This window comes from Coregonus lavaretus (genome assembly GCF_964263955.1).
Source record: "Coregonus lavaretus genome assembly, chromosome: 2".
In the NCBI taxonomy this organism is placed as follows: Eukaryota; Metazoa; Chordata; class Actinopteri; order Salmoniformes; family Salmonidae; genus Coregonus; species Coregonus lavaretus.
The window spans coordinates 6,458,985-6,584,574 of NC_139989.1; the positions used below are offsets into that span (position 1 = coordinate 6,458,985).

Consider the following 125,590-nt stretch of genomic DNA (forward strand, 5'->3'; position numbering starts at 1 on the left):
ATCAGGTCTACCACTGTTGTATCGTCAGCAAACTTAATGATTGAGTTGAAGATGTGCGTGGCCACACAGTCATGGGTGAACAGGGAGTACAGGAGGAAGCTGAGCATGCACCCCTGTGGGGCCCCCATGCTGAGGATCAGCGTGGCAGAGGTGTTATTGCCTACCTTCACCACCTGGGGTTGGCCCGTCAGGAAGTCCAGTACCTAGTTGCACAGGGAGAGGTTTAGACCCAGGGCCCTGAGCTTGGAGGGCACTATGGTGTTGAAGGCTGAGCTGTAGTTGATGAACAGCATTCTTACATAGGTATTCCTCTTGTCCATGTGGGATAGGGCAGTGTGCGGTGCAATGGTGATTGTGTCATCTGTGGATCTGTTGGGGTGGTATGCAAATTGTAGTGGGTCTAGAGTGTCAGGTAAGATGGAGGTGATATGATCCTTAACTAGCCTCTCAAAGCATTTCATGATTATAGAAGTGAGTGCTACGGGGCGATAGATATTTAGTTCAGTTTCTTGGGTACAAGAATGATGGTGGAACGATGGTGGACATCTTGAAGCAAGTGGGGACAACAGACTGGGATATCCGTAAACACTCGCAAGCTCTGAGGGCCGTCAGCCTTGCAAGAGTTAACACGCTTAAATGCCTTACTCACGTCAGCCACGGAGATCGGGAGCACACAGTCCTCGTGAGCGGCAGGGGGCCCACGTCGGCAGCTCTGTGTTTTTGAAGCGGGAGACAAAGGTGTTTAGCTTGTTCGAAAGCGAGGCGTCGGTGTCTGCGACGTGGCTGGCTTTCCCTTTATTATCCGAGATTGTCTGGAGTCTCTGCCACATGCGTCTCGTGTCTGAGCCATTGAATTGCGACTCCACTTAATCGGCGAAGCGACTCCAGTTTGCCTGTTTGATTGCATTACGGAGGGCATAGCTGGTCTCTTTGTACACATCCATGTTCCCAGTCACTTTGCTGTGGTTAAATGCGATAGTTCACTCTTTCAGTTGCCGTCTATCCACAGTTTCTGGTTTGGATAAGTTATAATCGTCACAGTAGGAACAACCTCCCCTATGCACTTCCTGATGAACCCAGTCACCGAGTCAGCGTATACATTTATATTATTCCCTGAGGCGACCCGGAACATAACCCAGTCATCTTCATCAAAACAATCTTGAAACACAGATGTATGTAAATTGTAAAGTATTTTGTCTGCAATGTCTTATTTGTTATGTATTGGACCCCAGTAAGACTAGCTGTCGCCATTGGCGTCGGCTAATGGGGATCCTAATAAATAAAATCAAAATCATATATTCCAATTGGTCAGACCAACGTTGAACAGTCTTTACCACGGGTGCTTCCTGCTTAAGTTTCTGCATATAGGCAGGGAGGAGCAGGATGGAAGCAGGGCAGGGCCTTTTAGACGTTCCGGAAGGGAGAGTTGCAATGGTCAAGAATGTTCACGTTGCGAGTAGCAAAGGAAATGTGTTGATAGAATTTCGGAAGCGTTTTCTTCAGATTTCCTTTATTAATGTCCCCAGCTACAATAAATGCGGCCTCAGGATATGCGGTTTCCAGTTAGCACAAAGTCCAGTGTAGTTCCTTGAGAGACGTCGTAGTGACGGCTTGTGGGAGAATGTACACAGCAGTGACTATAACCGAAGAAAATTACCTTGGGTGATAATGAGGTCAGCATTTGATGGTGAGGTATTCCAGATCGGGAGAACAAAAGGGAAAGGGGATACCTAGTCAGTTGCACAACTGAATGCATTCAACCGACATGTGTCTTCCGCATTTAACCCAAACCGTCTGAATCAGACATGAGTTCCTGTTCATTACCACAATCACACCATGAGTAGTTAATCATTGTTACCCCTCTACCTCTGTGTTTCCCGGAGAGTTATTTGTTCTTGTCCACGTGATGAACGGAGAACCCCGCTTGTTGTATGGACATGGACATATCTGGAGAGAGCCATGTTACGTTACAGTTATGTTAGGTCTCTCTGGAAGGAGATCCTCGCCCTGAGCTCATCTATTTTATTGTCCAGGAACTGAACATTAGCGAGTAATATACTCAGAAGCGGTGGATGGTATGCACGCTTCCTGAATCTGACTAGGACCCCACTCCTCCTCCCTCTTCTCCGTCAGCGACGTACCACCCGGGATGAATGGGTCTGCCACGAGCAGTTCAAACAAAGGATCCAGGTTCCAGGTCCAAGTCAAATTTATGATGAGTGAGCGCTGGTCTAATATCCCAAAGTTATTTTCGGCTGTAGGTAATAGTCCTAGAAACATTCTAAGCAAATAATGTAAGAAATAACACACACACTCCAAAGAATACTGCAAAGTTAGCTAGGAGCTGGAAACAGGACGACCGTGTCTGTCGGCACGTGTGTGTGCGTGTGCGTGTGCGTGTGTCTATGCATGTGTGTGCGTGTGCAAGTGAGAGTGACAGAAAGGGGGGTTGGGGGAGAGACAGAGTAAAACTGAAGAAAAGGGAGCAGATACCTAAAAGGGAGCGTAATAGCAGAAGCACACCTGTGGAACGAACCGTTATGTGACCTTGGTAGGGAGGTGGAGGGGATTCTGGACCGTCACCAAACCATAGCCCTATCAACCTTATTTCCCATAGCAGTTTCAATAGTCCTTCTGTTCTCTAGAGCACACGCACACGTTTGTTTTATACTGAACAAAAGTATAAACTAACATGCAACAATTTCAAAGATTTTACTGAGTTACAGTTCATATAAGGAAATCAGTCAATTGAAATAAATTCATTAGGCACTAATCTATGGATTTCACATGACTGGGAAAACAGATATGCATCTGTTGGTCACAGATACCTTTAAAAAAAGGTAGGAGTGTGTATCAGAAAACCAGTCAGTATCTGGTGTGACCACCATTTGCCTCATGCAGCGCGACATGTTGTCCCACTCCTTGCTGGATATTGGTGGTAACTGGAGCACACTGTCATACACGTCGATCCAGAGCATCCCAAACATGCTCAATGGGTGACTTGTCTGGTGAGTATGCAGGCCATGAAATAACTGGGACATTTTCAACTTAGTTTCAGAACATTCAGTTCTCTGGCAATAGCTCTGGTGGACATTCCTGCAGTCAGCATGCTAATTGCATACTCCCTCAAAACTTGAGACATCTGTGGGATTGTGCTGTGTGACAAAACTGCACATTTTCTAGTGGCCTTTTATTGTGCCCAGCACAAGGTGCACCTGTGTAATGATCATGCTGTTTAATCAGCTTCTTGATATGCCACACCTGTCAGGTGGATGAACTATCTTGGCAAAGGAGAAATGCTCACCAACAGGGATGTAAACAAATCTTGTTCAGTGTACTATCCTTGTGGGGACCAAACAATTGATTTCCACTTAATATCCTATTTTCCCTTACTCCTGGGGCGGCAGGTAGCCTAGCAGTGAAGAGTGTTGGGACAGTAACCGAAAGGTCGCTGGTTTGAATCCCGAGGCAGCAAGGTGGAAAAATCGCTGGGAGCTGATGATGTTGATTAAGGCAGCCACCCACACCTCTCCGATTCAGAACGGAATAGGTATCCCCTTCCCTAAACCTAATATGCAAGCCACATTGCGTGCATGAGCGTTGCAAAATAAATGTGCACATACATGTTATTCAATCATTTCACCCATACTGGTTGTGCCAGTGAACGAGCATCTGCGTAGCCAAGCGATAAAACAGAACTTAGTTCTATTTGAGATGCGCTGCAAGTCCCCTCCTTATTTGATATCCGGAAGATACAAACCTACGTACATGGATTCTTGAAAGACTAACGAGGAGAGATTAATTAAAGATAACTAACTAGGTTTCCCTTTTTATCTGTGGATTAATCTTTGGAGTAGAGAAACACACAATTTTGTATGACTCCGGGTCAAAATTCAACAAAGAAACAGCTAAAAAGAGGATAAAATAACAACCCAATGCTCATCTCCCAGGACAAACTAGCAACAGCTAGCTAGCTAGCTAAATGTCCATGAAGGTTTCATGTGTGTTTCAACTTGCCCCCAAATTAATATAGTTGGTTCACAGTTGGTTTTAATATTTTAACCTGCGTGTCATGATCGCGTCTGGTGTGGATGGACGAAATCAACATGCGCACATGGACGCACGCGCATTGCCGCTGTAGTCAGCTTGTAACCCTAACCCTAATTCTAACCCTATTTCTAACCCTAACCCTAATTGCAACCCCAACCCTAAACCTAACCCCTAAGCCTAAAATAGCCTTTTTCCTTGTGGAGACTGGCGAAATGTCCCCACTTGTCCGAATTTTCCTTGTTTTACTATCCTTGTGAGGACTTCTGGTCCCCACAAGGATAGTAAAACCAAACACACACACACAGAGACACACACACAGGTTTCTCCCCACACCTGGCCCGGTGCAGCTGCTTGTGCTTAACTGTTTTATCTCTGTGGAGCATCCAATGGGAGAAAGGCCTTTACCAGGTGGGTCAGCGAAAGTTATGATCCTCCAATTTGACCCTTATGAAGTCTCTCTCAACACCTGCTTACACAGACATAGGACACACGGCCCATCGAATGGTTTGGGCCAAGGGGAAGGGGTAGGTGGCAAATTGGGACTAGCTAAAATACATTCAGGTGTGCTTGAAAATGGCTTTCGACCCTTAGAATATACAGTAAATGAGAGAAACTCCTGAGAATATTCCTTCTCAACATTTTGTCGTGCTCTTGTGTTCCACAAACAAAGAAACTCGGGGGACGAATCAGAGACAAGAGCTTTAATAGGAAATTCTCAACATCTGTTGGGTTTGATTGAAGTTCCCTTGGGGGTTTGTGCACAGTGAGCCTTCACCACCCAAACATACCTCCTCATAAAGAAAAACAAACCAATAATTCCTGCTCCATGTCATCAAAAGTCATCATGCATAAATGGTCACTCAAGCAAAAACGACCACTTTCACCACACATGCTGGTGATGGAAGCTGTGTGTACTGTACATTTGGGATGTTATTATTTTTATTATTATAAAAAAAAATTCTGTCAATGTTACATGTTAAAATGTTACATGTACCACAGAATCATGCTGAAAATAGTTATAAAAAAGAAAGAAAATCTGGTTGTTTTTCAGTTTATGGATAAACAATCACTTGTCTTATGTTCATTAACGATACATCATAAAAGTAATTTGTTTAATTGTTAGAACACACACTTGAGTTTGTGTGAATATGTTTGCCTGCAATATTCAGTATCTATCTGTTGGTATGTGTTTATGCATTAGTATAAAATGATCAAGAAAGTGTGTATGCAATCTTTCCAAGGATACTCCCTGTTGGTAGCTGTCTAGTATACAGTTCGCATGGGTGCATCCATCTGTAAGTCTGTATGAATATACAAGGCTGCAGTTGTCAGAAAAAACATGTTGTGTTCCGTGTGTTTGATTTGTGTACTTGTTTTTCTTTTTCATCTTTTCATTCCGCAGGAGGACGGTTATGGAGTATGAAATGACTGCTCTGTTGGCAGTTGGGGAGCAACAGAGCGGTGCGATCTCCTTTGAAGAGCTGGGAGCTCTGGGATTGAACCGGGCTACAGGCCCGGGCTGGGCAGTGCTGAGCTGTGAGGTGCTTTCAAAGATACATCTGGAGAAATGAAAGAGTGAGGAACGAGAGACGAAATCTTGTAGTCCGGTCTATCTTGTAGTCCGGTCTATTTTGTAGTCCGGTCTATCTTGTAGCACAGCAAAGTTATAGGTCGGCAGTTTTTCAAGGGAAGAAAGTGCTGTGGGCCTTTCTTTTTTGGGCTGGTAGGATAGGCGAGGGGGAGGGGAATGGTCCTCTGGGGTCTTCTATATCACTTCTGGGTGAACAAGGCTCCGATGGTGACTCCGGCTGCACCCAGGGCGGCCAGGCCGAACACTGTCTTTAGGTAGGGCCAGGAGTGGAAGACAGAGATCCTCTGCTGCCCATATATCTCCACAAAGGCGTCCTGAGAGAGAGAGAGAGAGAGAGAGAGAGAGAGAGATTAGGTTAGTATCATCATTACAACTATTCTTTATTCTATTCTAATTACTGAACATTCCCTTGCTGTGTATGTGAGTTTGTTATAATATCAGTTTGTGCCCCATCAAGCCCTCAATGTAATTTTCATATATCTATAGACACTACGCATCAGTAAACCCAAATCTCCCTGGGCCTTGGTCCAGCAAGGAAAACGTCTCAATGACAATGGCTACATGGGGCCCAGATCTCTGTGAGCCTCCTCTGTATGTGGTACACACAGGGACAAAAGCCAGATGAACAGACGATGTCTCACAGCCAGCATCTCAGCAAGAAAGCTCCTTAGCGTCACGCCTCCTACACACACAGACACGCAACATTCTCAATTGCTATAGACGCCACATACTCACACGCACACGCACACACACACATACACACACACACACACAGAGCTTCTTTGCATACCAGACATACAGTAAGTAAGACTAAAACATCCAATCCTACACAACTACAAACCACATTCAGGTTCTTCCCCAAATGTGTTCACTGGTCCAATTACAAGGAAACGATCAGGTTCTTCCCCCAGGATGTTCAGTGGATTGTAATAGAGTGTAATACTAATATGACATGCAAGGGGATAACCCTAATGAATAGCTGTTCCTGGTAATTTGTTGCTTTTTAAAAACTGGATGGAAAAATGATAACGTGTTTCTGATGCAATATAACATTACACAGTACAGCGTCTTCAGATTGAATCTTTACAAAGTTAGAGCATACAATACTGCCTCAAGTGCTGGACTGCCTCCAGGGTTTGACATATTTTGGTCGATATTGAAGGTTGTTTAGCACTGTAAACTGTATTCCTGTGTGTGTATGTGACCCAGGTTGTATACTAAGAGCTGGATATGTAACTGTATTCCCAGACCTTCTGAAATCTGTGTGTGTGTGTGTCTTTTTTATGGCCTTAAAGATGCACTATGCAGAAATCCCTCCACCATTTCCTAGTTGCTAAAATTCGAATAGTTCGCCTAATTTCAGTTGATGTGACAAAACAAGCAGTCATTGTGTAGAGAATCATTATACAATCTAAACCGCTGTGAAATATATTTTCCATAACCAAAAATATTGTGTTTTCAGCTGTTTGAAGCTGGTGTACAAAACCGAAAGTAAAAGACGCAAAAACTAAACTTAAGAACAGGCAGCATAGAAATAGCGCACATAGAACAAGATTTACCGCTTCTTAGACTTGCTTTCAAGGAGAAAGAAAGATCTATAACTCATATTTCTATATGAATTTGGTCTGGTCAAACAAACAGTTACATATTGTAGCTTTAAGCTACAGAACCCTAGATCCCAGTATGTGTGTGTGTGGTTGGTAGACTGAATACTAGTGTGCCTCCTTCTCCCCTCCCCAGACCCCATACACAGTGGAGTAGACTGCTTAATAAGTAAAGCCGTGTTTTTATTGCAGCGTGCTTGTACCACATTACACTTGGCACAGACTCTCATCTGCAGCTCAAGCCCGTAGGCTGCGTTCAGGCCCCAGTGTTCTAGCCCAGTGAGGGGCCGGCTCGTGCGCAAATGTTTGGATTGTATGATTCCCCTTCCCACTGGTTCCAGCATCTTGTCAGTGGATAGAATATCTGCAGGGCAGACCCGTTTTTTCGCTTCTTAGCTCTACAAAGCTTGCAGGAAGGAAGCTTCCCCAATGTGCTGCCTGGGAGGAGGTTAACCCACAACCGCTGCACATCAAAACCAGATAGAGCAGATGACGAGACGTGAAGAGGAGAGACAGAGAGGGAAGGGTGGAAAGAGAAGGAATGGTAAAGGTATGCTGCTGGTGCTGGTAGGAGGTTAACCCACAACTGCTGTACATCAAAATGACTCAGAGTAGAAGAGGAGAGAGAGAGAGGAAATGTTCTGCTGAGTACTCTGGCTAGAGTTCACATCTCTTCCGAGCTCAATAGTGCTGATGCAATATTATAATATTCAGCACCATCGATCCATTAGTGTAGCCTTAATAACCTAGAATAATCCTCTAGTTACAATGGATAGGATAAAAAGTCTGAAATCTTCCCAATTTCCCGTACACATGTACTTTCCCTAATTTTACACTATATGTCAATGAGAAAAGTGCACGTCTTCGATCATTTCTCTGACAGCCAATCAAACAGCCAGGTCGATATCCTCGTTTTGGAGCATGAAGAGCACCGCATCATGTACAAAATCCCCTCTCTTCCAGCAATATGATGTACATAGCCATCCTTAACACTTCCAATATCCACCAAGGATTACTGTAATAAAAGTGGGAAATCGAGTGATGCATCATTCAAAGTTTCCAATTACGAGAACACACATTAAGCATGAGGTCTCTCAATTTCCACCATTAAACAAAAAGAGATTGATGACATCGTGGGAAATTCCTAGATTGGCTCAGTCTGGTCACACTGAGACACATCAGCATCACCATAGTAACTGTATCATTAGCATACTTGCCTCTTTAGCATATTAATAAACATCATATCACGGGTAATTCCATTAATCGATTCCAGCGAGGGGAACAGGTGTCCAGGAGAGTACAGTTGATCATGCATATCCAGTGTCAACAAAGCAACCTCGTGCATGTACTGCAAACCATAAATGTCACACTGGCTCTCTGCTGTCACGGTTGTTTCCACTGTCATGCTTCTACAGTATGGGGCTACGCACTAGCGCTGTGATAAGAGAGCTGTCCATAACATGGAGATACGTCAGTCCTAAATCATCAACGCTGGTTTGATGTCATGGTTTATTCCATTCTCTCGTCTCGTTTGTTCCCCCTTTGGCCAGATGAAGTGGACCTGCGGTGTATACAGTGAGGGAAAAAGGTATTTGATCCCCTGCTGATTTTGCCCACTGACAAAGAAATGATCAGTCTATAATTTTAATGGTAGGTTAATTTGAACAGTGAGAGACAGAATAACAACAAAAAAATCCAGAAAAACGCATGTCAAAAATGTTGATTTGCATTTTAATGAGGGAAATAAGTATTTGACCCCCGCTCAATCAGATAGATTTCTGGCTCCCAGGTGTCTTTTATACAGGTAACGAGCTGAGATTAGGAGCACACTCTTAAAGGGAGTGCTCCAAATCTCAACTTGTTACCTGTACCAAAGACACCTGTCCACAGAAGCAATCAATCAATCAGATTCCAAACTCTCCACCATGGCCAAGACCAAAGAGCTCTCCAAGGATGTCAGGGACAAGATTGTAGACCTACACAAGGCTGGAATGGGCTACAAGATCATCGCCAAGCAGCTTGGTGAGAAGGTGACAACAGTTGGTGCGATTATTCGCAAATGGAAGAAACACAAAATAACTGTAATTCTCCCTCGGCCTGGGGCTCCATGCAAGATCTCACCTCGTGGAGTTGCAATGATCATGAGAACGGTGAGGAATCAGCCCAGAACTACACGGGAGGATCTTGTCAATGATCTCAAGGCAGCTGGGACCATAGTCACCAAGAAAACAATTGGTAACACACTACGCCGTGAAGGACTGAAATCCTGCAGCGCCCGCAAGGTCCCCCTGCTCAAGAAAGCACATATAAAGGCCCGTCTGAAGTTTGCCAATGAACATCTGAATGATTCAGAGGAGAACTGGGTGAAAGTGTTGTGGTCAGATGAGACCAAAATCGAGCTCTTTGGCATCAACTCAACTCGCCGTGTTTGGAGGAGGAGGAATGCTGCCTATGACCCCAAGAACACCATCCTCACCGTCAAACATGGAGGTGGAAACATTATGCTTTGGGGGTGTTTTTCTGCTAAGGGGACAGGACAACTTCACCGCATCAAAGGGACGATGGACAGCGCCATGTACCGTCAAATCTTGGGTGAGAACCTCCTTCCCTCAGCCAGGGCATTGAAAATGGGTCGTGGATGGGTATTCCAGCATGACAATGACCCAAAACACACAGCCAAGGCAACAAAGGAGTGACTCAAGAAGAAGCACATTAAGGTCCTGGAGTGGCCTAGCCAGTCTCCAGACCTTAATACCATAGAAAATCTGTGGAGGGAGCTGAAGGTTTGAGTTGCCAAACGTCAGGCTCGAAACCTTAATGACTTGGAGAAGATCTGCAAAGAGGAGTGGGACAAAATTCCTCCTGAGATGTGTGCAAACCTGGTGGCCAACTACAAGAAACGTCTGACCTCTGTGATTGCCAACAAGGGTTTTGCCACCAAGTACTAAGTCATGTTTTGCAGAGGGGTCAAATAGTTATTTCCCTCATTAAAATGCAAATCAATTTATAACATTTTTGACATGCGTTTTTCTGGATTTTGTTGTTGTTATTCTGTCTCTCACTGTTCAAATAAACATACCATTAAAATTATAGACTGATCATGTCTTTGTCAGTGGGCAAACGTACAAAATCAACAGGGGATCAAATACTTTTTTCCCTCACTGTATTTCATTATGACACACAAGCAAGGGCTATTAGGTGTTTACACCTGCAACAACAGCTGCCTTGTTGATCACCTGATACACACACACAAACTCTCTCCCCCCCCGCCCTCTCTCCCCCCTGTCTCTCTCTCACCCCCCCTCTCCCTCCCCTCCTCTCTCCCTCCCCCTCTCTCCCTCCCCTCTCTCTCTCCCACTCTCCCACTCTCCCCCTCTCTCTTCTCCCCTCTCCCTCCCTCCCCCCCTCTCTCTCCCTCCCCTCTATCTCTCCCTCCCCCTATCTCTCCTTCCCACCCTCCCCTCTCTCTCCCTCCCCTCTCTCTCCCTCCCCCTCTCTCTTCTCCCCTTTCTCTCCCTCTCTCTCTGTCTCTCTCCCTCTCTCTCTCACTCCCCCCTCTCTCTCTCCCTTCTTTCTCCTCTCTCTCTTTTCAAGTTGCTCTATGGTGCTGTCCTAATACAGTTGAAGTCGGAGGTTTACATACATTTAGGTTGGAGTCATTAAAACCCGTTTTTCAAACACTCCACAAATTTCTTGTTAACAAACTATAGTTTTGGCAAGTCGGTTAGGACATCTACTTTGTGCATGACACAAGTAGTTTTTGCAACAATTGTTTACAGACAGATTATTTCACTTATAATTCACTGTATCACAATTCCAGTGGGTCAGAAGTTTACATTCACTAAGTTGACTGTGCCTTTAAACAGCTTGGAAAATTCCAGAAAATGATGTCATGGCTTTAGAAGCTTCTGATAGGCTAATTGACATCATTTGAGTCAATTGGAGGTGTACCTGTGGATGTATTTCAAGGCCTACCTTCAAACTCAGTGCCTCTTTGCTTGACATCATGGGAAAATCTAAAGAAATCAGCCAAGACCTCAGAAAAGAAATTGTAGACCTCCACAAGTCTGGTTCATCCTTGGGAGCAATTTCCAAACGCCTGAAGGTACCACGTTCATCTGTACAAACAATAGTACGCAAGTATAAACACCATGGGACCACACAGCCGCTCAGGAAGGAGACGCGTTCTGTTCTTCAGAGATGAACGTACTTTGGTGCGAAAAGTGCAAATCAATCCCACAACAACAGCAAAGGACCTTGTGAAGATGCTGGAGGAAACAGGTACAAAAGTATCTATATCCACACTAAAACGAGTCCTATATCGACATAACCTGAATGGCAGCTCAGCAAGGAAGAAGCCATTGCTCCAAAACCGCCATAAAAAAGCCAGACTACGTTTTGCAACTGCACATGGGATCGTACTTTTTGGAGAAATGTTCTCTGGTCTGATGAAACAAAAATAGAACTGCTTGGCCACAATGACCATCGTTATGTTTGGAGGAAAAAGGGGGTTGCTTGCAAGCCGAAGAACACCATCCCAACCGTGAAGCACGGGGGTGGCAGCATCATGCTGTGGGGGTGCTTTGCTGCAGGAGGGGCTGGTGCACTTCACAAAATAGATGGCATCATGAGGAAGGAAAATTATGTGGATATATTGAAGCAACATCTCAAGACATCAGTCAGGAAGTTAAAGCTTGGTCGCAAATGGGTCTTCCAAATGGACAATGACCCCAAGCATACTTCCAAAGTTGTGGCAAAATGGCTTAAGGACAACAAAGTCAAGGTATTGGAGTGGCCATCACAAAGCCCTGACCTCAATCCTATAGAAAATGTGTGGGCAGAACTGAAAAAGCGTGTGCGAACAAGGAGGCCTACAAACCTGACTCAGTTACACCAGCTCTGTCAGGAGGAATGGGCCAAAATTCACCCAACTTATTGTGGGAAGCTTGTGGAAGGCTACCCGAAACGTTTGACCCAAGTTAAACAATTTAAAGGCAATGCTACCAAATACTAATTGAGTGTATGTAAACTTCTGACCCACTGGGAATGTGATGAAATAAATAAAAGCTGAACTAAATCATTCTCTCTACTATTATTCTGACATTTCACATTCTTAAAATAAAGTGGTGATCCTAACTGACCTAAAACAGGGAATTTTTTCTAGGATAAAATGTCAAGAATTGTGAAAAATTGAGTTTAAATGTATTTGGCTAAGGTGTATGTAAACTTCCGACTTCAACTGTATCTCTCTCTCTCCAAATGGCTCCCATTCTTCCTCGTCTCTAATGTTTTGCTCTCGCAAATACAAGGGCAGATCCCCAAGGAATGTATTGACTTTAACTAGTCCTTTAATTTGGGTTAAAACTTTCTTGGCATCTATCCTGTTCACTAGCCAGAGGGTCGGTGAAAGAAAGGGTCCTTGGATTTCCAAAATGTTACCATCTCTGTTTGCTTTACGTTTTTTTTCCCACCTCGGCAAACATGTCATTAGGTGAGCTTCCGGCCGGCTAGGTTTGCCCAAGGCCAGCACTAATGGCCTCTGAACGCAACTCTGACCAGCTGGAGGAGCTGAGCTAGCTAACTGAGCTAACAGAGCCGGATCCCAGCAGGTTTTACCAGTGCTGTCATGGTCACCAGGATATACTAGCCTACTTCCCACTGGGCACAGACGTAAATTCAACGTCTAGTCGAAGTTGGTTCAACGTATTTTCATTGAAATGATCTGGAAACAACGTTGATTCAACCAGTGTGTGCCCGAGTGGGTTGTTTTGCTAATGCTAATGCTAACAGTGTCTAGGGGAAGATCTCAATTGCATACTCCTCGTATCCTCGTATCCTTCTCAAAACCCATTGGAGGAGAAGGTCAGGGAGAGAGGGGGGGAGAGAGAGAGAGGGGAGAAGAGAGAGAGAGAGGGGAGAGAGTGAGGGGGGAGAGAGAGAGAGAGGGGAGGGGGAGAGAGAGAGGGTAGAGAGAGAGACAAGGGGGGGGGGGAGTTTGTGTGTGTGTATCAGGTGATCAACAAGGCAGCTGTTGTTGCAGGTGTAAACACATAATAGCCCTTGCTTGTGTGTCATAATGAAATATACACCGCAGGTCCACTTCATCTGGACGTGAGGAATATTCAATTGAGATCTTCCCTAGGTGAATAAAAAAAGATGGCTATTCACTTACCTTTGTAAAAATCTCAGTAAATATGAGTAAAAAGGGTTAGACTAAGTTGTGAATCATCAGAATGCTACATCTGATAATTGCTAGATAAACAGGTGTCATTCTTTGTTATACAGAATTTGCTTTGTATGCATCCTAAGAAGTCAACCAAGTTTTCCCTAATGGCTTGGATCGAAGCCCAGGTACTGTAACATAGCCTGCCAAATGTGACTCACTGTACCCACACATGGGTTAATAGGGGCTTGATTAGGTTGTTTAATCCAGGGGATTAGCCAAATAGATGGGATTTAGACTCATTTGCATTTGATGCTGATTAGGGCATCAGACTGGGTAATGGGGGAATTCGTCGTCTGGGGAGTTTCCTCTCTTGGTTCATTGGAGGGTCAGCATGATGGGATGGCTCATCGTGGAGAGACAATCAAACTGATAAGTGCACTCTCTTTTTTTCGCTCTCTTTCTAATTTCCATCTCTCTCATTCCTTTCTGTCTGTCTGTCTGTCTGTCTGTCTGTCTGTCTGTCTGTCTGTCTGTCTGTCTGTCTGTCTCTCAGGAAATCACATTGTAGGATTTTTAATGAATTTATTTGCAAATTATGGTGGAAAATAAGTATTTGGTCACCTACAAACAAGCAAGATTTCTGGCTCTCACAGACCTGTAACTTCTTCTTTAAGAGGCTCCTCTGTCCTCCACTCGTTACCTGTATTAATGGCACCTGTTTGAACTTGTTATCAGTATAAAAGACACCTGTCCACAACCTCAAACAGTCACACTCCAAACTCCACTATGGCCAAGACCAAAGAGCTGTCAAAGGACACAAGAAACAAAATTGTAGACCTGCACCAGGCTGGGAAGACTGAATCTGCAATAGGTAAGCAGCTTGGTTTGAAGAAATCAACTGTGGGAGCAATTATTAGGAAATGGAAGACATACAAGACCACTGATAATCTCCCTCGATCTGGGGCTCCACGCAAGATCTCACCCCGTGGGGTCAAAATGATCACAAGAACGGTGAGCAAAAATCCCAGAACCACACGGGGGGACCTAGTGAATGACCTGCAGAGAGCTGGGACCAAAGTAACAAAGCCTACCATCAGTAACACACTACGCCGCCAGGGACTCAAATCCTGCAGTGCCAGACGTGTCCCCCTGCTTAAGCCAGTACATGTCCAGGCCCATCTGAAGTTTGCTAGAGTGCATTTGGATGATCCAGAAGAGGATTGGGAGAATGTCATATGGTCAGATGAAACCAAAATATAACTTTTTGGTAAAAACCCAACTTGTCGTGTTTGGAGGACAAAGAATGCTGAGTTGCATCCAAAGAACACCATACCTACTGTGAAGCATGGGGGTGGAAACATCATGCTTTGGGGCTGTTTTTCTGCAAAGGGACCAGGACGACTGATCTGTGTAAAGGAAAGAATGAATGGGGCCATGTATCGTGAGATTTTGAGTGAAAACCTCCTTCCATCAGCAAGGGCATTGAAGATGAAACGTGGCTGGGTCTTTCAGCATGACAATGATCCCAAACACACCGCCCGGGCAACGAAGGAGTGGCTTCGTAAGAAGCATTTCAAGGTCCTGGAGTGGCCTAGCCAGTCTCCAGATCTCAACCTCATAGAAAATCTTTGGAGGGAGTTGAAAGTCCGTGTTGCCCAGCGACAGCCCAAAAACATCACTGCTCTAGAGGAGATCTGCATGGAGGAATGGGCCAAAATACCAGCAACAGTGTGTGAAAACCTTGTGAAGACTTACAGAAAACGTTTGACCTGTGTCATTGCCAACAAAGGGTATATAACAAAGTATTGAGAAACTTTTGTTATTGACCAAATACTTATTTTCCACCATAATTTGCAAATAAATTATGGAAGAGATTCTCAAAGCTCCAACAAAGCACTCTCCTCGTGAGAAAAGGGCTCCTCTTGGACTCTTGTCAGGCTAAACAGGGAGTTGAGAATGAGAATAGGAACGTTGAGGGCTTTGCCCTGCTCAGGCACCTGTCACACATTGGCAACAACACGTCCCTGTCTCTCATTTGTGCTGACCCCCCCCTCAAACCTCCTCCCCTGACTTGGCAGACACACAGATTTTAGTGTGAGGGCCTCTTTCCTGGCAGGCATAAAAAAATAAGAGTTTAACAGTTTTAGATTGCCAGAGGGATATAGCAATAGAGGAGAAAGGAAGCAAAACTCTCTGAAAATGGGGAGGCTTCCAATCCAGGCCCACCCACTCTGTCAGATGACAGTTGACCTGTTATCTGCTTCAATAGCTGGGCCCTTTGATTCATTGTTGTAAGTTCAAGGAAATATAGTAAGTCATTTTGCCAAAGTTGACAATGTGTGTGTGTGTGTGTGTGTGTGTGTTTCTGTTAAACTGTGTCTCTTACGGAGAAATTAGGGTCTTAGTTCATGTTATGGCCTCCAGGTCTCTGGCTTTGTCACGTCACATGTCAAATGTAGCCAGGCCTGGAAAAGACAACTTGACAGAGTGATGTGATGAGATTTAACAATGTTTGTGTGTGTATGTGTGTGTGCTGTGTGTGTTTGTCTGAGTGAGTGCGTGTATACTGTATTCAGATGTGGGTGGTATTATGTGTGTCTTTGTGGAGTCTGAGTTTAGAAGTGTGTGAGTTGTCCCATGATGAGCTCAGATACACACTCACACACTCCTGAGTTCAAGCATGTGACAATTTGCTGATTGACTTGCTGCCTATCCCATGATATACTGTGTGTTTGGCCCACAGGCCTCCTACGAGCCATATCCTAACACATTATGACATCCTTTCACACAGCTGTTAACCTGAGCTAACCCGTAACATCCGACAACTGTATCATACAGCCAAAAAGACCTCAAGTCTCACACAACCCCTGAGCTGAACAGGAGGAATGTCTCACAATGTCTTCATCCAATCACGTTGGAGCATGCCTCTGGGTCTGTTCCCCCCCCCCATCATGTTTTCAGCTGAGCAGATGAATTAGCTGGTCATAGATATAAATGCACCATGGGAAAGGGAACAGAGCACGGTTCACACTATACTGAGCTGCCTAAGAAGAGGAGTGTTTACCATTGGAATAGATGCATGCTGGGATATATACAAACAACAATTACATTTGACATTTTAGTCATTTAGCAGATGCTCTTATCCAGAGAGACTTACAATTAGTGCATTAATCTAATTAAAAGGACCACTGTGTAAGAATGGTTCAATGTTTTAGAATGATTCATACACTTCAAACACAGAAATAACTACACACATGTTGTGTTATGCATGTACAGTGCAGTAAATCACGTCAACTTGGGATTTATGCATAGTACCTTTTGTATATCTTGTCACAGATACACTGATGCTAAATATTTGTAATAAAACAACATAGTGTGACTACCTGGAGAAATTAACATGCGACACAAGCACACAAACAAACTATGCCCTAAGTGCCCCTGACCACGACATTGAAATTATATTTGTTCATTTCATATAACTTTACCCTAGCAACAGTTCCTCTCCTTACAGCTCACTATCATGGAGCCCCGGGCACTAATGAGGTCTTAAAAGCAGTTTTTTCTCTTTGAGATAACGAGATTCATTAAGGCAATGTAGCGGAGGTGAAGACGGACCTCCCTGCTGTGCACAGGTTGACCCATCCCTGACTTCAGGGGCCCCTGTGGCCCTTCCCAGGGTGCCCTCCCTCACAGATAAAAACGCATTAGGGAATTAAAAAGCACACATCCTCCCAGTCCTATCAAATCAGTGTGTAGGCCATAGCATGTGAGCGTGTGCATGCGTGTGTGGTAGCGAGAGAGAGAGAGTAGGGGTGGGGAGGGGGGTTTTGTTCGCTTTGATGTAGTAGCCACAGGGCCTGAATGTGCACCTCCATCTGTATGCACCCCACGGCCGGGTGAGTGCAACGCAGGAAGCAGGAAATGATTTTGTCTAGATGAAGTAGTTTGGGGCAGATGCAATGTTGTCCCTGTGTGATGTTTTTTACATTTTCCATAGAAGAAAGATTAACATGTTCACTGTCTCTTAGCGTCTTGTCGACCCAGTTTCATATGTTTTATTTTGGTATTATATTATCTTGTGTTTAATGCAAAAACTGATACTGAGACATTCTCAAGGAGCTGTAGCTAACTTGCGGTAGCACACATAGAGCAGCAGCTTAGTCAAGATGTTATATGATTCTTTCCTCACACTTTATACCTCTGAGAATATCCTTAATTGAATGATGAAACACAGTTTGACTGTTGTGCTTTAAGGCCTAACAATGCTATTGGCATAAATAAGAGTAAGACATGAATAATGCTGTTAAATGTACAATGCCCAGAGGGAGAGAGAGATTTGTCTTTTGTCTGTTGCACTGTACCGGAGTCAGGAGATTAATCTGCAAGCAATTACCTTTTTAGGATGCATTGGATTACTGGGTCAAGGTGCAATCCCTCCTCCCTCCTATGTCTCCCCTTCTCGGCTTGTATTTTTTGGGGGAGCATTGACCCCTGCTACCGGGGGAGGGCAGCCCCACACTGATATGAGAGGATTGTGGGTTAGTAGGGCTCAGAGAGTTGAAACAGAACACCAGACACTGAACCTAGAGGAGGGTCAGACTGTTGCTTTTTCAGGAGAGCCTTATGGGTAATGAGATTGGCCCACGTGGCAGGCCCTCTATCTTGGGGGGGTGGGGGCATGTCCCCTCCCATCTCCACTTTACTTAATGGGGTTTTATTTCATCCCCTTGCTCTCTCTTCCTCTTGAATCTCACTTCTGCTGGTCCTGTTTTGGTTCGTCTCCGGATACAGTAGTCTTTGTTGATGTTTTGGAGACTTAGATCTGCTTACAATGGTCTCTTAGGATAGTTTTACAGTGCATGGTATCACACATGAGTGGCAGGTAGCCTAGCGGTTAAGAGCGTTGGCCAGTAACCGAAAGGTTACTGGTTTGAATCCCCGAGCCGACTAGGTGAAAAATCTGTCGATCTGCCCTTGAGCAAGGCACTTAACCCTAATTGCTCCTGTAAGTTGCTTTGGATAAGAGCATCTGCTAAATGACTCAAATGTAAACATCCCTAGTAACCGATAACCTAATTTGTAATGAAGATTAAAAATAAATATTTATATTTCCCATCTGTCACATAGTGTATGCTTGTTTGTTTCTGCTATAAACAGACATGTTGCATGTGTTACTCCTCAAAGCATGCTTTGGGTCATTGAGAGTCACATTGGTAATTTGAGTGTGCACTGGACAGAAAGTGGAAATAGAGAGATGGGGTCAATCTAGTCCCAGCCAATGGGGTCCACCGATCTGGTTTCATTCACCATTCTGCCAAAAGATCCAAGAGAGCCAATCCAGCTGTCTCCCCGTTTCCCTGTCCCCATATACATGTGCCCAAAATGTAGTGAAGGCAACAGGGACTTCCGCGAAAATCCCTTACCCCCACAAAGTATCAAATGTGTCACACGCAAACTTTTTAATTGTTACATACACCGGATAGGTGGAGTGAAATATGTTGTTTTACAGGGTCATTCATAGTAGTACAGCACCCCTGGAGCAAATTAGGGTTAAGTGCCTTGCTCAAAGGCACATTAACAGATTTTTCACCTTGTCAGCTCGGGTATTCGAACTAGATACCTTTCAGTTACTGGTCCAATGTTGATATTAGCCAATGGAAAAAGCTCAGAGTTTATAATTTAGTATCGGTGACAAAATCATTGTCCTTGAACATCAGCAAATAAAGTGAAAACAAACACATTGCATGGAGTTAAAAGCTGTAAGAACTTTAGCTAACCTTAATGGCTCTATTTTAACAAACCTAACGCAATGGTCAATCTAAGCGCTGGCGGCAGCGCTATAGGTTCAGTGTGTCAGAAATATTTTTGCTATTTTCACAACCTCAATTATTGGCGCAGTTGCTGGCGTTGGTGCGAAAGGTCTGGGTTTTTAATGAATAAACAAGTTGTGGGTGTGTCGATGCTTGGCCCCTCTCTGGCCAATCAGAATGTGCTCCATGACTAAATATGTGGTTGCTTCAAGTTGTGTATTTACATTCTTTGATGTATTGCCTTGGAATCATCTCCAATTCCAGTGTTAGTCTGTTAAAGTTTGTTAAAACAAAATGTAAACCTATCCCATCTTGGCTAAATATGTTAACTTTAACCTGTTTGTAGTCCACATTGTTCTAAGTAATTGCATGGCTTCAATGTTGAAATATATACATAGCTATCACACTTACAGTGGGGAAAAAAAGTATTTAGTCAGCCACCAATTGTGCAAGTTCTCCCACTTAAAAAGATGAGAGAGGCCTGTCATTTTCATCATAGGTACACGTCAACTATGACAGACAAATTGAGAAAAAAAATCCAGAAAATCACATTGTAGGATTTTTAATGAATTTATTTGCAAATTATGGTGGAAAATAAGTATTTGGTCACCTACAAACAAGCAAGATTTCTGGCTCTCACAGACCTGTAACTTCTTCTTTAAGAGGCTCCTCTGTCCTCCACTCGTTACCTGTATTAATGGCACCTGTTTGAACTTGTTATCAGTATAAAAGACACCTGTCCACAACCTCAAACAGTCACACTCCAAACTCCACTATGGTCAAGACCAAAGAGCTGTCAAAGGACACCAGAAACAAAATTGTAGACCTGCACCAGGCTGGGAAGACTGAATCTGCAATAGGTAAGCAGCTTGGTTTGAAGAAATCAACTGTGGGAGCAATTATTAGGAAATGGAAGACATACAAGACCACTGATAATTTCCCTCGATCTGGGGCTCCACGCAAGATCTCACCCCGTGGGGTCAAAATGATCACAAGAACGGTGAGCAAAAATCCCAGAACCACACGGGGGGACCTAGTGAATGACCTGCAGAGAGCTGGGACCAAAGTAACAAAGCCTACCATCAGTAACACACTACTCCGCCAGGGACTCAAATCCTGCATTGCCAGACGTGTCCCCCTGCTTAAGCAAATACATGTCCAGCCCCGTCTGAAGTTTGCTAGAGTGCATTTGGATGATCCAGAAGAGGATTGGGAGAATGTCATATGGTCAGATGAAACCAAAATATAACTTTTTGGTAAAAACTCAACTCATCGTGTTTGGAGGACAAAGAATGCTGAGTTGCATCCAAAGAACACCATACCTACTGTGAAGCATGGGGGTGGAAACTTCATGCTTTGGGGCTGTTTTTCTGCAAAGGGACCAGGACGACTGATCCGTGTAAAGGAAAGAATGAATGGGGCCATGTATCGTGCGATTTTGAGTGAAAACCTCCTTCCATCAGCAAGGGCATTGAAGATGAAACGTGGCTGGGTCTTTTAGCATGACAATGATCCCAAACACACCTCCCGGGCAACGAAGGAGTGGCTTCGTAAGAAGCATTTCAAGGTCCTGGAGTGGCCTAGCCAGTCTCCAGATCTCAACCCCATAGAAAATCTTTGGAGGGAGTTGAAAGTCCGTGTTGCCCAGCGACAGCCCCAAAACATCACTGCTCTAGAGGAGATCTGCATGGAGGAATGGGCCAAAATACCAGCAACAGTGTGTGAAAACCTTGTGAAGACTTACAGAAAACGTTTGACCTGTGTCATTGCCAACAAGGGGTATATAACAAAGTATTGAGAAACTTTTGTTATTGACCAAATACTTATTTTCCACCATAATTTGCAAATAAATTCATAAAAAATCCTACAATGTGATTTTCTGGATTTTTTTTTCTCATTTTGTCTGTCATAGTTGACATGTACCTATGATGAAAATTACAGGCCTCTCTCATCTTTTTAAGTGGGAGAACTTGCACAATTGGTGGCTGACTAAATACTTTTTTTCCCCCACTGTATATAGGGGCTAGGCCTACTGTAAATTGCATTATAGCTGAGCATGGACATGGCAAATGTTGTCAATCAGCAAGATTAAATAAATTATTGACAAGGCCTGAAAAGGGAGTGAATCATTTGAATCAAATTCTAAACAAAACAACAACTTGTTTTAAATAGGCTATGTCACACTTACAGGCCCCATCATTTCTTCCCCTGGGCATATAATATTACACACAGACTATGGAGGGTGTTACACACATCCACACGTTTCACAGTAGCTGGACAAAGATCCAAAGAGAAAGGGAGAATGTCCACTCCCCCTTATACTGCTCCCAAATATAATGTTTTACATACAGTACCAGTCAAAAGTTTGGACACACCTACTCATTCAAGGGTTTTTATTTATTTTTATTATTTTTTACATTGTAGAATAATAGTGAAGACATCAAAACTATTAAAGAACACATGGAATCATGTAGTAACCAAAAAAGTGTTAAACAAATCAAAATATATTTAATATTTGAGATTCTTCAAATAGCCACCCTTTGCCTTGGTTCCTACATGATTCCATATGTGTTATTTCATAGTTCTGATGTCTTCACTATTATTCTACAATGTAAAAAATAGTAAAAATAAATAAAAACCCTTGAATGAGTAGGTGTGTCAAAATGTTTGACTGGTAGTGTACATATTGGAACCATCTTACAGATCGCATTCACACTTCTCCAGAAGTTGCATTGGACAGTGAATCATTTTAATACGTTTGGTTTTAATAAAATTCAACGAAAAACAATGGATACATGTAGCCTACATCACGGAGGGGGTTTTAGGCACGTCCAAAGCATGGCTAAAATAATGTGGGCCTTCCTACAATACATAGATAAAAAGGGAATGTCAGCTCACTGTTTTGTTCCTCGCAAACTTGATATTTTCATAAAGCTTTGGTGATTAAGATTTATTTCCAAGAGGTCTCACGAGCCAAACACTTTATTGACGGACTTGACTAGCCTACTTGATTAGCTACATTGGTCAGGACAAAAAGAAAACAGACTTCATTGAGAGGAGGGGATGCTTGGGTTTTTAAAAAAAATTACGAAATGGGGAAAAAAACATTAGTGTTTTATGTTTCTAAATAGGAAGTATACAGGCACCAAATCGCATCTTGTTCCATGCACATATGGGCAGTGTGCATCACGGCTGGATAGGCTACGTTTCCGCTGTCAAAATTCATGCCATAACCAACTGCATTACTGCTAAAACCAGCTTTTGGTTGGTCTTAAATATCCCTACCAGCGCTGCCTGAAATTAGCACTTTGGATCATGTTTTTAAGGACACGCCTCAAATATTTCCACCCCTCCCATCTGAGCGCAAGCGTGCTGATGTTAGATAGGTAAATTGCCGGCGTTAGGACTGGAAAATGCCAGTGCACCAGTTTTTACATGACAAAATTGCAAACTAACGCCAGCCGAAAATAGAGCCCTAATGCTCAACATTGCATGGACTATTACTGTGTGAGGGACATGGACCGTTACTGTGTGTGTATAAGCTAGTCAAAGTGAATGATGTATGAGGTAGGAAGCAAAGGCAGATAGGTTGGGTGGGCACATCTAAAATGTATGAAACAAGGTGTTCGTTGAGATCAGAGAAAGGATGTCGCCGGTGTACTTTGATGAAACAAAGCAACGCATCAAAATAGAACCTTCACTGAGAAGACGCACACCCTTGCCCCAATATAAACCGTTCTCTCTTTTAGTGGAAAATGTAAAATACGACAAAGGAAGAAGAGTTTCTTAGGTCCTAGTCTAGAGTTGCTGTGTCTATGCTGTTAACTCTGTGGGGGGAGGTTAGGTTAGGTCATCTCTTGGCTTAGCGCCAAGCCAGCCTGGCCAGGAAATCTGAGGAAACGATCACTCTGTCTGTCTGAAATCCAACAGTGTGTCACTGACAACTGTCACCATCCTTATAAGGATGGAACACACTTACCACAACAGAGTCAGGAGGCCATTCACAAAGTCTCTGGAGGCATTGAGTCTCCCAATTCACCAGGACTCTCTTTCCCTCTTCTCTAAAAGGTGCTGGGGGTTATTTATAATCTGATGTATTAATAGCCAAAGGAGCCGTTGGCCTCTTCCACCACAGAGCCAGGCCAGCTTTACTGGCTGTTCTGTGGGTTTGGAACCACTACACCAGAGAGCAGTGAAGACCTGCTTGGCCTTTAGTGTCTGTGGTTGGCACCGTTAGCTATTGTTATGTGGCTGGCTAATTCATCTGCTCTGAATGTTTAAACCATCACAGAGGAAAAAAACAGACACAGAGGCATGTTTCCTCATGATTGGATGGAGGAGCCTTGTGAGACATTCCTTGAGCTTGGCTACACTGTTGAGTGAGACTTGAGGTTGTTTTGGCTTGGTAACTTAGGCATGATATTTTGCAGGATGAACAGGTGCTGCATATTGTAGACAACAATACAAAATCACAGGAAGCCATATGAAGCTGAAGTATGATTTGGGTGCTTGAATGTTCCTGTATATGTGTGCGTGTGTGCCTGTGTGTGTGCATGTACGTGTGTAAAAAGCCACAGCTGTAGAGAATCTGACTCACATCCATGGCTTGCTACTAATTTGCATGGGGTGCAATCCCTGCAGTGTCGGACACCCGCTCGTGTCTAGAAGCAGGATAGAGAGACACGACCGCCCAGCACCTGCAAACCCGTGAACAACCACAGCATTCCAACAAGAATCGACGGGATGGCATTCTCTCCGTCATGGGGCGAGGTGTCAAGAGCTGCCTCAGAGACTGAGACACACTGCCAAGGTCAGGTTTTTCAAGTTCTCACTAGTCTGACAGATAATGGATTGACTGCCTAGATCAGGGGTGTCAAACCCATTTTGCCGTAGGGGCTGCATTCTATCTTCAACGAGGTCCGAAGGCTGCTCTGAAAATTGGTTACATTTCCTCGCCGTCAAAATTTGCAAAAGATAGTCCTATATCCATTGTTTTTGGTATTTTCAATACTCTGACTGTGTAGCTTTAATTTGGGTGATTATTAGCGAGCTGGACACATAAAAAAAAACGGTATAAATGTAGGACCATTATAATTTCTACAGTTTCGATTTGGTTTTAGTCATTTTAAAGTATATTGAGTTTGTTTCCACAAAATAATTTAATTTCAAAAACACACCTGGCCTAGATAAAGACTTGCTCTCATCTGTTCCTATTTGGACTCTTCTGGAAAACACTGAATACATTAAATAATGGTGTTAACATTTTTGAAAAAAAAATGATTATTTGATTGTCCCCATAGGAGAACCCTTTTTGGTCCCAGGTAGAACCCTTTGGTGGTGAAAAAGGTTCTACTTAGAACCTTGTATTAGTGAAATGGTTCCACTTGAAAACAAAAATAGTTATTTTCAGAGGGCTCTCCTATGTAAGAACCCGTTATGGTTTTAGGCAGCACCTTATTGTCTAAGAATGTATGTTCATAGGTTCAGCTAGTCAACAACCCATATTTCCACCATCTCACACCTATCTAGTCATTTGAGTTGTTGTGAAGGAAAAGAGACAAGGAAAATGGACAACTTGAAGAGTATCCATCAGTATACTTGCCCTGTCCACTGCACAGTACAGTACAGATGTAGGATCTTAATTTGAACCAGTTTGCTACAGCAGTAAAATAACCCTGCAGCAACAGGAAATTGAGAGCTTGGGACTATAAGGTTATATCTGCAAAAAGATGATTCTGAGATAATTGGCTTTACATTTTGAATCCTCATTGGTTTGAATGGTGTCAGCAATTTTTTTTATCTTGCATTATTTTGAACTTAACAACATTAATTGGGGTATATGGAGTGCTATATAGGTAGAGAACATTGAACAGAACAAGGCTATGTCAATAACTCAATTTTGACAAAAATGCAGATAGAACCTTATCGTCCCAAGCTCTTGAAATGTTAATTATGATGTTGATTATAATTATTGGACATTTTTGTTGGTGTTGATACATACGAAAATGTATGTACTCACTACTGTAAGTCGCTCTGGATAAGAGTGTCTGCTCAAATGACTAAAATGTAAATGTAAAATGTAAATGTCTTGCATTGCAGGAAGGATGATCAAATTAAGATCCTACATCTGTATAGCATTCCTCAATAACGCCATTTAACCTCTGACTTATTTGGTGCCTTTTTGGAACAGGTGTCTCCCGTGAAAGAGACATTGTATCTCAATGGGATGTACCCATTGATTCATCCACCACTGTCTTAACAATGGAGAGTTATTTGATTTCCAGTTTTTACGTTTTAAAAAAATGATTGACGAGAAAAGTACGGTCCAACCCATTGGGTATCTCACCGCACCCTCATATGCTATGTCTTGAAATATGCAGATAGACGGATTAAAAGTACATTTATATTGTAAAACTTTTGGACTTTATAGAACTCCCAGAAGGCATGAAACATTGAGTCACTGTCAGTTTTACACTTAAGACATGACTCTGCTGTTGTGCTATAGAATGAGTGAATTTTGTCTCTTGTATAATACATTCTGTACATTAGATTATACTGGATTAAGCATACATTTTCGTTAACTATAATTGTGTTAGTTAAATTCCAACCAGTGGAGGCTCCTCAGAGGAGGAAGGCGAGGACCATCCTCCTCAGTGAATTTCATAAAAATTAAAATCGTAAAACATTAAAAAAGTTATCCTTTTTAGATAAAACTATACTAATTATAATCACGTCACCAAATAACTGATTAAAACACACTATTTTGCACAGTAGCATCAACAGCATTCTGTAGGGTAGCACCATGGTGTAGCCGGAGGACAGCTAGCTTCCGTCCTCCTCTGGACTTCAATACAAAACCTAGGAGGCTCATGGTTCTCACCCCCTTTCATAGACTTACACAGTAATTATGACAACTTCCGGAGGACGTCCTCCAGCCTATCAGAGCTCTTGCAGCATGAACTGACATGTCGTCCACCCAATCAAAGGTTCAGACAATTAATCTAGTACTGAAAGCATACGCTACAGCTAGATAGTACTGCAGTGCATCAAATGTGGTGAGTAGTTGACTCAAATAGAGCGAAAGACAATAGTTGAACAGTTTTGAACAAATTCATTTCTTCCAAAATGAAGGAGAAGCAAGACAGAAATAGAGCGAGAGAGAGACAGTCATTTTTTTCACTTTCAGTTTCACTTACTTAGCTAGCAAATGCAGCTAGCTAGTTTAACCTACTGAAACACCCTGCTCAAACAGAGGGATGCTATATTAGCTAGCTGGCTATGACTTTCCAACACAACACTGGAACTCTTCCAAGTCAAGGTAAGCTTTTGGAATTACAAATGTATTGCCACCGGGGCCCGCCGGTGTAACTGCTTACTGACTGTACACTCATGTTACTGCATGATTGTAGCGGGTTTACTAACGCGTTAGTTCTATTAGCTATGCTGTTACTTTAGCTAATATGGTGACAACGATGTAGGCTGTCTGTAGAGGTTTGGCTTGGAAAGGTTTTTTCGCCTGGTCACATACAGCTGATTTGTTGTGCATTGAAGTCCACAAGCGAAGGGAAGAGAAAGAATACAATGTGGCTGTTATGAGAGTGAACTCTGTTTACACATGATCAGGGGTGTATTCATTCCGCCGATTCTGTAGTAAAACGTTTATTAAACAGAAGCAAACGGAATATATTGATTTATCAAGTTTAGAGGATTGATTTAAACTTTGTTGTCTGGTTTCTACATATAACCATAGTTTTGTACAAAACGGAGCTACTCACACCCCATGTGTCCTATCGTTACGCGCATGCGCCTCCCTTCCTCATTCAATTCTCTCTTGTTCAATCTCTCCTTCATGTCAACCACATACCTTGCGTGTGTTCAAATCAAATCAAATTGTATTTGTCACATGCGCCGAATACAACAGGTGTAGACCTTACAGTGAAATGCTTACTTACAAGCCCTTAACCAACAATGCAGTAAAAAAAAAAAAAACAAGTGTTAAGTTAAAAATAGATAAGTAAAAATAAAAGAAGAAGAAAATATAAAAAATTATAATAATTTAAGAGCAGCAGCAGCAGCAGCAGTGTGTGACTGTGTGTGTGGCTAGTCACACAATGGCATCGAGGTCGTTTGATGTTGGAGCCACATAATCTAGTCCCCAGGCTTCACCCATACCCTGCTCAAGTTCGAGCCGCAACTCGATCTCTCCCCGAAAGCAGAGGCAAAAAGAGATTAAAAGAAACAAAAACAAAACCCCAAACTATTTGGTGAGGTATAGTGTACATATTCATTATGCCTTATTACTATGCTCCTAAAGCCACATGAGAATATTTTCAATGACAGTGTTGCTTGATGAGGCATCTATAGGTTGAGTGTAGTGGTTGGATTTTTTAAGCACTGTAAGCATGTGAATCCTTCAGGGTCAGAGGATGTTCAAAGTTCTTACAAGATGTTACTATCAAAGGGAACAAGAAACATTTTCTTCACAAGACTGCCTTGCCAAAAATAGAGGCCAGGGAAAAAATTATTCTGACTGAAGAATAACCCTGCTCTGCACTTTCAAGTGTCTTAACAAGCAAAGTGCCAACAAACACTAAGTATTTGCATCAAAATAGCAAAGCGAAATAAAACGTTGTTCATTCAGTTAGAGAGAAAGCACAAAATGTATTCTCACTTGACACTGTCAAGTTTTGATGAATTTCAAGATACCTTTTATTCATATACTGTATCTATTTTCTGTTTAGTAAAAGCCTGACTCACCATGATAAAGCTTTGGTCCAATGTTCTGTTTGAATGGCTGGCTCCATATCATGTTGGGCACTTTTATAGAGGTTTCTTTGAAACACAACACCCATTCAGCCTTTTAAACCGGGGCCTTTTATGACTTGACTGAACAATTTAATTATTGAATATCCAGCTTTTGCATAGATTTGTACATCCTTGGTTTCCATTATCCCATTACAAACAACAGTTTATTACCATCTGTTACCTTGAGCATTATTAGTATTAGTAGTTTATTACAGAGAGTGAAAACTTGGGTAGTTAAAGAGGTGGGCCTACTGCGGCAGGTATGAGGTAACATTTACCTACAAATATTTGTTTAAGGCTTTGCTGAAAACTTTTAAATTCTTTGTTGAAGGATTTTGTCTCATCGCTCTTCATAATTACAATTGGAGTGTGTCTGAGGGAACATTATCCCTCCACACATGCGCATGCGTGCGCGTACACACACACACACACAAACGCAATGACCCCTTCACCTATCCATCAATTCTGTTTCCACATTAGGATAGACATAGCAGTATCCTGGCTCACTTTCCAGATGCTCCACGGTATCATAACCTTGACGGTTTGGGCGGAATAATCAAACATCCAATTCAATATCTGCCATAAACAAACTTCCATCTTGTAGAGAAGTGGAGAAAGAATCATCCTCCAAAGTTTTCACTGGATGAGTATCGGTCTCATACCTGATGTCTATCAACTCAACGTTTATACATAATTTAGCAGCTTGATGCCTGTTGTAAATACATACTCCCTTATTACGACCGGGGCATAAAATATTCATCCAGCAAGGGATTAAGATGGTGTTACATGCAATACATCATATGTGTCAGGCGGAACCCCCTTAAGGCTTGGCTTCCGGTAAGGCCGAACACTTTCTAAATGAAGAAATATGATTTTTCTTCCAGACAGTGATCCATTATGTGGAAATTAAAAAAACATTATTAATTAACTAAAATCCATGTACAGATAATGACCTTGGAAATGTTCAATGGACTCCCAGAAAGGAGTAGCATTCTGATTGTGGGAGATGAAATAGAGTGAGAGGGAGAATGCTTCTTTCACATTTTGCAGGTATGATTATATTTAAAGGGTCAACAACCTCACCAAATAGGATGTGCATACTTTATTACAATCATTACACTACAGTACAATTATTTAACAATGTGAAAACCTTCAGAAGACAGACAATTTGATCATATTACTCCAGTGCTAGCTTCCCTACACTGGCTTCCTGTTAAGGCAAGGGCTGATTTCAAGGTTTTACTGTTAACCTATAAAGCGTTACATGGGCTTGCTCCTACCTATCTTTCCGAGTTGGTCCTGCCGTACATACCAATACGTACGCTACGGTCACAAGACGCAGGCCTCCTAATTGTCCCTAGAATTTCTAAGCAAACAGCGGGAGGCAGGGCTTTCTCCTATAGATCTCCATTTTTATGGAACAGTCTGCCTACCCATGTGAGAGAAGCAGACTCGGTCTCAACCTTTAAGTCTTTACTGAAGACTTATCTCTTCAGTAGGTCATATGATTGAGTGTAGTCTGGCCCAGGAGTGTGAAGGTGAACGGAAAGGCTGGAGCAACGAACAGCCCTTGCTGTCTCTGCCGGGCCGGTTCCCCTCTCCACTGGGGTTCTCTGCCTCTAACCCTGTTGCAGGGGCTGAGTCACTGGCTTGCTGGTGCTCTTTCATGCCGTCCCTGGGAGGGGTGCGTCACTTGAGTGGGTTGAGTTACTGACGTGATCTTCCTGTCTGGGTTGGCGCCCCCCCCTTGGTTTGTGCTGTGGTGGAGACCTCTGTGGGCTATACTCGGCCTTGTCTCAGGATTGTAAGTTGGTGGTTGGGGATATCCCTCTAGTGGTGCGGGGGCTGTGCTTTGGCGGAGTGGGTGGGGTTATATCCTTCCTGTTTGGCCCTGTCCGGGGGTTTCTTCGGATGGGGCCACAGTGTCTCCGGACCGCTCCTGTCTCAGCCTCCAGTATTTATGCTGCAGTAGTTTGTGTCGGGGGGTTAGTTGGTTATACCTGGAGTACTTCTCCTGTCTTATCCAGTGTCCTGTGTGAATTTAAGTATGCTCTCTCTAATTCTCTCGTTCTCTCTTTCTCTCTGAGAACCTGAGCCCTAGGACCATACGTCAGGACTACCGGGCATGATGACACCTTGCTGTCCCCAGTCCGCCTGGCCTTGCTGCTATTCCAGTTTCAACTGTTCTGCCTGCGGCTACGAAACCCCTACCTGTCCCAGACCTGCTGTTTTCAACTCTAAATGATCGGCTATGAAAAGCCAACTGAGAGACCTGAGCCCTAGGACCATACGTCGGGACTACCGGCCGTGGTGACTCCTTGCTGTCCCCAGTCCGCCTGGCCTTGCTGCTATTCCAGTTTAAACTGTTCTGCCTGCGGTTATGGAACCCCTACCTGTCCCAGACCTGCTGTTTTAAACTCTAATGATCGGCTATGAAAAGCCAACTGAGATTTATTCCTGATTATTATTTGACCATGCTTGTCACTTATGAACATTTTTGAACATCTTGGCATGGTTCTGTTATAATCTCCACCCGGCACAGCCAGAAGAGGACTGGCCACCCCTCATAGCCTGGTTCCTCTCTAGGTTTCTTCCTAGGTTTTGCCTTTCTAGGGAGTTTTTCCTAGCCACCGTGCTTCTACACCTGCATTACTAGCTGTTTGGGGTTTTAGGCTGGGTTTCTGTACAGCACTTCGAGATATTAGCTGATGTAAGAAGGGCTATATAAAATAAAATTGATTGATTGATTGACAGTCTCTGGGTCTTCAGTGCTATCAGAGAGCACTACTGTCCTATAGGTGCTGCTAATGCTAATGCGAATGCTAAAAATAAACAGACGCATGGCAGTGTGTAGCGCTCTATAAAACTCTTTCATCTGAAAGCAGAGCTGGCGCATTAAGAGGAAAATGGACTGGCACACTGAGTCATCACTCGATGACTGGCACCAGCTGACAACATGTGCTGGTAAATTCTACCCCAGCAGCCTGGCAATATCAGAGTTACGATTAGTCACCTAACCACTATCCCTCCCTATACTACCCACCCATCTTCTGCTAAAACATCCCAGCTGGTATGCATGGAAGGAAGGGGCTTTCTAGGGAAAAGGACATTAGTGTGTTATTAGCACTGCTAATGCTAATTTCGAGGAAATTGGTAATGTTAATTGAATTAGGCCTACTAACTCTAATGGCTTAGCATTGCTTAAACAGTGGAGGAAATCAGTTATCAGCACGTTGACATATTTACTCAACAAAAGACAAGGGCTTTTTATCTAATGGTCCATTTACTGTCATTACAGTCATTTGTACAATACTTAGATGTGCTTGCTAGAGCAAAACAACAGTATCAATTTAACATGTCAGTGATTAAGGTATCTAGCATCAACTCATTTCCCAAATTGAAATAATGCTAAACAAATGTCTCTATTGTAACAAATAACACCATAAAACCGCACAAAATATAAATTAAGTCCTGGTTCGCGTTTCCCTGAAATGATGAATCAGAGATAGCTAATGTGACGCCCTGTTTTTGTGAGGACTGCCAAGAATTGAGAGCGAGGGGGAGAGCCAAACACAGAAGGGCTTACAGTTACACACAGATAAACTGCCCTTGGTTATTACATAGACAGAGTTATAATGGCAAGAGACAACAACAGCAGTAGCTGGTTGACTGTACATGACACACTCCAGTATGACATTTCAAATCAAAATCAAATCCAATGTTATTTGTCACCTGCGGCGAATACAACAGGTGTAGATTTTACCATGAAATGCTTACTTACGAGCCCTTTCCCAACAATGCAGAGTAAAAAAATAGTTAAATATAATAGTAAATAAATAATAATGAATAGTTAAAAAATAAGATAAATGTGCTAAATATAAAAAGGAAATAGTAACACAATACAATAACCATAACGAGGCTATATACAAGGAGTACCGGTACCAAGTCAATGTGCAGGGGTACGAAGTAGTTGAGGTAATTGAGGTAACATTTCCATCCAGACTTCATCTTCTTCTGAGGAAAAAAAATATCCCCATCGATAACATATCATCTTCTCTTTAAGTTAGTTAAGTTAATTAATTAAAAAAAAATCAGGAGAGGACCAGACTTGAATACAACCACTAACTAGTTGCCTTGAACGCAGCACCTCAACAAGCATCAGCTGCAACTCATTGTTAATCAGCCTCCACACCTGTCCTCACTCTCCTTAATCACCACTGCAACCCTACTTAAACCTGACCAAACTAACATTCTCCTCTTTGTTTTGCAGTGCACGTTGCATTGCATGACACTGTGCATTACTAGCCTTATCAAGTTTTGCATCTCTCCCCTTCTATCTAGTATCTCTTAGGTTCTTCCAAGGATCTCCTGGGGGGATTGCCACCACCACAGCAGCCTAACTGGCCTGACGATGATGTCTACCTGAGACTCCAAGCCAAACGCTACTGAGTCCACACCCCTGGACCCTTCATCTGCAGCCCTTGGCTTCATCCGGTTCATTCTCATTCACCTCCTGAATCCTCATTCTCACATTTGTTCCATTTCCTCAATAAATATTCTAAACCTATTTCAAAGTCTGGTCCTTAAACTCGTGAATTGGTTTTACAAACACATTTACATTTTAGTAATTTAGCAGACGCTCTTATCCAGAGCGACTTACAGTTAGTGAGTGCATACATTTTTCATACTGGCCCCCCGTGGGAATCGAACCCACAACCCTGGCGTTGCAAGCGCCATGCTCTACCAACTGAGCTACAGGAGGGCTACATATGATGACGTTTAATATTTCAATGTATTTGGAAATACACTTGGAAAGTCTTTGAAAATACTAAAAGACACTGACTCAAATACACCCCAGGTATTTTAAAATAGTATTTGAAATAAGTATTTGAAAATACTCTCAAATACAATTTGGTAGGCTATTTGGGTTTTATAAATAACCATTCAACTACGCAAATAAAAGTACTTGTTTTGGGCTGTATATTTGAAAATACTCAAATAGGTATTTTAAATACTAGATACTCAAATACATATGTATTTGAACCCAGGTCTGTTTGCTTCTAACAAACAGACAATTAACTTAAAGATAGAACTTGGCTATTGTTCTGAAACATTCAGGCTACAAAGTTGAATGATTTCTAAAGATGGGGATGCTATAGTGAATAAAAATATTAACGCAACAATGTCAACGACTTTACTGAGTTACAGTTCATATAAAGAAATCTGTCAATTGAAATAAATTCATTAGGCCTTAATCTATGGATTTCACATGACTGGGTAGGGGCGCAGCCATGGGTGGGCCTGGGAGAGCATAGACCCACCCACTGGGGAGCCAAGCCCAGCCATTCAGAATGAGTTTTTTCACACAAAAGGGCTTTATTACAGACAGAAATACTCCTGAGTTTCATCAGCTGTCCGGGTGGCTGGTCTCAGACCATCCCAAAGGTGAGTAAGTCAGATGTGGAGGTCCTAGGCTGGCGTGGTTACATGTGGTCTGCGGTTGTGAGGCCGGTTGGACGTACTGCCAAATTCTCTAAAACAACGTTGGAGGCGGCTTATGGTAGAGAAATTAACATTAAATGCTCTGGCAACAGCTCTGGTGGACATTCCTGCAGTCAGCATGCCAATTGCACGCTCCTTCAAAACTTGAGACATCTGTGGCATTGTGTTGTGTGACAAAACTGCACATTTTAGAGTGGCCTTTTATTGTCCCCAGCACAAGGTGCACCTGTGTAATGATCATGCAGTTTAATCAGATTCTTGATATGCCATACCCGTCAGGTGGATGGATTATCTTGGCAAAGGAGAAATGCTCACTAACAGGGATGTAAACACATTTCTGCACAATATTTGAGAGAAATAAGCTTTTTGTGCATATGGAATATTTCTGGGATATTTTATTTCAGCTCATGAAACATGGGACCAACACTTTATATGTTGCATTTATAGTTTTGTTCAGTATACATTTGCTCATCTCTACTTTCTACAATGCTAACGGTTTTGAATGTGCGGTCGATGTGCGCTATTGGAATGCGTGAGAGAGAGGCGTGATGGTGGTAAGAGGCGGTAGTGCGAGGGCGATTTTGGCTGCAGTCTATCTGAGATTGGGATTGGCACAGATCTCTCATGGACTGGGGGAAGGAAACAAGTGCTTTGCCTCTATCCTGAGAGGCATGATGTGCTCTTCCAAATGAATCTCTCTCCCAGAAGAAGTCTACATCAGCAGTTCCTGTTGGTATTCCTTCTCAGTGCTTTAAAGGTATAAACCAGTTTAACTCCCCCCCCAAAAAATACAATGGCCTTAACGGTATAAACCAGTTTACCCCCCACCTCCCATCCCCCACAAAAAATACAATGGCCTTTACTGAGACTTGTTACAACCTGTTAGGAAGAAAGGTCTCTACCACACAAAGGGCTCTATTCGATCTGTATGGTTGAAGCATTACAGATTGCGCGCAAGAAAATGTAAAGGTAATTTCTGATTGAGCCGACATATGCAGTGTTGACCGTGAATGCAGTCTCCGCTAACGCTTGAACATTGCCTTTAAATTTCAATCACGCTGTAAAGCTGAACTTCCGCAATACTGATAGAATAGAGCCCACACTTTGACTGGTCTCTCTGCCCTTGATCTTGTTCCATTTGAATCCCAAGTAAATTATATTGAATTCAACAACTAATTGAAGGGCGAAATGTCCACTTTGAAGTGAGAATGCGCAATAATAGATGAGGAATAAATAATGCAATGTGAGGACCCTGCAGGCTAAGGGCCAAGCTAACCATTTAGCCTCTGAAACCAGTGAAAGCTTTTGCGTTACTTTAGCTCAGAATCTCCACAGGCAACCCAGGCTGGGAGGAAACCATTGCTAAAGAAGAAGAGGGGGAACCAGTGGGCGACTGAAGATCCCACATATTCAAAGGGGAGAAGCCATTGCACCGAAGTTGAACAGCGTTAGCAACAGCCAACTAGCTCAGGCCCCAGGGTCATAGTTAGGAGATTTAATCTTTTAAAAAGCCCTTCGGTGTGGCATATGGTGAGAGTTATCAAGCTTAGTCCCAAGGCTACATGTTTCAATATCAAGAAAGAGTGATGACACTTAAAGGGACATTTCAAAAAATGTTCTACTTCATATTAATCATCTCCACCACCCCAACAATCAACATACTGTATGTGAAAATGGCACGCTCCTATGTTTTGTAGTAAAAAAAGATAGAGGAAGATATGTGTTTGCAATGACATCATTGGTGTGCATCGTTTGATTTTAACCAATAATGAGTAGGTTGATGATGTCATTGGAAACACTTTTTTAATACAAAACATAGAAACGTGCCATTTTCACATATGTGCTGCCGGAGATTATGAATATGAAGTAGAAAAATTCTGAATATGTCCTTTAACATACCACTATGCTCTCAAAACATTGAGATACAGTGGATTTGCAAATACCATAATTTGCAAATAAATTCATTAAAAATCCTACAATGTGATTTTCTGGATTTTTTTTCCTCAATTTGTCTGTCATAGTTGACGTGTACCTATGATGAAAATTACAGGCCTCTCTCATCTTTTTAAGTGGGAGCTTGCACAATTGGTGGCTGACTAAATACTTTTTTTCCCCACTGTATGTAATAACAATTGTTATAAAATACTATGGTCCAACATAACTGTTTTCTAGGTCATGACACATGGAAGTGTGAATCTATCCATTTTATAAAAACATTTATTGAGACGCTTCTTTATTGAGACGCTTCTTTATTGAGACGCTTTCTTTGTGAAAGATGGGTTGGGGTGATCTTGAGATGTTACTACACATTTACCCGTGTTGTTATGACAGAAGTATGTAAATTCACATTTGTCTGCAATCTCTTCCTAGAACAATATGATGTTATTGAAATGGTAGACTGAGCTTAATCTGTGAAAGATGGAATGTTTCCTTTAACCTGCTTAGGTCGGAGGTATTGTTACCTCTGCGATCTGCTTTAAGACTATTGACTGTCCTGATGGAAAAAAGGAAAGGCATCCAGGCAAGTTAAAAACATTGAATTTGTAGAGCAGGATTACTCTTTAAGTACATATCTTTTGAGACCATGACATAGAAGCAGCTGTGTGTTTTCTGAGGCACTAAGTGCCTGCCAACTAGCCAAAACATAGTCTGAGGGAAAGTACTTATATTACCCGCGGAACCGTTATAATGACTGCAGTTCAATAAGAAATGTAGCTTACATAGGAGAATTTTTCAAAATGAGGCCTCAAGTTTAGTTTACAACATTCCACCAACAGGCTTTCTTGGATCAAAGTTCTATACCTTCAAAGTCAGAGCCAGACCAAAATAGATCAAGATGGCGATGATAAAAGAAGGGTCTTTGTGTGGGAAATGCTTCATTTGGAAGAGAGAGAGAGAGAGAGAGAGAGAGAGAGAGAGAGAGAGAGAGAGAGAGAGAGAGAGAGAGAGAGAGAGAGAGAGAGAGAGAGAGAGAGAGAGAGAGAGAGAGAGAGAGAGAGCGAGAGAGAGAGAGACATGAGGTGATGGCGGTGGATGAATGGCATGACAATGGGCCTCAAAATCTCATCACGGTATCTCTGTGCATTCAAATTCCCATCGATAAAATACAATTGTGTTCATTGTCCGTAGCTTATGACTGCCCATACTATAACCCCACCACCCCCATGGGGCACTCTGTTCACAATGTTGACATCAGCAAACCGCTCGCCCACACGACGCCATACACGCTGTCTGCCATCTGCCCGGTACAATTGAATCCGGGATTCACCCATGAAGAGCACACTTCTCCAGCGTGCCAATGGCCATCGAAGGTGAGCATTTGCCCACTGAAGTCGGTTACGACGCTGAACTGCAGTCAGGTCAAGACCCTGGTGAGGACGACGAGCATGCAGATGAGCTTCCCTGACACGGTTTCTGACAGTATGTGCAGACATTCTTGGGTTGTGCAAACCCACAGTTTCATCAGCTGTCCGGGTGGCTGATCTCAGACGATCCCGCAGATGAAGAAGCCTGATGTGGAGGTCCTGGGCTGGCATGGTTACAAGTGGTCTGCGGTTGTGAGGCCGGTTGGACGTACTGCCAAATTATTTAATGTGGTTTTGGAGGTGGTTTATGGTAGAGAAATGAACATTCAATTCTCTGGCAACAGCTCTGGTGGACATTCCTGCAGTCAGCATGCCAATTGCATGCTCCCTCAAAACTTGAGACATCTGTTGCATTGTTTTGTGTGACAAAACTGCACATTTTAGAGTGGCCTTTTACTGTCCCCAGCACAAGGTGCACCTGTGTAGTGATCATTCTGTTTAATCAGCTTCTTGATATGCCACACCTGTCAGATGGATTATCTTGGCAAAGGAGAAATGCTCACTAACAGGGATGTAAACAAATGTGTGCACAACATTTGAGAGAAATAAGCTTTTTGTGCATATGGAACATTCCTGGGATATTTTATTTCAGCTCATGAAACATGGGACCAACACTTTACATGCTGTGTTTATATTTTTGTTCAGTGAAAAAAGTCTGTAAAAAAAAAGGTCAATTGTACAGAAGCTGCCATTTCCCCCAAATAGATGTGTGAGTCTGGAAGGTTTGTTTCCTTTCTTTCTTGTTTGACATTGCACCACTCCATTAACATGTCAACTCCCTTTGCTTTAGATCTCTCTTTAATCTTCACAAATTCCATCCTCCTGTTATCTCTAGAAAGCCTCACTAGTTCTGAGAATGGAAGAGATTCACCACAACCGGTATTCTTAGAGTTAGGGCAAATGTAAAGGCCTAATCTATATATCGCTCGGTCTAAATTTGGAATGCAGTGCTCACAATCTCTCTGCACTACTTTCTTTCTGCTATGTCTATCTCTTGCGTAGCAGAGAGATGCAGAGTGGCATTCCATACAATGTACCCTGAAGATTGTGCCTTTATTGCCCTACAAGCCAAGTAGGTGTGGCCATACTGTACATAATTAGCTGAAGTGTCATAATCATTTGTTAAGAAACTCTCTAGTAGAGGTGTCTGAGGTTGGCGGCGTTTAAAGTAATAATAAAAGCTCTCTCTCTCTCACTCTGTCTCTCTCTCTCTCTCTCTCTCTCTCTCTCTCGCGCTCTCTCTCTCTCTCTCTCTCTCTCTCTCTCTCTCTCTCACACATACACACACATGTACAAACACACACACGCACACAGAGATAAAAAGAAAGCAAACGTTTTCAGCTTCCTGTTAACTCAATATGTTCTATACAGCTGTTCCATTTGGTCTGCAAAGTGATCCCATGGTTGAGGTAGCCCTTTACACTAGTACCCGTATACGGGCTGAAAATTGCAGATTTGGACACTGATAACCACCTAAATTGGAACGCAGTGGCTGTACAGTAACATGCTATAGATGACGTCAGAGCTCAGGCTCTGCGCTTCACAGCGCTGTATGGGTTTTGACTGACAGACATTCTGAACTTGAGCACTGTGCGCGACAAGAAGTTGCGCCCATCCCTCCCGGTAATTGGGCAAAATATCTGAGTATCGGGAAATGCTGTAAATTATGATGACTCAATGTATTTTGAAAAATGAGACGTTGAGGATTATAATAAATACCACTTTGACGTCATACAAGCAAGCCAAACACCCGTGAGTCCAAATGTGCACTTCACATTTCCATATCATAAAGGTAATGTCATATACAGTGTCAACATTTATGATCACTATGTTTGATGTACAGTTACAAGATAACATGGCTTTATACCCTGGGTTGTTCTGAACAGAATGAGCCTATGTTTGTTGTATTGTGAAGAAAATTTGCCGCGGACCACCCAACTGAATGCACTCATGGTTTCATTCTATACGCACCAAAATTACAATCTGCTTCTCTGAATTGCCTTGTGAAAGCCTAACACTGTAAGATCATATTATATAATTTAGCTAGTCATGCTGGCAATAGAACAGACCTTCAAATGATGCCTACCTGACCCAGATTGTGATTTATAATGGACCGTTTATGGATTGTGTAAACAACAACAGTAATTGTGTAAAGGCGGGGATGCAGGGCTGTGTTCCAAACAAAACAACTACAAGTGTCCTTGCTCTAGTTCCTCACGGCACAGCTAGGAGAGCTCAAAAAAGCACCTTATAGATGAAGACTCTTCTTTGAGTCATAAAAGTGCATTGAAATTACTTAGGAACTTTGAACACTTTGGAGAGGTGTGTGGACACATGGAGACACCAGTTAGTCTTCTCACTCAAACCCTTGTAATTTTTTTGTCTTATGTTGCACCTATCCCACATTTTCCAGGAATATTCTTATCATGTTACTGAATGTATCCAGAGTATTTTCAGATTTCGTTATCAACAAATGCAGCGAAAAGTGCAGTAAATGTAAAATGTACATAAAATCAACAGTGTAATGTTTGGATTCAGTCTTGTGTCACGTGAATTGTTATGTCCTCACCTTTAGTCTAATAATTTTCATATAATCTCCAAACGGTTCCCTTTTAATTGCTACTATGGTTATGTATTTGCATTCCATATTTCTTCTGTACGAAACATTTAAATTTAGCCCTATCCACATAGGGTTTAACTAAGTAACATTTTATTTCAGGTCGCTAAATCAACTACTACTTTAGCTCAACTGTTATTTAAATGTGACACATCCACGTCCAGAAATGAAATAATTTCAAAACAATATGAATATGATCTGTTGTATGCTTACAGATGTAGGGTCTTCATTTGATCACCCTGTTGTTGCAGGAAATGTCCTGCACAGCAGAAAATGCAAACTTGTAATGTATTCAAGGTTAAAAAAGGCTTCTAAAGTTTGTAATGTCCACTTAAAAAGGTCAGACTTGATTTGCCCTAACTAAAAATGTATCACCCCCTACAAAAATGTCCATTAATCATAATCCATACATTAATTCCCATTTCCTGTTGATGCAGGATTATTTTCCTGCTGTGAGAAAATGGCCAAATTAACAAATAACTTTACTTTTCCGTCATGTTAGTTGGCAATAATATTTTTAAAAAGACACGACACGACAACCAGATCAGCTTCCCTTCTTGCTACTGTACAACATCTAACAATTTCAAAACAGTCTAGTCTTCACCCTTGCATCAATGTATTCTTGATGTAGAACACATTATTTCAACAGCCTTTTGATGTTTGATTTGCTCACATTGAGATCTTAGCAAATTACAAAGTCGCAAATGGAGGTGGTAAGCAGTTTAAAACACTGTGGTTGAGATATTTGCAAAACTCCCATAGCCGTTAATGGGAGAGGTAACAATTATGTGTTTCAGGAGAGCTATGGACCTGACTTTGATGTGGGTAGAGCTGATGCACTCCAAAATACATATTTTCACAGCGTGAGCAGCAGGTGCAACAAAGTATTCCGGATCTGCCCAGACTTTACACCAACAATATAATGCGTGCTGCGCTAGCTCAGCCAAGATACATTATCATCACTTTTTACATCTTGGCTCGAAAGGAGGTGTTTTCTCATTCATGTAATTTTGCTTGAATAAACCAGTTTTAGATTCACTAGAACGGGTAACCCCACTGAGGAAAATTCAGAGTTAGCATTGCAGTATTATGTAAAGTTGACAGCCTACAGTGATGAAGACTGAGTTATAATGATAGACCATTATGCTTAGTAGGAGGGAAAAGAGACCAAAACACAAACATGCCCATGTGCGCTCGAAAACATATGGCTTCCGCTTCCCCCCTCCCTTTAAATCATTATGGTCCAGAAATGGCAACCCAATCCCCTAGTGTCTGGCTATGAGTCATCCGGTGCAAATAAGGGTAATGTCCCCTTCATGAGCTACATCATAGAGACATGTTATTTCATCTTAAAGAGGAAGGTTTATTTTAGTGGTAGGAATGAGTCACCACTGACTGCAACCAGGCATGTAAAGAATGTCAACCAGTCCATTCTAAGAATGGAAGTGTCCTTAAGTGAATGTTTATGTTATCTTGACGCTTGAACACATTGCAGTGCTGGGACATCCAGTTTCATACCATGTGACACACTAATGCATCTCTCTAGGGTTGTTTTTTCTCACGCATACGCACGCACGTGGGGCAGACTATTGCGTAATGCTGGGACCCCTGACAAAAGACACACACGTCCGGTGGGGCCCAGACAGCTTAATGGTTTTTACCCCCTGGTTCAACCTATTTTCATCATACAGAGATTTATGTAATAGCCAGCTATGTAGGATGAGTGTATTTCTGTCCCATTCGTTGTTGGGTGGAAAAGGAGGGGATTACATAAATAGCTTTATATGACTGCTGAGGGAAACACTGCAGGGGAATATTATTGTGGTTTTCAAGGTTAGTGAACATCAGATCAAACATCGAAATGCACTTATTGAACAGTGTGGACATTTTTTTACAAGGACCAATATTTCAATACAATTGCCTCATACATCTCAATTAACAACAGCTATGATCATATAATCACCTTCTGTTACTTCACAGCCATTTCAGTTAGTGAAGAGGATACCAAATGCATTGAAAAAAGCATTTTCTCTCAGCAGTCCATTCCATACAGAGGGGAATCAAGGATACATATCACCACAAAATAACTATATGAAGACAGACTGGTATGTTGAAAACAAAAAAGCTAATTTTGCTTTTACAAGCAGGGAAAGTCCATTTCCTGCCTACACTCACCAGCATAGTCTTTTCCCCAAGCCTGGGAATCCACACGCCTGCACAGGGTTACATTCTTTCATGTTGTTTCACATTCATCTGATTTGATATCTGTGGTAAACAGCAACTTCCAGACTGCGGGGGAGAGGAGGAAAAATACAAAAAGACATGAAGGATAGTAAAGAAAGAAAGAAAGAAAGAGGTAGATAGAAGGAGACATGAAGACAGAACAAGAGATGGAAAGAGACAACTAGAAAGAACAAGTAAGAAAGAAAGAAAGTCCTTCCGCCAACTCTTCTCTCTCTTCAGGCCACAGAAGCTTTGTGGGTGGTGACCAGACCACGTGGAGGCCCAGATGAAAAGTTCGACCAGACAAAAGAGAGGGGAGCAGTAAGAGAAAACATTTGTTCAGCTCATAGGTGAAGGGGGGGTTGTTTAGGGGCTGCTGCTGGAAATGCTTCAAGCTGGGGCCTCTCATGTATTCCCCCAACCACGCTGTAAGCATTAGCTCACCGCCAGCCTCTTCCACCCACGCCACCCCCAACTTCCCCTGACACCCACGCACGCCTACCCCTGACTGACTCCCCCTCTCGTTCAACACCCACGCATGCCTCCCCCTTTCCTCTGTCTGGGGCTGGAAACCAGGGAAAAGTTCAATTACCTCTCTTTACCTCTCTCTCATTCGTTCTGTGTGTTTTTGGGTATCAGCTGATCTCACCCTGGCCAGGAAAATGAATGAGAGGAAAGCATTAATGTAGGGGTGAGTAAGACAATCTGGCTTTGTTTTGCTCTGTGCAATAGGCTTGTAGCCTGGGTACCAGTTTGTTTAGCTTCCATTCCACTCCTTGTACTCTGTCTCATTATACCATGACAGGACTGGTAAGGAGTGGAATGATAGCTAAACAGACAGGCACCCAGACTAATAGGCTTGGGTAGCCACAGAGAGAGAGGAAGACCGTGGGTGCGTTCATAAATTCGCTCTGGCTATTTACTCCAATTTCAGAGCACTCTCGTCTGAGTGTGCCAGAGCGCAGAATAACTGATTAATTTAAAAACGCTCAACACCCGTTGAATATGGCCGGTGTCAGTAAATGTCGGCCAAAAAGCGTAATTAAATTGTTGCCAGCAGTACAGTTACAGTCACCAATAACATGAAAACAGCCTAACCAGCTCTGCTAGGGCGAGTAAAATGGTCAGAGTGAGGTGTTATCTCATTTGTGTCTGGAAGTAGCTAGCAAACTAGCCAACGACAGCGAGAGAAAGAAGAAAATGGGAGATGATCCTCTTCTACTACTTCATCCTCTCCTGAAGCTCTTCAGCGCCAAATCTCTTCTAAGTACACAAGAGGCTTCCCTGATCAACGGAACAATGGATACCTGAAACAGGGGCCATCCATTATCGCACCAAAAGAGCAACAGTCAACACAGTCAACACGACAGACATATCAATGGGAAATCAGCCACCAAAATGCTGTCACTGTCGAACGCTGAGTTTTTTCCGACACCTTAACTTATCAAAAACAAACTATTGCTTCGAACTTTACGAAATGTAGAACTTTAGGATTCTTGAGAATGTGTTATTGAACTTTTAAGGAACACGTGATCTTCAATGCCTTAAATAAGTGTCTCTTCTTGGAAAGCTACGCTTGCATACTCCAAATGCAAGGTCAATGTGTGGTGATGTGATTTGAAGAAGTCGGCACAGGTCCTAATCCAGGCACTTGTCATCTCCCGTTTGGATTACTGCAACTCACTGTTGGCTGGGCTCCCTGCCTGTGCCATTAAACCCCTACAACTTATCCAGAACGCTGCAGGCCGTCTGGTGTTCAACCTTCCCAAGTTCTCTCATGTCACCCCGCTCCTCCGCACACTCCACTGGCTTCCAGTTGAGGCTTGCATCTACTACAAGACCATGGTGCTTGCCTACGGAGCTGTGAGGGGAACGGCACCTCCTTACCTTCAGGCTCTGATCAGATACTACACCCAAACGAGGGCACTACGTTCATCCACCTCTGGCCTGCTAGCCCCCCTACCTCTACGGAAGCACAGTTCCCGCTCAGCCCAGTCAAAGCTATTCGCTGCTCTGGCACCCGAATGGTGGAACAAGCTCCCCCACAACGCCAGGACAGCGGAGTCACTGACCACCTTCCGGAGACACTTGAAACCCTACCCCTTTAAGGAATACCTGGAATAGTATAAAAGTAATCCTTCTACCCCCCCCCCCCCCCCCCCCCCCCCCTATAAAAAAAAAGTGGTTGTCCCACTGGCTATCATAAGTTGAATGCACCAATTTGTAAGTCGCTCTGGATAAGGTGTCTGCTAAATGATGTAAATGTAAATGTAAGTCAGGAGCAGGAGGGTAAATCACAGAATAACAGGTTTATTCCATTGATACAGCGGTACGCAGCAATGCGTCAAACACTCCAGTGCGGAAATGTACAGCGCACTGGAAACAACAAGGCACACGGGTGAATATCCCGGCGATACAAAATACAAGAGCTCTACCGAGATAAACTAACCTCCACAATAAACAATCACACACAAAGACACGGGGGCAGAGAGAGCACTTATACAGGTACTGATGAGGGGATATGAACCAGGTGTGTGTAATAAACAAGACAAAACAAATGGAACGATGAGATGAGGAGCGGCAGTGGCTAGAAGACCGGTGATGACGAACGCCGAAGCCTGCCCGAACAAGGAGAGGAGGCAGCTTCGGAGGAAGTCGTGACACAATGCCATCACAACTTTGCTGGTCTCTGCTGTAACATGTCAGGTAGTGTTTATTAATCAGTATTCATGGTATCAAATTTCTCATAAAACCAACAGACTGATTTAATTACTCCAGTAAGACCTTCTCTATCAATACAGTATTAAGCACTGTGAATACATGGCCAGCATTGGCTTCACATCCATCTGGACCTTCAAACAAAAATTGACAGAAAGCAAGGGTTACCAATTAGCACAGAAATATATATTTTTTTTTTTCCAGAATGATCTCTTTCCAAACAGAACAATGAGGATTAGCGGTTCAGGTCGACCCACGCTCCTGTTACATCTTTCTGCTGCGAGGCCTAGTCTTGTGATCGTCTCCGGGCATAATCCTCCATAAAGTGGCTTTTTGCAAAACACAAAGAGCGACGCTGGAGCCAGTGACCTCATCACCAGATAAAAGTGTGTAACACAAATGTTCCCCTATGATTACTGTCTGGTGTTAGATCAGCTAGAGGCCGTGAAAACATGACTTCTCAGATGGGGCTATTATTTCTTAGATTTAGGAGAGGTGTATATGTTTGAATGACTGTTCCTTGCTGCGTTCAAAGACACACATTGTATCAAGACCCAACAAAAAAGGCATTTCACAATGTAATTATGTATTTTCATGCAAAAATATTGTCACACTTCATCAGTCATGTCATAAAATATGTATTCTTTCTTAAAATTGCATTGTTGGTTAAGGGCTTGTAAGCATTTCACTGTAAGGTCTACACACCTGTTGTATTTGGCGGATGTGACTAATAAACATTTGATTTGAAAATATGTAATTCATATTCAAAATAGCATAATTCATCACGTATGTCTTATAACTTTATAGTGGCTTTATTACCTATTGCCAGTCTTATGGTACTTACATCTAAGCATCTAAACCCCCAGGGGTTTTGTTATGAAGTTTGAGTTTGTTCTCCTTTTGCAGGGGGGAATACCGAGGGGACTTTCAATTTCTGTCAGGGGAACAAGATGGTAAACAGAACAGAGATAATGCCTGCTGAAATGGGGATTTTTCTCCTTTGCATATATTTGCATTTGTGTCAAAACAGTAGTTGGGCCCTTTCTCTGTGTTTCAATTTCGAAACAGTTTGAGACTCAAAACTTCTAATCACTGCAAGAGCCAACGTTCTTTCAAACTGAGCAAACGGAGCCAATTAAACAAAAAAACAATCCCAACCATCTCTGTCGCATTGTACCATACTAATATTAAGTTAGCATTTGATGACCTCTCATTCACAACACATTGTACCTCTGCAAGGAAAGGTTGACATGGACAATGCGGTCCAGCCAAGTGCATTGTCCAAAAACGGTGGAAATAGTCAAATGATGACAGCAGGTGACAAATGTCCTGCCAAAGCCACAATAGTCCCTCTGGTGTTTTCAATACAAGGAAGCAGGGTGTGGACAGGGTGGAACCACCGGTCCCAGTAACGTCTGAGGGGTCAAGGTTACCAAACTGATGTCAGCTCTCCATTCTCAAGGCCTTACTATCCATCTCTGTCTTTATAGCACTGTCACTGAAGCCATAGTGAAAATGCAACCTCTAGCCTGTCTTCAAATCAATCGTCCCTTTTGCGTTGTTAACCATTCAGTCTGGTCTTCTTCAGTGGCACCCCTAGGGGCATCGAGTCAAAGTGCTAACGCTCATTACTCAGACAGCCACACTCCACACTCTCTCTCCTCTCTGAACCATAGCATCACCCCCCAACTACCCAGCTTTCTATTGGAGCCCCTAAAGAGCAGCCTTCTAAATCAACCCCAGAGATCTTAAAAAGCACATATTCCAAAGCGTAGTATGACAGATTGAGCCTCCAGGACGAGTGGGGCACAGAGCAATGTGATAACAACAACCTTGAAAGGAATACAAACAAATACACAGACGATGGTACATACATTTGTGTTGAGCAGAAAGGAGAGTGTGTGTTGCTGTGAGTCTCATCTTGCCCCCCTCCCCACCTTGTGCCCCCCCCCAGTCTGAAGTTGTGGGGCGCCCCTCTGGGCTCTCAGAATGCTAAATCACCCATCTGCCACTGTGTTCCCCTTACACCCGCCCCCTTGCCCCTGTGGAGATACAATCTCCCGCTTCAGAATGTGTGTGTGGTAGAGTGTCTGAGTGTAATAGCAGTCCATGTTTAAGTTTGAATAATGCAAGTCTGTTTGCATGAGCGAGAGGAAGTGTAATCATAATATGTGTGGCAGTGGCAGTAATGTGTGCACTGATATTTTGTGTGTGCGTGGGCATACAGTGAGGGACAAAAGTATTTGATCCCCTGCTGATTTTGTACGTTTGCCCACTGACAAAGACATGATCAGTCTATAATTTTAATGGTAGGTTTATTTGAACAGTGAGAGACAGAATAACAACAAAAAAATCCAGAAAAATGCATGTCAAAAATGTTATAAATTAATTTGCATTTTAATGAGGGAAATAAGTATTTGACCCCTCTGCAAAACATTACTTAGTACTTGGTGGCAAAACCCTTGTTGGCAATCACAGAGGTCAGACGTTTCTTGTAGTTGGCCACCAGGTTTGCACACATCTCAGGAGGGATTTTGTCCCACTCCTCTTTGCAGATCTTCTCCAAGTCATTAAGGTTTCGAGCCTAACGTTTGCCAACTCGAACCTTCAGCTCCCTCCACAGATTTTCTATGGGATTAAGGTCTGGAGACTGGCTAGGCCACTCCAGGACCTTAATGTGCTTCTTCTTGAGTCACTCCTTTGTTGCCTTTGCCATGTGTTTTGGATCATTGTCATGCTGGAATACCCATCCATGACCCATTTTCAATGCCCTGGCTGAGGGAAGGAGGTTCTCACACAATATTTGACGGTACATGGCCCTGTCCATCGTCCCTTTGATGCGGTGAAGTTGTCCTGTCCCCTTAGCAGAAAAACACCCCGAAAGCATAATTTTTACACCTCCATGTTTGACGATGGGGATGGTGTTCTTGGGGTCATAGGCAGCATTCCACCTCCTCCAAACACAGCGAGTTGAGTTGATGCCAAAGAGCTTGATTTTGGTCTTATCTGACCACAACACTTTCACCCAGTTCTCCTCTGAATCATTCAGATGTTCATTGGCAAACTTCAGACGGGCCTGTATATGTGCTTTCCTGAGCAGGGGGACCTTGCGGGTGCTGCAGGATTTCAGTCCTTCACGGCGTAGTGTGTTACCAATTGTTTTCTTGGTGACTATGTTCCCAGCTGCCTTGATATCATTGACAAGATCCTCCTGTGTAGTTTTGGGCTGATTCCTCACCGTTCTCATGATCATTGCAACTCCACGAGGTGAGATCTTGCATGGAGCCCCAGGCCGAGGGAGATTGACAGTTATTTTGTGTTTCTTCCATTTGCGAATAATCGCACCAACTGTTGTCACCTTCTCATCAAGCTGCTTGGCGATGGTCTTGTAGCCCATTCCAGCCTTGTGTAGGTCTACAATCTTGTCCCTGACATCCTTGGAGAGCTCTTTGGTCTTGGCCATGGTGGAGAGTTTGGAATCTGATTGATTGATTGCTTCTGTGGACAGGTGTCTTTTATACAGGTAACAAGCTGAGATTAGGAGCACTCCCTTTAAGAGTGTGCTCCTAATCTCAGCTCGTTACCTGTATAAAAGACACCTGGGAGCCAGAAATCTTTCTGATTGAGAGGGGGTCAAATACTTATTTCCCTCATTAAAATGCAAATCAATTTATAACATTTTTGACATGCATTTTTCTGGATTTTTTTGTTGTTATTCTGTCTCTCACTGTTCAAATAAACCTACCATTAAAATTATAGACTGATCATTTCTTTGTCAGTGGGCAGACGTACAAAATCAGCAGGGAATCAAATACTTTTTTCCCTCACTGTATATGCCCGCCTTGTGTTGTTCTAGCCACTTGTGATTGACAGTTACTCTCCATCACTATCACAAAGGTGTTAAACTTCCTTAATGGGTTTAATGACTGTGTGTGTTATGCCAGTGAAATTAACAGACTATCAAAACAAACAGAAACAGTTCCACACAAATTGTTTCCACCACACAGTCTCTGGTTAATACTCCTCTGCAGACCCATCCCACACGGTGAAGTTACTGCTATAACGTTACCTAGCGACAAGACGAGAAACATGAGACAACCAGGTGCTCACCTTGTTCTTCTTCCTTCATTAGGATTTTCACTACTCCCCCTAAATACTTTGACAATTGAACAAAGGGTTACATTTCAGAACTTTATAGGTCGCAATGTTAAAACGGCAATGGTTCAAGTTTGAATTTCGCCTCGCCATGGTCTTTATTGTACCATGGAATCACGTCTAGAAAACAATTTTCCCAGACTGCACTTGATTGAGGAAAATCGCCAAAACAGGAAGTGAACCGAAACAAGCCATATGAGAGTTACATCTTCAGATTGAAGGCGTGTCCCTCCATAAAAATAATGACACTTCAATATGTTGAACTAGCCACCATAGTTTGGCTCACTCTTGTAGTCACTGTATACTTTTCAGCTCAAATGGATTGGCATTTAAACAAGAAGAATATGGGTAACCTATTATATACTCTTGGGCCCGAGTCCTAACTGAGATTTGTGCATAAATCGCTCAGGTCTACCAATGAAATCACTGCATGATTTAGTCTGAGTTACACACACTCATTTCTAGTTAGGATTCGGCCCATCTGTGCATTATGACAATCCATGAAATACATAAAAGCTATTGCTACTTTCATAATACAGAGACAGCTCACTGGGGTAGAGACAGCTCACTGGGGTAGAGACAGCTCACTGGGGTAGAGACAGCTCACTAGAGTAGAGACAGCTCACTGGGGTAGAGACAGCTGACTGGGGTAGAGACAGCTCACTGGGGTAGAGACAGCTCACTGGGGTAGAGACAGCTCACTAGAGTAGAGACAGCTCACTGGGGTAGAGACAGCTCACTGGGGTAGAGACAGCTCACTAGAGTAGAGACAGCTCACTGGGGTAGAGACAGCTGACTGGGGTAGAGACAGCTCACTAGAAGCCCAATAACATCAGGGATGGTGAAGTTTATCCATGGACAGATTCTGTTTCTGAAGCTAAGCTGGGCAGAACAACCACAAAGCAGCTAGTAGGAGGAATTCATTTCTCAACCTTCCCAAGAGTGTTCTCTGCCAAACAAACACAAGGATGGTTGTGAGGCGTCCTCTTAGCAGCAAAGTACAAATGTGTGTGTGTATGTGTGAGTACATACAATATACTGTACATTAATGTTGTTATAAGCACTAGCATCTATATTTGTATTTGGGTGCATGTGTGTGTGTATGTTTGTGTGTGTGTGTGTGCTCATGCAAATCTGTGAGAAAGTGTCTTCACTCGACTACATCCCACTACATTGGAATGTGACAGTTCCTTCACTTTCATCTCCCTTCATCACTCAGGTATGCCTCCTCCTCGCCATCCCCCTCTCCACCCCTCCCGGGCACTTCAAACCCCATCAGCTCTCATCAAAGGTGAACGCTGAGCCGTGGGAGGAGCCCGAGTCAGCCTCTGAGAGGACTCCAATCTGCTGCCACCACCATCGCCAGCAACAGCACCACCTGAACTATTTGCCAACTTAAAAGGAGTTTAGATGCTTATCAATCATGATGCAGTCCTGTAGGGCTGGGAATTGCCAGGGACCTCACGATACGATATTATCACTATACTTAGGTGCCGATACGATATGCATTGCGGTTTTCACGATTCTCACGATTCTATATGTATTGCGATTCGATACTGTGATTTTTTATTGCGATTCGATGTTCCAAACATATTGCTCTCCATATGTCTGCTGCAGAGAGACAAGAGAGAGCCTAGTTTTGATCAGTCATGGAAATAAAAGTGCTGAAATCATATTGGCTCACTATTTAAAAGAAGATGGAGAACAAGCCATGAAGGAAAAATACTGGAGTTTTGGTGCAGGTGCAGCCAACTAGCGCAAAAATAATATTGCGATATTGTCAAAGATAATATCCTGATATGTAACTGTATTGATTTTTCCCCAATCACTATGGTCCTGCCTTCCTCCTCTCTCTGAAGAAAGCCCTTGTCTGACTGAATACAGACTACAATACCGCAACTGTCAATTATGTCCTCCTTGCAGAAGAAATATCAGATGGACAATGTTTTGCTTCACGCTCTTATTTGGGAGAGGCAGTGAATGAGAATGGTCTTTTTTAGTAGCCATAATGAATCTTGATCTTAATTTGAATTTGATCTTATCAGCATATTTATGAAGTCACTTGTCTCTTGCTGATGATGTGATGTTAAAACATATACCCAAGAGAGGGGGATACACTTGAACTTAAGGTAGTTATATATATTTTGAAAAGGCCTACTATGTAGCTGTTGCCCTTTCTGAAGCCTCAGCTGTGGCATGGATGGTGAAAATGTGTTGCCAAGGCAGGGGTAACCCGGAGGCTATAGGAGGAAGACATGATGGCGCCCCACACAAAGACTTCCTGTTTCACTCTGCTTGTGGCCACGGCTCGATCCCATTACGACACAGTTTACGAATTGTTGGGATAATACCCATGGTGGTTTGTGAATGAGGCATGGGGACAACTGACAACCCTGGCGCGCGTGCCTCTCACTAATCCAGCTGCACTGACCATGGCTTCTGTGTGATCCAGGAAATCCCCCTACAATCCCCGGACACAATGAAGATTGAGGGTAGGGTGAGGTAGGGTTGGGTTGGAATTGGTACTGTATGTCCTCAGTCTTATGAGTGGACAATCCCTTCTGATAGAGAAGCGGCATCAAACTCATTTTCCAGGCGGGCCAAATTCAGTCTTCACTGAGGTCCAGAGGGCCGTACTTAAAATGTATAATATTTCCTCGCTATCAACATTTGCAAAAAAAATTGTTCTCTATCCATCGCTCATGGAATTTTCTATGCTACATGACTATCTAGCTTTTGTTTCGATGACTCTTGGACAGAGAGAAGATACTATAAATGTAGGGTTGTAAATGTAGGGTTGTTATACAGTTTCGATTTGGTTTTAGTCATGTCAATATTTTTTTACTCAAACCACCCGCAGGATGGATTGAATGGGCTCGCAGGCCTTGAGTTTGACACGTGTGATAGAGCTTGATGGTCGCTGAGGTTGAGCAACAAATGGAAGTCTCAAGCCAGGATTCACAATAGTAGTGTATTTTCCAATTGTGATTCCTATGGACGATACAATTGATTCATAGAGTCAAAGTGTTCAACCTAGCTCCTTAAGCGCTATAACACTAGCACATCAACGGAGCATTACTAGATGCTTTCTCATATAGCCTATATTTACAGTCAGTAATGGAGGACAATGTGAGGAAAGCAGGAAGCGTTCTGTACATTGCATGTTAATAAATTCATAAATGTGATGTGCATGATGTGTACACTGCACTGCAGGGGTTTCTATGTTTAGCTTGCTGTCAACCCTCCCCCATGACGTCTTGTGACGACACGACACGCATCTGTGAGGTGTGGACACATCCTCGCTTCCAGCTGCGTCCACATGCAAGAACATGACTGGGCGGCAGAGAGGAGGACATGGCCCTCTTGTTGTGAGGGCGGTCCATTTAGGGTTGGATACTAACATCACCATTAATTATTAATTTACACACAAAATTGGCTACAGGAAAGGGTGGAGGGAGGGAAAAAGGGTGGGGGGAGACAGACAGAGCACAAGAGAGCAGTGATGCAATATTTATTTATAAGACCGAAGCCTGCCAATGATCTTGCACTTCCACTAGCTTCTATGGAAACCTTAGCGTCATTCATTTGATTAAATTACTGATAACATGCAGCTAATATAATCATAATCGATGCAGCCATGTGCCTATGAGCAGTTCAGTGGAACATGGATGAGTTTCCCAAGCACAAGTGTTAATTTTAAGACAATCTTAATAAAACATATTCTAATAGGAGATGTCTTCGAGTTTGCGACACAACCTAAATGTGAGCTTTAAATGGACCCAACTCAAAGCACCACTGAAGCACTGAGTAATATCTCAGGCCTATTGGCTGACCAGAGGCATTACCCAGTCAAGAGAGACTTGATCAAGGGGAAGCAGAATTTTGCTCATTGCTAGCTAATGAGCGACTTCAATTTTCAGAAGGTCAGTATGTTTAATGTTAACATAACAAGACTGCCTTCTTCCCCAGCATGATTCATAATTCATTGCACATCGGAGGAACCTAAAATACATAATTACGGGTTGACTTATCCAAACTTTGATTCTGTCACATCTGACATCAGTGCTGCCTAAACTTTGCTGAATCCTCTTAATAACGGCTTATTAGCATTCAACAATGGCAGGGAGCAACGGCTCCTGGGTGGAACATTGTTTTTTAGGAGTATCGCCCTCCTCATTTTGTTTAACAGAGGGCACAACAGCGTAAAGCGCACACAAAAAACTCAGAATATATGATGTTAAAACCACAGTGAGGAAACTAAGGAAGCTAATATTGTCCAAAATCATTGCAGTTATGAATGGGAGCTGGGTTGTTGGTCTTCTGGCAATCTCTAGTCCCGAGGGAGAAGCTTACTGTGGACATATGAAAGAAGGGTATTCATGTTTTCGTGTACTGAGTTCCATTTGGACCGTTGGATAGTTTTTTGTGTGTGCGCTTTTTCGGGATTACAGGCCCTGCGAAGAAGGGTGCAAACAGTGCAGCAGATGGCGAGCGACAGAGCCAGAACCCGGAGGTACCGGAGAGGGGGAACACTTTGCTTCAGCCCCTCTTCACTGCTTTAAGGGAAACCAGACAAGGCGAGCCAAGGGAAGAAACAACTTGGAATGGACGCATGTGCTGTGCCACACTTTTGACAAACCTCCACTGAGACAAATTGGTCTGTAATGGCATGTTAATGAAAACACTAGTTAGTTAGCGTGACACAAATTTAAAGGCAATGTTCCCGTGTTCGCGGAGAATGCCTTCAAGGTAAACACTGCATACTATATGTCGGCTCAATCGGAAATGACCTTTTAATTTCAATCGCGCTACATCGCAGATCTTCTGCGATACGGATTAAATCGAGCCCTTAGATTTAGAGGGACAGTTTGTTATTCCTTCCTGATTCCAGATCAGTGCAGAGAAAATGCTCATATATTTTCATAATTGCATGTAAAATCATTCAACTTTTAACAACTAGCGCACCTACTTGTGTTTTAATAGACCCAAAGACAGGATAGAAATGGACAATAAAACTAGTGCTTGTACACAGAGTGAAACAGAGAGACATAGGAAGCACACAGCACTGCAGCACAACATTAAGACAAGCACAACACACAAACAAGTATTTACATGAACACCCAAAATACTTTTATATTGGTTGTATATTGAGGAAATCACAGAATTGAGACTGAGGCAATTGCAGAACAGACTGTTTAAAAGCAACACATCTAAGGGAACAAAGCAATCCGTATCCTGCTCCCAGACTAATTCCATTAGCAAGCCCCCCAAACCTGCCCACACACCCTCCCACACGTAAGACCTGTGGTGCAAACAGCACACCAAATACATAGTATTTATATTGATCTGAATGTGTGTCTTTTTCCCATTTCTCGTTCAACCCTGTGTGTGTGTGTATTCTCTGTGTGTGTGTGTATTCAGTATTATGTTCTATGCCAGTCTGAATCATTTTCATGTGTGTACGGTATGTCCTTTTGTGCAAATAGCAGTCTGTTGCGTCTTTGTACTTGTTTGTTTATGTGTACAGTATGTGTCTGTGCCCGCTTTGAGCGGGAGACATGGATTTACAGTTAAGTGTCCCTTTGTGCCAGCCGTCAGGGCTGACAACTTTTGTGTGGGTGGTTGAATCAGCCGTGTTTTGAAGGGGAGGGGGATGGCTTGCACGGTACCGGCAGGTTTTTTTTGTCAAACAAAATCGGATTTCCCTTTGTGCGGGGGACAGATGACTCCACAGCTACAGGAGGGGGAAAAAAAGCCTCCCTTTTTTTAGACTTGACAGGTTGCTTTGTCCCATCTCTGTGTAAGATCAGAACAGTCATCGGATACCTTAGCGCTGCCAAAATACATACTACTGTACGAAACGAAACTGACGTTTTCACTTAAACATGCTTATCTTCAGGCTACATTCCAAACACTAGACGTTGTTGGGCAAAGGGTTTGATGTTGACCAGGACGTGTACTCAGAGCATGTGCTGACCAACTGGCAACTGTCTTCACCGACATTTTCAACATGTCCCTGACTGAGTCTGTAATACCAACATGTTTCAAGCAGACCACTATAGTCCCCGTGCCCAAGGACACTAAGATAACCTGCCTAAATGACTACTAACCCGTAGCACTGACGTCTGTAGCCATGAAGTGCTTTGAAAGGCTGGTCATGGCTCACATCAACACCATTATCCCAGGAACCCTAGACCCACTCCAATTTGCATACCGCCCCAACAGATCCACAGATGATGCAATCTCTATTGCACGCCACACTGCCCTTTCCCACCTGGACAAGAGGAACACCTACGTGAGAATGCTATTAATTGACTACAGCTCAGCCTTCAACACCATAGTGCCCTCAAAGCTCATCACTAAGCTAAGGATCCTGGGACTAAACACCTCCCTCTGCAACTGGATCCTGGACTTCCTGACGGGCCGCCCCCAGGTGGTAAGGGTAGGTAACAACAAATCTGCCACACTGATCCTCAACACGCTCAGGGGTGCGTGCTCAGTCCCCTCCTGTACTCCCTGTTCACCCATGACTGCATGGCCAGGGACGACTCCAACACCATCATTAAGTTTGCCGACGACACAACAGTGGTAGGCCTGATCACCGACAACGATTAGACAGTCTATAGGGAGGAGGTCAGAGACCTGGCCGTGTGGTGCCAGGATAACAACCTCTCCCTCAACGTGACCAAGACAAAGGAGATGATTGTGGACTATGGGAAAAAAAAGAGGACTCAGCACGCCCCCATTCTCATCGACGGGGCTGTAGTGGAACAGGTTGAGAGCTTCAAGTTCCTTGGTGTCCACATCACCAACGAACTATCATGGTCCAAACACACCAAGACAGTCGTGAAGAGGGCACGACAAAGCCTATTCCCCCTCAGGAGACTGAAAAGATTTGGCATGGGTCCTCAGATCCTCAAAAAATTCTACAGCTGCACCATCGAGAGCATCCTGACTGGTTGCATCACCGCCTAGTATGGCAACTGCTTGGCCTCCGACCGCAAGGCACTACAGAGGGTAGTGCGTACAGCCCAGTACATCACTGTGGCCAAGCTTCCTGCCATCCAGGACCTCTATACCAGGCGGTGTCAGAGGAAGGCCCTCAAAATTGTCAAAGACTCCAGCCACCCTAGTCATAGACTGTTCTCTCTGCTACCGCACGGCAAGCGGTACCGGAGTGCCAAATCTAGGTCCAAAAGACTTCTCAACAGCTTCTACCCCCAAGCCATAAGACTCCTGAACAGCTAATCATGGCTACCCGGACTATTTGCACTGCCCCCCCACCCCATCGTTTTACGCTGCTGCTACTCTGTTAATTATTTATGCATAGTCACTTTAACTCTACCCACATGTACATATTACTTCAACTACCTCAACTAGCCGGTGCCCCCGCACATTGACTCTGCACCGGTACCCCCCTGTATATATAGCCTCCCTACTGTTATTTTATTTTACTTCTGCTCTTTTTTTCTCAACACTTTTTTTGTTGTTGTTTTATTTTTACTTTTTTGTTAAAAATAAATGCACTGTTGGTTAAGGGCTGTAAGTAAGCATTTCACTGTAATGTCTGCACCACAGACTGTATTCGGCGCATGTGGCCAATAAAATTTGATTTGATTTGATTTGACCTGACAACACTAATTCCAAACATTACATTGTTGATTTTATGTGCATTTTACATTTACTGTGCTTTTTGCAGCATTTGTTGATAACGAAATCTGAAAATACTCTGGATACATTGAGTAACATGATAAGACTATTACTGGAAAATGTGGGATAGGTGCAACATAAGACAAAACAATTACAAGGGTTTGAGTGAGAAGACTAACTGGTGTCTCCAAGTGGCGACACACCTCTCCAAAGTGTGCACAGTTCCTAAGTAATTTCAATGCACTTTTATGACACAAAGAGTCTTCAACTATAAGGTACTTTTTTTTTTTCTTCTCCTAGCTGTGCCATTGAGGAACTAGAGCAAGCATACTTGTGGTTGTTTTCTTTGGAACACAACCCTGTTTCACCGCCATCACACAATTACTGTTGTTGTTTACGCAATCCAAAAACGGTCCATTATAAATCGTAATCTGGGTCAGGTATTTGTATTTGTATTTATTAAGGATCCCCATTAGCTGCTGCCAAGGCAGCAGCTACACTTCCTGGGGTCCAGCAACATTAAGGAAGTTACATAAAATGTAAAATATTACATGACATGACATTACATTTCATAGCACTTTACCCAATACATATAGTGTGTTCCCTCAGGCCACTACTTCACTATCACATATTTACAATACAACATCCATGTGTACGTGTGTGTAGAGTGCATGTTTTATCATGTGTATGTGTGTCTGTGCCTGTGTGTGTGTCTCTTCATAGTCCCCGCTGTTCCATAAGGTGTATTTTTATCTGTTTTTTAAAATCTGATTCTGCTGCTTGCATCAGTTACCTGACGTGGAATAGAGTTCCATGGAGCCATGGCTCTATGTAGTACTGTGTGCCTCCCATAGTCTGTTTTTGACTTGGGGATTGTGAAGAGACCTTTGGTGGCATGTCTTGTGGGGTATGCAGGGTGTCTGAGCTGTGTGCTAGTAGTTTAAACAGACACCTCGGTGCATTCAGCATGTTAACACTTCTTAAAAAAACAAGTATTGATGAAATCAATCTCTCCTCTACTTTGAGCCATGAGAGATTTACATGCATATTATTAATGTTAGCTCTCTTTGTACATTTAAGGGCCAGCCGTGCTTTCCTGTTCTGAGTCAATTGTAATTTTCCGAGGTCCCTCTTTGTGGCACCTGACCACACGACTGAACAGTAGTCCAGGTGCGACAAAACTAGAGCCTGTAGGTCCTGCGTTGTTGATAGCGTTGTTAAAAAGGCAGAGTTGTGCTTTATTAGGGACAGACTTCTCCCCATCTTAGCTACTTTTGTATCAACATGTTTTGACGATAACAGTTAAAAATCCTGGTTTACTCCAAGCAGTTTAGTCACCTCAACTTGCTCAATCTCCACATTATTTATTACAAGATTTAGTTGAGGTTTAGGGTTTAGTGAATGATTGGTCCCAAATACAATGCTTTTAGTTTTTGAAATATTTAGGACTAACTTATTCCTTGCCACCCATTCTGAAACTAACTTTAGCTATTTGTTAAGTGTTGCAGTGATATCACTCGATGTAGTAGCTGACGTGTATAGTGTTGAGTCACCCGCATACATAGACACACTGGCTTTACTCTAGGCCAGTGGCATGTCATTAGTAAAGATTGAAAAAAGTAAAGGGCCTAGACAGCTGCCCTGGGAAATTCCTGATTCTACCTGGACTATGTTGGAGAGGCTTCCATTAAAGAACACCCTCTGTGTTCTGTTAGACAGGTAACTCTTTATCCACAATATAGCAGGGGTTGTAAAGCCATAACACATACGTTTTTCCATCAGCAGATTATGATCGATAATGTCAAAAGCCGCACTGAAGTTTAACAAAACAGCTCCCATAATCATTTTATTATCAATTTCTCTCAGCCAATCTTCAGTCATTTGCGTAAGTGCCGTGCTTGTTTAATGTCCTTTCCTATAAGCGTGCTGAAAGTCTGTTGTCAGTTTGTTTACAGTAAAATAGCATTGTATCTGGTCAAACACAATTTTTTCCAAGTTTACTAAGGGTTGGTAATAGGCTCCTTGGTCGGCTATTTGAGCCAGTAAAGGGGGCTTTACTATTCTTGGGTAGTGGAATTACTTTTGCTTCTCTCCAGTCCTGAAGGCACACACTTTCTAGTAGGCTTTGATTGAAGATATGGCAAATAGGAGTGGTAATATCGTACGCTAGGTGGCCATGATTTGAAAACTTGTTCTATTGCCAACATGACCAGCTAAGTTATAAAATACGATCTTACAGAGTTAGGCTTTCACAAGGCAATTCAGAGAAACAGATCGTAATTTTGGTGCGCATAGAAAGGAGTCATGAGTGCATTCAGGTGCATGTGCTGACCCGAATTGCTCATTCTTCTCAGAACAACCCAGGGTATGACGACATGTCATCTTGTAACTGTACATCAAACATAGTGATCATAAATGTTGACACTGTATAATGTATGACACAAGTTTTATGATTTGGAAACGTGAAGTGCACATTTTGGACTGATGGGTGTTTGGCTTGCTTGTATGACATCAAAGCGGTATGTATTATAATCCTCAACATCTGATCTTTCAAAATACATAGAGTCATCTTAATTTACAGAATTTCCTTCACTCGGACAGCAAAATGTGCAAAAGTTGCCCAATTACCGGGAGGGATGGGGGTAACTTCTTGTCGCGCACAGTGCTCAAGTTCAGAATGTCTGTCAGTCAAAACCCATACAGCGCTGTGAAGCGCAGAGCCTGAGCTCTGACGTCATCTATAGCATGTTACTTTACAGCCACTTTGTTCCAATTTAGGATCTTATTAGTGCCCAAATCTGCCATTTTCAACCCGTGCAGTGAGGGAAAAAAGTATTTGATCCCCTGCTGATTTTGTACGTTTGCCCACTGACAAAGAAATGATCAGTCTATAATTTTAATGGTAGGTTTATTTGAACAGTGAGAGACAGAATAACAACAACAAAATCCAGGAAAACGAATGTCAAAAATGTTATAAATTGATTTGCATTTTAATGAGGGAAATAAGTATTTGACCCCCTCTCAATCAGAAAGATTTCTGGCTCCCAGGTGTCTTTTATACAGGTAACGAGCTGAGATTAGGAGCACACTCTTAATGGGAGTGCTCCTAATCTCAGCTTGTTACCTGTATAAAAGACACCTGTCCACAGAAGCAAGCAATCAATCAGATTCCAAACTCTCCACCATGGCCAAGACCAAAGAGCTCTCCAAGGATGTCAGGGACAAGATTGTAGACCTATGTAACCGGTGTGAAATGGCTAGCTAGTTAGCGGTGCGCACTAGTAGCGTTTCAATCGGTGACGTCACTCGCTCTGAGACCTTGAAGTAGTTGTTTCCCTTTTGTGGAGCGACGGTTAACGGTGCTTCGAGGGTGACTGTTGTCGATGTGTGCAGAGGGTCCCTGGTTCAAGCCCAGGTAGGGGCGAGGAGAGGGACGGAAGCAACACTGTTACATTGATGCTGTTAACCCGACTGTTGTCGATGTGTGCAGAGGGTCCCTGGTTGGTGCGATTATTCGCAAATGGAAGAAACACAAAATAACTGTCAATCTCCCTCGGCTTGGGGCTCCATGCAAGATCTCACCTCGTGGAGTTGCAATGATCATGAGAACGGTGAGGAATCAGCCCAGAACTACACGGGAGGATCTTGTCAATGATCTCAAGGCAGCTGGGACCATAGTCACCAAGAAAACAATTGGTAACACACTACGCCGTGAAGGACTGAAATCCTGCAGCGCCCGCAAGGTCCCCCTGCTCAAGAAAGCACATATACATGCCCGTCTGAAGTTTGCCAATGAACATCTGAATGATTCAGAGGAGAACTGGGTGAAAGTGTTGTGGTCAGATGAGACCAAAATCAAGCTCTTTGGCATCAACTCAACTCGCCGTGTTTGGAGGAGGAGGAATGCTGCCTATGACCTCAAGAACACCATCCCCACCATCAAACATGGAGGTGGAAACATTATTCTTTGGGGGTGTTTTTCTGCTAAGGGGACAGGACAACTTCACCGCATCAAAGGGACGATGGACGGGGCCATGCACCGTCAAATCTTGGGTGAGAACCTCCTTCCCTCAGCCAGGGCATTGAAAATGGGTCGTGGATGGGTATTCCAGCATGACAATGACCCAAAACACACTGCCAAGGCAACAAAGGAGTGGCTCAAGATGAAGCACATTAAGGTCCTGGAGTGGCCTAGCCAGTCTCCAGACCTTAATCCCATAGAAAATCTGTGGAGGGAGCTGAAGGTTCGAGTTGCCAAACGTCAGGCTCGAAAACTTAATGACTTGGAGAAGATCTGCAAAGAGGAGTGGGACAAAATCCCTCCTGAGATGTGTGCAAACCTGGTGGCCAACTACAAGAAACGCCTGACCTCTGTGATTGCCAACAAGGGTTTTGCCACCAAGTACTAAGTCATGTTTTGCAGAGTGGTCAAATACTTATTTCCCTCATTAAAATGCAAAAATCAATTCATAACATTTTTGACATGCGTTTTTCTGGATTTTGTTGTTGTTATTCTGTCTCTCACTGTTCAAATAAACCTACCATTAAAATTATAGACAGGTAATTTCTTTGTCAGTGGGCAAACGTACAAAATCAGCAGGGGATCAAATACTTTTTTCCCTCACTGTATATGGGTAGAAGTGTAAAGGGCTACAGCCTAACACAGTCCCTGCAACTGGAATTAGCCTATGGCTTTTTATGTTGGCAATCCTGAGTTATGTCTCTCTCTCTCTCTCTCTCTCTCTCTCTCTCTATTTTGGTATGAATGTAGCACATGCTGTGTGGACACCCTTTGTCATTCAAGCTTACACAACCAGGCAGACAGAGTATTGATAATAACTGACTGAGAAGAAGCAAATTGGAAGCTGGTAGCTGTGAGCCAAAGCAGATGGACAAAAGTCTTGCAACACACATACGAGTATCCCATTACTTTAAAATGGGATAGAAATCAGTTACGATCAAATTACAGATGTCCACAGTCCTCACAAAAGACACATCTGCTTTGGTCAACAAAGGATCCCCCAAGCCAGCCTGCAGCTGAGACTGGGGTGGCCCCAACCGGCTGTATTCTATACAGTCCTTTACTGTACTTGGCATCGGATCTGGGTTCATATGCTATTTGAAATAATTCCAAATATTTTTAGCTGGATTTGTTTCAGCTTGCCTGGTGAAATGGAACCGATACAAAAGTGTAAAACAAACGCTCAAATATTATTTGAACCCAGGTTTGCTTGGCATATACATAAATAGTAATTTGTGGTGCTTAGAAAGTGTGTGTGTGGAGGTCAATGTACATCTGTATGTGTTAGGGAGTTACCCAGACACCACAGTAGGTTGATGAGGGGAGGACGGCTCATAATAATGGCCGGAACTGAGCGAATGGAATTGCATCAAACACATAACTAGAGAAAAACTGTTGATGCACAACCAAATTTCGAAATTGTACCTGGTGTATTCTACTATTCTTACTCTCAATAGTAAGTTGAGCTCCCGACTGAGTTCCCCCAAAAAAGTTCCAGGGGCCCTAGTTCATTACATTTACGTCATTTAGCAGACGCTCTTATCCAGAGCAACTTACAGTTAGTGCATAGTGCATTTATTTTTTCATACCCCCTGTGGGAATCGAACCCACAACCCTGGCGTTGCAAACGCCATGCTCTATCAACTGAGCTACATCCTTGCCGGCCATTCCCTCCCCTACCCTGGACGACGCTGGGCCAATTGCGCACCGCCCCATGGGTCTCCCGGTCGCGGCCGGCTACAACAGAGCCTGGATTCGAACCAGGATCTCTAGTGGCACAGCTAGCACTGCGATGCAGTGCCTTAGACCACTGCGCCACTCGGGAGATCTAGTGGCTGCTTATGTGGCTTATGACTGGAACCGGCCCTGCATGGAAACCATGTGTTTGATGTACAGTGCCTTCAGAAAGTATTCATACCCCTCGACTTATTTCACATTTTGCTGTGTTACTGTCCGAATTCAAAATTGATTAAATTGATCCCCCCCCCCCCCCCTCATCTACACACAATACCCCATAATGACAAAGTGAAAACATGTTTTTAGAAATGTTTGCTAATGCATTGAAAATTAAATACAGAAATCTAATTTACATAAGTATTCACACCCATGAGTAAATACATGTTAGAATCACCTTTGGCAGCGATTACAGCTGTGAGTGTTTCTGGGTAAGTCTCTAAGAGTTTTGCACACCTGGATTGTACAATATTTGCCCATTATTCTTTTCAAAATTCTTCAAGCTCTGTCAAATTGGTTGTTGATCATTGCTAGACAACCATTTTCAAGTCTTGCCATAGATTTTCAAGCAGATTTAAGTCAAAACTGTAACTCGGCCACTCAGGAACACTCACTGTCTTCTTGGTAAGCAACTCCAGTGTAGATTTGGCCTTGTATTTTAAGTTATTCTCCTGCTGAAAAGTAAATTAATCTCCCAGTGTCTGGTGGAAAGCAGACTGAACCAGGTTTTCTTCTAGGATTTTGCCTGTGCTTAGCTTCATTTTGTACTCAGTAATGTGTTGTATTGTATTTGCCCCAAACATAACACAGTATTACTTTAGTGCCTAATTGCAAAGAGGATGCATGTTTTGGAATATTTTTATTCTGTACAAGCTTCCTTTTTTCACTCTGTCAATTAGGTTAGTATTGTGGAGTAACTACAATGTTGTTGATCCATCCTCAGTTTTTTCCTATCACAGCCATTAAACTCTGTAACTGTTTAAAAGTTACCATTGGCCTCATGGTGAAATCCCTGAGCGGTTTCCTTCCTCTCCGGCAACTGAGTTAGGAAGGACGCCTGTAATACTTATTGACTCAATACATTTCATTTTTTCATTTTTAATTAATTTGTAAAAATTTTGAAAAATATAATTCCACTTTGACATTATGGGGTATTGTGTGTAGGCTGTAACACAACAAAATGTGGAAAAAGGGGTGTGAATACTTTCTGAAGTCACTGTATTTGATACCATTCTACTCATTCCACTCCAGCCATTACCACGAGCCCGTCCTCCCCAATTAAGGTGCCACCAACTTCCTGTGCCAGACACCCAACTTTCTAAAACCGTATGTGACCACATTTACAGTTAGCCGGCTGACTCAAAGCAACAACAACAAAAAAGCGAGTGAAAGTTAGCACCACAGACTGTTTTGGGGATCTGTAGATGTGTGTTCAATGTAACTCTGTTGGTAATTTCCCTATAGTTTTCACTTTCTACTGAGCCCTCCCACTGTAGCAGTTCCACAGTTCCTCCCTCTCTGTGATCTTGAAAAATAGGTGCTCAGAATTATTTTCAAAATGCTTTCTTTAGAAAAATATCTAAGCTTCACTGTGATTAATTATGTCATATATTTGTGATTTGTGCTTTTCATCTCCAAAACCACTGAACAGGTGTCTGTTCCTTTTATTCCACTAAAATCCTGGTATTATCCAGGCCAATAAGTCCAGGCCATTGCAGCCTGGATCGTAAGCTGCTCACACAGCAACTGCCGACCCACGGCTCTCCTCCATCCTTCTTCATTTTTGTTTCTCATTCTTTCCTCGTCTCCCTATACAGATATAGGATCGTAGCCCTTTAAGCTCGTACCCGTATATGGGTTGAAAATGGCAGATTTGGGCACTGATAAGCACCTAAATGGGAACGCAGTGGCTGTAAAGTAACATGCTATAAATGACGTCAGAGCTCAGGCTCTGCGCTTCACAGCGCTGTATGGGTTTTGATGACAGACTTTCTGAACTTGACCACCGCAAGCGACAAGAAGTTGCCCCCATCCCTCCCGCTAATTGGGCAACTTTTGCTAATTGTTTGTTTTCTGAATGAGGGAAATGCTGTAAATTAAGAGTACTCGATATATTTTGAAAGATGAGACGTTGAGGATTATAATAAATACCACTTTGATGTCATACAAGCAAGCCAAACAAGAAACACTTTACATTTCCAAATCAAATACTGTACAGTGTCAATGTTTATGATCACTATGTTTGATGTACAGTTAATTACAAGATGACATGGTGTCATACCCTGGGTTGTTCTGAACAGAACGAGTTTATGTTTGTCTATTGTGAAGAGAATTCGCTGCGGAACACGTACCTGAATGCACTCATGACTCCTTTCTATGCCACCAAAATTATGATCTGTTTCTCTGAATTGCCTTGTGAAAGCCTAACACTGTAAGATTGTATTTTATAACATAGCTAGTCATGTTGGCAATAGAACAAGCTTTCAAATTATGCCCACCTGACCCAGATTGCGCAATGGGCCGTTTTTGGATTGCGCTAAACAACAACAGTAATTGTGTAAAGGCGGGGATACAGGGTTGTGTTCCAACAAAACAACTACAAGTGTCCTTGCTCTAGTTCCTCAACCGCACAGCTAGGAGAGCTCAAAAAAGCACCTTATAGTTGAAGACTCTTCTTTGAGTCATAAAAGTGCATTGAAATTACTTAGGAACTGTGCACACTTTGGAGAGGCGTGTGGGCACTTGGAGACACCAATTAGTCCTCTCACTCAAACCCTTGTAATTTTTTTTGTTTTATGTTGCACCTACTGAATGTATCCGGAGTATTTTTGTTATCAACAAATGCGGCAGAAAGTACAGTAAATGTAAAATGCACATAAAATCAACAGTGTAACGTTTGGATTCATTATTTTGTCAGGTGAACTGTTGTGTCCTCAACTTTGGTCTAATAATTTCCCCATAATCTCCAAAATGTTCCGTTTCAATTGCTACCATGCTTATGCTTTGTAAGAAACATTTCAATTTAGCCCCATCCATATAGGCCAAACCCCACGACTGTAAAAGGGTTAATTTGAGCCAGTTTGCTACAGCAGAAAAATAATCCTGCAGAAAGAGGAAATATGAATTATTATGTGGAATATAATTAATGGAATTTTTTGTAATGGAAAATCAAGTCTGACATTTCAAAGTGGAAATTACAAACTTCAGAAGCCTTTTTAAACCTCAAAAGTTATCCTGCAACAGGGTGATACATTTTGGATTTTACAATTATTTTACCAGGTAAGTTGACTGAGTCACATTCTCATTTACAGCAACAACCTTGGGAATAGTTAGAGGGGAGGGGAGGGGGGATGAATGAGCCAATTGGAAGCTGTATCTCTACAATCAGCTTGGCTTTCTTCTCCTTTCAAACTCTTCCTGGTTCTCTTCTCTTCTGTCCACACCCCTTTCTTACCTATGTCTTTCCTCTTCACCTGTCCCTCTGTTCTCTCCTCTCTTCTTCTCTCTCCTCTGCCTTCATAGCCTGAGGTGGTGAGGGTAGGTACGGCGGCTTCAGGATATGCAGTGGGTTCGTTTGAAGCCATTATTCGGAGGAAACGTCAGAAAGAGAAAAGCTCCCCCTTGGTCTTTATTTTCTTCATCTTTGGGGATTTTCACATACAACTCTGTGTCCAGTTCGCTTTCATAAACAATGTCACTTGAAAGCGCTTGGTAAGGAGCATATACACAGGGAAATTAATACCTGAGTAACGTTCCACTGATTGAAGCACTTTAGCTTTTTTCTTCCTTTGAACGCCTTTCTACTATTAAAACCCCAGAAATATCAACAAGGTCAAACATGCTTCATTGAGCTCCACCTGTCACTAAACATACAGTTGAAGTCGGAAGTTTACATACACTTAGGTTGGAGTCATTACAACTCGTTTTGTAACCCTCCACAAATTTCTTGTTAACAAACTATAGTTTTGGCAAATCGGTTAGGACATCTACTTTGTGCATGACACAAGTAATTTTTCAAACAATTGTTTACAGACAGATTATTTCACTTATAATTCACGGTATCACAATTCCAGTGGGTCAGAAGTTTACATACACTAAGTTGACTGTGCCTTTAAACAGCTTGGAAAATTCCAGAAATTATGTCATGGCTTTAGAAGCTTCTGATAGGCTAATTGACATCATTTGAGTCAGTTGGAGGTGTACCTGTGGATGTATTTCAAGGCCTACCTTCAAACTCAGTGCCTCCTTGCTTGACATCATGGAAGAAATCAAAAGAAATCAGCCAAGACCTAAGAACAAAAATTGTAGACCTCCACAAGTCTGGTTCATCCTTGGGAGCAATTTCCAAACGCCTGAAGGTACCACGTTCATCTGTACAAACAATAGTACGCAAGTATAAACACCATGGGACCACGCAGCCGTCATACCGCTCAGGAAGGAGACTCCTTGAGATGAACGTACTTTGGTGCAAAAAGTAAACTTCCTACTTCAACTGTAACTAATTAGCGTCCTTCATCGAGACAAACTAATACCAAGAGCCACAGGTATGCGCTGCGTGGGTTGAGCACCTGAATGTCTACTCAAACAAACTGCTGAAAGGTTGTTAACTTCATGAGCATCCCACCCTGAGTGATTGAGCATACAAAATACATTTGCTATTAAGTTTGCAGAGATTATTATGCTCAACTCACACAATTAATGGTTTGCTATCCCTCATTAGTTTTGATTGAGCTCAAAGGCCCTGTCCAGACAACTGAATGGACATTATTTCAATGCTTTTAATAGCAATAGGCTAAGTGCAATCATAGAGATCCTGGTTCGAATCCAGGCTCTGTCGCAGCCGGCCGCGACCGGGAGACTCATGGGCGGCGCACAATTGGCCCAGCGTCGTCCAGGGTAGGGGAGGGAATGGCCGGCAGGGATGTAGCTCAGTTGATAGAGCATGGCGTTTGCAACGCCAGGGTTGTGGGTTTGATTCCCACGGGGGGCCAGTATAAAAAAAAAGATGTATTCACTAACTGTAAGTCGCTCTGGATAAGAGCGTCTGCTAAATGACTAAAATGTAAATGTAAATCTCAAACTGAGCCAAAAGGTAAGAGCCGAAGAGTACATTAACAAGCAGCTCATTCCAACCAAATTCATGTAATTTCTCCCTCATCCACATTATAGGCAGTCAGGAATTTGTAGCACGGTAAAAACACACATATTAAATGAGTTAGAGACTAGCACTAAGAATGTAATGAGAAACCTCGTAGGGCAAGCTGCAATCAGCCACTTGCATATCGACACCCTTCACCTGTCCTCATTTGCATAGCCAAGTAGTTTCCTGCCAATGTTTATTTTTTAAACTTTGTTAAAAAAAGTGTAAATTGTTTTATCTGGTTGGTGATACTGATATTTCCAGTTTACTGATTTTAATTATTGGACCGTCTTGCCTGGCTACCCAAACTCCTTGCTCCAGCCAAGCGCTACGCCACGCCCACGGACGTAAGATTCTTCTCTGCAATGAGTCTGGAGCTGAGTACCTCCCCAATGATTTCTAGAATGGAAATCCATTCTAGACCGTCTGATTGGTCCCAGAAACCGGTGGATTGGGCCAGAGCCAGAACACATGTGGGTATAGCAGCGTTTTGAAAATGTGTAATTGGCTTTGATACTCTGATTGGTTAGAGATGATCCAATCGCTGATGACTTTGTTTTGTACAACACCCCTAATTTTGACGTCACCACAAATGACTTCAAAGATGGCAGTCTCAGACTGAAGTATGTAGTGAATGATAGAGCAGTGGAAGAATTTAGTTTGAGTCGTCAGGCAAGTACAAATCATCATGCCATTCATGTCTTACCTTGACACATTCCCAACTACAGAATACTAGAGGGTGTGACTTTAAATTTGAGAAGCCTTTTATTAGTTTTTTACATTTAGACATGAAAGAGCAACGTTGTCTCTCTTCCCCCTCACATCAACAAAGAACAAAGCTCGAATCCAAGACCTAAAGAACGTCAAAACTCTTCCAACTAATTGAAGACAACTATATGCAGCTCTTTGGTTGTGATGAAAACTTTTTCTGACGCACAAAGCAGAAATTGTTATTTGCTGGCAAATCTTCCCAGCATAGAAGAAGCTGGACAAACAGCGAGAGTGCGTTCCATAATAGGCCCACAGAGCATACTCTGGCTACTTTGCTATAACAGAGATAGGGAATCAGAGTTCATAATTGGGATGTTCTCTGCTGTGGCCTATACTAGTACAATACATAAGTCTTTATCCTAAGCTGTCGTTAGGATAATTGCAATGTAGCGCTGGGCTATTTTTAGTAAAGGGGTTCATAGAAATATCCAAACTGGATTGCAAGACACCCATGAGGCAAAGAGTGGTCCCGTTACCATGATGTCAAGTGACCTTTTCCTGCCTGTAAACATTATCATCCTTTTTTTACTCCTTATTTACAACACATGTCATCAGCACTGATTTGTTTGAGCTGGACACCCCCAGATGATCAGACTACCAAAATAAAAACGCATTCAAAGGCAAAATATTTTCAAGGGAATAAACAACGAAATATCATGTCTTGCTGTGTTATTTCACAGGTGTTGTTAAGTCACCACAAACAGTTGACTGTTGACTAAATACAAAAATACATGTCTAGAGGAAATTCTTTAGAAACTCAAAATGAAACAGAAATCAAAGAGGGTTAATACAAGACGAGGGTCTTGATCACATGCTGGTAAACTGGGGTTGTCCCAGCAGGGGATCTGGAATAACAGTAGTACTGAAAAAGCACAGGGTAGCGCAGCTGAATCATGTACTCTCCACAGACGGTGCAATTATTAGTCAGGCTTTATCCAAGGATTAATTAATCACATGGATTCAAAAGAAAGGATAATAAGTACAGCCAGTGGTGGTCACTGATTGGCTGAATACCCGGGGCGCGGGGTGGTTGGAGTAGGAAATAGGATGCCAAGTTTTCGAACTACCGATAATTTCTTTGAGAAAATATATAAAACGATCTGTGCATTTGCACAACAGGATAAATACTCCTATTTCACTTTTGCATGTCAAAAACGGAATGACCACTGCTGCACATGCTGCTTCTGTTTTGAACAAATTAGATTATACTATTTAGAATGAGCAACCAGCTCACGAACGAACGAGTGCACCAGGGAGAACGTAACAGGCATGCAGATACAATAACTGAAAACACATTATATAACTGGGGATAGCTAGCTAACATAATGTCACAAAGCATGATGCGCTAGCCAGTTAACTTTCATTCTGAAATAACTTCATATTTCAGAGTTAGTCAGATATTAGTTTAGAAAGACTTGAAATTGGCATGAGAGCTAACTAGCTAGCAAGCTATAGCTAGCTAGCTATTTTTTTTATTTTTATCAACCAAACTCAAATTGACCAGCCACCGTCATGCTTTTTTGTCCTACCAGATCCACGATGAGAAGGTTCTAGCTAGTGTATCCCTCTGTCCTTCGACTCTTGTTGGATGTAGATGTCCGGTTTCGGGTCCCAGGCTCCCATGACTATTATGATTATTTATTTGCAAGTTAATTCTAATTTTATTTTTGCTTTAGCGCCATCTGTACCTGATAGAGAAGATCTAGTCTCACGTGTGGAAGTAAGCAGTCTGGCGCGAGAGACTTATTGGGAGGGACCTAGAGCAGACCCAGAAGTTCTGACTGAGCGCACATTTGAGAGTGCCCAAGGAGAGTCCATTTACTTTGTGCTTTTATAATTCATGCTATGGGGCAGTTTCCCCTCATAACAAATAGCTGGTAAAACAGCTTAACCATAGGGGGAAAGGACAATTCTTCTTGACAGCTAAACTAATCCATCTGACCAATTTAGAGGGTCCATCTGACTGATATCGACATTATTTGGTTGTAACTCATCGTTTCAAGATTTCTTTGTGCCAGATGGACAGAGAAATTGAGGGAAAGACCACGATCAGCTCAAAATATGATAGTAAAAAACTTTCTATACAACGTTACCTGTACATACAGTCCTCGCAATTGGACGAAAGTATTTGATGCTTCAGAAAGTGAGCATGGGAAAAGCTCAGTTGTCTTACCGCAACATCCATACACTATTGGAATGATGCAATCATTGAATGAGAACAAGTTGTAGCTGTACAGCATGTGTAGAATCTGAGGTTAGTGTAATTGATACCAAACAGGCAAAAACTATAACTAAGGCCAGTGGCCAGATGCCCATTTGGACGGATTTCTTTAATTTATTGTGTATTGATTTACCAACCAGATGAAGACAATACTCACCCATTATGAACAGGTGTCAAACATAGAAACATTTAATATAACAACCATCTGTCTCAACAATACAACATACAGTATATTGCATACAGTCATTAGTAATAACTATATTATATATACGTATAAAACTAGGAAAGTTTGAACACATGCTTATTGTAGTGACTATTGGAAAGAGTAAGTAATGGACTAAATTCAAAGGGCAATTTTATCTGGAACTTGACTTCCTCTGTGAATATAGTTCTAATACAAATGATAAATGTTACTTTGATGACGAAATGAAAAAAATGAATCATTGATTGGCCCTAAGCGGGAGTGCTGGAGCCTTCTGAATAATATAAGCCGTGTTTAGCTTGTCGCTCCTAGACGAGCCAAACACCTTCTTTGCCCGCTTCGAGGAAAACAACATCGAGCCGACGCTTACGAGGACTGTGTGCTCTCGTTCTCCGTGACCAATGTGAGTAAGTCATTTAAGCGTGTTAATCCTCACAAGGCCTACCAAGCCGTGTCCTCTCAGCATGCGCAGACCAGCTGGCTGGAGTGATTACAAACATATTCAATCTCTCCATATCCCAGTCTGTTATCTCCACTTGCTTCAAGATGTCCACCATTGTTCCCGTACCCAAGAAAGTGAAGGTAACTGAACTAAATGACAATCGTCCTGTAGCACTCACTTCTGTCATCATGAAGTGCTTTGAGAGGCTAATTAAGGATAATTTCACCTCCACCTTACCCAACACCCTAGACCCACTACAATTTGCATATCGCCCCAACAGATCCACGAACGACGCAATCGCCATTGCACTGCACAACCACCTGTACAAGAGGAATGCCAATGTAAGAATGCTGTTCATTGACTACAGCTCAGCCTTCAACAGCATAGTGCCCTCCGAGCTCATCACTAAGCTCAGGGCCCTGGGTCTGAACCCCTACCTGTGCAACTGGTTCCTGGACATCCTAACGGGCCGACCACAGGTGGTGAAGGTAGGCAACAACACCTCTGCCACACTGATCCTCAACATGGGGTGCATGTTTTTCCCCCTCCTGTGCTACCTGTTCACCCATGACTGCGTGGCCGCGCACGTCTCCAACTCAATCATCAAGTTTGCTGATGATGCAACAGTGGTAGGCCTGACTACCAACAACGATGAGACAGCCTACAGCGAGGTGAGAGCCCTGGCGGAGTGGTGCCAGGAAAATAACCTCTCCCTCAATGTCAACAAAATGAAGGAGCTGATTGCGGACTACAGGAGACAGCAGAGAAAGCACACCTCCATCCACATCAAGGGGGCCGCAGTGGAGAGGGTCAAAAGATTAAAGTTCCTCTGCGTGTACATCACTGACATCCTGAAATGGTCCCTTCACACAGACAACGTGGTGGAGAAGGCACAACAGCACCTCTTCAACCTCTGGAGGCTGAAGAAATTCGTCTTGGCCCCTAAGACCCTCACAAATTTCTACAGATGCACCATTGAGAGCATCCTGTCGGGCTGTATCAGCGCCTGGTACAGCAAATGCACCGTCCGTAACAGCAGGGCTCTCCAGAGAGTGGTGTGGTCAGCCCAACGCATCACTGGGGGCACACTGCCTGCCCTCCAGGACATCTACAGCAGCCGGTGTCACAGGAAGGCCATGAAGATCATCAAAGACCTCAGCCACCTTAGCCATGGCCTGTTCACCCGCTACCATCTAGAAGGCGGAGACGGTACAGGTGCATCAAAGCTGGGAATGACAGACTGAGGACAGTTTTTATCTCAAGGCCATCAGACTGTTAAACAGTCAACACTAGCCTTAGTCACTGTCCTAGCCAGCTACCACCATGTACTCTACCCTGCACCTTAGAGACAGCTGCCCTATGTACATAGTCATTGAACACTGGTAACTTTAATAATGTTTATACTGTTTTACCCACTTTATACAAAACATTGCTCTTTCCATGACATAGACTGACCAAGTGAATCCAGGTTAAAACTATGATCCCTTATGGCACCTGTTAAATCCACTTCAATCAGTGTAGATGAAGGGGAGGAGACAGGTTAAAGAAGGATTTTTAAGCCTTGAGACAATTGAGACATGGATTGTGTATGTGAGCAATTCAGAGGATGGGCAAAACAAAATATTTAAGTGCCTTTGAACGGGGTATGGTAGTAGGTGCCAGGCGCACCAGTTTGAGCGTGTCAAGAACTGCAACGCTGCTGGCTTTTTCACACTCAACAGTTTCCGTGTGTATCAAGAATGGTCCACCACCCAAAGGAAATCCAGCTAACTTGACACAACGGTGGGAAGCATTGGAGACAACCTGGGCCAGCATCCCTGTGGAACGCTTTTGACACCTTATAGAGTCCATGCCCAGACAAATTGAGGCTGTTCTGAGGGCAAAGGGGGGTGCAACTCAATCTTAGGAAGGTGCTCCTAATATTTTGTATACTCTTTGTGTATAAACTGTATTCCAATCATGGCTCATCCTATATAACTAGTGCTGTACACCTTTTATATTCATATACTGTCCGTACTGTCTTTGCACACCATTATATTTATAGACATTATATATATATACAGTGCCTTTACTTTTTCCACATTTTGTTACGTTACAGCCTTATTCTAAAATGGATTAAATAGGTTTTTTCCTCATCAATTTACACACAATACCCCATAATAGCAAAGCAAAAACTGGTTTTTAGACATTTTTGCACATCTATAAAAAATTAAAAACTGAAATATCACATTTACATAAGTATTCAGACCCTTTAGTCAGTATTTTGTTGAAGCACCTTTGGTAGCAATTACAGCCTTGAGTCTTCCTGGGTATGATCCTACAAGCTTGGCACACCTGTATTTGGGGTGTTTCTCCCATTCTTCTCTAAAAACCTGTTTTTGCTTTGTCATTATCAGGTATTGATGAGGATTTTTGTTATTTTAATCCATTTTAGAATAAGGCTTTAACGTAACAAAATGTGGAAAGAGTCAAGGGATCTGAATACTTTCCGAATGCACTGTATATGTGTATATACAGTGGGGAGAACAAGTATTTGATACACTGCCGATTTTGCAAGTTTTCCTACTTACAAAGCATGTAGAGGTCTGTCATTTTTATCATAGGTACACTTCAACAGTGAGAGACGGAATCTAAAACAAAAATCCAGAAAATCACATTATATGATTTTTAAGTAATTAATTTGCATTTTATTGCATGACATAATTATTTGATCACCTACCAACCAGTAAGAATTCCAGCTCTCACAGACCTGTTAGTTTTTCTTTAAGAAGCCCTCCTGTTCTCTACTCATTACCTGTATTAACTGCACCTGTTTGAACTCGTTACCTGTATAAAAGACACCTGTCCACACACTCAATCAAACAGACTCCAACCTCTCCACAATGGCCAAGACCAGAGAGCTGTGTAAGGACATCAGGGATAAAATTGTAGACCTGCACAAGGCTGGGATGGGCTACAGGAAAATAGGCAAGCAGCTTGGTGAGAAGGCAACAACTGTTGGCACAATTATTAGAGAATGGAAGAAGTTCAATATGACGGTCAATCACCCTCGGTCTGGGGCTCCATGCAAGATCTCACCTCGTGGGGCATCAATGATCATGAGGAAGGTGAGGGATCAGCCCAGAACTACACGGCAGGACCTGGTCAATAACCTGAAGAGAGCTGGGACCACAGTCTCAAAGAAAACCATTAGTAACACACTACGCCGTCATGGATTAAAATCCTGCAGCGCACGCACGGTCCCCCTGCTCAAGCCAGCGCATGTCCAGGCCCATCTGAAGTTTGCTAATGACCATCTGGATGATCCAGAGGAGGAATGGGAGAAGGTCATGTGGTCTGATGAGACAAAAATAGAGCTTTTTGGTCTAAACTCCACTCGCCGTGTTTGGAGAAAGAAGAAAGATGAGTACAACCCCAAGAACACCATCCCAACCGTGAAGCATGGAGGTGGAAACATCATTCTTTGGGGATGCTTTTCTGCAAAGGGGACAGGACGACTGCACCGTATTGAGCGGAGGATGGATGGGGCCATGTATCGCGAGATCTTGGCCAACAACCTCCTTCCCTCAGTAAGAGCATTGAAGATGGGTCGTGGCTGGATCTTCCAGCATGACAACGACCCGAAACACACAGCCAGGGCAACTAAGGAGTGGCTCCGTAAGAAGCATCTCAAGGTCCTGGAGTGGCCTAGCCAGTCTCCAGACCTGAACCCAATAGAAAATCTTTGGAGGGAGCTGAAAGTCCGTATTGCCCAGCGACAGCCCCGAAACCTGAAGGATCTGGAGAAGGTCTGTATGGAGGAGTGGGCCAAAATCCCTGCTGCAGTGTGTGCAAACCTGGTCAAGACCTACAGGAAACGTATGATCTCTGTAATTGCAAACAAAGGTTTCTGTACCAAATATTAAGTTCTGCTTTTCTGATGTATCAAATACTTATGTCATGCAATAAAATGCAAATTAATTACTTAAAAATCATACAATGTGATTTTCTGGATTTATGTTTTAGATTCCGTCTCTCACAGTTGAAGTGTACCTATGATAAAAAATTACAGACCTCTACATGCTTTGTAAGTAGGAAAACCTGAAAAATCGGCAGTGTATCAAATACTTGTTCTCCCCACTGTATATATATTCCAGTCTCTGACATTGCTCGTTCTGATATTTCTTAATTTCTTTATTTTTCTGTATTATGTGTGTATTGCTTTTCTTTTCTTTTTTATTGCTAGGTATTAATGCACTATTGGAGCTAGAAACACAAGTATTTCGCTGCACCTGCGATAACATCTGCAAATCTGTATACGCCACCAATAAACTTTGATTGGGAAAGTACCTCAGTGTTGATTGCTTCCTAATAGTTTTCTGATGGAACAAGTAGAAATTACCACTGCTATGCAATAATATATTATAAAGACACACAAACATACATACAGACGCACGCACGCACACACGCACGCACGCACGCACACACACACACACACACACAGTTCTTCTTGTTTCTGCGGACAACTATACACAACTATACACTATACCACACAACTATAGAATGAAAATGTGATTTCCCTAGCAGCCCTGGAGCTGGTGGTGGAAGCGTATGGCCTCTACTATTTATTCTGCTCCAGTTGATGCTCAGTCCAGACAGCCACCACCTCCACTCTCCCTTTATACAGCAGTCGATGCATACAGTATCTGCTTGTCTGGCAACATCTGCCTGTGTCTTGGGAACTATGCATGCCACCCTAACCACGATGACAGGTCAAGTGATGGGTCAAGTAAAGAGGGCACGAAGAGCCAGTAAAATTGCCCCATCAATATCATGACATTTCAATTCACTTCACCCAAAATTAAATGTTAAGTCCCTGTAACCACTGTTTCCCTATTTGAGCAGTTCCTTTGCTCATCTGGGATGTTGCAAATATATAAATAAATGAGAAAGAGGAGTGAATTATCAAAATAAGGAGTGTAGTTGTTATTATGACAACCTAGACATATATTGCACCAAGATGGGAGTGTATGAAAGCATGCTGTGCCTGTTCCAATTTCAGACGTAAATTATTCAATGCTAGAGCGATGCGGTAAAACAGACGGACGGGATGTAATGAACTAAGAGGAGAGGCTAAAACAGGGGAGGCTTTTTTTCTCCATTTGATGTGGATGCTAAATAGGGAAACGCTGTGTTCATTCATTCAAACTTGAATTGCGGAAACATGCCAATTTTCTCCTTGGAGACATCATACTGTGTAGCAGTTCCACTCAAACCACAGATGTTGGGGGAGAGAAAGGAAGTCAGCGTTTCCAAACATCTGGCGACCAAATGACAGAGTAGAATGCAGTCAAGTTCATTAAGTGTGGGCTTTCTGAGTGTGTGCTTGACCTTCAGTCAGAATAGGGGTAGGGTAGGGTTTCCTTAGATTGACTGAAATATTGGCCAGGAGATATAAGGACAGCAGAAACAGACAACAAATCAATCATTGTCCATGTAGGCCTAGGCTACTGCCCTAGTCATTAAAACAGGGTTGGCTGAAATATAGTCCAAAATGTTAGACAATGGTGGTGGTGGACATGTGCTAGTAGCCAGATTTTTGGTATAGTAGGGTAGGGTGCATGCAGACCTGAAGGGATTCATGAGCTGTATATTTATGCATTTGCCACTGATGAGAAGTGATTATATTTGCAACTGATGCAAAGGTGTGATAGGTGGATAGAGGCTGAACAAATGTGGAATGATTTATTAACAGACATACCCAGTCACCATTCTCCTGGATCCAGTTCTGCAGGGGTCCGTTCAGGTACTCCGTCATCCAATGGGCAATGTTGTCCACCTGGGACGTCATCTCTCGGTTGACGCTCTCCACGCACATTGTCCCTCCAAACTCTAAGAAAGCCACAATCCGACCCCAGTTTACCCCGTCGCTGAAGAGCTCCTCTATTACAGCAGTAAACCTTATCTGTGCCGTACTGGGCGTAAAATGCAACTGCCCCGACATCTCTGCAAAGTCCCGCTGATACATTATTTCAATCTTGTCCCCCGCCTCGCGCAGGACCCTATGGAGCCGGGCATGTCGGTCCGGTTGCGGGATCCTGTTTGGGAGCGGAGAGTCGGTGTCCACGCCTGCGGCGTAGGGCTGGGACCTCCGTGCAAAAACTTCGGCGGAGTTAGGGGGAGAGGGCTCCCCAAAGCCAATATTTGGATAATCGTTTTCTGCTTGAAATTCCCATACAAATCCCTTCTTCAACAATTTGTGATGGATGTATTTTTCAACAATATAGCGACTCTCATAAGGATTCTCGTTTGCCATCATGGTGCTATAGCCTAATATCCAGCAAGCTTTTTACGCAAAATACATTTCAATGGTTGTTTGAGAAGACCTACAAGATATCCCCTAAAATTAGATATGGTATCAGACGATAAATTGCATTTCTAACATATTGCAACAGCGCATTACCTGCATAGCAACGCTTGTTCCAGCCCTGCAAAAAAATTATACAAAGAAATCAAACAGTATTTCCGAATGGCATATAGCCTCAAATAAAAGAAAGTGGAAACGCTGTTTTCTTTAACAAATTGGTTAAAACATGCACATACACATATCTAATTAGTTCAAATAAATTATGCTATTCTTATTCTATCACATGCATTTCGAGTTCCAGTAGCAAGTCAACTTTACAGTACAGCATGCGTCCATGTAGTAGCATGATCTGCGCGCAAGGTCTGGTTCTCCTTGCTTATGGTACGCCCCTTTTCAGGAATCCATTGGAACAGGACCGAACAGTAATACGTTTTGGATATCTTTTGAGCTGATCCTCACTTGAACACGAGCGTCTGAGTGTCTCAATCGGTTGCATCAATCAATATTGTGTTTTTATCTGGAAAAACGTAGTTGTGGATTTAGTTGTACTTATGCGTTCTGGGGTTCAATCCTCTGACATTTACTACACAGTCCCAGAAAGACGGAAGAGAATTCATTTGCAAGGCAGCTCTCGAAATAGACTACTCTTATTTCAGAGAAATAGCTTACACAAAAACAGTAACAGAACCACAAGGAAGAATATTTATAAGAACAGAACAGCGCAGGTTACTTTGTGGCTTCTCTGCAGACGATTTCACCGACGCTCCGTCATGCAATCAGTTCCAGCAGGGTTCCAGTAGGGTCTTCCTATCCAAGGGTTGTCTGTAAGCTCTTTGCTTTCTCTCGTAGGCGAGCCACTCACTCCCTTTCGGGGAGGTTGGCTACTTCCTTGTAGGTACGTCACTCCCATTCAAGCTTTTTCTTGTCATTATGTGCAGTGAATATGGCCTTAGAATGATATGATGGTCATCTGCTTGCGTATTACACGTTAACACGTTACAGATGTTATAACAGAGTAGCCAGCCTACAAAGTGGAATAAGTATTGAAAGTAGATCTACATACATTATATAATGTAGTTACAGGATAAGCCTAATGTCTTCATAAAGTAAAGTGTTGCCTCAGCAAAGATAAGACATTATAAACCTCAAAATGTATGAATGAAATAGACATCAAAATGTATGGTTAATATGCTAAATTAAAGGTGACTCTAATATGTTTAAACGTATTATCAATATGAGGGTTACAAAGGTCTGAGAATTGGATACTATAAAAATCCCTGCCTCCAGTTCACTGACCCATATCTAACTACAGCCCCCTACCACTGACTCCTCTCCTAGCTATCCATGTTCATGGTTTGGGCTATAGCTCCTCGCATGAAAGAGAATCCCTCAAACAGAATTTTTAGAGTCTTGCACCACACACATTCATCACTATTCTACACAGTCTATTGAGATGGTGTGTGTGTGTGTGTGCATTTGTGTGTGAGTCTGTGTGCGCATGCGTGTGTGCATTTGTGCGTGCGTGTGTGTGTGTGTGTGCATTTGTGTGTGAGTCTGTGTGCGCATGCGTGTGTGCATTTGTGTGTGTGTGTGTGCGTGCATGTGTGTGTGTGTGTGCGTGCATGTGTGTGTGTGCATGTGTGTGTGTGTGTGTGTGGGACTCATCATTCCCTATTCTCCAATCATGTAGTAGTGGATGGCGACTTAGAAAGCCTTATAGAAACCTAATATAGTCCTGTTGCAGAATACTGTATGTAATATGAGACAACAAAGATATTGTGTGCATGTCTAACATCGGCTGGATGAGAACCCCTGTCCTACTTGAGAACGTGAACGCAATGACATGAATCATTGGAGGGCGCCATTACAATAGTGATGTATCCAACTTCTTGAAACAATAGGCCCAAGCCTTCTCTCCACTGGCAGTTACCTTTAGATCACCAACAGTCTCCTAATTTCTCCTTGACGTGTGCAGGGAGCTTGGAGTGGGAATGGGGGTGGACGGTGGCTGGTGGGGGGGTTCTGAGACAATGGCAATCTTGTCCCAAGTGCGCGGCTGGCATGCTGGAAAATAATGCACTGAATGTGACCAGAGAGCCAAGTGGGGCCCACTGGAATGGAGCTGGTAAACATGTTTACTGAGGCAGGCATGGCTGTCACTACTACTGCTACTATGGACATGCACCCATTATGGTTTGTAGTAGTCATTGTTGTGTTAATTTGTTATGCTTCACGATAGGAAGTAATGGGTTGATTTACATGGTATGCGTATTCCTCTGCATCCTTTGTAGTCATGTTAGGTAATGTGGTGTACAAGTATTCAGAAAAAAGTTAAGCAAGTTTCGATATGTTAGATTTGTCATAATAACACCTGTCAAAATAGCTCTGTATGTGAAACTCTGACCAGTTATTATGAAACTTTGATCAATCAAGTTTCCCCTAAAATCAGATGATTATGGATTGTATTTCCTTTACACTCATTATTTCACTGCAGATACAATCATATTGTCCTAATATAGTGTATACATTTTAGTCAGTTTTTCACCACAGTGCATTTCTGAAGTGCTGGTTTGATTATTTCATGAATGTGAATTCTTCATATAGGAGACCAAGAGAACCAGCCATCGAATTTAGATTTTGTAACACAGAAGTATGTTGTATATAGTTTGAACTCATAAAGTTTGAGTGTGTGTCTGCAATTCCCGGCATAACTGGCCGCAGCCATCGTTACAGTTTTCAGCCATCTGTAGATTGGAAAGACATTTCATAACATTGATGACTGGACAATTGCCATTTCTAAACATACATTTGAAAACACAATCTTTATTATCAAGTGTCAATAGTAATAGGTTGAAGATCAAGTGTAATTGAAAACCTAGCTATCCAACACAAAGTCTTTTTTTCAAACAATCAATTAGGCCTATAATTCCTAATCATAGTTTAAACCACGTATCTTTTTTTTTTTACCAGGCAGAATGGTAACTACTGTATCTAATTGCCATCAATTCATAGCAGCACTCTACTCTGCATGTTGTATGCATGTCTAAATGATCATCCTAAATTATCTCATTACCTTTAAAATGATGAGATTGGGATTAGGTTTAAATCCTAGATCTGCACTTCAAAGATGTTGTAACTGCAGTGCTCTGCCCACCTTACTATATTCTCGTAAACTATGCATAGTTTGCCACCTGGTGGACTAAATAATCAACACAAATCTGAACTGAACTATACAGCTCAGATTCATTGCTTCTTGTTTAAAAACCGAATTGTGAAAATATAAATTTGGATCTATCGATCCATCCATGATTAATAAAACCCTAACTGAATCACAGTGAGGTAACACTATGTGACTACAGTAAAATCTTGGGAAGGGAATTGACCTATCAATGGAAATAACTGACTAGAATGATTGACCCAGAGGCCGCATTGTTGACTAGAGTGCTCAGATTGAATCCTGGCCTTAATCACTGTGTCGGTGTCATTATCTTCACAGATCTATCAACAAAGAACCCAGAATAGAGGGGTTCAGTGAATGTGGTCTAGACTCTGTGGAGGAGGGTCTTTGTGTCAGAGACACTGTAGAAAGACAGAGTTCCTTCCCTGTGGTCCAGGTACACTCCTACTCTGGTGGAAAGGGGGACATGAATGGCAGTCCGTTCACCATTGTAGTAGAAAGTGCAGCGAGAGGCACCACACTCCAAGCACCAGGCCTGATTACTGCCTCCAAACCACTCATCAGGTCCTCTCCTGCAGATCCCTTTATATGAGACAGCTATATAAACCCTTCCGCTCCACTCTACCTCCCAGTAGTAGGATCCAGACAGACCCTCTCTACACAACACCTGGACGTAGTTGGTAAATCTGTCTGGATGGTCAGGATAAAGCTGGTCGTAATTACTCTGTGTCACCTTTCTGTTCCCCTCAGACAGACACAGCATTTTATGTGCTGTGTTGGGATCCAATGTGAGCTGGCAGGAATCTGAGGATGAAGACACAACAACAGGTGAAATGTATGTGTGCATCCAGGTGTGTGTGTATTTGTGTGTGTGTGTGTGTGTAGTATATTCAAGTGCATTGTACAGTATGTGCTTTACTCACATTCCAAGAACACCTCTCTGGTCTTGGGTTCAGCCCTCGTCTTCTGAAAGGTGGTGTCATTCCCATGTAATGCTAGTTCTCCAACTGACAGTCCTGACTGAGTTGTGCCAAATAAGGGAAGACAACGGGGCTCAGAAGGTGGAACAATGTGGACTTTTGTGACTATGGCTCAGTAGTTGAAAGAGGTTTAGGTAATTGGTTTAGTAATATCAATGACCAGATATGTTACCTCCTTTTTCATATATATATATATATATATATATATATATATATATATATATATATATATATATATATATATATATATAAATAATAATATGCCATTTAGCAGACGCTTTTATCCAAAGCGACTTACAGTCATGTGTGCATAATTGTTTTTAACGTATGGGTGGTCCCGGGGATCGAACCCACTACCCTGGCGTTACAAGCGCCGTGCTCTACCAATTGAGCTACAGAGGACCACATTGAGCTACAGAGGACCACGATCTTGGCAATACTCCCAGAGCAGATCTTTTTAACTTGACTTTTCAGCTCAGAGACTGATTTCTTTATATCCTCAAAGTAGATGTGTTGATTGACAGTGATGCTGGGTAACAGAGGGACATAGAGACACTGGAAACTCTACAGAGACAGATCAGAAAAAGATGAGAAGGACAAACATTTCACTTTCAGCAGTAACACCTGCTGCTGTGGACAGAGAACCATTGATATCACCTGGAGGAATTGGATGTTATCTTCTGTGTGTGAGAGCTGCTCCAGCTTGGCGTCTCTCCTCTTCAGCTCAGCCATCTCCTGGTCCAGTTGCTTCAGCAGTCCTTCAGCCCGACTCACTCCAGCATTCTCCTGGGCACTGATCAGCTCCTTCACCTCAGAGCGCCTTCTCTCAATAGAACGGATCAGCTCAGCTCAGTAAAGATCCCTTCACTGTTCCCCACTGCTGCTTGTGCAGAGTGCTGTTAGGAAACAAAGAGAGGAGGGGTTCCATTTCAACCAATCCATTCAGCTCTCACCAGAACCCCAGAATTCTCCTCTCTAAGTGATAACATTTCCTAGTTGTGTTTGTGTACTCTTTTTCTGTACAGGGTGTGGTGTTGGACAGAGACCAGGATGTGAGTGGTTGGTGCATGTGGATGTTCCATTTATGGTACATGTGCCATGCAACACTATTTTTTGCCATCTTTTAATAAGAATGTACAAGGACAAGACTCTCGGGATCATTCTAGGGATGGGCATTTGAAATTATTTCAGCCGGTGCGCTGCGCTCTGCAGGGGCTGATGTGTGTGACAGTCTATGTGTGTGGCACGGAGGGAGACACAGTGTAGCTAGCTAGCTTCTTTACAAAAATGTAATGCAGTCAAGACAGGTGCTACCAGATGGTATGATGGATTATCTATGGCAGCAACAAGTTTGTCTAAATAGCGCGAGTCGGTTTGACTTCTTTCTCTCTCTTTCTATCTCTCTCTCTCTCTCTCTCTCTCTCTCTAATTGAGGCTATTTTGGTGCGCTCTCCGACCAATGTCTATGTGACCGGTGCGTTGTCTGTTGATTGGCTTACATATGACCATAGGATCAGGGTTGGTGTTGATCTTTTATTCTCTGACAAAGAAACAAACAACATCCATACATTAAATGTTGTGCTTCCCTTACGCACCAACTCATCTCTTCCACATAGAGACAGTAGAACGGGCTACGAATAACACTAATCTTGTTTGACAACGATACAATATAATGCAATGTACAGTATAAAATGTAACTAATGTACAATGTAGCCTATGGGCCTGGGCTAGCCAACTTTCAAAAATAACAGCCAGGCGTTACGTACAGTTAGGACCCAGAGGGCAGACGATTCCGGGCCACTTGCGGCAACTGTTTGGCACTGCTGGCTTTGCCTCGGCAGCTGCCAGTCCTATGTGGGCCAACAGTGGGCAAAATACGGCAAACGATTCTGTATTCATTATGGCAGGCCAAATTTGGGCCGATTGTAGCTTGCGATATTGTCACGACTTCCGCCGAGGCTGCCTCCCCTCCTTGTTCGGGCAGGTTTCGGCATTCGTCGTCACCGGCTTACTAGCTACTGCCGCTCCCATTCTCATCACTCCACTTGTCTTGTCTTGTCAATCACACACACCATCCCCTAATTAGTCTGTGTATAAGTGTTCCCTCTGCCCCCTTGTCTTTGTGAGTGATTGTTCTATGTGGAAGGAGAGTAGCTCGGTTGAGATACTCTCTCATTTATTTTGCCAGGGCTGATTTTCCCCTGTGTCATTACATTTATTGTATTTTCTGAGACTGTGTTTGGTCAGGGAGGATTGTACCTGTTTCGATTGCCATTGTAGGTGCATTGTATGTCTGGAAGGAATACATCTGCATCCGGGTATTTTACTCCTGCGCCTGACTCCGTCCATCATTCACCACAGAATCATTCACCCGCTGATATGGAGTCAGCAGGAGAAGACAGCATGCCTGGAGTCGTGGCAAGGGTCCAGGAGCATTCCACGATGCTGGCCAGCTTGGGGGAAGCGATGGATCGTGTTCTTCAGGTCGTCCAATGCCTGGAGAGGAGAGGACCCGATCTGTTGAGACCAGCTGGCCAACCGGATCCAGCCACCTACACCCCAGCACCCGGAGGGATCCAGATACCCCGGCCACCGGTGTTTGATGGGACGGCAGCGCGCTGTAAAGGATTCCTTCTCCAACTGGAGCTGTATTTCTCCAGCATAAGGCCGGCGCCATTGGAGCGGGAGAAGGTATCCGTCCTCATTTCCTGCCTCTGTGGGAAAGCCCTGGAGTGGGTCAGCGTGGTGTGGAAAGAAGGAGGAGCCGCGTTGGAGGACTACAGGGAGTTCGCTCGCCTCTTTCGGGCGGTTTTAGATCACCCACCCAAGGGTCGAGAGGCGGGCAAGCGGCTGGTCCAGCTTAGGCAGGGGACGAGGACCGCACAGGACTACACGCTGGAGTTCCGGACACTGGCAGCAGGGTCTGGGTGGAACAAGCGGGCCCTGATCGACCATTTCCGGTACCACCTACGGGAGGACGTCCGACGGGAGCTAGCCTGCCGGGATGCCATGCTATCGTTCTCCCAACTGGTGGACATGGCCATCCAGCTGGACAATCTGCTGGCAGCCAGAGGATGTCCTGGTAGGGGTCTGCCCATTCCCACCCCGGACGACTCGGATCCCGAGCAGATGGAGCTGGGTGGAGCCGCCAGTCGAGAGAGCGGAGGAGGACAGCGACAGTGCCACTGGTGGCACGAAGGGATAATACACCTCACGTCGCAGTCAACGTCCTTTTGGGTCTGGAGGCGGTAGGCAGGGCACTCACGCATCACCCCAGGTATTGAACACCCACACTTGTTCAGAGCCCTTTGCGGCGCACTGTACCCTATCTATCTCCTTTCCCGATCACATGGTAGTTCCCCAGTGTAAGGGGCTAGTTGATTCAGACGCAGCTGGGAACCTTATGGACAGGGCATTTGCACGCCGTCAAGGCATTTAATTGGTTCCCCTATCCATTCCACTCCCCATCAGAGTCCTTGATAGTCGACCATTAGGGTCCGGGTTAGTTAAGGAGGTTACTGTACCAGTCACCATGATCACCCAGGAGACTCATTTAGAGCAGATCACCTTTTTGATTATTGAATCTCCTGCTTACCCTGTAGTATTAGGTATCCTGTGGTTAGCCCTTCACAACCCCAATTTCTCATGGCCGCAGAGGGTTCTTACGGGGTGGTCGCGAGAGTGTCCGGGTAGGTGTCTAGGTGTTTCCGTTGGTGCAACCACGGTGGAAAGTCCAGACGGTACCCCCACCGTGCGCATTCCCCCCGAATACCATGATCTGGCGCTCGCGTTTTCCAAGACGCAGAGACTAAATTACCACCTCATCGGGAGGGGGATTACGCGATAGACCTTCGGGTAGACGCTGTACCTCCCAGGAGTCATGTGTATCCCCTGTCGCAGGCTGAAACGGAGGCTATGGAGACATACGTCACCTAGTCTCTGGGCCAGGGGTATATACAGTGGGGAGAACAAGTATTTGATACACTGCCGATTTTGCAGGTTTTCCTACTTACAAAGCATGTAGAGGTCTGTCATTTTTATCATAGGTACACTTCAACTGTGAGAGACGGAATCTAAAACAAAAATCCAGAAAATCACATTGTATGATTTTTAAGTAATTAATTTGCATTTTATTGCATGACATAAGTATTTGATCACCTACCAACCAGTAAGAATTCCGGCTCTCACAGACCTGTTAGTTATTCTTTAAGAAGCCCTCCTGTTCTCCACTCATTACCTGTATAAAAGACACCTGTCCACACACTCAATCAAACAGACTCCAACCTCTCCACAATGGCCAAGACCAGAGAGCTGTGTAAGGACATCAGGGAAGTAGATGTCCTAACCAACTTGCCAAAACTTTAGTTTGTTAACAAGAAATGTGTGGATTGGTTGAAAAACTAGTTTTAATGACTCCAACCTAAGTGTATGTAAACTTCCGACTTCAACTGTATGTATTATCTTTTGCTTGTGAATAAGATGTAGAAATCACACTCCAACCCTGTCTCTATTGTTGTAGAATGTTTTCACAAGGGCATCTAGCCCAGAGAAAGTGTCTCTTGGAATTTGTGGCCCAAATTAGGATTTCTTATGGCAGACCTCCGGTTTCATTATGGCAGTACGGCTTTGTTCCGGCTAGAATAAGGGAGCCTTTACTGAGTTGTTGGCTAAAATGCAGTTACAAGGTGGGTCAATTCTGGCCGAGTTACGACTGCCGCATCTGGGCCACTGCAGGGCCCTAAATCCAAACCACATGTGGGCCACACAAAAGTGGCCGTTGTGGGCCAGGTCCGGCCCAGATAAATTTTGCTAACTGGATACATGACGTGCACTTGCAAACGAACAGTAAAATATCGTCAAAATATCATAACAAACATAAACACATGACATACTTGCCCTTATGCATCAACTCCTCTCTAAAGTACAAATTAACAACAGGGGACATGAATAGCCAACAGAGAAAAGTACAGTAACAACCTAGCATGTACAGCATTCACAAATCAACAGAGAAAATGTTCATAAATGCATGAAATGCATACGTATCACAATATACTGGTAGAAGACCATAATATTATAATGTTAGTGACAATATAAACTCTATATCTGTGTTTTAACACAGGATTGATCAGGGGCACAACTTTCACTGGGGACGGGCCCCCACATTCTGAAATTGCAATTTTTTACATCTACAACAACTCCATTCATATGAAACAACAGCCTACCTGTTGGTTGATCATTGTAGCCTACTCCTTCTCTTTAGCCAAATTAATTCTGTAATTTTTATCCCATTTTACATTGAATAGAATGTTTCCACTTCACTTGCTACACATGGAGCCTCTGACTGTAGCGCTGTGTTGATTGACCGACAATAACAACAAGCTACACCTGTGAAATGGTAGCTCTTTTTTATGTGGCGCACTATTGTTTTATTAACATTTCGAATGTAATGGTCTATCCTTGTAGGCTATGTAGCAATGTCACATAGATCATTTTATTAACTTTTAGACTCAGAAATGACTACTCAGCCAAGTAATCGAATAGTAACGTCCGTTCAGATATTCAAATATTCAAATAACCCTACCCATCACTAGATCATTCATGTACACATTTATTTATAGTTGGGACTATTTACTTACCACTTGATGCAGGGATGTATAAGAAATGCTTATAAGAATTCCCGCTACGCCCTCTGACGAACCATCAAACAGGCAAAGAATCAATACAGGACTAAGATCGAATCCTACTATACCAGCTCTGACGCTCATCGGATGTGGCAGGGCTTGCAAACGAGCTCCCCAGTGACACGAGCCTACCAGAGGAACGAAATGCCTTCTATGTTCGCTTCAAGGCAAGCAACACTGAACCATGTGTGAGAGCACCAGCTTTTCCTGACGATTCTGTCATCACCGCTCTCCATAGCCGATGTGAGTAAGACCTTTAAACAGGTTAACATTTACAAGACCGCAGGGCCAGACAGATTACCAGGTACTCCGAGCATGCGCTGACCAGCTGGCAAGTGTCTTCTCTGACATTTTCAAACTCTCCCTGACCCAGTCTGTAATACCTACATGTTTCAGGCAGACCACCATAGTCCCTGTTCCCAAGAACGCCAAGGTAACCTGTTTAAATGACTATCACCCTGTAGCACTCACATCTATAGCCATGAAATGCTTTGAAAGACTGGTCATGGCTCATATCAACTTCATCATCCCAGACACCCTGGACCCACTTCCTGTCACTTCCGGTTGAACGCGGAACAAGGGAGAGCTCTGTTTGTTGTTTTGGAAAGTTTGTTGTTTTAAAAGTGTATTGGAAAGTTTCTCAGTAGCTAGCTAACTTTTTTTGTTTGGATCCCGCGACGCAGTTGGCATCAGTTGCTGGGACGGCTACTCTCTGTCCAGTGATCCTGCCGACCAAGGCCGGGTCTGAGGAGCTATTTGGTGTAGCAGCTAGCCTAGCAGAGTTTATTGAGGGATTGAACGCAGCCCACGACGCGGTTAGCCATTGTGGCTGGGACCTCGGATTGTCCCGGGTTTGTGGCTGTCTAGATCCCTGCTGTTTGTTGTTTTAAATCTTCCCTGTGACCTGCCCTGTCTGGAACTGCGAGGAGTAACAGCATAACCTACATTGCTAGCTACCATGGCAAAGGCTCCATGGATTGATGAGGAATTGAAAACCTGTATGGTTGGAAGAGATGGGGCAAAAGGAGTGGCTAATAAGTGGCTGCACAACTGACTGGCTGACTTACTGTAAATTGAGAAATTACGTGACTAAACTCAACAAAAAGAAGAATGAACTATATTATGAAGCCAAAATCAATTATATAAAGAATGATGGGAAAAAACTTGAGTATTTTAAATGAAATTATGGGCAGAAAGACATTCAACTCCATCTTTCATCGAATCAGATGGTTTATTCATTACAAAACCATTTGATGTTGCCAATTATTTTAATGATTACTTCATTGGCAAAGTGGGCAAACCTAGGCAGGAAATGCCAACAAAGAACAGTGACCATCGTATTCATGCATAAATAAACAAATAATGAAAGAAAAGCATTGCAATTTAGAATTTTGTAAAGTTAGTGTGGGAGAGGTGGAAATATTGTTATCAATCAATAATGACAAACCTCCTGGCATTGACAACTTAGATGAAAGCTACTGAGGATGGTAGCTGACTCTACAGCCATTCCTATCTGTCATATCTTTAATCTGAGCCTAGAGGACAGTCTTTGTCCTCAGGCCTGGAGGGAAGCCAAAGTAATTCCGCTACCCAAGAGTGGTAAAGCAGCCTTTACTGGTTCTAACAGCAGACCTACAGTGCCTTGCAAATGTATTCATCCCCCTTGGCATTTTTTGTAATTTTTATTTGATGTAATGGACATACAAAAAATAGTCCAAATTGGTGAAGAAATTCAAAATAATAAATAACAGGAAAGTGGTGAGTGCATATGTATTCACCCCCTTTGCTATGAAGCCCCTAAATAAGATCTGGTGCAACCAATTACCTTCAGAAGTAACAGATTTAGTTAAATAAAGTCCACCTGTGTCACATGATCTCAGTATATATACACCTGTTCTGAAAGGCCCCAGAGTCTGCAACACCACTAAGCAAGGGGCACCACCAAGCAAGCGGCACCATGAAGACCAAGGAGCTCTCCAAACAGTTCAGGGACAAAGTTGTGGAGAAGTACAGATCAGGGTTGGGTTATAGAAAAATATCTGAAACTTTGAACGTCCCACGGAGCACCATTAAATCCATTATTAAAAAATGGAAAGATTATGGCACCACAACAAACCTGCCAAGAGAGGGCCGCCCACCAAAACTTACGGCCCAGGCAAGGAGGGCATTAATCAGAGAGGCAACAAAGAGACCAAAGATAACCCTGAAGGAGCTGCAAATCTCCACAGCGGAGATTGGAGTATCTGTCCATAGGACCACTTTAAGCCGTACACTCCACAGAGCTGGGCTTTACGGAAGAGTGGCCAGAAAAAAGCAATTGCTTAAAGAAAAAATATGCAAACACGTTTGGTGTTCGCCAAAAGGCATGTGGGAGACTCCCCAAACATATGGAAGAAGGTACTCTGGTCAAATGATACTAAAATTGAGCTTTTTGGCCATCAAGGAAAACGCTATGTCTGGTGCAAACCCAACACCTCTCATCACCCTGAGAACACCATCCCCACAGTGAAGCATGGGGGTGGCAGCATCATGCTGTGGGGATGTTTTTCATCGGCAGAGACTGGGAAACTGGTCAGAATTGAATGAATGATGGATGGCGCTAAATACAGGGAAATTCTTGAGGGAAACCTGTTTCAGTCTTCCAGAGATTTGAGACTGGGACGGAGGTTCACCTTCCAGTAGGACAATGACCCTAAGCATACTGCTAAAGCAACACTCAAGTGGTTTAAGGGGAAACATTTAAATGTCTTGGAATGGCCTAGTCAAAGCCCAGACCTCAATCCAATTGAGAATCTGTGGTATGACTTAAAGATTGCTGTACACCAGCAGAACCCATCCAACTTGAAGGAGCTGGAGCAGTTTTGCCTTGAAGAATGGGCACAAATCCCAGTGGCTAGATGTGCCAAGCCTATGGAGACATACCCCAAGAGACTAGCAGCTGTAATTGCTGCAAAAGGTGGCTCTATAAAGTATTGACTTTTGGGGGGAGACACTTGAAACCCTACCTCTTTAAGGAATACCTGGAATAGTATAAAGTAATCCTAAAATGTAAATGTAAAATGTAATCCTTCTACCCACCCCCCTCCCCCACCCCCCCATAAAAAAAAGAAGAAAAGTGGTTGGCCCACTGGCTATCATAAGTTGAATGCACCAATTTGTAAGTCGCTCTGGATAAGAGCGTCTGCTAAATGATGTAAATGTAAATGTGATCTATTCTGATTTCAGAGCACTCTCGTCTGAGTGTGCCAGAGTGCAGAATAACTGACAAATTTACGAACGCTGAACACCCGTTGAATATGGCCGGTGTCAGTAAACGTTGGCAAAAAAATCGTAATTAAATTGTTGCCAGCAGCACAGTTGCAGCCACCAATGCTCTGGATAGCATAAAAACAGCCTAACCAGCTCTGCTAGGGCGAGTAAAATTGTCAGAGTGAGCTGTCTCATTTGTGTCTGGAAGCCAGTTTAGCTTGGGTGCTTGACTGCTGTTGTTAGGTCAGAACACTCGGATCAAACCTGCTCGTCGGCCAGAGCGTCCAGTGTGCACTCTGAACACTCCGAGACCGAAACGCTCTGAATTTACGAACGGACAATCTGACAACCCTCTGAGTTTACGAACGCCCAGAGCACACTCTGGCACTCCAGATTAAATTCATGAACACACCCAAAGTATAAACCAGCCTTTAGTCTTGAAATCTTTGGTTGTTTAGTACATGGCGTCACGTGTGAATCCTTAAAGAGATGGTGGGGCTAAAGCTTAAGAGGGTGTGAACGATGCTGAATGGGTGTAGACAAAGAAGAGCTCTCTAGTATGTGTACCAAAACATTCAAGGGCCATTTTCTCAAAAGTGAGGTAACAAGTTTATCAACTTTCAAAGCAAAATTACTTTCCCATTGTTCCTCAACTGTAGTGTATGATATACAATTTTCTAGCTCTGAGTCTACTTTTATCCAATGTAAAAAACACCATTGCAAATTTTGCTACATAAGACCGAATCGAGCCATTACTAGGATGTTAGTCCATCCATAAAGATTAGAAATTAAACTGTAGGTGCAAACCTGTCTATGACTTCACTCTTTCCCAAGCGTGTTAGTATGTATGTCTTTTCCAATTGTCATGATGCATTCTATCTTGGGTCATTGGGCTCCTAAGCCAGGTATGTAGACGTCTTAATGCACTGAAAGATCTCTCACAGCTGCTAACTGGGATGGTCAGCGCGGCCTGTATGATTGCCTTCAGTGATGGGGACAATATCAGGGTCTAACAATTTATACACACAGGACATGTCAGAAGTGGCATCTTTCTTTCTTTGAGAGGTAATGTTTAGCAAGTACTACTTCCTCTGGCTTGAGAGGAATATGCCATGTTTGTCTTGTGTGGGCCTCCCCTCTCTACGTTCTACTGTGTTCTCGCTCTGTCCTGTCTGCTCCCCTCTCTTCCTTGCTTTCTGAAGTTCTGCTTTCCTGGATCTCCTATATTATCACAGAGACGGCATAGCATCAGTGCCGTAGCAATATGGAGTATTCTGAACAGGCACACACACATAAGCAATATACGCATGCACACACACACACACACAATATGAACAACAGGCAAGTAATGTTTACCTGAATTGAGCTAAAATCTGGGATAATTTCTGTGTTCCTTAATGACATTAGCAGTTCACTCAATCTTAAACCTGATTAACATTAATCTGTCTTACCCTTCACTAACCACAATACCTGTGTTCTCTCCGTCGCTTTAGCATCAAAATCTAAATGCGTGCAACCATGGGGCAAAACAGATGAGGTTGGCTTATATTTTTAACATGTAAGCTATATTTAGTCTCCAATGTTTATTGAAAACAAATACATTTGCACAATGACCACTTGTTGTTTCAAATACATTGTTACAGTTGTTGGTTAGGTAGCTAGCGAATTCTAGCCATATTTGCATTGACATGAAATCAGTCAAAACACCTCAAAACAAGACATGGTATCAATAACATGATGAAACATGCTGAAATAAGCCTGATTCCCACACATGACAGTGTCATTCTTGCTAGCAATCTGGCCATCCAGAATCACAACAGGCTGATTTATGCCACATGGAAGCGTGCACTTCAGCCAACCCATCTATGTAGATAGATGCAGAATAATTGTATTGTAAACACAAACACAATCTATTCACATACGCCTGCAAATACAACAACCGTCTCTGTGTTTGTTGAGCTGTATCTTCAATTCCGTATGTCCATCTTCTATACATTTGAAAAAAAATTAACAGCTATCCAGCTTCGTTTTTTCAACAGATAACATAACGTTAGCTAGCTAATTAAGCTGACGTTACCAAAAGTAGCTAACGTCATGTTAGCCATGTTAGCCTTAAGATACCTAGCTATCTTTATTAGTAATCTTTAGCATATTTGGACAGTACTTGATTAGACAGTAATTGGTAGGTTAGTGATACTTTTTTGGGTGGTGAACAGAGCTCCAGCAGTTGGATTCAGTGTCCAGATAGCTAATCAATAACTGTACTGTCAAAACCCTGCTCATAACATTGGCTAGGTTGCTAATGAAGCAGCACTGCTAGCTAGACTGGGTAGTCCCTCATGTTAGTAGAGTTAGCTTAACGTTATCTGTCAGTGCAGTGTAGTATCTGAACAGTTTATAATTTTGGCTGACGTTTGCAAATGGTGTGTTAGATGAACTTTACTCTGCATTGCTGAAACATCTGGAAAGCATTACTATAGGGGCCCCCTGAAACAGAGGACACTTGGATATGTGGAAGCCAGGGATTGGTCTATCCAAAACACCCATCTTATGTTACATAGGATATATACCAGGTTTTGAACAAAGGACGGGGAGAATAATCATATTTGAGATTGGGTTAGTTCTCCAGATTCTGCAGAAATCTGTAAATTGACACTGAAATCTTTTGATATAATAAACCTTTATAATCAAAGTACAGTGTCAGGGGATTCCAGCATTGGAATTGCAGCATTGTCTCGACACCACAGAAATTGGCGATGAGGATTTTGGGACGAGTTGCGTCTGTTCGGCGTTGCATCATGGGCCCCGATCTGACTCCCGCTACAGAGGCCGGCAGATAAGGTGAGCTTTCTCACAACTTTGGGCGCTGGTCGGTTCGTGTGACTGTGTGTGCGTTGGGGGATGCACCGTTAAGAACTTGTGTGTGCGCCTTGCTGTTTGCTGTGGGATGAGAATCCGTTCTAAATTTCTAGTTGTTTGCTTTGAAAACAACGCAAACAGGGGGGAGTGAGAATATAATACAAGATCTAAGGAAAAAAGGAATTGATAACACTGGGCCCAGGGATATTTGGCTTGAATAAAATTAAAGGGAAAAAGGAATAAAATAACGGAATAGAATGGAAAAGGAACTAAGGAAAAATGTATACTGTTAGGACGTCGCTGATCTACGGAAGCCCTCAAACGAGGCGATCATTAGATGGGCCACAAATCCTGAAGAGTCACTAGGTGGACTTTCGGGTCAGTTCCAAGGGACTGGAGATTGTAGAATACACATTCAATTGTAAGTTACCTCTCGGTATATAGTTGACGAGGTATATGTCCGAAGTAGCCTCTCATTGAATATCTGCAACTCAAGGTAGCAGAAATTTAGGAAGGAATATAAAGGAAATAGGAGCGACGGAAGCATGCTTTTAAGGACCGTATGAATGGATGCATTCTTGTTGATTATGTGTGTGTGAGAGAAAGAGAGTGTGTTTGTGGAAATAAAGAGGTCTCTGCTGTGTTTCAATTGTGTGTCGACTCATGCTATGATAAGATTTATGTTAGAGATATATACATATATATGTTTTGGTTGAGAACAGGGGTTTTAGTTTTTGTAAGGAAATATGTTAATTACGGTTAAAACCTTATGAGTCTCCATTTGAGAGAACGTTTTCAAAATTGTTAAAATCTATGAGCCCCCGGGAGGACGTTATGATGTATAGAGAGGATTTGTAATGTATAAGAAAATAACTATAAATCTGCAGATTAGAGTAGAATAAGCGAAGATAGTAAAGTTAGGAAACTTCGAAGTAGGATTTGTGTTTTATGTTTTGTGTTGGTTTGTGCATTTTGTTCAGTGTTACTGTTTGTCTGTGTTGGAAAAAACGGAGGGACAGCTGGTCTGTCTGCTGTTTGACTTAGAGAAAAGTTACTTGCGGGAGAGCTCCTCTCACCTTGAAATCGCACTAGTAAATGAGCTGCGCATGTGTGGGATTTTATGAGTTTAGAGTTACACAGAGCAAATATGCCACTCCCCTGCCTGCACTAAGCTGCTGGGAGACGCAGACTTAGAGCTGAAAAAGAAGGAGGGGGAGACTTTGAGTACACACGAATAAAGTATTCTGTTTGTTAAGTGGCTGTTGCTTAACTATGAAACTATTTGATTGAGATCCATTGAATTTATAAATGAGAGCTATGTTGACGGATTAAAAAAAAAAAAAATAAAAAATAATAAAATATTATTGCGCTATTTATAATATTCCTGAGTTAAGCTGTTTGCTTATTTCTTAGCGCGAATGTGAACATAGGTACAGTGGGGAAAAAAAGTATTTAGTCAGCCACCAATTGTGCATGTTCTCCCACTTAAAAAGATGAGAGAGGCCTGTAATTTTCATCATAGGTACACGTCAACTATGACAGACAAAATGATTAAAAAAAATCCAGAAAATCACATTGTAGGATTTTTTATGAATTTATTTGCAAATTATGGTGGAAAATAAGTATTTGGTCAATAACAAAAGTTTCTCAATACTTTGTTATATACCCTTTGTTGGCAATGACACAGGTCAAACGTTTTCTTTAAGTCTTCACAAGGTTTTCACACACTGTTGCTGGTATTTTGGCCCATTCCTCCATGCAGATCTCCTCTAGAGCAGTGATGTTTTGGGGCTGTCGCTGGGCAACACGGACTTTCAACTCCCTCCAAAGATTTTCTATGGGGTTGAGATCTGGAGACTGGCTAGGCCACTCCAGGACCTTGAAATGCTTCTTACGAAGCCACTCCTTTGTTGCCCGGGCGGTGTGTTTGGGATCATTGTCATGCTGAAAGACCCAGCCACGTTTCATCTTCAATGCCCTTGCTGATGGAAGGAGGTTTTCACTCAAAATCTCACGATACATGGCCCCATTCATTCTTTCCTTTACACGGATCAGTCGTCCTGGTCCCTTTGCAGAAAAACAGCCCCAAAGCATGATGTTTCCACCCCCATGCTTCACAGTAGGTATGGTGTTCTTTGGATGCAACTCAGCATTCTTTGTCCTCCAAACACGACGAGTTGAGTTTTTACCAAAAAGTTATATTTAGGTTTCATCTGACCATATGACATTCTCCCAATCCTCTTCTGGATCATCCAAATGCACTCTAGCAAACTTCATACGGGCCTGGACATGTACTGGCTTAAGCAGGGGGACACGTCTGGCACTGCAGGATTTGAGTCCCTGGCGGCGTAGTGTGTTACTGATGGTAGGCTTTGTTACTTTGGTCCCAGCTCTCTGCAGGTCATTCACTTGGTCCCCCCATGTGGTTCTGGGATTTTTGCTCACCGTTCTTGTGATCATTTTGACCCCACGGGGTGAGATCTTGCGTGGAGCCCCAGATCGAGGGAGATTATCAGTGGTCTTGTATGTCTTCCATTTCCTAATAATTGCTCCCACAGTTGATTTCTTCAAACCAAGCTGCTTACCTATTGCAGATTCAGTCTTCCCAGCCTGGTGCAGGTCTACAATTTTGTTTCTGGTGTCCTTTGACAGCTCTTTGGTCTTGGCCATAGTGGAGTTTGGAGTGTGACTGTTTGAGGTTGTGGACAGGTGTCTTTTATACTGATAACAAGTTCAAACAGGTGCCATTAATACAGGTAACGAGTGGAGGACAGAGGAGCCTCTTAAAGAAGAAGTTACAGGTCTGTGAGAGCCAGAAATCTTGCTTGTTTGTAGGTGACCAAATACTTATTTTCCACCATAATTTGCAAATAAATTCATTAAAAATCCTACAATGTGATTTTCTGGATTTTATTTTCTCATTTTGTCTGTCATAGTTGACGTGTATCTATGATGAAAATTACAGGCCTCTCTCATCTTTTTAAGTGGGAGAACTTGCACAATTGGTGGCTGACTAAATACTTTTTTTCCCCACCGTATGTCTAAAAGGGTATTGAATGGTTGAAATAACCCAGTGAGTGCATAAAATACTAAATTCTTGTCTGTTTCTTTTGTTCTCCTGTGATGTGAGAAACGAGAAGGAGGAGACAGAGAGAAAGGAGGTGTTGACCAGTGCGTCACGCGACAGCGTGTGCTGCCCCGGATCCAGTCCAATTAAGGCCAGTACTGTTCTATCCACAAACGTACTTTCCCTTACAGGATATAATAGATACATTGTGTATGCATAGAATATTTCATGTTGTGACCATTTGACAGGGACTTGGCAACAGACTGATCAATTGATGTAATTGAGAATTGCACATTGAAGTTTTTTGTGCATGGATTGTTTTGATTAGAGTTGTGTTGGAAATCCAGCACTGAGATTATTCTGTAAAATTAAAGTGATTGGGTGCTTATTAAGCAATTGGTTTGTGGGTGCTGTAGTGTTGCTGGATTACAGGTCTTTCTTTTTTGATTGCTCTGAAGTTGACTAGTTTCCTTTACCTTTCTTTATCGGATGTGGTAAGATTGCCACTAATCAATACTTTGGTAGAAAAAAAAAGAATTGGAGGGAATGATAAGCTACATAGCTTAAAGTATTTTTTGGTTTACAAATTAATTAGTTTAAAATAATAATAATAATAATAATAATAATAATAATACAATAATTCACAATAAAGGAATATGAAAGAGTTGTTACAATGCGGAAAAAGGACATCAAAACTACGAAAGTAATTACTCCTGTTGATGTAGTACAAAATAGTAATCCTCTAGTTAATGGTATTGCAAGGTTATCTGGAAAATTGAATAAATGTTGGCCTGACATTGAACAACCATGGCCAGTGGAAGGGACTCTTAACCCAGAAGTAATTAAAATAATGCAAGTGCTTGTGTCCACATATAAGGCAGTTCAAAAGAAGGGGAAAAAAGGGGAACAACGTAAAGAAAAGAGACAAAGAGAGTTGGGTGTTCTTAAGTTGTTTGAAAATGAGGGACAAAAACGGATAAAAGATACAAAAGATAAAAGAGACAGAGGTATAGAGAAAATGGCAAAAGAGGCGAAGGTAACAGAAAAACTAATGGCAGAAGTCAATACACCTTTCTCACATACGGATTCAGCAAAAAGGCCCCCACCTTACGAGGAAGAAGTAGTTTAAGGACGTCTATCCTCAGCTTCCAGTAATCATTCAGGAGGGGGATTATTGCATCAGAGATGAAGATGAACTAATAATAGAGAGAGGACAAGCAGAGACGACCATAAAGATGAATCCAAACTCCAAAAGTAAGAAGAAAACGACATGTCTGGAAACTAAGGGTAGAGTGAGGTTCAGTAGGATGGAATTTGAAGATGATGATGATGATCAGAGTGATTCAGAGGAGATCATGGGTGGATATGACCCTGTGATCAGACAGAGGTTGGCCAGAGCGGAAAGAAGGGGTGATGGAAGTTGGAAGAAGAAGGATACAAGAGATCCGAGCTCTGATGAAAGTCAAGATGAAGACAGCGATGAATATTTGGAGATTAAATGTGCTTCATGTTCAAGAGGATTTTATTCTACAATGACTAGCACATAAGAAATAGAAAGAGATATGGATCGATGCATATAATGCTTGGATAAGGCGAATAATTTAGAAGAAGTAAGAGAATTGGAAGAACAACTCAAGAAGTTGAAGATACAGAAGGAAAAACTGCTGAAAAAAGAATCTCAAAAATTGGAGAGGAAATATATATTGCGGCCAAGAAAAGGGAGCACGAGTAAGAAGATGATGCCAGTGATAATTTGAGGACAGAACCTGGAGTATAAGCCTTTGCAGAATACCGATATGTCAGATATACTTGAGAAGCTGCCTACTCTTCAAGATGGAGCATATCCTTGGATTTCTGAGTTGGAAGAAATTACGGTGGGAACAGAGTCTGCCATAGGAGACATTAAGAGACTTTTGGCTAATCTCCTTAGGATTCCAGGCATGGAAGACATTTTTCAGAGAGCTGGACTTAATCGATATGTGGGGACTGCGGTGAATGATCCTGAGTTGTTAGCTGCAAGTAGAAATCGGCTGTGGAGAGCACTGAAAGATAAGTTTCCAACAAATGTGCATCCTGACAACATTCTGATTGACCCACTAGGACAACAAGAAAATCCGAGAGCCTATGTGTCAAGAGTTCATCAAGTGTGGAGAAATATTACTGGAAATGATCCAGATGTGAGTCAAATTGAGCAGTCAATTTTGCGAGCTAAACTGCAGATGGGGCTGCCCTCACCAGTGAGGAGCAAACTGGCAGAGGTGGTTGGACTTGGAAGCATGACAAAAGGTGTCTATACAGATCATATAGCCCATTAAGTGGATCTGTACCGGAAAAAGGAACACAACCAGAAAGAACAGGACCAAGAAACTCTCAGAAAACTCAATCAAATACAACTGGTGGAAAATAAGAAGAAGGAGAAGAAACAGGCTTTGGTTATGTAGAATCAGTGTTCACCAAATCAACAATCACTGCTACAGCTTCAACCGAACTAGGTCCAAATGCAATTGTACCAGCCACCACTAGTGGGACCAGTTGTTTCATATCCACAGCCAGTTTCTGGACAGACACAGAATTGGAGAGGAAGAGGATGAGAAGGCTTAGGAAGAGGAAGAGGAGGAAGATTTAAGCCATACTTCCAGCAATCTTCAGAAGTGTGTTATAATTGTGGACAGGTTGGTCACTTTGCCCGTGAGTGTAATGGGCCAGGAGGAAACACCAGAGGGAATTTCAGAGGAAGATACAGGGGCCAGTCAAGATCATTTGGAGGACCGGTGAACCCTTATAGGGGCCCGGAGCAAGGATTCTAGAGGTGCCCAGAAGATCCGAAAGGGGGGTGTCAGCTGGTAGCATCAGGACCGGAAAAAGATCCAACAATTGAGGTGAAAGTAAACAATCGACCATTGGAAGTGATGGCGGATAGCGGAGCTGCTTTCACCTGTGTTCGGCCTGAAGATGCTACACATCTCCCCATGTCCAATCAACTGATTCGGACAATCGGATTTGAGGGAGTGAAACAGCTGATTCCTCTTACGGAACCAATTGAGCTCTGCTATAAAAATCAGAAAACTACAATACCCATACTGGTATAGGAACATACACCTATTGCATTGTTGGGAAGAGATGCATTGTGTAGATTGAATTGTACAATAAAATGTACGCCAGACGGCTGTCTGGTAGAACTGCCAAAAGAAACGGTTACCTTTGAGAGCTATGGTTGAGGATACTGGGAATGGTCAACTCCATAGCAATCTTTCCTGGACACAGGAAGGCCTTGTAGCATTTTAAACGATCAAACAGAGGTTACAAGAGGCACCTGCACTCACACTACCAGACTATAAGAATTTCTTGCTATATGTGTCTACTTCTAATGGAGGTAAATATGCATGTGCAGTTCTTTGTCAGCCGACAGGTACAGGGACGAATCCTCAACCTATTTCCTACTACTCTACTGCCTATTCAGAAGTAGAACTAGGGCTACCACTGTGCTACAGAGCAATGGTGGGAGTATATTCAATGTATGACAAAGCATCATCTGTTACGATGGGTTACCCAGTAACAATTCTTACCCATCATAGTCTCAGAAATCTTCTGAACTATGGAAAATATACATTGACTATGCCTAGGCTCAGAGACTATCATAGGCTCTTAGAGCAGGAAGATGTCACCCTAGTGAGGTGTGATACGGTAAATCCAGCCGAGAATTTGCCAACTTCAGAGGATGGTGAGCCACATGATTGTGTTCAAGAAGCAGAGAAATACTCGAAACTTAGATCAGATTTGCAAGCCTTTCCATTACGTGAGGCAGACCTGGAGTATTGGACTGATGGGTCTTGTTATCATGTGGGAGATAAATTGTGTGCTGGCTATGCAGTAGTTAAAGCCCAAGGAACTCAATTTGTTGTTGAAAAGGCTGAAGTAATACCACAGCCTGCGTCCGCACAACTTGCTGAACTTGTGGGGCTAACAGAAGTGTGTTTGTTAGCAGAAGGAAAGCGAGTGACGATATATACTGATTTTGCATATGCACATAGTGTATGTCATTTGTTTGTAGCAGTGTGGAAAGGTCGAGGGTTTAAGAAAACGGATGGTTCTCCGATACAACATCATGCGCAAATAATGAAATTGTTGCATGCTATGATGAAGCCTAAAGAGTGTGCAGCTCATAAAACAGATGCGTCAAAAGTCACACAAGGGAACAAAGCTGCTGATGAAGCTGCAAAAGCCGTCACAGGAGCGGAAAAATTGGGCAAGGTTTTTCTGGTCACTCATGGAGTGGACTTGGAAGACAAAATTACGCTTAAGGATGTGATTTTGATGAACGAAGCTGCTTCTACGATTGACAAACAGTTATGGCTAGACCGAGGTGCTGTCAAAGATGCGAAGGATCTTTGGAGAAACCATGAGGGGTTGATAGTAGCGCCTCTAGACCTATTAGGTCTGATGATTCAGGAAGCACATGGGTTAGCTAATGTTGCAAGGGGGGAGGTTAGGAGAAAGATCACAAAGGAGTATGGTTTTTGGGCACCATATTTGCTTGAACAGGTTGACTATGTCATAGGCAGGTGCACAATCTGTCTGAAAAATTATGTTCGCAGGGGTGTGACTGTTCTTCTTGGTCACATTCCTACACCGAGAGGTCCTATGCGTGAGTTGGTTATCGACTTTGTTGATATGATAAAACCAGTTGAAGGGAAAATATATATGCTGGTGGTTGTGGATAGATTTTCACGATGGCCGGAGGCCTGTCCGACTAAGTGAAAAGACGCTAAGTGGGTTGCCAAGTTTTTGTGTAAAGAAGTCATAAGCAGGTGGGGACTTCCCGATCGAAATATCCTCAGATAGTGGGAAAGAGTTTTGTGGATAAATCAGTGAAATTGATTTTTCAAAAACTGGGAAAAAAGTCAGACCAAAATGTTACGAAAACTAGGGTTGAAGTAACTCTAGGAAATTTTGAATATCTGATTGTTCGATCATTTTTCACATTTATTTGCATATTATTGTGATATTTAGTATTTTCTTATGAATCATAGGGGGAAATGTAATGTGATTCATTTATATACAGTGCCCTCCACAATTATTGGCACCCCTGTTTAAGATGTGGTCGAGGACTTCTAAAAATTATCCTTTTTTTTAAACAACATAGAACCCAAATGCAAAAAAAGAGAAAAATCCAACCTTTTATTTAAGTACATTACTTTGGTGTAAAAAAAAAAATCACACATTTAGATTTTTTTAAACTTGAAATCATGTGTCCCACAATTATTGGCACCCCTGGTGTTAATACTTTGTACAACCCCCTTTTGCCAACAAGACAGCACTTAATCTCCTCCTATAACATTTCACAAGATTGGAGAACACAGAGAGAGGGATCTTTGACCATTCTTCTTTGCACAATCTTTCTAGATCATCCAGTGTCCTGGGTCCTCTCTTATGCACTCTCCTCTTGAGCTCGCCCCACAGGTTTTCGATTGGGTTGAGGTCTGGGGACTGAGATGGCCATGGGAGGACCTTGAGTTTGTGACTGCTGAACCATTTTTGTGTAGATTTTGCCACATGTTTTGGATCATTATCCTGCTGAAAGACCCAATGACGACCCATCTTCAGCTTTCTGGCAGAGGCCATCCGGTTTTTATTTAAAATGTCCTGGTAGTTCAAAGCGTTCATAATGCCATGCACCCTAACAAGGTTCCCAGGGCCTTTGGAAGAGAAACAGGCCCACAGCATCACAGATCCTCCACCATACTTCACGGTGGGCATGAGGTGCTTTTCGGCATACTCATCTTTTGTTTTACGCCAGACCCACTTAGAGTGTTTGTTGCCAAAAAGCTCAATCTTAGTCTCATCTGACCAAAGCACACGATCCCAGTTGAAGTCCCAGTGCCGCTTAGCAAACTCCAGACGTTTACGTTTGTGAGTGTTAGTGAGAAAAGGCTTTTTCCTTGCATGCCTCCCAAACAGCTTGTTGGCATATAGAGAGCGTCTGATGGTTGTTTTGGAGACTTTGTGACCCCAAGATGCCACTCTTTGATGCAATTCTGTGACAGTGAGCTTAGGACTTTTTTTTACTTCTCTTACCATCCTCCTCACTGTGCGTTGTGGCAAGATAAACTTGGGACCTCTTCCAGCCTTGTTTGTCACTGTTCCAGTTGTTTTAAACTTCTTAATGATTCCTCTGACTGTAGATACGGGCAAGTTAAGGCGAGTGGCTATTTTCTTGTAGCCATTGCCTGACTTATGAAGGTCGACACAAATCTGCCTTACTTGAATGGTGTGTTCTCTTGTCTTTGCCATGTTGACAAATGGGTAAGAGAATTAGGCCTCTGTGTCACGTCATATTTATACCCCAGGGAAACAGGAAGTCATGAATTACTAATTAAAAGTTCCTAGATACCCTGACCAACTTTAGCAACTACAGAAAAATATATTTTTAAAAAAATCAATTAAAATTTTCAGCGGAATTGTTAGGGGTGCCAATAATTGTGGGACACATGATTTCAAGTTTATTTTTTTCTAAATGGGTGATTTTTTTTTTTACCACCAAAGTAATGTACTTAAATAAAAGGTTGGATTTTTCTCTTTTTTTTGCATTTGGGTTCTATGTTGTTTAAAAAAAAAGAGAATTTTTGGAAGTCCTCGACCACATCTTAAACAGGGGTGCCAATAATAGTGGAGGGCACTGTATATATCATTTATATATATCATTTTTATATATTATTTTTGATATTGATGTTTTAATTTGCATGTGTTGCTTTGCAAAAGATACTGGTTGGTGTTTTCTTTTCTTCCAGAAGCATAGGGGAATGTGTAGAGTGGGATTCAAATACTCAAACATGGACAATATGAATGGACTGGAGGAAGTTGAACAAGGAAGGTGTGGAAATGTTCAGATTCCATCATCGACATTGCATTGAAAGTCGACACTGCTGAGGAGCTGCAGTATAGTGGACTACATTCCAGTGTTTGCACTGATATGAATACATATCTGCATGTGTAATACATAATTTGTGTCATATTCTTTCTGTATAAATTTTTTGAAGAATGATGTTTTCTGTGATTGGGTACATGTGGGGACCTCAGATGTTTTTGTTTTTTTCGTGGATGCTTAGGGATATTGGGTATAGGCAGGGACAGAGAGAATCCACAGGAGGGTCCGATGGGTCGACCAGCCTGAATGTGGACATTTTTGATTGTATTTTGTTTTCTGAGGTTTTCATGTGTATTCAATTGCATTATAGCTTAAAATGCATTGATAAAGATGTATAAATTAATCTGGTGGTCGCCTGGGGCAGAGGGGCCATGAGAGAATTTTCCTGTCTTGATTGATTGATGGATATTTGGAATGAAAGCTGCCAGACAGGTTTTTCGCTCTCACACTCCATAAAAATGTGTCTACATAAAAATGTGTTCACACTTCATACATTTTGTTTTATTGCTAAAGTTCCTCAAGAAGCCTGATGTAATAAAAATTGTTATTTGTCATAATACTATTCTTTTTGTTTTCGAGACTTAATTAGTCTCGAAGGGGGGAAATATGTAGTATCTGAACAGTTTATAATTATGGCTGACGTTTGCAAATGGTGTGTTAGATTAACTTTACTCTGCTTTGCTGAAACATCTGGAAAGCATTACTATAGGGGCCCCCTGAAACAGAGGACACTTGGATATGTGGAAGCCAGGGATTGGTCTATCCAAAACACCCATCTTATGTTACATAGGATGTATACCAGGTTTTGAACAAAGGACGGGGAGAATAATGTGGGGTTCTATTTTCTCGTAATTGGATCTGTATGTGATGAATAGCTTAGAAGGAATGCATTAATGATAAGCATATGTTTGTACTATACTGATATAAATTGTTTCACATAACAGGCTGTGATTCATGTGAGGAACGTTAGGGGCTAGGATGAGATAAGAACTTGTGTCTCAAAATACTAGACTACACTGCCTCTATTGTGATCTGTGAACCGTCCAAGGACGTGTACTGCAAAAGTGCTGACTTTCTGGATAAGTTGCAAAACAACTAGACACCTGGCAACAGGGATGCACCAAGGGGCTGGGACCAGCCGGTGCGCCAACGGATAGGTTGGGCAAGTCTAAACCACGCCCAACCTCTACCCTGATAGGCCCAGCAGAGAGCGGGAACTAAAAACTGTCAGAGTATTTGAAGAAGAACCTGTAACAATGGATTAGTTCTCTGTCTGCCGTGCGTGGTATTTCAGTGAGCCCGTATATACGAACATCATATTTACCATTGAAGTATTTGCATTAATAAATACTAGACTAACTTGGATACTGTGTAATGACCTCTTTTGTCCCAAATACCAGATTTGAATTGACGCAACTTAACAATAATCATATTTGAGATTGGGTTAGTTGTTCTCCAGATTCTGCAGAAATCTGTAAATTGACGCTGAAATCTTTTGATATAATAAACTGATAAGTTGCGTCAATTCAAATCTGGTATTGGAACAAAAAGAGGTCAATACACGTCTTCTAAAATGGACTAGTATTTTAATTAATGCAAAACACTTCAATGGTAAATATGATATTCGTATATACGGGTCCACTGAAAAACCACACAGGGCAGTCAGAGAACTGGTCCATTGTTATGAGTTCTTCTTTAAATACTCTGACAGAGATCGTTCCCGCTCCCTGCTGGCCTATCAGAGTAGAGACTGAGCGTGGTTTAGACTTACTCAGCCTATTGTTTGCGCACAGGCTGGTCCCAGCCCCTTGGCGCTTCACTGTTGCCAGGCATTAATTGTTATCTCCACAACTTGTCCTGAGTCAGCACCCATAGACACAGTTTCCCTGTACTTTCCCACCCTAACTATACTCTTTGTACCTACGTCCTTGGATGGTTCAACAAAGAGGCAGTGTGTGTGTATGTGAGACACAAGCCTTATCTCCCCCTACTCCCTAACAGCTCCTCACATGAATCACAGCTTGTTATGTTAAACAGTCTATATCAGTACAGCACAAACCTATTATGTTGAATCATTAATGCTTTCTTATTAAGCTAACAGCACATCTAAAATATAAGTGAATAATTTACCACAAAACCTTTATAATCAAAGTACAGTGACAGCGGATTCCTTGTCAACACAGCATTGCAGCATTGTCTCGACACCACAGCAGCTTTTGAGTCAACATGTTGAAATGTAAGTTACCCGAATCTGGCTTACTGTGAGGTCAATAACTCTGAATAACATCATGGGCTAACAAAATGTGGTGTGGTAAAAGCATGCTAAGAAAGTTTACCTTCAGTTCTCCTTCTCATCTTTGCACTCTCTGAATGAACAGTCACCCGCGCTCGCCAAAATATATATTTTTTGATGAATCAAAAATGACTTTGGAAAACCACTTTGACTCCTCCTGCTAAAGTGCCAAAGTACACAGAAATGCTGGTATTAGGCAGCAATAAAAAGGCAGAGCAGGCCAGGGCTCATGTTTGGAGTATTCATTGCAGTGTGTAATGCAGTGTAGCCTAGCTTGTTTTACACCATCCCAGCAGGGCAAAATACTCGGGGCTGAGAGAAAATCATTCGGGGCTAAAGCCCCGAAAGCCCGGGTCTGGTGACGTCAATGCATGCCAGTCTCTCTTGGTTAAGAGTTGAGGAGAGACTGACTGCATCACTTCTAATTTTTATAAGAAACGTTAATGTGTTGAATCCCAAATTGTTTGCATAGTCAACTTACACACAGCTCTGACACACACACTTACCCCACCAGACATGCCACCAGGGGTCTTTTCACAGTCCCCAAATCCAGAACAAATTCAAGAAAGTGTACAGTATTATATAGAGCCATTATTGCATGGAACTCCGTTCAATCTCATATTGCTCAAGTGAACAGCAAACCTGGTTTAAAAAAACAGATAAAGCAACACCTCACGGCACAACGACTCTCCCCTATTTGAGCTAGATAGTTTGTGTGTATGTATTGATATGTAGGCTACGTGTGCCTTTTGTAATTTTGTTTTGATTTATGTAGTTCTGTCCTTGAGCTGTTGTCTATTAATATTCTGTATTATGTCATGTTTCATGTTTTGTGTGGACCTCAAGAAGAGTAGCTGCTGCTTTTGCAACAGCTAATGGGGATCCTGATAAAATACAAAAATACCAAATCCCACTGTCAAGTCCTCCTCTTGTTCACCATCCAAAAGGACACAGGGACAACTCAAATTTCCAACTCAATCTTTTTTATTTTTAGTTTGCTTTCAGTTGATTGGTCTGTCCAGTAAATTAGCCAGTAAATTAGGTTGTAAACCTTTAAAGACAGAACAAAAAGTTACAATTTTAATTAAACATTCTAATGAACTTAAATTAGTTTAAACATTTAAATAAACATTCTAAATAACTTAAATGAATTAACCATTTAAGCCTTTTACCATTGGTGTCTTTGGACTGAACCTGTGAGTGAACTTGGAGTCTTCTCTCTGAAGTTTGTTCTTCTGAATGACTGAGCCCCGCCATGCCTTCACAGGTGCTATAAATCAGTGAAAATGATTGATCAGGTGACAAGCAGCCGGTTTGCTGCTGCTGGTGCACTCTGGGAAGTGTAGTTCTTTGACTCACTCCTGAGATTCAGCTCAACACCTCCCACTTGAGCTCCTGGTTTTTTCAAATCCAGAGAGGTCACACAAGCCCTTCACACCTCTGTTTGTTCTTCAATGGGAAGTAGAATGAACAGCGCCGGAGAAGATGGCTGCCGTTTTACAGCCCTCTAACCATTTGTACTATTATGTGTGTTTTTCCGCGTTATTTGTAATTTATTTTGTACATAATGTTTCTGCCATCGTCTCTTATAACCAAAAAGAGCTTCTGGATATCAGGACAGCGATTACTCACCTCGTATTGGACGAAGATTTTTTCTTCAACGAGGCGGCCGCGAACGATATCATACAGACACCCGACAAGGCCCAAATCCCCGTCATTCGCGTGAGGAAGAGACGGAGATATCGTGGATGTAGATCGGGGTGCCTTATAAGGATCCGACGGCGAGCGAGTAAACTGCCTCTTCCATCAATCCTATTAGCCAATCTTCAATCATTGGATAACAAATTGGATGACCTAAGATTACGGTTATCCTACCAACGGGACATTAACAACTGTAATATCTTATGTTTCACCGAGTCGTGGCTGAACGATGACATTGATAACATACAGCCAGCTACATCGGCAGGATAGAACGGCTGACTCCGGTAAGACAAGGGGTGGCGGTCTGTGTATATTTGTAAACAACAGCTGGTGCACAAAATCAAATACTGAGGAAGTCTCGAGGTTTTGCTCGCCTGAGGTAGAGTATCTTATGATAAGCTGTAGACCACACTATTTACCAAGAGAGTTTTCATCTATATTTTTCATAGCTGTCTATTTACCACCACAAACCAATGCTGGCATTAAGATTGCACTGAATGAGTTGTACAAGGCCATAAATCAACAGGAAAACGCTCATCCAGCTCCTAGTGGCCGGGGACTTTAATGCAGGGAAACTTAAATCCGTTCTACCTAATTTCTACCAGCATGTTAAATGTGCAACCAGAGGAAAAAAAACTCTAGACCACCTTTACTCCACACACAGAGACGCATACAAAGCTCTCCCTCGCCCTCCATTTGGAAAATCTGACCATAACTCTATCCTCCTGATTCCTGCTAATAAGCAAAAACTAAAGCAGGAAGCACCAGTGACTCGGTTAATAAAAAAGTGTTCAGATGACGCAGATGCTAAGCTACAGGACTGTTTTGCTAGCACAGACTGGAACATGTTCCGGGATTCTTCAGACAGCATTGAGGAGTACACCACATCAGTCACTGGCTTCATCAATAAGTGCATCGATGATGTCGTCCCCACAGTGACCGTACGTACATACCCCAACCAGAAGCCATGGATTACAGGAAACATCCGCACTGAGCTAAAGGGTAGAGCTGCCGCTTTCAAGGAACGGGACTCTAAACCGGACGCTTATAAGAAATCCCGCTATGCCCTCCGACGAACCATCAAACAGGCAAAGAGTCAATACAGGACTAAGATTGAATCGTACTACACTAGCTCTGACGCTCGTCGGATGTGGCAGGGCTTGAAAACTATTACAGACTGCAAAGGGAAGCACAGCCGCGAGCTGCCCAGTGACACAAGCCTACCAGACGAGCTAAACCACTTCTATGCTCGCTTCGAGGCAAGCAACACTGAAGCATGCATGAGAGCACCAGCTGTTCCGGATGACTATGTGATCACGCTCTCCGTAGCCGATGTGAGTAAGACTTTTAAGCAGGTCAACATTCACAAGGCCGCAGGGCCAGACGGATTACCAGGACGTGTACTCCGAGCATGTGCTGACCAACTGGCAAGTGTCTTCACTGACATTTTCAACATGTCCCTGACTGAGTCTGTAATACCAACATGTTTCAAGCAGACCACCATAGTCCCCGTGCCCAAGGACTCTAAGATAACTGCCTAAATTACTACCGACCCGTAGCACTGACGTCTGTAGCCATGAAGTGCTTTGAAAGGCTGGTCATGGCTCACATCAACAGCATTATCCCAGAAACCCTAGACCCACTCCAATTTGCATACCGCCCCAACAGATCCACAGATGATGCAATCTCTATTGCACTCCACACTGCCCTTTCCCACCTGGACAAGAGGAACACCTACGTGAGAATGCTATTCATTGACTACAGCTCAGCATTCAACACCATAGTGCCCTCTAAGCTCATCACTAAGCTAAGGATCCTGGGACTAAACACCTCCCTCTGCAACTGGATCCTGGACTTCCTGACGGGCCGCCCCCAGGTGGTAAGGGTAGGTAACAACACATCTGCCACACTGATCCTCAACACGGGGCCCCTCAGGGGTGCGTGCTCAGTCCCCTCCTGTACTCTCTGTTCACCCATGACTGCATGGCCAGGCACGACTCCAACACCATCATTAAGTTTGCCGACGACACAACAGTGGTAGGCCTGATCACCGACAACGATGAGACAGCCTATAGGGAGGAGGTCAGAGACCTGGCCGTGTGGTGCCAGGACAACAACCTCTCCCTCAACGTGACCAAGACAAAGGAGATGATTGTGGACTACAGAAAAAAAAAGAGGACTGAGCACGCCCCCATTCTCATCGACGGGGCTGTAGTGGAACAGGTTGAGAGCTTCAAGTTCCTTGGTGTCCACATCACCAACGAACTATCATGGTCCAAACACACCAAGACAGTCGTGAAGAGGGCACGACAAAGCCTATTCCCCCTCAGGAGACTGAAAAGATTTGGCATGGGTCCTCAGATCCTCCAAAAATTATACAGCTGCACCATCGAGAGCATCCTGACTGGTTGCATCACTGCCTGGTATGGCAACTGCTTGGCCTCCGACCGCAAGGCACTACAGAGGGTAGTGCGTACGGCCCAGTACATCACTGGGGCCAAGCTTCCTGCCATCCAGGACCTCTATACCAGGCGGTGTCAGAGGAAGGCCCTCAAAATTGTCAAAGACTCCAGCCACCCTAGTCATAGACTGTTCTCTCTGCTACCGCACGGCAAGCGGTACCGGAATGCCAAGTCTAGGTCCAAAATACTTCTCAACAGCTTCTACCCCCAAGCCATAAGACTCCTGAACAGCTAATCATGGCTACCCGGACTATTTGCACTGCCCCCCCACCCCATTCTTTTTACGCTGCTGCTACTCTGTTAATTATTTATGCATAGTCACTTTAACTCTACCCACATGTACATATTACTTCAACTACCTCAACTAGCCGGTGCCCCCGCACATTGACTCTGCACCGGTACCCCCCTGTATATATAGCCTCCCTACTGTTATTTTATTTTACTTCTGCTCTTTTTTTCTCAAAACCTTTTTTTGTTGTTTTATTTTTACTTTTTTTGTTAAAAATATAAATGCACTGTTGGTTAAGGGCTTTAAGTAAGCATTTCACTGTAATGTCTGCACCTGTTGTATTCGGTGCATGTGACCAATATTATTTGATTTGATTTGATTTGAATGACAAGGCATCTGACATCTCTATGAAGAATTGTGGCTGGGATTTTGGTTTGAAGCCTCTTCGTTCTTTCACCGTTTGCTCTTGTGGGCCCTTTTTTGCTGTTTGACTTTGTGATGTGAACAGGATAGCTGGGAAAAGTCTTCACAAGCACATCTCTTACGATGCCTTTGCTGTCAGCATTGACACCGACCACTCTTGCCAGCTTGTACTGTCTTCTTAGGGCGTTTTGGTCAGCCAACCAGACCACATCTCCAACAGCAACATTTTGCTCTTTGGTGTGCCATTTGTTCCTTATGAACAGATTAGGTCCAGCCAATTGGCTCCACTTCTTCCAGAAATGGCTTAACTCTGCTTGAATATGTTTAAGTCTTTTGTAAGGGTAGCCATCAAACTGGAAATCTCCAGGGTCTCCCTTGGATTGGTACATCCTAAAAGCAGAGAATTCGGGGTGATGTACTCTACACAGTCTTCTCTGCTTTGAGTTCTTGCATCGATGGGTCTCTCATTAGCAAGGTTGGCTGCCATGAAGAGAAAAGTTTGGAATTCTCCCCACATGAAAACACCATCTCCACCAAGGTTGCTCAACGCCCGCTTCACTACTTTGACAGCTGCCTCTGCGGCACCATTCCTATGAGGAGAGTCTGCAGGGTGGATCTTCCATGACCATTCTGTACCTTGCTTGGCAGCTGTGTCTTCAAGTTCAGACTTGTTTAGTTGGTTAAGGAAATTTTGAAGTGCGGGTTTGGCTCCCACAAAGGTAGTGCCAGGGTCTGACCAGAGTTTCCTGGTGTGTCCTCTCAGTGAAGTGAACCTTTGATAAGCTAGCAGGAATCCTTCAGATGACATGTCACTCACCACTTCAGTGTGTATGGCTCGGGAAGCCATGCAGCAGAAGACTATTCCCCATACTTTGAGTCTAGTCCTCTTCTTGACCTCATCTTTCACTTCATAAGGGCCGAACAGGTCCATGGTGGTGAATTCAAAAGGTGCAGCTGGGCCTGTTCACTCTAGAGGCAGGTCAGCCATGATTTGTTGACACTGTTTTGCCTTGTTTTTCCTGCAGACCACACAGCTGTCAACCATTTTTTTGGCAAGTCTACAGCCTTTTATTACCCAGGCTTTCTTCCTCATCCGGAGAAGGGTTCCCGCCACCATTCTTGTGCCAGCAGTGTAGACACCCATGCTTCAAAGGGTAAAACTGGCACTGCTGTCTTATCTTCGTTGAACGTCTGAATTCTGCCTCCACAAACTAGCAGCCCAGAGTTCACATCTTTGTACACTGTCAGTCTGCTTAGAGTTGTGTCTGAAAAATCTGTACCTTCTTGAGCTGCAAGGAAAATGTATTTGAGTGCATCTTCATGTTCTTTGACAGTCAGCACAGCTTGCTTGGGTGATCTTACCTCCCTCTTTGCCTGTTAGGGGCCCGGCCCTTCCTCTTCAGCCACTGCTTGGCTGCTAGACAAACCCAGGCAACGACTCTCACCAGTTTGGACAGGCTACTGAATCTTCTTACTTCCACAATATCTTTAACCCAGCCAGTGGGATTCCTTCTAAGAAGAGTTGGGTTTACCACAGGTATTCCCTCTTGAGTTTCACTCTTTGGACTTTCTTGAGTGCCTTGTAGGTCTTCTTTCTGCTGATTACTTCTTGCTTGAGCTCTTGTTAATGCACCTGAGAATGCCTTCCTCTAGAGCTTGTTTACACTCTCCCTGGCATGAGCTGCAACCTCTCCAGTTGATTTTATAGGCCACTCCTCCACTGGCCACTTTAGGAACTCTGGTCCATTTTGCCATGTGGAATTCTTCTTCAAATCTTCAGGAGCACCCCCTCCTGTTATGATGTCAGCTATGTTTAGATCCCCACGGATCCACCACCAGTCTTGCACTTGTCCAGCCTTCTGGATTTCACCCACTCTATTTGCAAAGAAGGTTTTGTAGCCACAACTGACTCTTTGAATGGCTCCCAAGACCGTTTGACTGTCAAGTAGATGGATCCATCTCTCGATCTTCATTCGAGCATGCTTTTCCACACACTTCCTGATCCTGACAGCACCACAGATCTCAGCTTTTACAGCTTCTCCCTTCTGATCCAGGGGTGTCAGCTTGGCTTTTGATTCAACAAATCGAACTTTAGTGCCTTGACTTGTCTCCCATCTTAAGTACATCACAGCTCCATAGGTTTTGTCACTTCCATCAGAGAATGTAATGCCCCAAGGTTTCCCTTCCCAGCCAGCTGGTGTGAGGCTCCTGTGGAATTTCACCTCTCCAAGCTGCACATATTCTTCAAAAATCTGGATGGCTTCTTCTCTGAGGCTTTCTGAGAGAGGTTGGTCCCAGGTTTCTTGGGTTAGTTTCCCATCCCCTCCCTCTTGGAATGCTTTTCTAACAAGAATTGCTCCCTTCTGTTTGGCAGGTGTAACTAAGCCAATTGGGTCGTACAGTCCAGCCACTTGGCTTAAGAGAGCCCTCCTAGTCAGTGGGTTAGGTGTCTCAGTTCTCACCTCCTCCTTGAAGATTTTTTCCAACTCTCATCTTCTTTTTCCTTTTGGAAAAGTTAACTGAGGTTAACCATGGACCATGGTGCTTGCCTATGGAGCAGTGAGGGGAACGGCACCTCTGTACCTTCAGGCTCTGATCAGTCCCTACACCCAAACGAGGGCATTGCGTTCATCCACCTCTGGCCTGCTGGCTCCCCTTCCTCTGCGGAAGCATAGTTCCCGCTCAGCCCAGGCAAAACTGTTCGCTGCTCTGGCACCCCAATGGTGGAACAAGCTCCCTCACGACGCCAGGACAGCGGAGTCACTCACCACCTTCCGGAGACATTTGAAACCCCACCTCTTTAAGGAATACCTGGGATAGGATAAAGTAATCCTTCTAACCCCCCCCCCCCCCCCCCCCAAATTGTAAAGTGGTTATCCCACTGGCTATAGGGTAAACGCACCAATTTGTGAGTCGCTCTGGCTAAGAGCGTCTGCTAAATGACGTTAATGTGCCCTTGAGCAAGGCACTTAACCCTAATTGCTCCTGTAAGTCGCTCTGGATAAGAGCGTCTGCTAAATGACTAAAATGTAAATGTAAATGTTAACATGTAGAGCTTGTCTTCATCCATTTGGTAGCCGATACCCAAGGCTTTGTTGTCTTCGTCCCTCATTTGATTTGGAAGAATTAAGGTTTTACTTTGTGTCTTTGTTAGAACCTCCATCTCCATTCCTTGCCTCCCACTTTGCCCTGACCGGACCCATGGTTTGAGGAAGAACCCTCCAGCTTTCAAGATCTCTTCGACATTTGCTGTGATTTTGTCGAGTTTATTCAGGTCATTTTGGGAGGTTAAGAGGTCATCCACATAACTGTCCTCTTCAATGACTCTGCGCTCATCCTCCATGTGAAGAAAGTTGGGCAGGCGTGCTGTTTCCCTCATAGCTAACTGAGCAATGCAACCAGCAGGTCTGTCCCCAATGTTGACTCTGGTTATTGCATATTCACTTCTCTCTTCATCTGGGCTGTCCCTCCAGAGGAACCTGTGAAGATGCATCTCACGCTCCTCCAGCCATACAGAGTTGTGCATCTTTTTGATGTCTCCTAGAGATGCATACGTCCCTTCTCTGAACCTCAGCAAGACAGCTCTTATAGGGTTGAGAACGTCTGGTCCCTTCAGAAGAAGATCATTCATACCCACGCCTTTGTATTTCTGGCTACTATTCCATACAATACGAACTGGTGTTGTCACCGAATGAGGGTTTGGTGCCACCAGGTGGCTTATGTACCACACTGGTCCGTTCCACTCGTCCATGATTTTGTTGGTGAGTTTTATGGCTGCGCCTCACTCGACCATTTCATGGATCTGGGTAGCATATGCGACTTTCCAGTCTGGCTCTCTGCTTAGTTGCTTTTCCATCCTTAAGAAACAAGCCTGGACTGCACTTTTGTTGTTTGGGAGAGAGGCTGGATCTACCGTCCAAGGATACTTTGCATCCCAATGTGTAGCCGGTGTGTGAGCATCCCCCTTCTTGTAGGTGAGGCCTTCTGTTACGAACCCCGTGGCTCTAAACATCTAGGGTGGATGGACATCAGACCCGTAACATAAATTCATGTAAATTATAAGTGTGGCATGGAATAGTGAGAACAAATAGGACACAACTACCATGAACTACCGTCAAACACAAAGTGTTTATTTATGAACACACGGTAAGGGTTTGGGAAAAAGGGCTGAGCAGGACCCAAGAAATGAAACAATAGTGTAAAACCCCCTAAACTGATCTTGCCTGCCTCAAGAACCGCTAGGCTACTGCTACCATACAAAAATACAGTGGGTGGTCCGCTCAGGTCTAACTAGTGTTTTTAGACAGCTTTCTTCCTACGGGTAATGTACGCCCAAGGGCAACTAGCTTAAACTCCCCTTTTCCCAGAAACACACAAAGCTACAAAACAGGGTAATCAGCAATAAAGTACGTACACAATACACAGGACACAACAGTATCCACACTCACATAAATAAATAGATTCTAACAAAGTTACCAATAGGGTAACCAACAACTTAGTGAGTACACAACACACAGGACACCACCGTGTCCATACTCACATATGGCAAAAATCTCTCTCTCTTGCAACACACACAAGTTTGGTTTTTATAAAATGGGATGTGTGATTGAACAAACGAGTAACAGGTGGTGCAATTCACAGGAATGTTCACTGATTGGTCCAATCATCAGACACCTCAACGACCACCAATCAGGAACATACAGGACACCTGTGATTAGGGCAGAAAGAGTAGAAACACACAAAAACACAGGATACCTGTATCCGTAACACTCCCACCCTTAAAAGAGCAAACCACAATGGTTTGCGACACACGTACTATCACAACACCCAAATTTCAATAATCATCCTGTCGGGATAACAAAAAAAAAACCTAGATCATCAAACACGAGACAAAGCATCTGCCATCACATTGTCTAACCCCTTTTTGTGGCGGATCTCCAAATTATAATTTTGCACGACAAGTGCCCAACGCATAAGGCGTTGGTTCTGGTTGTACATCCGGTGGAGAAAAACTAAGGGGTTATGGTCAGTATACACTATCACTGGTAATGCACTGGAACCTACATAAACTTCAAAGTACTGCAGAGCTAACAACAAAGCTAGAGCTTCTTGTTCAATGGTGGAATAGTTTGTCTGACATTTGTTAAATTTCCGTGAAAAATAACAGACAGGATGGTCCACTCCACTCTGGTCTTGCTGCAGTAGAACAGCACCAGCACCTCTGGCACTTGCATCTACCTCCAGTTTAAACGGTCGTTCAAAATCTGGCGCAGCAAGAACAGGAGTACTACATAAGAGTGCTTTAGCAGTGTTGAAAGCAGTACCACAATCTTCAGACCATACAAATTTCCTCGCCGGACTGAGCAAATCCGTTAATGGAGCAACTACCGCAGAGAAATTTTTACAGAAACTACGGTAGTAGCCAACCATCCCTAAAAAACGGCGTAGCTCTCTTCTGGTGGTAGGTGCGGGAAATGCGTTTATAGCTGAGACCTTGGCATCTACAGGGCGCACCTGACCATGGCCGACCTGTTTACCAAGATAAGTAACAGTGGCCTTCCCAAACTCGCACTTTGCTAAGTTCAGGGTTAGAGAAGCGGTTGCTAGACGTTCACACACTACCCTTAGAGTGTTAACATGATCAGACCACTCAGTTGAATAAATTACCAGATCATCAAGGTAAGCACTACAATTAGGAACTCCAGCCAATACTGTGTTAACCAGGCGTTGGAAAGTGGCTGGGGCGTTCCGCATCCCAAATGCCATGACAGCATATTGTAGGAAGTGATCTGGGGTCACAAAGGCAGAGATGTCGGAGGCACGTGGGGTTAACGGCACCTGCCAGTAACCTTTTAGAAGATCTAGTTTGGTTACATAAGTAGCAGCACCAACAGTATCAATACAGTCATCCAGTCTGGGTAACGGGAACGAGTCGGGCACTGTGACAGCATTGACCTTCCGATAGTCCGTACATAATCTGGATGTCCCATCAGGTTTAGGAACCAGAATGCACGGAGAACTCCAAGGACTTGAACTTGGCATAGCCAGGTTATTCTCCAGCAAATAACCGACCTCACCCCTCATTATCTTTCTCTTAGCGACGTTAACACGATAAGGATGTTGCTTGATAGGTGCAGCGTTTCCAACATTAATGTCATGTTCTAACACATTTGTACATGTAGGAACATCATTAAAAAGACATGGAAAGCTGTGTAATAGTCTCACAATATCATCTGACTGTCTGTCCGTTAAATGAATCAGGCTTGACGGGAGAGACAGCAGCATCTCTGAATTGGGCAATCTAGCACACTGCTGCTGAGTATTGCGCAACTCCAAACCATCTCCGTCCACATCATTAACATGACCTCCCACTACAGCCGTAGCAGCAACAGAGACAGCCGACTCGGCCAGTTTCTCTGGACTGTCTACCTGAGTGACGGGTCTGGTGTGGTATGTCTTCAACATGTTAACGTGGCACACACGAGATTGGCGTTTTCTATCAGGAGTCTGTATCACATAGTCTGTTTCACTTAGTTTCTTTTCAATGACATAAGGACCAGAGAAACGTGCTGACAATGACGCTCCTGGCACAGGCAACAATACAAGAACTCGGTCACCTGGCTGCAGTGAACGAGAAACAGCCTGTGTGTCATAGTATCGTTTCATCCGTTTCTGTGAGGAAGACAGCGCTTCCTTTGCTAGAGCACAGGCAGCATGTAGGCGCTCACGAAAGCGACTAACGTAGTCCAACACATTTTCTTTCACAAACAACTCTTGTGACAAAAACTGATCCTTAAGGACTTTCATAGGTCCTCTCATGGTGTGTCCAAACACCAGTTCAGCTGGGCTGAACCCTAGGGATTCCTGTACTGTCTCACGGACAGCAAACAACACTAGAGGAACTCCCTCATCCCAATCTTTCTCAGATTCCAAGCAATATTTACGGAGCATAGACTTCAGGGTCTGATGCCAACGTTCAAGCGCACCCTGAGACTCTGGGTGATATGCACTTGACACACGGTGTGTAACGGACAAGGATTTTAACACTTGTTTGAAAAGTTTAGAAAGGAAATTCGTACCCTGATCAGTTTGTATCACCTTAGGTAATCCAAAAGTTGAGAAGAATTTGATCAACGCTTTACTCACTACCGGAGCAGTAATCCTTCGCAGAGGAATGGCCTCTGGGTACCTGGTGGCCACACACATAATTGTCAACATAAACTGGTTACCAGATTTTGTTTTTGGTAATGGTCCAACACAATCAACCATCACATGTTCGAATGGTTCGCCTATGGCCGGTATGGGACAAAGAGGCGCGGGGGAAATAACCTGGTTCGGTTTCCCAACTACTTGACAGGTGTGGCAAATCCGACAGAACTGAGCCACATCTTGTTTTAAGCCAGGCCAAAAGAAATGTCGCAAAACTCGATCATAAGTCTTGGTGACTCCCAGATGTCCGGACCACTGGTGATCATGAGCGAGGGATAAAACATTTTGTCGAAAAGCTGTAGGAATCACTATTTGGTAAACAGCATTCCAATCTCCGCCAGCGTCAACATGGGATGTCCATTTACGCATGAGGAGATTACCATCAATGAAGTATGCCATGTTTTTCTTCTTTAGCTCCTCCTCTGAGACAACACTAGAAAAACATTTAGCCAGGCTAATGTCAACCTGTTGGTTAGCGATCAGCTGCTCACGAGTAACTGGTAACTGTATTGCCTCAGCAACAAGTTCCACATCCTTCTTCTTTTCTCTGGGCTGTTGGTCAGACTGCACCAGCTTACCAGAGGTAGCACCCGAACTATCCTCTGGGTCACACTCTCTGAATAGAATCGTGTTCGACAAATCTATCACTTCACCCACTTGTCGTGCTTGAGCACGTGTGACAGCACAAGCGGGGAACACATTTGGATAACCCTGTGCCAGCTCCTCAGAGAGAGACTGGTCACTTTTATCCAATACCTCCAATACAGGTATCACCTTTCCTCCGGCAATATCGTTGCCCATTATAAATGTCACACCTTTTACTGGCAACATAGGACGTACGCCAACTCTGAACAATCCACTGACTAACTCAGAGTGTACGTTCACAAAGTGCAATGGCACTGGGACAAATCCCATTTCAATACCTTGTACTAACACACTGGAACCACAATATGTATTACTGGACAAGGGCAACACATCAGCGAGTATGAACGACTGCGCCGCACCAGTATCTCTGAGGATTCTAACTGGACGCTGAGACGCTTCATCATCTGATATAGAAACAAACCCCTCAAAAATGAACGGTTCATAACTGTGATCTGGGACAGGGACTTTCAAACCACATTCACTATGAGGCTTCTGTCTTGATTCCGGCCTTACAACCGTACGAATCAGCCCAACACCCGTTGGCGGCCTGGCGTGCTGAGGTATCCCCGGTTTGCGTTTTAGCAGAAAGCAATCATTAACCATATGTCCCACCTTATGACAATAGAAACAGTGACGCACATCTTTTGGGCGCGCTGGATGTACTGCTGGTCGACTAGGACTAAAAGTTAGCAACTCCGCAGCCCTGCTCTCCGTACGAGCCGAAAACACGCTCTTATGCGTCAACACAAACTCGTCTGCCAATACAGACGCTTCCGACAGTGAGGATACTTTCTGTTCGTTCAGATAAACTACAATGCGTTCCGGTAAGCAATTTTTAAACTCTTCTAACAAGATTAACTCCCGTAGAGAGTTAAAATCAGTTACCTTACTAGCACTGTGCCATTTGTCAAACAGATTTCCTTTGTCTCTAGCAAACTCCACATAAGTCTGAGTAGGAGCCTTTTTATGAGACCTAAATCTCTGCCGATATGCCTCAGGAACAAGCTCATAGGCACGAAGAACAGTAGCTTTGACCACTTCATAATTCAAACTGTCTTCAAGAGGTAGCGCTGCCAGAACCTCTTGGGCTTTACCTGTTAGCTTACACTGAAGTAATAGGCACCATACCTCGTCGGGCCATTTCAATGCTACCGCTATACGTTCAAAAACACTGAAATAGGAATCAACCTCTGACTCCCTGAACACAGGTACCAAGGTGATCTGCCTACTAATATCAAACGTAGCAGATGACACAGCTGGTGAGGATGGCTCACTAGCAGGCATAGTATTAGCAGAGACTAACCTCGCTGTTTCTGCCTCTAGTTCCATTTTACGCACCTCTAGTTCCATCTTACGCGTCTCCAGTTCTTGATCAAGCCTACGCGTCTCCAGTTCCATCTTACGCGTCTCCAGTTCCTGATCAAGCCTACGCGTTTCCAGTTTGTCTAGCCTGATTTGTGCCCGCTCTTCCGCCTCCATTTGGAGCCGTGTCAAGCGGACATCCATCCTGGCATCACTGTCAGTCAGTGGGGAGAGTGGGTCATAACGGGGCAATGTGGCTGGAGCCTTAGCCTCGTCCTCAGACACTGATGGGCTTACAGGAACAGCCACCACCTCCCCTACAGGAGCAGCAGACTCAGGCGGCGGTAACTCAAGCACTCGCTCGCTCAACAATATTTCTAACACTGCTTTCCTCACTTCGGCTTTCACTAAAACCCTTGATATCGGTACAGAAAAGTGGTCAGCCAAAACCTGTAGATCCACTCTACGGCAATTCTCAAAAACCTCCCACGTAGGGTTTTCCAAAAATGCCTCCAACTCAAAAGTAGCCATCCTACTAGCAACACGAGCCGTCGACTACTGAACACACACAAAACAGGTAGTACAGCTGCCAAGCTCAACACTGAACCAGACACTTACTAATTTGCATGAGTAGCACGGGATGGATCCCAGACGAGCCCCCACTTTATGTTACGAACCCCGTGGCTCTAAACATCTAGGGTGGATGGACATGAGACCCGTAACATAAATTCATGTAAATTATAAGTGTGGCATGGAATAGTGAGAACAAATAGGACACAACTACCATGAACTACCGTCAAACACAAAGTGTTTATTTATGAACACACGGTAAGGGTTTGGGAAAAAGGGCTGAGCAGGACCCAAGAAATGAAACAATAGTGTAAAACCCCCTAAACTGATCTTGCCTGCCTCAAGAACCGCTAGGCTACTGCTACCATACAAAAATACAGTGGGTGGTCCGCTCAGGTCTAACTAGTGTTTTTAGACAGCTTTCTTCCTACGGGTAATGTACGCCCAAGGGCAACTAGCTTAAACTCCCCTTTTCCCAGAAACACACAAAGCTACAAAACAGGGTAATCAGCAATAAAGTACGTACACAATACACAGGACACAACAGTATCCACACTCACATAAATAAATAGATTCTAACAAAGTTACCAATAGGGTAACCAACAACTTAGTGAGTACACAACACACAGGACACCACCGTGTCCATACTCACATATGGCAAAAATCTCTCTCTCTTGCAACACACACAAGTTTGGTTTTTATAAAATGGGATGTGTGATTGAACAAACGAGTAACAGGTGGTGCAATTCACAGGAATGTTCACTGATTGGTCCAATCATCAGACACCTCAACGACCACCAATCAGGAACATACAGGACACCTGTGATTAGGGCAGAAAGAGTAGAAACACACAAAAACACAGGATACCTGTATCCGTAACACCTTCTTTAATGATCTCCAGTTCCCTCTCCTCTGCCAGGGTCATTTCTTTTCCTCCTGGTGGACAGTTTCCACATCGGCATCCTCCACATCTTGGCTCACATGCAGCTCCGATGCTGTCCCAGTGACACCACTCAAGGAACTCACGGTTACCGGCAGCTGTAAATTTGGTCTGAGTCACATCCTCCTGCTGTAGCTGGGCTGTGTCAGTTGTTGGACTTGTGATTTCTTGATATTTGACAGCTGCTGTCCTCATGGAACGAGCGAAGTGTGTTTTGGACGTATATGCTGCAACCTCCACTTCTTCAAATAAGTTGGGATGTGCTCCACCCACTGTTTTCCCCAATGGACCCTCCCACAAGACGAGGTCTCCCATGATTTTTACCCTCTGGGGAGCGAGTCTTCCCTCTCGGTGGCTAATGAGAAGTTCTGTAAGTTTGACTTCTGGGAAGAACTTTTCAACTTCTCAGGTTCAATTACTTGATGCACTCTGGCGATCTCATCCAAGCCGTAGCAGACCATTTCATGAGCTCTCTCTGTCCCTTTAGGTGTCTTGACTCTGACTTTGAGGAGATACCTTTGTGTATTCACCTCCATGGTCATACCACCAACCCCATGCACAACTAAAGTTATCTTCTCATGTCTTAACCTCAGTCTTTCAGCAGCCTTATGGGTAATGTAGTTTGTGTCTGAAGCAAGGTCAATTAAAGTCCCAATCTTCTGCCCTGCGTTTGCCGTGACTTGCATCAACATCATGATGACAGGAAGTTCAGAGAGGCCATTTCTCTGCGGTAGCTCAGACTGGCCTGAAGCATCGAGTGTCACTGCGGTTTTGTTGGTGTTGGTGAAAGCCTTTCTGCATCGATCTGCCATTTCCTGGGAAAGTTCAGACAAGATCTCCTCTTGTTCCTCCGTTAGCTTGCTTTCACATTTGCCGTCTTTTCCACTCTTTCTCTCCTCCCCTCTTTTGACTTCTCCGTTTGGGCAGAGGAAAAAATGGTGGTCTGGGGCACCACCTTCCCTTTTACAGTCTTTGTTTCTGCATAGGAAAGTGTCTCTGCAGTATCCATCTTCATCATGGCATCCAATACATTTTCTGCATGCTCCTAGCTTTCTCAATACAGTTTTCTTTTCAGGTAGCTTAAGTCTTTTGAACTTTCTACAGAAGAAGATTTTGTTGTTGTGCCCATTATCACCACATACACCACATACCTCATCAAGCTCTTCTTTCTTTGTGGTTTTTGTTGAGGCAATCTTTCTGTCATACTTCTTGTCCAAACGATCTGATTTTTCCACCTTCTCCACAGTTCTGAGCTGTTCGAGTCTCTCTAGTATTTCTTCTTGACCTTTCAGGAACTTCAAGAGCATGACAAAGTGGTTGTCTGATGTGACATTGTTTCTGGGTTCAACCATGAACATCACCCAGTCTCTTTTAATGAAGTCAGTCAACTTACTTTCAATGGATCTAATTACCAGTGGGTTATTTATGGCTCCAGAGTTTCCTAACTCTGTGAGATCTGCTAGAGCCTTCTCCACTGACTGTATGAGATCAATGACCTTTCTTGGTTGGTTCCCTTTCACATGTGGCATCTTCTCCAGCTCTTCCAGGATTTCCACTATAATTGTTGACTTTTTGCCATACCTGTTCTCCAGGACTCTGAACATGTCATCGGCAGTGGTGTAGGTTGAAAGTCTGAGGTCTTTTGAGATTTTGTCATCCACACTCTCCAGGAGTTGAATTTTCCTAACTTCAGTTGATCTGGATGGCTCTCCCTGCTTTTGTAGCCTTTCCCAGTCTTTCCTCCATCTGTGATATTCTCTCTTGCTTCCATTGAAGATAGGTAGAGAGATTGGCTTGATTCTCACTATTGGTGTGGATGTTGCTGGTTGGGGTAGTAGTTTCACTCCTGTGCCTTGCTCATTGATCGTCCGTGCAGTGGCAAATTCAGGTCTCCTTAACTCAAGCCTGTAGTAGAATGCTCTTACGTCCTTGACTCTTCCATCTAATTCGTCCTTTAATTCTACAGGGATCCATCGCTCCCATGTTGACATTGCTGAGATGGCCTCTTTTATTCTCTTGTCCAAGAGAGCGAGGTGCACTTCATAGCCCTCTAAATTGGCACTTTCCACAGGTACATCAGCCGCTTTATCATTGGCTTTTTCTGCTTCCAGGATTGCCACAAGAAGTTCACTTTGTTTCACCTTCATTTACAGATCTATCAATGTCAGCCTCTTGCTGTTCATTAAGACCTGGTTCCTTATCCTCAGTCATGTCAGCCTCCAGTCCAATCCTGTAGTCATCGTTGGCATCGAGCATCTTTCTGAAACAATCTGAAAGCTTAGCGAATTCCTCCTTTAACTCCACTTGAAGCATGCTGCTTGCTCCTCTTGAAATGAAGTTGGCTTGTCTGGTGAAGCTGCTTTTTGCAGTGGTCCTCTCCTTTTTGAGCTGCTGGACCGACTTCCCCAGGACATCTTCCGCCATCTTGACTTCCTCTGCGTCAACAGCTTATTTCTGGATCTGAAGCCGTTTATCCTCAGGGCCAGGCCGCTCCGCGTGGTTTACAACTGTCAAGTCCTCCTCTTGTTCACCATCCAAAGGACACAGGGACAATTCAAATTTCCAACTCAATCTTTTTAATTTTTAGTTTGCTTTCAGTTGATTGGTCTGTCCAGTAAATTAGCCAGTAAATTAGGTTGTAAATTAGGTTGTAAACCTTTAAAGACAGAACAAAAAGTTACAATTTTAATTAAACATTCTAATGAACTTAAATTAGTTTAAACATTTAAATAAACATTCTAAATAACTTAAATGAATTAACCATTTAAGCCTTTTACCATTGGCGTCTTTGGACTGAACCTGTGAGTGAACTTGGAGTCTTCTCTCTGAAGTTTGTTCTTCTGAATGACTGAGCCCCTCCATGCCTTCACAGGTGCTCCAAATCAGTGAAAATGATTGATCAGGTGACAAGCAGCCGGTTTGCTGCTGCTGGTGCACTCTGGGAAGTGTAGTTCTTTGACTCACTCCTGAGATTCAGCTCAACACCCACTCCAATCCGCATACCGACCCAACAGATCCACAGATGACGCAATCTCTATTGCACGGCACACTACCCTTTCCCACTTGGACAAAAGGAACACCTAAATGAGAATGCTGTTCATAGACTACAGCTCAGAGTTCAACACCATAGTGTCATCGAAGCTCATCACTAAGCTAAGGTCCCTGGGACTGAACAATTCCCTCTGCAACTGGATCCTGGACTTCCTGACGGGCCACCCCCAGGTGGTGAGGTGAGGCAACAACACATCCGCCATGCTGATAAAGGAGCTGATCGTTGACTACAGGAAATGAAGGGCTGCACATGCCCCCATTTACATCGACAGGGCTGTAGTGGAGCGGGTCGAGAGCTTCAAGTTCCTCAGTGTTCACATCACTAAGGACCTATCATGGTCCAAATACACCAACACAGTTGTGAAGAGGGCACGCCAATGCCTCTTTCCCCTGTGGCATGGGCCCTCAGATCCTCAGAAAGTTATACAGCTGCACCATTGAGAGCATCTTGACTGGCTGCATCAATGTTTGGTATGGCAACTGCTTGGCATACCAAAGTACTGCACGGCCCAGTACATCACTATCATCATTATTAAATGCATTTCTATAGCTTCCAAAATATTTTTTACACAGAACAAAAAGATAAACATAACAAGCAAAAATGTCAAAGATTTTACTGAATTACAGTTCAGAAAAGGAAATCAGGCAACTGAAATTAATTCATTAGGCCCTAATCAATGGATTTCATATGACTGGGAATACAGATATGCATCTGTTGGTCACAGATACCTTAAATAAAAGGTAGGGGCGTGGATCAGAAAACCAGTCAATATCTGGTGTGACCACCATTTGCTTCATTCAGCGCGACACATCTCCTTCGCAGTTGATCAGGCTGTTAATTGTGGCCTGTGGAATGTTGTCCCACTCCAATTCAATGGCTGTGCGAAGTTGCTGGATATTGGCAGGAACTGGAACATGCTGTCGTACACGTCGATTCAGAGCATCCCAAACATGCTCAATGGGTGACATGTATGGTGAGTATGCAGACCATGGAAGAACATGGACATTTTCAGCTTCCAGGAATTGTGTACAGATCTGTGCGACATGGGGCCGTGCATTTTCATGCTGAAAAATGAGGTGATGGCAGCAGATGAATGGCACGACAATGGGCCTCAAATCTCGTCACGCCAGTGGCCATCGAAGGTGAGCATTTTCCCACTGAAGTCGGTTACAACGCCGAACTGCAGTAAGGTCATGACCCTGGTGAGTACGACAAGCTCGCAGAAATTATTCGGTTGTGCAAACCCACAGTTTCATCCACTGTCCGGGTGGCTAGTGTCAGACAATCCTGCAGGTGAAGAAGCCGGTTTTGGAGGTCCTGGGCTGTCGTGGTTACACGTGGTGTTGTGAGGCTGGTTTGCGTACTGACACATTTTTTACAATGACATTGGAGCCGGTTTATGGTAGAGAAATGAACCTTAAATTATCTGGCAACAGCTTTGGTGGACATTCCTGCATTCAGCATGCCAACTGCACGCTCTCTCAAAACTTGAGACATTGTGGAATTGTGTTGTGTGCCAAACTGCACATTTTAGAGTGGCCTTTTATTGTCTCCAGCACAAGGTGCACCTGTGTAATGATTATGCTGTTTAATCAGCTTCTTGATATGCCACACCTGTCAGGAGAAATGCTTACTAAAAGGGATGTAAACAAATTTGTGCACAAAATATGAGAGAAATAAGCTTTTTTGCAC

General features: G+C 43.2%; 1 protein-coding gene across 1 annotated transcript; it reads right to left on the bottom strand.

Annotated features, from left to right (window-relative positions):
- Positions 1–4,736: 4,736 nt before the first annotated feature.
- LOC311105705 (apoptosis regulator Bcl-2-like) lies at positions 4,737–77,930 on the bottom strand. Its single transcript, XM_084147923.1, has 2 exons — positions 76,528–77,930; positions 4,737–5,955 (listed from the first exon to the last, which is right to left on the bottom strand). Exons 1-2 carry the CDS (start codon positions 77,083–77,085, stop codon positions 5,821–5,823), a joined length of 693 nt encoding a protein of 230 aa, XP_084004049.1. The 5' UTR covers positions 77,086–77,930; the 3' UTR covers positions 4,737–5,820.
- Between the last annotated feature and the right edge of the window lie 47,660 nt (positions 77,931–125,590).

What these genes read in the sequence shown, in the direction of transcription:
- LOC311105705 (XM_084147923.1), bottom strand. Translation starts at nt 77,085, where the DNA reads ATGATGGCAAACGAGAATCCTTATGAGAGTCGCTATATTGTTGAAAAA. An exon ending in TCCAGGAGAATGGTGACTGG is followed by an intron (nt 5,956 to 76,527) that starts GTATGTCTGTTA and finishes TCTCTCTCTCAG; the next exon opens with GACGCCTTTGTGGAGATATA.